Source organism: Xenopus laevis, chromosome 6S (genome assembly GCF_017654675.1).
Source record: "Xenopus laevis strain J_2021 chromosome 6S, Xenopus_laevis_v10.1, whole genome shotgun sequence".
Lineage (NCBI taxonomy): Eukaryota > Metazoa > Chordata > Amphibia > Anura > Pipidae > Xenopus > Xenopus laevis.
The window spans coordinates 5,137,176-5,281,354 of NC_054382.1; the positions used below are offsets into that span (position 1 = coordinate 5,137,176).

At 41.5% G+C, this 144,179-nt stretch overlaps 1 protein-coding gene and 1 long non-coding RNA gene across 2 annotated transcripts; both read left to right on the plus strand.

Moving 5' to 3' along the window:
- Positions 1-13,785: 13,785 nt before the first annotated feature.
- wnt3a.S (Wnt family member 3A S homeolog) lies at positions 13,786-72,420 on the plus strand. The gene is given in 4 exon segments (NM_001085874.1): positions 13,786-14,142; positions 50,058-50,299; positions 69,104-69,369; positions 71,505-72,420. Coding segments are annotated over 4 exon segments (1,059 nt in total). The 5' UTR covers positions 13,786-14,071; the 3' UTR covers positions 71,985-72,420.
- Positions 72,421-76,828: 4,408 nt separating this feature from the next.
- On the plus strand, positions 76,829-78,596 carry LOC121394989. Its single transcript, XR_005962160.1, has 2 exons — positions 76,829-77,046; positions 77,190-78,596. It is a non-coding gene; the product is annotated as an uncharacterized LOC121394989 (long non-coding RNA).
- The last annotated feature ends 65,583 nt before the right edge of the window (positions 78,597-144,179 follow it).

Sequence of the window (144,179 nt, forward strand, 5' to 3'; positions counted from 1 at the left end):
TAGACATTTTGTCAATTTCCCAGCTGCCCCTGGTCATGTGACTTGTGCCTGCACTTTAGGAGAGAAATGCTTTCTGGCAGGCTGCTGTTTTTCCTTCTCAATGTAACTGAATGTGTCTCAGTGGGACATGGGTTTTTACTATTGAGTGTTGTTCTTAGACCTACCAGGCAGCTGTTATCTTGTGTTAGGGAGCTGTTATCTGGTTACCTTCCCATTGTTCTTTTGTTTGGCTGCTGGGGGAGAAAGGGGAGGGGGTGATATCACTCCAACTTGCAGTACAGCAGTAAAGAGTGACTGAAGTTTATCAGAGCACAAGTCACATGACTGTGGGCAGCTGGGAAATTGACAATATGTCTAGCCCCATGTCAGATTTCAAAATTGAATATAAAAAAATCAGTTTGCTCTTTTGAGAAATGGATTTCAGTGCAGAATTCTGCTGGAGCAGCACTATTTACTGATGCGTTTAAAAAAAATGTTTTTTTTTCGTATGACAGTATCCCTTTAAGTGAGAAGTTTATGGGTTGTGCCAGGACTCAGGACATGTAATAAGGCCAATATAAAACAGTTGCACAATACTGTGGCATGTAATGACGCAGTTCTCTGTTCGGAACACTAGGTGGGGCCCTTGCGCTTCCACATGACACAGAGGCCATTGCACAGCGCAGGCAGCTGGATGGAAAATGAAATCAGTGAGAAGAGGAAAGTCTTGTTATGTTGCTCTGTTTAGATCTGACCAGAAAGACGTTAGGAATACAACTGGGCATTATCCATATGACAGATAGTATATGGCATTTCATTCCTTAACCCTTTGCAACCTGTGCTTTCCCTAACAACGAACAAATTCACACATAGGAATAGCAAATTGGTTTCAGGTTTATCGGATTAGAACGCAGATCTCTAGTGTCATCTCTGTTGTGCTGGGCACTGTACCAGCTTTAATGTGGGTGAAGTTGAAAGCGACCTGCAGCCAATCAGAACTCTGACACTAACCACAGAGTAGAGCCATTGGTTCTCTATATGACTGACAATAACCTCTTGATACCATTAAAATACCAATTTTCACCACTAGGGGGAGCAATCATTCATCTTTAAAGCAGCCTTCCCCTCTTTCTGATGCATTTGTGCTTGAGGGCCAGAATATAATTCCCTGAAATGAGCAGCTTTTGGGTTTGTTTCTATTGCTGATGAATTTTAGCTCTATATTGAATTAAAATTGAGAAAGTGGGTGCCAACCTATAGTTTTTCTCTGCCCATGTTCCCAGTTGCTTCGCTTCAGCAAGTGCAAAGTGTAAGAGACCTTTATATGGTCACAGAAAAACCCCTCAGTGACTTCTAATATCCTTATCATTTACAGTAGGGGGTACATTATCCCTTATACATGAGTGATACTCAGAGTTCCCTGTATAACTCAGCCTGCAGCCTTGTGCCTTTATATGGTCACAGAACAACCCCTCAGTGACTTCTAATATCCTTATCATTTACAGTAGGGGGTTCATTATCCCTTATAATACATGAGTGATACTCAGAGTTCCCTGTATAACTCAGCCTGCAGCCTTGTGCCTTTATATGGTCACAGAACAACCCCTCAGTGACTTCTAATATCCTTATCATTTACAGTAGGGGGTACATTATCCCTTATAATACATGAGTGATACTCAGAGTTCCCTGTATAACTCAGCCTGCAGCCTTGTGCCTTTATATGGTCACAGAACAACCCCTCAGTGACTTCTAATATCCTTATCATTTACAGTAGGGGGTACATTATCCCTTATAATACATGAGTGATACTCAGAGTTCCCTGTATAACTCAGCCTGCAGCCTTGTGCCTTTATATGGTCACAGAACAACCCCTCAGTGACTTCTAATATCCTTATCAATTACAGTAGGGGGTACATTATCCCTTATAATACATGAGTGATACTCAGAGTTCCCTGTATAACTCAGCCTGCAGCCTTGTGCCTTTATATGGTCACAGAACAACCCCTCAGTGACTTCTAATATCCTTATCATTTACAGTAGGAGGTACATTATCCCTTATAATACATGAGTGATACTCAGAGTTCCCTGTATAACTCTAACTGGATGAACTTAAGTTAATATGTTTAGGTGATCCATGACTCCTGCTGAGGATGGGGACAGATAAAGTCCCTTTGATAGAGGACTATGGTGTAGGGAGGGAATGTTTTCCTCTATTGGAACTGATTAGGGATTTATCCAATAATCCTTTTTTCATGAGAATCCCATAGTGAAAGGAGGCCACATTGGAGGACAAAGCCAGATCTAGTGAATGTCCCTAGAGTTATTTATCACAGCACCTCTTGCTCACTATTCATTTGGTCACTTTCTATTCAGGGATTTGCTTTTCAGCCTCTGCCGCTCATTTTGCCCCAATTTGATCCGTTTTAAAGAGACAGAGTTTGGCTGCAGGAAGGGAAATATTGTAACGTTGTGATCCTGAGCTCCATAGAGACTGACATGGACTAATGCAGTGGCTTTGGGCAAGAAAAGATATTTTGGAATTCGTTTTTTTTACTTGAAAATAGATGTTTAAATACAAAGTACTGTTTATTCTGCCCAGAAAGCTCTTCATGTCATGCTGTGGCCATGTTTCTCCCTTTTTCAGAAGTAAATGTGGCCACACATCTAGTTGGCCACATTTTTATTGGTCAAAATGTTTATGCAAAGGCACAGTCCATTAGAACAGCTGGCAATAGTGAGATTGTCCTTCTACAGTCATGTGAAGAAGTTTGGGAACCCCTCTTAATTCTTTGGAGTTTTGTTTATCATTGGCTGAGCTTTCATAGTAGCAACTTCCTTTTGATATATAACTTGCCTTACGGAAACAGTCGTATTTCAGCAGTGACATAAAGTTTATTGGATTAACAGAAAATATACAATATGCATCATAACAAAATTAGACAGGTGTATAAATTTGGGCACCCCAACAGAGATATTACATCAATACTTGATTGATTCTGGATGTGGCTATTTCTGACCATTGGTCCATATAAAATCTCTCCAGTTCAGTTAAATTTGATGGCTGCCGAGCATGGACAGTCTGCTGCAAATCATCCCATAGATTTTCCATCATATTCAAGTCGGGAGACTCCAGAATATTGTACTTGTCCCTCTGCATAAATGTCTTTGTAGATTTCCAAGTGAGTTTAGGGTCATTGTCTTGTTGGAATATCCGACCCCTGCAGCGGAACTTCAACTTTGTGACTGATGCTTGAACATTATCCTGAAGAATTTGTTGATATTGGGTTGAATTTATCCGACCCTCGACTTTAACAAGGCGCCAGTAGTCCCTGAACTAGCCACACAGCCCCTGAACTAGTCACACAGCCCCTGAACTAGTCACACAGCCCCTGAACTAGTCACACAGCCCCTGAACTAGCCACACAGCCCCTGAACTAGCCACACAGCCCCACAGCATGATGGGACCTCCACCAAATGAGACATTCGGTAGCAGGTGTTTTTCTTGGAATGCCGTGTTCTTCTTCCGCCATGTAAAGCTCTTTTTGTTATGACCAAATAACTCAATTTTGTCTCATCAGTCCAAAGCTCTTTGTTCCAAAATGCCTGTGACTTGTCTAAATGAGCTTTTCCATACAACTAGTGACTGTGTTTGTGTGAGTGCAGAAAGGGCTTCTCATCCCCCTGCCATACACATGTTCTTTGTGCAAATTGTGCTGAATTGTAGAACGATGTACAGATACACCTGTATCTGCAGCAAGATCTTCTTGCAGGTCTTTGGAGATGATCTTTGGGTTGTCTGTAACATTCTCACAATCCTCCGCATATGCCGCTCCTGTATTTTTCTTGGCCTGTCAGACCTGGGTTTTACAGCAACTGTGCCTGTGGCCTTCCATTTCCTCATTACTTTCCTTACAGTTGAAACTGACAGTTTAAACCTCTGAGATGCTTTGTGTAGCCTTCCCCTAAACCCTGATACTGAACAATCTTTGTTTTCAGATCTTTTGAGAGTTGCTTTGAGGATCCCATGCTGTCACTCTTCAGAGGAGAGTCAAACAGAAGCACAACTTGCAATTGGTCACCTTAAATACCTTTTCTCATGATTGGACACAGCTGCCTATGAAGTTCATCTATATATTGGTTGCTATGGGTTAGAACTGAATATTGTGAATTTCCCCTAGCCAGTACCCCAGGCTTTTACTCTGTGCTCTGCTAACCCAGAGCTTAGTACAAACCCCTACAAGCTGTGTGAGCTATGAAACAGCAACGCTGAGGACCTGGGATCAATTCCAGCCACGACTTTGTCTATATGGAGTTTGTATGTTCTCCACATGTCTGCTTGGGCTTCTTCTGATTTCCTTACACACTCCAAACATATACAGGCAGAGACAACTGGCTCCTGACAAAAACTGCCCCTAGTGCATATGTGATAGGGACCTTTAGATTGTAAGCTCCGCTGGGGCAGGAACTGGTGTAACATGTTAGAGCTACATTATTAAAGGCTAACTTCATAAAGAAGAAGCACAAGATGGAATTTATTACATGGGGGGACAGCACTGACCTAGCGAGCATAAGGCAATTAAGGGTAATTAAGAGTCACTAAGAGCAAGTGACGAGACAAAATGGCAGACAGGTGGCGACCCAGGCTCTGCATTAAGACATCATAACCCTGACTAATTTGTCAACGGTCTGAAAGGAACGGCCATAACCCAGCGGAGCCCCCCGAGCCCCCGAGGACACGAGCTGCCATAGAAAGAGAAGGCATGCTCTGGGCCTTGCTGGAGACTCCCCTTTCAGTTTATAATGGGACAAGGGAGAAAATACAAAACAAAACCAAAACTATTGTCATTCATTTCCCTGACTTGGCTTTTGTCCCGGCCTTTTGTGCCGAGCTGAATGCATCTGTTTATGTATTGACTCAAACCTCTTTATTATCCCCTTGTAAATACTTCATCAACTTGTTTTCATTTCAAGGGGAAACAAACGCCTTTATTTTTCTTGGGCCTCGACAGATGTGTAAGACAGGCGGCCGGTGAGACCTTTTCATTTTCTGATCAGATACCGGGGGGGTCCGTCCTAATGCAAGTGACAAGGAGGCCGATGTTCAATGCACCCAGGGAATTGGGGGGTAGAAATTAAACTGAGGTTGTTATTTGATCCGTTTCTGTAGGTTACTGTTTATACATATATTTTGGGGTGATACTTGCTAGGTTTTGTCTTTTACTAAAACACACGAGGCCTCTCAGAGCCACTTTGCACCTCTACGTTTTGGGGAGGTTGGGATTCCTACTCCCAGGTAGAGACTTTTCCATGAATTTAATGCTGATTTGGAAGATGCCATGTTAAACCCTTGGTATCAGCAGCAGTGTATCTACAGGGGTTGTTTCTTCTCCCAGACCCTTAAAGAGCAGAGGTTGAGGGTTTATAGAAAGAGGGGCTGGTGGTATATGTATTTGACATGACAAGAGCGGGGTATGTCATATTTCTTCTGGCTGGTTTTATTCTACCATGTCCTGGGTAGATCCAAACCCGTAACTCTTCTATGGCCTGGGTAGATCCAAGCCCATAACTCTTCTATGGCCTGGGTAGATCCAAGCCCGTAACTCTTCTATGGCCTGGGTAGATCCAAGCCCATAACTCTTCTATAGCCTGGGTAGATCCAAGCCTGTAACTCTTCTATGGCCTGGGTAGATCCAAGCCCGTAACTCTTCTATGGCCTGGGTAGATCTGTAACTCTTCTATGGCCTGGGTAGATCCAAGCCCATAACTCTTCTATAGCCTGGGTAGATCCAAGCCCATAACTCTTCTATGGCCTGGGTAGATCTGTAGCTCTTCTATGGCCTGGGTAGATCCAAGCCCGTAACTCTTCTATGCTGAGAGAGGGATAGTGAATATAAACTTGATTATTTCAGAAACGACGCAGAATATTGAATTGATTGTATTTAGAATGTTTCTTATTTCAGTATGATGAAGCTTATATTAAATTTTCATTTTACAGATAGTTCCCCTTTAATGAGCAACTTCAACATATATCGATAAAACAGGACAGCCTATGGTTATGCCGGGGGCCCTAAAATGAATTGGCTGTGGGGCCCAGTAACATCTAGTTACACCACTGCAAGGGATGTAGAGGGTTAAGGGAGGGTATTGTATTCTCTACTTTTCATGGAGTCCAACTTGGTTGTCTAAGGTCACCAAAGCTTTATTTTTTAGTCGTTGCTCCAGTTGCAGGAGGTGCCAGTGACACTAGCCCATTGCATATGAATGTGCCCCATAAACAACTGACTCCAACATCCCTCCTCCAGCCTCCCCTGGGGCCATTGACTCAGTCCCAGTACAATCAGCAGCTACTTGATAATGAGAAGAGGAAGCAAGAGCCACACGCTTCTATTCAAACTTCAAACATCTCTGCCCCCCTCGCTCCTCACTGCCTCTCCTTTGTGCAATGAACTTGCTCAGCACCCACAGAACTACATTCCTAATAGGGTGTGGATGTCGGTTATCACTGGGTCAGGCCCAGGAGAATGTGGCCCGGGTGTTTGAAATATATTCACTATATATTGGAACAGTTTGATGTCACAATGGGGAAGGTGATGCAACATAAAAAAGTCCAGAGAAATTTGGCCTATTATTATTCGGCATATGTATTTGCACAGACAGATTGATATCACAATGCCAGGTGTGTATATATATATATATATATATATATATATATATACACCTGGCATTCACTGGTATTCACGCATGTAGAGCTGGGATTTCCAACTAAGTATTATGCATGAGTGATGTCACAATTGGCTTTCAGTTTAGCAGAATGCTGGGACAGTACTTTAGTAGAAAAGGGACACCTTGGAGAGGGATATAATTTAATGCACAAATATATAAAAGGCCCATATAAGAATGTGTTTGGAGGAAAGGGTTTGCACCATCAGCACATGGGGGGTTTCTTTGCTGTAAGGGCAGACGGGTTATGGAGGAGTCCCATACCTTTCTAATAGATAAAGGCAAGTATAGTTGTAATTATAGGAACTGATCCTGCTTCAGGCTATATTTTATTACTGCACCTCTACCATCTATTGACCAGTCTGTGTCGTTTAAACGAGTGTTTGTTTGGTTGGTGGGTGCCCCTAGCAACCAGATAACAATTTATATTGCAAATCTGGAGAGTTGTTGCATAAAGAGTTAAATTGCATAAAAACCACAAAGGATAAAGAAATAACAAGTAATTGATATTAAAGGTTGCATTTAAGGCGACTCACTATGGAACACAAGAGCTAGGGATTCAAGTGACTGCAGTTGCAGCTCAGCACCAGTAGGGGGAGCCTCCTCTCTTACCCAGGATTTCATTACAGTCAGAGTGGAAAATCATTCATGTTTACAGTTTCTCTGGCTTTGGTGGGTAAATATTCATTTTAATTGTGTTTTTCCTCATGTGACAGGGAAATGAATAAGGCTGGATGATTCTCATGCACAAAGAACAGTGGATGGAGCAGTCATTCTGATGTAATACTTATGGTGGTGTCTGCTCTAGGCATTCCCTTACCTCTGGGGCCTCACACTGCGGCACTTCTGAAATACAGTTCCCACCATTATCTAATCAAACTTGTCTTTAGTTGTGGTGGGATCCCCTGTGTAGGACCACCATATTTGTATGAAGTCTGACCATCAAACCTATTTTCCTTCAGCTGTTGTTGAACTACAATTAGTAGACGTTAGCTGCCAGTGCTAGCGTTGCACTTCAACAACGGATGAAAGCTATAGATTGGGCAGAACCAGCATAAAGTATTACCATTGTCACCTTGCTCCACTGACTATATCTTGCTCTATACACCTTACCCTGCTATCTTCATCATGACCTTCTGTCTCCATCTTGCCCTACTGTCTTCATCTTACCCTATTGTCTCCATCTTGCTCTGTTGTCTCCATCTTGCCCTACTGTCCCCATCTTACCCTATTGTCTCCATCTTACCCTACTGTCTTCATCTTACCCTATTGTCTCCATCTTGCTCTATTGTCTCCATCTTACCCTACTGTCTTCATCTTACCCTATTGTCTCCATCTTGCCCTACTGTCTTCATCTTACCCTATTGTCTCCATCTTGCTCTATTGTCTCCATCTTGCCCTACTGTCTCCATCTTACCCTACTGTAATTTTATTGCCCTAATGTCTCCATCCGGCTCAACTGTCTTCATCATGACCTACTGTCTCCATCTTGCTCTATTGTCTCCATTTTGCCCTACTGTCTCCATCTTGCTCTAACGTCACCATCTTGGCCTAGTGTCAGAATCAGCGCCGGATTTCAATGTCGGGGGCCCCTAGGCCGTGCGGTCCGACCAGGCGGCCGCGCAGTCCTAGCGCCCACCTCACCTCCCCTTCCCAGCACGCCGGCAAAAAAACGCCGGCGCAGCTACTGTAATTGCATGGGGACGTATAATGCGGCTGGGCGGCATGCCGCCCCTATTTTTTTGCCGCCCTAGGCCCGGGCCTATGCGGCCTTGCCGCAAATCCGGGCCTGGTCAGGATCATTCTTTGGTGTACTGCGGTCTCTACAGTATCTTGCTCTATTGTCTCCATCTTGCTCTACTGTCTACACCTTACCCTGCTGTCTTCATCCTACTCCACTGTCTTCTTCATGACCTACTGTTACCTTCTTGCCCTGCTGTCTCCATCTTGCTCTATTGTCACCAGCCTTTCCTTTTTATATTCATCATCTCTCTTCTTGCCAACAAAGGCAACTCCACAGGACTCTTATATGAGGCCCAGAGCAATCCCACGGACTCCATTAGTGATTGTTGACCTTTGACCACAATTCTAAGGCAGCCTGTGGTTATAGGTGGATGATGGGAACTGGAGCTTTGGAAAATCAAATCAGATATTTAAATATTGTATAAAAATACCCATAACCTTGGGGGAGGTGGCCTCAGCCATGGGGAGCCTCTCACCCGGGAAAACCCCCGGTCCAGATGGCCTGCCGGTGGCATGGTATCGACTTCTTAGTGAAGAATTGATACCTAGGCTGCATACCACCCTGTTGGATGCAAAAGAGTCAGGTCATCTTCCACAATCCTTTTACTCAGCCACTATAATACTTATACTTAAGGAAGGAAAGGACCCTGAAGCGTGTGAGTCCTATCGGCCCATATCTTTACTTAATACAGATGTAAAAATATTAGCAAAAATCTTGGCTCAAAGACTGAACAAAGTAATTACCTCAATAATACATCCTGATCAAACGGGCTTTATGCCCAACAAGAGCACAGCTATTAACCTGAGACGAATGTTTTCCCACCTTCAAATTGACCACGCCAATGCTGGTACCAGAGCGATTGCCTCACTAGATGCCACTAAAGCATTTGACTCTGTTGAATGGCCATATCTGTGGAAGGTGTTGGAAAACTTTGGCATAGGGCCTAACTTTATATCATGGGTTCAATTACTGTACCGATCGCATACAGATCAACAAAACTCTTTCCAGGGAATTCCCCCTCTCCCGAGGGACCAGACAGGGATGCCCTCTGTCCCCACTGTTGTTTGCCCTAGCGATAGAACCACTAGCTATATTAATCCGACAGTCCCCTAGGGTGGTGGGGCTTAGAACAGGAAGGGTAGAGGGAAAAATAGCTTTATATGCTGATGATGTTCTCTTATTCCTAGCAGACTCCAATGGTTCTCTTCATAATGCGCTCCACTTAGCAGGTCAGATGGGCAGGTTCAGCGGGCTCAATATAAACAAGGAGAAATCCATTCTTTTTTCTCTTGAGACTCCTGGGCCAGTAGGTGCTATACAAGGTCTTAAATGGGTCACAAGGTTCAAGTACTTAGGTATTAGTATAACACGGAAAGCGGAGGAATATGTACATGAGAATGTCGAACCAGTGTTGCTAACTTTTAAAACCAGAGCAAGTCAATGGGAGAAACTTCCACTCACTGTTTGGGGCAGGATAAACTTGTTTAAAATGATATCTCTGCCCAAATTTATGTATGTTATGCAACACTCCCCGTCCTGGCTTCCCCCGCAACTATTCAAGCGTATTGATGATATACTATTCCCCTTTATATGGGCCCACGAAGCCCCCAGGGTTAACAGACAAACGCTAATGGCTTCATTGGACTGTGGTGGATTAGCGCTCCCGCACCTAAAATATTACTACTATGCTACGCAGCTGATGTATATACACAATTGGCTTACACCGCATCCTGAGAATCCACTTACGGCACTGCATGCCACTATGGCGGGATCCCTCGAAGCATTGAGAAATGCGCCTTATAGGAAAGCCAGGGACACCCCTGAACTGCCACCTGTTTTATCAGTTCCACAGAAAATATGGGCGCTTGCCACGCAAATAGTATCCAAGTCACACCCCCAACCTTCTCCAAATGCACCACTTTGGAGAAATTCTAATTTCACAAGTTTTGCCCGCTTACCTGATTTTCATTACTGGCCCAAAGTGGGAGTCCGTCATCTGAAGGACTTACTAGTGGAGGCAGGGCCGGATTTACATAGCGGACGCCCCTAGGCCCACTGCAATTTGTCGCCCCTGTCCCCTCCCCTTTATTTGTGCAAATTTTCATGGAGATTGTATCTCCTGTGCATCCCCAGTGTTTTCGAACCAATGTGGGTGTGGTTGGACAGCATGCCGCCCCCCTAAAATCCTGCCGCCCTAGGCCCGGGCCTAGGTGGCCTTCCCACAAATCCGGGCCTGAGTGGAGGGCACCTTTCCCACCCTGGGCCAATTAAGAGAGCGACTAAGTCAGCCCGATATACAGCTATTCCGGTATTTCCAGCTGCGCCATGTGTTTCATTCACAATTTGGGTCTCTAACACCAAACACAGCGACCTCATCCTATGAAAATAGACTGTGGGATCCAGACCCGAGCAAACTAATTTCTGTACTATATAAGTCCCTGACACCTAGCCTGGGGAAACCCTTTGACAAAGTGAGAAGTAAATGGGCTGTCGACATGCCCCACTTGAGCGATGAGATGTGGGCAGAGGCAACTGAGGGGTTATATGACTATCTAATCTCCACCAAAGATAAGATGGTACAGTACAGAATCATTCACAGGACGTATATCACACCGCTAAGGCTAAAAGTAATGGGCAGGAACCCTACCGCTTCGTGTCCGAAATGCAATTCACCAGATTCAGGCTTCTTCCACTTGCTGTGGGCGTGTCCGGTGGTATATAAATACTGGGCAGAAGTAGTGCAATACATTAATGAGCAAGTCCTATTACCTGGCATTCTTGCCCCGGAGGTATGCTTGCTGGGAGTACTAGAGGACACGGCCCCACTGATTAAGACCCGCACCCTACTAAAATCACTGTACTTCTATGCCAAGAAACATGTGGCAATGAAGTGGATGAGTCCCCTTCCCCCACAGGTCCAACAATGGGTCAGGTTAGTAAACAGTATCCTGCCAGCTATTAAATTAACCTATCTGGCCAGACGGTGCCCCCAGAAGTTTGAAAAGGTTTGGGACCCCTGGCTGGATGTCAATCCAGAGGTTACCCTCTAAGACTACATAGGTAATTGCCTCATGTAACTACTCTCCCAATGCCATTTATTCCCCTCTGAGTTAAGTTTCCTCCAATTGACTATTGGAATGTGCCTTACTATGTACTCCTGCTGTGTATAATTTACTAATTATGTCATCTTATTTGTATGGTCATAGCATTGCAACTTTGTGTTTGTGCTGTTGTGTTGTGAAAATGTTAAATAAAAACCTTTTAAAAAAAAAAAATATATTGTATAAAATATTCTCATTCCGGTATAGGAATAATATTATAATCACAGGGTTACAGTAATTACTATATTGTTATATATTCCAGTGACTGATCTAATCCCATATCAGTTCAAGATTATATTGTCCTTTTCCAGGTGATTGAAACATGGCGTCTGCCCTTTGGATTTGGGGGGGGGGTCAGCATTATAATATTTTTCCGTTTTAAATATTTTTCTCTTTTGCCTGCTGCACAATTCATTGTGGCTGATACTGTGGAGTGTTACCTTTACTTTCAATCAGCTGGATCAGTTCAATAACTTATCTGTCCTGTGGATCAAGTGCTGCATTACAATGAGAGGGTTAACTTCCCCTTTTAAGTGGTGGGACACCAAAATGAAAGGGCAGACGTGTTTGCATTAGAGAAGCCAAGATGAGGCTGGAAGTGAAGGGGTGGAGGGAAATGGGGAATCAGCCAATGGGAAATGATGGTTCAGGCAGCAATTTGAATGAAATTATTGAGATGAGTGTTGCTGGGCTGACATGGGGTTAATAGTGGGGTTAATAGTGGGGAAATAACTTAGATTTGCAGAATAAAAATTCAGTCTACAGAGAAGGATATTAGGTGGAGAAACAAAACTGTCATCTTCCCAAATCAACCCCCCCCCCCAAACTCAGTCTCTCCATGTCCTAAATATTAACCCTTTAGGGGGACATCTATTTATCAGCAGATGCACTTAATTCTTCTTAAATAATTCAGGGAGGGATTTCATCATGAGAAGCATATATGGATTTCTTTAATTCCTCATGAATTTTATTTGTAAATGGTTATTATTATTATTATTATTGTTATTATTATCATTACTATTATTATTAGTATCATTATTGCTTTTTATTATCATTATTGCTATTATTATTGTTATTATTTTTACCATTATTATTATTATTATTATTATTATCATTACTATTATTATTGGTATCATTATTAGTATCATTATTGTTATTATTATTATTACCATTATTATTATTATTATTATTGTTATTATTATCATTACTATTATTATTAGTATCTTTATTAGTATCATTATTGTTTTTATTATCATTATTGCTATTATTATTGTTATTATTATTTTTACCATTATTATTATTGTTATTATTGTTATTATCATTACTATTATTATTAGTATAATTATTGTTATTATTATTATTATTACCATTATTAATATTATTATTATTACAAATCTAAATTCAAAATTTGGCAGTTCAAAAATAAGAGGGAATAATTTAAAGATTGTTGTATCAGAAAAGAATAAATAAATATTCAGACAGAGGGATTGGAGCCCTAATTGTAGTTCTATCTGTTCCAGTAGATAAAGTTGCCACTGTGCGAAAATAAAATATAAATTGACCCTCTGCTTTTGTTCTTTCTCCTTCAGTCACTTTCGTTTTGCTTTGCTGATATCTCGTTTGTGTAATAAAATAGAGTGAAAAATAAGAAATAATTAATTATAATTCTTTAATCGAAATGGTTTGGATTATTTTTTGGTTAAATGATAAAGAATAAAATCGATACAGATATAGAAATATAGAGAGAGGGGGGTTTTATTAGTAAGAAATCCTTAGGAAACGGTTTCAGTGAAGAAGAGCGAGGGCAGAAATGGGAAGAGGATAAAAAAAAGGGGGAATAAAAACGCGGCTTTTTCGTAAAGGCGAAAAATAAATTTGCGTTTTAACGCGGCTGGATTTTTTTTCTTTTTATTTCTCTCCTACAAGTAGAGTTTGTTCTGTGGGCAGATTGTTATAGTTAGATGATCCTCAGGGGTCTGTTTAAAAACCCTTAAATCTTCCACCACCCCTTAATTGTATCAGTGGAGTTGCCATAATGATTATTAAAATCTCTTGGCAATTAGTTCATTCCTCACTGACAGACTGGGAGCTGCGTCTTAAGAATTTCCCTATGGCGAAAACTGCTGATTGGCTCCTTAAACTCAGCCAGTAACTTTTTTTTTTTGTGTGTAATTTTTGTCTGTGTGTGTCAGAGTGTGACTGTGTGTGTGTGTGAGTGTGTCAGTGTATAGAGGGTGGGAGCAGTGAACTCCCTGAGCTTCTTTATAAGGAGAGACAAAGTCTACCTGCTGGGGCTCAGCTCCCTCCTCTACTCTCAGCTCATATTTTATTTATATATCAATGGTTTTATTTTTTGTGATTTCTTTTTAAATATTATTTTTCACCTCTTTAATGATTTTTTTTTTACAAACACAAGGGATCGCTGGGAAACTGAATCCGCCGAATATTTAATCGATTATTTTTTGTTCTGTATTTTTTATATTATTGTTGTTATTATTATTATTATTATTTTTGATTCATTTTGGAGATGGGCTGCTTTGGATATTTGCTCCTCATCATTGGGCTGCACCAAGTCCTGGCTACTTACCCAATCTGGTGGTAAGTCTGCATTTTATTTTCTATTTTTTGGAAGGGGGGGGGGTTGTGGGAATAATGTTTTGGGGATTTGGTTAAATGTCATTATTTAGCACGAGGGATAATAATAATAATAATAATAATAATAATAATAATAATAAGGCAGAGGTTTGTTGGAAGGATCAGGGATTGGATCCACGTTGTGAACAGAGAGCTCAGGGATTTGCACAATCAGGTTGCAGTTGGTCGCTTTGATCCTGGGGTTGAATGGAGGGCTAATGACTCACACTGATAGCAGTACGGGCTGCAGCAGAGAGATGGGGGGCAGCAGGTTATTGGAAGGAACTGACAAGCAGGTAAAACTGAGAGAGAAGGGAAGAGCCCAGATATTACAGGAGAATAATTCCATTTATTTTGCCCAATAAAGTAGAAATCGCATCTGCTGCAGAGGCAGAGACTGGGGGTGAGGAGTCTGTACTGGAGTTGGTGGCAGTTGGGGGTAAAGCTCAATCTCCTTATGAATTGAATTGAAGGTGTCGGTGAGGAGCAGAGACACAAAGTATCAGATCAGCACAAGCGGATCCAGTAGTGGACACAGGGGTTTCAGGGGGATCTCGGACTGATAAACGTTCCTGTGTAACGAGAGGAGCTGGAGGTGACAGTTAGGAGGCGATTGCCGGCAGTTAGTTTTCCCCAGACTTGCCAGAAACCTCCAGCCGGCAGTTTAGTGTCACACTGGAGAAACAGGAACCCCCCCCCCCCCTAAATTCTACCAGCCCCGGGGATTGGACCCAGTGGGGCAGAATCAACACTGACAGCTGATGAGTGTAAATTGGGCAGAGAAGTAAGAGTAGGTACAGCAACTGTCAGTTTGATCCGCTGAGGGAGAGTGTGAGGAAGAGACGGTGAGTGTCTACTTTACTGGGGCAGACTGGGTGTCAGCCTGATGCAGTGAGGGGTCGGTGCAGTAAGTGACACTGAGTTGAGGGGTCGGTGCAGTGACGGTTGAGGGGTCGTTGATGTGGGAAGAAAGAGAGATTGGTTGTAACTTGATCAAAGCGCAGAGTTTTAATCCTGGGACAGAGTCAGTGCCGGGCGCAGATAGAGGTCTGGGAGACAAGCGCAATGTCTGTGTGTTTAGCGCTTAGTGCTATGGAAGTGGCGCAAGTATAAAGCGCATTTACAGCGGGGGATTTGCCCAGATGGGGGGGGGGGTCGGCAGGTGTAGGAGTGAGAAATCGCCGCGGTGAGACTTGTTGTAACTTTGTATTTGGGATGGAGCAGAATTGTCTGAGTGGATTTGGTGCGAATGTGGCGCAGTCGCTATTGTCAGTACAGACTCAGCGCTACTGGGAAGATCGGTCATGGGGGAACATCAGCCTGTAGTTATTCACGTGTGAGGGGAGCTTAATACTGTAGCCCACAGAGCTAACAATCGATGTATAACCCCACTGAGGGCAGGACAGAGCCAATCGGATTCATGTGTGGGGAGCAGTAAAGGGCAAGTGCAGAGACATGAGAGGATTCAGCTGCCCCACACTTTTCTGTTTCATTCACTTTCCTTTAGCTGCCAAACTGCCAACAACTGCCAAACTGTCAGGTACCTGCACCCAGAGTGTCCTTATTGCAGCGCTCCCATTGGAATGTTCTCATATGGATTTTCCCAGGGAAAATGATCAGTAGAGTGCAGTAACAGGGAGATTAGAGTGCAGTAACAGTGACATTAGAGTGCAGTAACAGGGAGATTAGAGTGCAGTAACAGTGACATTAGAGTGCAGTAACAGTGACGTTAGAGTGCAGTAACAGTGACATTAGAGTGCCGTTAAAGTGAGATTAGAGTGCAGTAACTGGGAGATTAGAGTGCAGTAACAGTGAGATTAGAGTGCAGTAACAGTGAGATTAGAGTGCAGTAACAGTGAGATTAGAGTGCAGTAACAGTGAGATTAGAGTGCAGTAACAGTGACATTAGAGTGCAGTAACAGTGACATTAGAGTGCAGTAACAGTGAGATTAGAGTGCAGTAACAGTGACATTAGAGTGCAGTAACAGGGAGATTAGAGTGCAGCAGCAGTAGCAGCAGTGGGATTAGAGTGCACTGTCCCCAGATATGTTACAGGTTAGGGGGGTACATGGATCGTATCCTGCCTTTTATTTCTGGGGAAAGTCTGTGTATGTGGGGGGGGCACTTACCTGTACAGAGGTGCCCAGGGATCCTGTGCTGGTGCCAAACTCACTCAACTGCCAGTCAGGGAGTCTCACGTCACATATAATTATACACTGGGGGCACAGAGAGAAATGAAGGAGAGACATGTGGCAGCAGAGAGGGGTCGGTATCATCTGTCAGTGTCACACTCACCCCCAAATCCTCCACATCTATTCTAGTCCTGTCACTTACTGACCCACATGTATAGAGACCCTGTCCTACTCCTACCCCTGTATGTACCACCCCTGTCTGTACTACCCCTGTATGTACTACTACCCCTGTCTGTACTACCCTTGTCTGTACCACCCCTGTCTGTTCTACTACCCTGGTCTATACTACCCCTGTCTGTACTACCCCTGTATGTACTACCCCTGTCTGTACTACCCCTGTCTGTACTACCCCTGTATGTACTACTACCCCTGTCTGTACTACCCCTGTATGTACTACCCCTGTCTGTACTACCCCTGTCTGTACTACCCCTGTCTGTACTACCCCTGTATGTACTACTAACCCTGTCTGTACTACCCCTGTATGTACTACCCCTGTCTGTACTACCCCTGTCTGTACTACCCCTGTATGTACTACTACCCCTGTCTGTACTATTCCTGTCTGTACTACCCCTGTATGTACTACTACCCCTGTCTGTACTACCCCTGTATGTACTACCCCTGTATGTACTACCCCTGTCTGTACTACCCCTGTCTGTACTACCCCTGTCTGTACTACCCCTGTATGTACTACTACCCCTGTCTGTACTATTCCTGTCTGTACCACCCCTGTCTGTTCTACTACCCTGGTCTATACTACCCCTGTCTGTACTACCCCTGTATGTACTACCCCTGTCTGTACTACCCCTGTCTGTACTACCCCTGTATGTACTACCACTGTCTGTACTACCCCTGTCTGTACTACCCCTGTCTGTACTACCCCTGTCTGTACTACCCCTGTCTGTACTACCCCTGTATGTACTACCACTGTCTGTACTACCCCTGTATGTACTACCCCTGTCTGTACTACCCCAACCTAAAGAGTCTCTACTTTGTGCATCTCATCCCTGTCAGCAGTTTCCTCTGTCTCCCAGTCACTCCAATCACTTTGCTTCAGTCTATATAAAGTCATATTATTATTATTATTATTATTATTATTATTATTATTATTATTATTATTATTATTATATACAGATATATCAGCCAGAAGCTGTTGCTATTCCAGGTTAGGGGGTATCCAACAAACAATTGCTGCCCAGGACTCCCAACAGCTTCTGGCTGACAGATGTGCAGGGAGTAACAGGGGGTGTGGGCAGTCTGGGCCCTTAGAGCCACTGCAGGTGGAATTTCACCTTTAGATTGTAAGCTCTTGTGGGCAGGCTGATGGTAAGGTATTTATTATAAATGAGTTGTGTAACAGTGAATGATGTTGAGAAGGGGCCGTGTGTATAGTAAGAAGATGTAACTGTACAACTGTGTGTAACAATGACTGTGTCAGTCACGGGCCCCTGATTCTGGGCCCTATAGCCGTGATTATTTAGCTGAGACCTCGTGCAGCAGCGCAGACAGCCATGAAATATTGGGGGGGGGGCTCTGTTGCTAAGGACTGGGCTCTGTTGCTAAGGACTGGGGCTCTGTTGCTAAGGACTTGGGCTCTGTTGCTAAGGACTGGCGCTCTGTTGCTAAGGACTGGGGCTCTGTTGCTAAGGACTGGCGCTCTGTTGCTAAGGACTTGGGCTCTGTTGCTAAGGACTGGCGCTCTGTTGCTAAGGACTGGGGCTCTGTTGCTAAGGACTTGGGCTCTGTTGCTAAGGACTGGCGCTCTGTTGCTAAGCAGCAACACAAATACCTAATTTCCCCTGAGTCTCTCCTGAGGATAGTTGCCCGGTGCTGGCTGGAGGGGTCGGCGCCTCTCCCAACGATATCAGTAAAGAAGGTTAGCCAAACAACACAGGTCAGTGTAGCGGGGATCTCCCCTGCACGTTTATTTCGTCAAATGATGTAACGTTTCGGGGGCGTGCCCCTTCATCAGACATCTGTTGCTAAGGACTGGGGCTCTGTTGCTAAGGACTTGGGCTCTGTTGCTAAGGACTGGCGCTCTGTTGCTAAGGACTGGGGCTCTGTTGCTAAGGACTGGCGCTCTGTTGCTAAGGACTTGGGCTCTGTTGCTAAGGACTGGCGCTCTGTTGCTAAGGACTGGGGCTCTGTTGCTAAGGACTTGGGCTCTGTTGCTAAGGACTGGCGCTCTGTTGCTAAGCAGCAACACAAATACCTAATTTCCCCTGAGTCTCTCCTGAGGATAGTTGCCCGGTGCTGGCTGGAGGGGTCGGCGCCTCTCCCAACGATATCAGTAAAGAAGGTTAGCCAAACAACACAGGTCAGTGTAGCGGGGATCTCCCCTGCACGTTTATTTCGTCAAATAATGTAACGTTTCGGGGGCGTGCCCCTTCATCAGACATCTGTTGCTAAGGACTGGGGCTCTGTTGCTAAGGACTGGGGCTCTGTTGCTAAGGACTGGGTCTCTGTTGCTAAGGACTGGGTCTCTGTTGCTAAGGACTGGGGCTCTGTTGCTAAGGACTGGGTCTCTGTTGCTAAGGACTGATGTGGCAGGAATGTATCCCAGGTGTGACAGGGAGAGGGAGGGACAATTAGAAGCAATAGATGCAAATTACCAGGAACACCTGGAGTGCAGTGAATAAAGGGGCCAATCATTTATTCCCTGTAATTAGCAGGTGTGTAATTAGCAGTGTGTAATTAGCAGCCTGTGTGTGGGGAGGAGACATTCCACCAATACCTGCGCAGCACTGTAACTATTCCCCTGTCAGCCCCGCCCCCTGCACTGCAAGTTACTACTACTACTACTCCTCACCTGCTGCACCTCCTCAGCAACAGCCGCAACAACAACAGCAGCAACAGCGCAGCCAATGAATCAAATACTTTCCTGCACAGACTCATCCCCTGCGCCTGCAGCTTCTGCTCACTGATATGCTCCACTCCATTCACACCTGTTTATCAGCCCATTGGCTTCCTGTCTGTCTATTAGATTGTAAGCTCTTGCAGGCGAGTCCCGCATTACCCAGTATCCTGGTTGTTCGTGTGCCAGTTGTTGCTTTGTACCCAGAAGTCTCAGCTGGAGTCTGCAGTTCCCATAATGCTTTGCATGTTCTGTAGGCAACAGACCTGGGAAGGAACCTGCAGGGCATCATGGGAATCAGAGTCTTGGCTGGTGGAGAAATGACTTTTGCTCCATTGTTGAAAGAGTCGGGACCAGCCAGAGAGAGAGAGAATAGGAATAGACATTATTTTTGGGTTATTAAAGTGGTTTTTGGTGCATTTAGTATCTCCCATGTGTCAGATAAAGAAAGTGGAAAGTAAATGTACAAAGAATTCCTTTCCCTGCAGCCAGAGAATGTGATGTAACAACGCACTCTTGTATTGTAGCACTGACTCTTGCACAGGAGCTTACACTCCATCCCCACAACACCTGGCAGCCTCCGCCGAGCTCTTTCTATTGTGTGTAATGATCAACTAGTAACAGTAACACAGTGAGTTGCCCTTTTATCTGCGTGTTCATTATTTATTGGGGGCCATTGAGGGGGGGGGAGTCCTTAACCCAAATACGTCTTGTTCAGACTGTCCCATTACACTCAATGTATCACCCCGGGATAAAGGGGAACTGAGCCTCCTGACAGTGATGTGATACTTCTTATACCGGCACAATACAATTCCTCTCTCTCCTCTCTCCCTATTGTGCACTTACTGGGGAGCCACCGCACTCAGCCCCCCGACACATCCCAGCCCCCCCCGACACATCCCAGCCCCCCGACATATCCCAGTCCATCCCCTCTGGGATTTGCTGTATTCTATAAATGCACTGAATGAGAAATCCAGCACAGCCTGCAGCAGCTCTCTCACACACAAGGCTGTAAGTAACATGGATCAATAATACCTTCTGCCTATTGGTGCCCCCACATAACTAAGGGGTGTCCAAGGTGATGCCCATGTGCTGCCCCAATATATCTCATATAATACAGAGCTGATCCCATAGCAGAGACTAATGATGATGCGGCACCATGTGAATTTACTATAATATTATATCCAGTTTCTTTGTGGCTTCCTACATGGGACTGTTACTCCTCATTCATTTGTGCTTAGTACAAAACCTACACTGGGGCTCTGTGCCTAAGAGCTTGCCATTAGATGTGTATAACAGAGATCAGATGAGAGAGCTGGGTCTGTGCCTAAGAGCTTGCCATTAGATGTGTATAGGAGAGATCAGATGAGTGAGGTGGGTCTGTGCCTAAGAGCTTGCCATTAGATGTGTATAGCAGAGATGAGATGAGAGAGCTGGGGCAGAGTTATAATATACAGAGAAGTGAGTGCTGCTCCCTGGGTTTCTCTCCCTCCCACACTCACTCATCATACGGGGTCGCTCCTCTCAGCAGGAAACTTCACTACATGTGACTGATGTGAATAATGAAATGCAGCCCAGCTCCCTGTTTATCTGCAGCAGCTGAGATACAATATGTGAATATCTGCTCTGTCTGTAACAAGCCGGCACAGAGAAGATATTCTGTATATTCCCCTCTATATTGTACTTGTATATTACACCAAACCCTCATTAAACCAATATGAGACATTCAGTGGCGTTTGCTGTGGCCCCTAAGATATAGCAAAGAGGCAAAGTGCAAGAGTTGGGCAAATTTAGGGGTTTGATGTTTTGGAGCTGAGAGACCTGTATCTATATCCTTATGAATGTAACGCTGTCTTGGGGGGTATAGTACTCTGATTGGCTGTAGGCTCTATTCCTGTCATTGTTGTAATGCTGTGATTGGCTACAAGCTGTTCCGGGTCAGTGAATTTCTAATGCTTTCATTGGCTAGTGGCTACATCTGGATCCAGTTCTTTGGATTTTAAAAAAATGTAGTACAAGCCGACAAACCCCACTGTCAGAATTAGAGACGCATATAAGCAAATGTGGGGGTTCCTATGATTGTGAATGGGGCACCCGATATTCCTGTATTGTTATCACTCTCTGTTCAGAACCATGGAGAGCGGAGGTGCCACCTGCCTATATGTGATGCCCAAGGTGTCTGTGTATAATTTGTGTATAATCAGTATATGTTCCTGCTGAATTGTGCTTAGTACAGGGAATACCTATGCTGCCATAGTTTTATGGGATCTCTCTGTACAGACTATGAGCAAACTTAGGGGACTGTTCCTGCTGAGTTGTGCTTAGTACAGAGGAATACCTATGCTGCCATAGTTTTATGGGATCTCTCTGTACAGACTATGAGCAAACTTAGGGGACTGTTCCTGCTGAATTGTGCTAAGTACAGGGAATACCTATGCTGTCATAGTTTTATGGGATATCTCTGTACAGACTATGAGCAAACTTAGGGGCTGTTCCTGCTGAATTGTGCTTAGTACAGGGAATACCTATGCTGCCATAGTTTTATGGGATCTCTCTGTACAGACTATGAGCAAACTTAGGGGACTGTTCCTGCTGAATTGTGCTAAGTACAGGGAATACCTATGCTGTCATAGTTTTATGGGATATCTCTGTACAGACTATGAGCAAACTTAGGGGCTGTTCCTGCTGAATTGTGCTTAGTACAGGGAATACCTATGCTGCCATAGTTTTATGGGATCTCTCTGTACAGACTATGAGCAAACTTAGGGACTGTTCCTGCTGAATTGTGCTAAGTACAGGGGAATATCTATGCTGCCATAGTTTTATGGGATCTCTCTGTACAGACTATGAGCAAACTTAGGGGACTGTTCCTGCTGAATTGTGCTTATTACAGGGAATACCTATGCTGCCATAGTTTTATGGGATCTCTCTGTACAGACTATGAGCAAACTTAGGGGACTGTTCCTGCTGAATTGTGCTTATTACAGGGAATACCTATGCTGCCATAGTTTTATGGGATCTCTCTGTACAGACTATGAGCAAACTTAGGGGACTGTTCCTGCTGAATTGTGCTTAGTACAGGGGAATACCTATGCTGCCATAGTTTTATGGGATCTCTCTGTACAGACTATGAGCAAACTTAGGGGACTGTTCCTGCTGAATTGTGCTTAGTACAGGCGAATAATTATGCTGCCATAGTTTTATGGGATCTCTCTGTACAGACTATGAGCAAACCTAGGGGACTGTTCCTGCTGAATTGTGCTAAGTACAGGGAATACCTCTGCTGTCATAGTTTTATGGGATATCTCTGTACAGACTATGAGCAAACTTAGGGGCTGTTCCTGCTGAATTGTGCTTAGTACAGGGAATACCTATGCTGCCATAATTTTATGGGATCTCTCTGTACAGACTATGAGCAAACTTAGGGGACTGTTCCTGCTGAATTGTGCTTAGTACAGGGAATACCTATGCTGCCATAGTTTTATGGGATCTCTCTGTACAGACTATGAGCAAACTTAGGGGACTGTTCCTGCTGAATTGTGCTAAGTACAGGGGAATACCTATGCTGCCATAGTTTTATGGGATCTCTCTGTACAGACTATGAGCAAACTTAGGGACTGTTCCTGCTGAATTGTGCTTAGTACAGGGGAATATCTATGCTGCCATAGTTTTATGGGATCTCTCTGTACAGACTATGAGCAAACTTAGGGGACTGTTCCTGCTGAATTGTGCTTATTACAGGGAATACCTATGCTGCCATAGTTTTATGGGATCTCTCTGTACAGACTATGAGCAAACTTAGGGGACTGTTCCTGCTGAATTGTGCTTAGTACAGGGGAATACCTATGCTGCCATAGTTTTATGGGATCTCTCTGTACAGACTATGAGCAAACTTAGGGGACTGTTCCTGCTGAATTGTGCTTAGTACAGGCGAATAATTATGCTGCCATAGTTTTATGGGATCTCTCTGTACAGACTATGAGCAAACCTAGGGGACTGTTCCTGCTGAATTGTGCTTAGTACAGGGAATACCTATGCTGCCATAGTTTTATGGGATCTCTCTGTACAGACTATGAGCAAAGTTAGGGGACTGTTCCTGCTGAATTGTGCTTAGTACAGAGGAATACCTATTGGGAATGAAACCACTACCCCCTGTACCAGGTCTGGACTGACACTCAAACTAGGCCCCAGCAGTGACTATAAAGCTGCACCTATATATGACCTATAGCTGATGTGTGTATTCAGGAGCAGCAGTGCAGGAATAGCAGTGACAGATACTGAGATGTAATGAATCAATATTGGAAAGTCGCTTCCAATGACGTTTATTTTCTTTGTACTAAATAATATTTTTGGGTTTGTATCCCCTTTAAGAGCCCTCCATGCTACAGTGGTGCCCATATAAACAATGTCCGCCTCTAATAAATGACCCACAACCCTATACCTTGCAGAAGAGAAACTGCTCAGAGAAAATAAAGGCAGAACAAGTTGGGGAATAAACACGTGTTGTTATGTAGAGGTGAAGTCGGAGGGATTTCCATACATATAGGGGTGCCCTTTCCAGCACGTCCCCAGGCAGCACCTGAGAGAATGTAAATCATTTTATTCAGAGGGATTTAATAACAACTCACACCAGCGCTCTCCTGAGCAGTCTCGAACCTGTGCACCGCTGCTGACATGAGCTTTTCACGCCCCAAATATACATGGACGGCCTTTTTCTAAATGGCAACAAACACGTTCGGCAAGTACCCACTACTAGGCTTGGGCGAATTTGACCCATTTTGCTCCGCCAAGAATTCGCCGCCAGCGAAATAGCGCAGACATTAAAGTCTATGGGCGTTGAATTTATTTTGATGCACAGCGAATTTTTTTTGACCCAAACCATTTTCTTTTGGTCGCTCAACGCCATACAAGTCTATGGGCGTCATTTTCACAGAGAAAAAATTCACCCATCCCTACCCACTACAGACAAAAGTTTCTGGACATGTCGTCTAATAAGTCTCAATTGTTAAGGCCAAAACAGAAGCAAATAGCAACTATTTTTAGGTAGCGGGGCTGGTTTTAAGGATGATCAGAAGCTCAACACTAATGATGAGCTGAGGTTTCTCCACCAAAAAGACGGGCATATGGGTGAAAAAAAATGTGACGTATCAAAAATTTGTAGAGCGTCAAGAAAAAATATTGGTTGCCCATAGACTTTATTGCATTTGGCGAATTGTTGACCGCGAATTTTCTGCAAATCCAAATGGGTCTAACCACATGCAATACCAAGTGTTGGCTGGTGGGGGGTAAAGGGCACTGCCATTGGACTCTGGAGAAGTGGCATTTCAGCATCTAGTGTTGGGTTGGGCAGATGTCAGGAGGACACTATCTGCTAATATTCTTAATGGTTTGGGACAAGGCCCCTGGCAGTGGTATGACTACATGTTACTGGGCCTCACAAGCATATTTAATTTAGGGCCCCTAAACAAAAGTTGACCGATTCTAAATAGATATATAGAAGTTGCAATTTTTTAGGACTTTACTGAGCCCTCAACACCCCTGAGCCCCTCTGAAGGGTCTGCTTCATCTGAAGTTCCACCCCTGGTTCATGGAGAGGAAACCTTAAGGCTACGGTGTACAATGGCCATCACAATTCCATGCTTTCTTCTTTGTGGCAATGATTTGGGGAAGGCTCTTGTTTCAACACTCATGCCTCCATGTGCAAAGACTTGACTTCTAACCTTAATCCATCACCTGTGAGATGAACTGGAACTCCCGACTGTGAACCCGACTAAATCCAAAATATAAGTGCCCGACCACACTAACGCTCTTGTGAGTGGAAGCCAATGCCACCAACAATGTTCCAACATCTAGAGGGAAACTTCCCAGAAGATCAGGGACAGTTATAGTAATATTCTGTAACAATTAGCAACTTGACTTAATTGTCTGTGGTTTGTGGGTTTTTTCAACTTCTTTTGTGGGTTTAAAGCAATTTTGAGGTTTCACTGATGACATCACTGCAGTCACATTAACAATAGCAATTACTGGTTCCACCAATAACTTTTCAAGTGTTGATGTTAGTAGGCATGGAGATCATGTTTGCTTCATCTAGATCTCAGCTGGTCTGGTGACCTATAACCATAATATTGCTCCCCCTCTCCGAGACATCAATTTGTTACCAAATACTGGCAGAGCTGTATTCATGGAGGTGGCCACCGGTCTCTGTGTGCCCCTGTGACTGTTGTGCCATTTATTTGGACTTTTCATAGAAAAGCCTTAATGTCAATACATTGGAACTCACAGGTGTTTCTTTACCAGTCAAATATAATCATACCCACTTGTTGGGTGGACAATGCTTGGCAGACTCCTTTTGGGCGATAGCCAAACTGAAGCCATTACTGAGTGTCAAGAAAGAGTTGTGAGCATTCCAGGGGCAAATAAGTGATACAACGATGTGCAAAGGACCAACAATGGCATTGGCTACACAAGTACCACTAGAGTATATGGTGCAGCCTATTATATTGAGCCCAGTTGGGATGCCACCAGAAATGTTCCCAAGCTTTCATTTGAGTCTGCTACAAAGTTCTAAATGCTACTTCTACATTAGTTTGTTCCTCACCAGTAGCATCGGACTGGGGCATTGGAAGCCCACTGGGGCTGAAACACCAAGACACCTCCTATCATGCAACAACCAGGGTTCCTTCGATGTCCACCCCACATGTACACCGCATTATTCCTTGTCACATATCACTTACCTCTTTCTATCTGATAAACCTTGAGGGGGTGACTGGTCATGAGAATGGGCTTTGGCTGGTGGGGCCACTGGTTTTTTTGCCTGTTGTCCCACTGTTGTCAGGCCCTGCTGTCCAGGGGTAGCTGCAATAGATAGGGCCACACCAGGAGAACTATAGACACCTTGAGTTTTTACAACAGTCATGTGGAGGTTTATGTTCTTGTACATTCCAATAATATTCCCTAAATCTACTGCTGAATCCCTTCTCACAGTATAATTGTAATGAAGCCTTTATCCCAATCAGTTTGATTGTATACCAACCAGTTTGATTGTATACCAACCAATTTGATTGTATCCCAACCAGTTTGATTGTATCCTAACCAGTTTGATTGCATCCCAACTAGTTTGATTGCATCCCAAACAGTTTTATTGCATCCCAACCAGTTTGATTACATCCCAACCAGTTTGATTGCATCCCAAACAGTTTAAATGCATCCCACCCAGTATCCCAACCAGTTTGATTGTATCCCAACCAGTTTGATTGTATCCCATCCAGTTTGATTGTATCCCAACCAGTTTGATTGCATCCCAACTAGTTTGATTGCATCCCAAACAGTTTTATTGCATCCCAACCAGTTTGATTACATCCCAACCAGTTTGATTGCATCCCAAACAGTTTAAATGCATCCCACCCAGTATCCCAACCAGTTTGATTGTATCCCAACCAGTTTGATTGTATCCCATCCAGTTTGATTGTATCCCAACCAGTTTGTATGCATTTTCATCCACTTATCCACCGAAAGGCCCCAAGTTGGACTTATGTAATATGGGTATTCCCCACCGAGCTGGAGAATCAAACATTCCCATTGAGATAAGATCACCCTCCTCCTCTACATGTTTATCCAGAATGATTAGTTATGATTTACCTTTTCATTCAACACATCCGATATATTTTACGTTGAATCACTTCTCCTGGTGACACAGCTTGGGCTCTGTTTTCAGTTTTCAGTAGGGCTTTGTCTCCACTCGGCCTCATTAGCGTCGGCGTATCTGTCTTCTCTGTCGTAGAACTTTTCCAGGAGCTTCACACAGTAACTTTTCATAGTTAAAAAAGCCACGTTTGGCTCTGTTTGAAAGATAACATCAGCAAAAAGTAACATTTAATGGAAGTGAAAGCGCTGTGTAATGTTGAGTAGAAGAACGCCGGAACATTTTTTGTTTGTTTAGGGGAATGCAGTTCCTGCTAGTGGAACGGGTTGAGTTATATCTTCTACTTGCATGGGGGAATCCATTTGTATGTAGAAATTAACATTTAGGGTCCTATTTACTGACAATTGAATTTCTGATGGTGGTTTCTTTCTATTTCTCCAAAAATTTCAGAAAGTACAAAAGCCACAAAAAAACTCTAATACAAAACTTGGACAAGTAAAAGCAGTCAAGGCCCTATAGAAGACAATGGGAGCTGCGCTAATCCTATTGGACCTTTATCTGATTTTCTGTTGTTTTTCACTAGTAATTCTCTGAAAACCTTAAATTTTTAGAGGTTTTCCTATTTCAATTCAGATCATTCCATGGTTTTTTTTTCATTACTTCTTTTTATATTCAGATATTTTAATAAATGACATGTCCTTCGTAATTTTAGAGAATATTTTGAGTTTATTCAAAAATATCTAAAATCACAAAAATGAGAATGTTGATAAATGGGGGTCCCAGACTAGGTATGCACTGAACCAGGCTCAGTAATGTTACTATCCTCTTCCAGACCTGGGTACAGCATGCAAACCAGGCCCCCCACCAGACACACCGTGTCCTTACTGCATTTGCAGTGGCGCAGTCTCCAGTGGGCCCCGAGGTGGAGTAGACCCTGGTGCGATCCTAACCCCTGCTCCCCCAGTAGTTATGCCACTGACCAAGCTTTCAGCGGTGAAAACAGGGCCATACTGGAGGGGTCAGGGCTCACCGGGATACCATATCAGGGCCCCTTCCCCTCCCAAGGGCCCCCCTCCCCAGTCGCAGGGCTCCCTTTGCCCCCCCCCTGGCGTGTACTTGCTTTTTGTCTTCTTTTATGCAATCGGGTGGTGGGAGGGGAGGTCAGAAGAGCTGGCACTATGGAGCGGGTCTGGGCCAGAGGGGACCACAAGGACTGGGGCCCACTGGGTTTTTTCCCGGTGTTTCACTGGCCCAGTCCAGCACTGAGTGAAGCCCTCCAAATCCTCTAGAACAAACTTGGTTGAATACCCAGTGGCGCCGCACAAAACATCTTTACCATTGTATAGGGTTTGGATTTGGTTTGGCAAAGGCACTTGGAATCATTCAAATCCAAATCCTGCTTAAAAAAGGCTTAGATGTGGCTGAATCCTGAATAAAATCTGGAATTCAGTGCACCCCTAATTTAGACATTACATTTTCTGCTTGCACAGGGGAATGCATTTCCTGGCAGATTTTGACATATTGTACCATGGGCTTTAAAATTATACATATGCATTGAATTAAACTGATTTCTATTTGATTTCCCCCCCAAAAAAATATAAAATATATATCCCAAAATGAAATGAATTTGTAACCTGTTTCCATTTTTTTTTCTGCCTTTGTGAGTTTGGTTTGACAGAGATTCCAGTAGAGCCTCCTTGAACCCCTGACATTTCTTAAACATTGTGGCCCCAGGCAAGGTAGCCCCCTGTGACCCTTTTGATGCAGACCTTGTACTTAATGTCTTTTCCCACAAACCAAAAAATCAGAAAGCACCATGGGATTAAAAGGTGAAACAGAATTAGAGACCAAGTAAGTTGCATACAGTCATAATGGCTTGTGTCATTCTTAATGTAATTTATTTATTATTTATGCATCTATTTCCTTGTATTTATATAGAGCTGATATGTTTCCACAGTACAGAGATTGTATATCATTCATTGCCCCTATATGTTCCAAAATCCTTTCTGTTCTGTCACTCACATTGCCAGGAACTAATTGGCCACAGCTACTTGCTTTGCTAAAAGGTTTCATCCTAAAGGGCAAGTAAACCCCCAAAATCAAAAATTGTCTAATAAAATAAAATGTAATTCTAAGCAACTTTCTAATATACATTCATTATAAATGTTGGTTGGTTTTCAAGTTGTGAGTAGATGTAATTGTTATGGAAAGCAGTGTCTGTCCGGCCATTTCTCTACTCCTGGATCTGATTGAAAACAATGTTGCAGATTCTCCTCCAGCCCAGACAGATCTGTTACATTGTATCAAACTGCAGAGCGGCCAGGGCAGGGAATAGAAATGGCCACAAAGATACAGCTATCAATAGCAATTATATTTATACCTAACTTTAGATTTATTTAAAAAATTATAACCAGTATGTTCAGAAGTTGCTTAGAATGATTTTTTTCTTTTATTTGGGATTGATTTCTTTTTGGGCTGACCTTGCCTTTAAGGTGCAAAATCAATGGAATTTTGCCATTGGGAAGGTTTATTTCCCCAAGTTCCGGAAAGGAACTTCATGGGTGTTTTGAACTTCCTCTGAATCAGGGAGAAGTTATGTAGGAATTAGTGATGGTTGAACTTGATGGATATCTGTATTACTGGATAACTTTGCTGGTACATAAACAAATATAGGCTATAAGAAAAAAGTAGGATAGGGTTGACAGTTCACTGCAATAATATTAAAAATATTGGTTGATGGCAGTTTTTAAAGGAGAACTAAACCATAAAAATGAATATGGTTAAAATGGCATATTTTATATAGTGAACTTATTGCACGAGGCTAAAGTTTCAGCTTGTCAATAGCAGCAATGATCCAGGACTTCAAACTTGTCACAGGGGGTCACCATCTTGGAAAGTGTCTGTGACACTCACATGCTCAGTGGGCTCTGATTGGCTGTTGAGAAGCTAAGCTTAGGGCTCGTCACTAATTATCCAGCAGAAAATGAGCTTCCCTGGCTGTAATATAAGCTGATGCTACAGGTTTGCTGATTATTCAATTCTGATGCTAATTGCACTGGTTTCTGTGCTGCCATGTAGTAATTATGTGTATTAATTACTAATCAGCCTTATACTGTGACATTTCTATTCTATGTGTACTGTATATTGTGAGTGGCTCCCTAAGCTCAGTAAGTGACAGCAGCACAGAGCATGTGAATCAGTGAATCAGCAGAAAAGAAGATGGGGAGCTACTGGGGCATCTTTGGAGACACAGATCTTTACTGCTAAAGGGCTGTGGTTGCCTTGGGCTGGTACAGATGCACAAAACATCATGTACAACATTTCTAGCTACTTCTTTAGTTAGGCTTTAGTTCTCCTTTAAGGAAACAGAAAGCCCCATTTATACATTTGGAGGAAAGGGAACCTCATCGTCAGTGTTGTAACAAATATTCCATTCAAAAAAGTTTACCGTTATTCTCTTTACATCAGGTCTGGAGGAAGAATTTTTGCTGAAATTCTCAGCAAAAATTCAAGCACAAATTCATAGAATGTAAAAAAACAATGACTGAGAAATGTAAAAACATTGTCTGTTTTTTTTTTAGCAGAATATAGCTTTCAAAAATAGCTGAAAATCCCACCTCTCATCCTATTTGAAAGACTTCCAGATTCACTTGAGGCTCTTGTGGTTTATATGACAGACGGGGATTAGTAATGATGCCTAGAACTGGCTTTATTGTCCTCCATCAAGCAGCCTATTGGGACGTCAGTGAGAGTACGTACAATTACACTGTCCATGAGAGTACATACAATTACATTGTCCATGAGAGTACATACAATTACATTGTCCATGAGAGTACATACAATTACACTGTCCATGAGAGTACATACAATTACATTGTCCATGAGAGTACATACAATTACACTGTCCATGAGAGTACATACAATTACACTGTCCATGAGAGTACATACAATTACATTGTCCATGAGAGTACATACAATTACACTGTCCATGAGAGTACATACAATTACATTGTCCATGAGAGTACATACAATTACATTGTCCATGAGAGTACATACAATTACACTGTCCATGAGAGTACATACAATTACATTGTCCATGAGAGTACATACAATTACACTGTCCATGAGAGTACATACAATTACATTGTCCATGAGAGTACATACAATTACACTGTCCACGAGAGTACGTAGATAGCGAAGAAGCACGCACTCCATGGACCAACGGATAAAATAAAAGATCTTTATTGAAACAGCTAAAACAATGATCCTTACGCGTTTCGTATCCGTAGATACTTAGTCATAGGCATAATTGAAAACAGCCGTGAGCTAACATTTTAACAGATAAAAAGGATATGACGTATAAATCAGTGATCCTAAATTTGAATTTTAAATTTTTAACCCTAAAATTGTTTCAGCTGAAACAAAAAATTCTGCTTTTGTACATATTCTTAAATCAAGTTAAATAATTAATTTATAAATCACAGTTAATATGATATTTCTTAACATAATTTTTATACAATTTTTATACACAAAACAATCTATTATTTATGTGGATAGAACACTAAAATTAATAATGGTAAGTTAACAATGATAAGTTAATGAATCACAATTTACATAAACTTTAATCGCTTTAAATCTAGCATCAAATTCAGAAGTATTCATTTACATTGCGAGATTTATGTTAGGTATAGACTTGTATTGCATATCATATTTATATCTATATCAGGCATCAGGTTTAAAAGGGAAAAGGAAAGAGGAAGGGGACGCAACCCAGACCATCTTTCGGCAAAAACCCAGAGAATAGCATTATTTGAGCTTCATCTAGACGTCTTACGGTTGAACTAAAATATTAGAACTGATCCGTTATCAGCTTTATTAGGCTTAAGATCGAAGCAATATGCCAAAGTAGATTACTATTATCTTGAAACAAGTTCACCAAAACTTAATGTGCTTTTTACAAATTAAATTATAACAAAGGGTGATTAAACAAGCAAACGAAAAACGAATCCATTCATATATATAAAGCGCTAATAATAAATCGCTAGTAGTGAACAAAATCATAATAATATCAGTGCCCTTACTGAATAAAATTTTAATTTTAATTTTTATGCGCTATATTTTAAAATGAAATGCCATATCTCGCTTAATGTAATTAATTTAAATGAAATTATACCTTCACCTATATCCAAAAATTGCCACAATGTACATTTGTGCACTAATCCATCAATTTTCAATAACTTTAATGTGCCAATTAATATTCAAATTCAAATTATTAAATTTTAACTTATTAAATTAATAAATTATTACATTATTAAATCATTAGATTCTCAATCCTCCAAAATGACTTCCTTATCGAGTTATTAATTCATTGTAATATAAATTTGCTCAAACCACCCACTCAATATCAATAATATACCATACTAAAACGTTGTCTCAAGTTGCATATCCATCTAACATAACCATTCTACTAAAGATCAGGAACATTAACCATTAATCCTAACCAGTCTCTAACCAATCAACCAACAAAACCCATTTTCATCTTATACAGGACTTTAGACGTGACAGGAAATGTCAAAACGCAAGTTCAAACCTAGCGGCTGTCTAGTTTCTAATGTAAAAATCCAATATGCTTCTCTGTAAAACAGTCTCTGCATCCGATCTCCACCTCTTGTGGTTGGGATGATTTTCTCTATCCCTTGAATCCTTAAGTGAGAACAGTCCCCATTACTACAAGCAAGAAAATGTCTCGAAACCACTGTAGAGGAATTACGTGAGGCTATCTGGCTGATATGTTCTCGCATCCGACACTTAAGCTTTCTAGAGGTACAGCCTACATATTGAATACCACATTTTGTACAAGTGAGTAAATAGACAATATATGTCGAATTGCAATTAATGAAATCTTTAATCTTAAACTTCTTTTTAGTATTTCGACTAGTAAACTCCTTTGATTTAAACATGAAAGTACAAGTTATGCATCGCATTGCACCACACTTAAATGTTCCAGTAGTATTCAACCAGGATGTTCTCACTACATCACTATTGACCTCACTTGGGGATAAGATGTTACCCACCTGTCTTGGCTTTCCGTGTCACAAATTACAGCCTTTTGCCAGGACCTTTCTTAAGTTTCCATCTCCATTCAAAACAGGGAGATATCTCTTAATTATTTGCTTAACTTTATAGTACTGCTTACTAAAGGTTGTAATAAACATCGGTATATCCTCCTTCGTTTTGTTTTTCCGGTGACTACTACTCATAGAGTATGTACCCATGAGAGTATGTACAACTACACTGTCCATGAGAGTACGTACAATTACACTGTCCACGAGAGTACGTACAATTACACTGTCCACGAGAGTACGTACAATTACACTGTCCACGAGAGTACATACAATTACACTGTCCACGAGAGTACGTACAATTACACTGTCCACGAGAGTACGTACAATTACACTGTCCATGAGAGTACGTACAATTACACTGTCCACGAGAGTACATACAATTACACTGTCCATGAGAGTACATACAATTACACTGTCCATGAGAGTACATACAATTACACTGTCCATGAGAGTACATACAATTACACTGTTCACGAGAGTACATTCAATTACACTGTCCATGAGAGTACATACAATTACACTGTCCACGAGAGTACGTACAATTACACTGTCCACGAGAGTACGTACAATTACACTGTCCATGAGAGTACATACAATTACACTGTCCATGAGAGTAAATACAACTACACTGTCCATGAGAGTACATACAATTACCACTGTCCATTGAGAGTTACGTCACAACTACCACTGTCCCCATGAGAGACATACAACTACACTGTCCATGAGAGTACATACAACTACACTGGTCCATGAGAGGTAGCATACAATTACACGTGTCCATGAGGAGTACATACCAATTACACTGTCCATGAGAGTACGTACAATTACACTGTCCATGGAGAGTACATACAATACACTGTCCATGAAAGTAATACAACCCTAACTGTCCACGGGGATGAGAGTACATACAATTACACTGTCCATGAAGAGTACGTCAGACTACATGTCCATGCCGAGAGTACATACAATTACACTGTCCATGAGAGTATAGTACAAACACTGTTCCATGAGAGTACATACACTACACTGTCCATGAGAGCAAACATTACACTGTCCATGAGAGTACATACAATTACACAAGAGTACATACAATTACACTGTCCATGAGAGTAATGTACAACTACACTGTCCATGAGAGTACATACAATTACTACACTGTCCATGAGAGTACATACAATTACACTGTCCATGAGAGTACATACAATTACACTTTCCATGAGAGTACATACAATTACACTGTCCATGAGAGTACATACAATTACACTGTCCATGAGAGTACATACAACTACACTGTCCATGAGAGTATGTACAACTACACTGTCCATGAGAGTACATACAATTACACTGTCCATGAGAGTACATACAATTACACTGTCCATGAGAGTATGTACAACTACACTGTCCATGAGAGTACATACAATTACACTGTCCATGAGAGTACATGCAACTACACTGTCCATGAGAGTACATACAATTACACTGTCCACAAGAGTACATACAATTACACTGTCCATGAGAGTACATACAACTACACTGTCCATGAGAGTACATACAATTACACTGTCCATGAGAGTACATACAACTACACTGTCCATGAGAGTACATACAACTACACTGTCCATGAGAGTACATACAATTACACTGTCCATGAGAGTACATACAACTACACTGTCCATGAGAGTACTACTACACTGTCCATGAGAGTACATACAATTACACTGTCCATGAGAGTACATACAACTACACTGTCCATGAGAGTACATACAATTACACTGTCCATGAGAGTACATACAACTACACTGTCCATGAGAGTAAATACAACTACACTGTCCATGAGAGTACATACAATTACACTGTCCATGAGAGTACATACAATTACACTTTCCATGAGAGTACATACAACTACACTGTCCATGAGAGTACATACAATTACACTGTCCATGAGAGTACATACAATTACACTGTCCACGAGAGTACATACAATTACACTGTCCATGAGAGTATGTACAACTACACTGTCCATGAGAGTATGTACAATTACACTGTCCATGAGAGTAAATACAATTACACTGTCCATGAGAGTAGATACAATTACACTGTCCATGAGAGTATGTACAACTACACTGTCGATGAGAGTACATACAACTACACTGTCCATGAGAGTACATACAATTCCACTGTCCATGAGAGTACATACAATTACACTGTCCATGAGAGTACGTACAATTACACTGTCCATGAGAGTACATACAATTACACTGTCCATGAGAGTACATACAACTACACTGTCCATGAGAGTAAATACAATTACACTGTCCATGAGAGTACATACAACTACACTGTCCATGAGAGTAAATACAATTACACTGTCCATGAGAGTACATACAACTACATTGTCCATGAGAGTACATACAATTACACTGTCCATGAGAGTACATACAACTACACTGTCCATGAGAGTACATACAATTACACTGTCCATGAGAGTACATACAATTACACTGTCCATGAGAGTACGTACAATTACACTGTCCATGAGAGTACATACAACTACACTGTCCATGAGAGTAAATACAATTACACTGTCCATGAGAGTACATACAATTACACTGTCCATGAGAGTACATACAATTACACTGTCCATGAGAGTACATACAACTACACTGTCCATGAGAGTAAATACAATTACACTGTCCATGAGAGTACATACAATTACACTGTCCATGAGAGTACATACAATTACACTGTCCATGAGAGTACATACAATTACACTGTCCATGAGAGTACGTACAATTACACTGTCCATGAGAGTACATACAATTACACTGTCCATGAGAGTATGTACAACTACACTGTCGATGAGAGTACATACAATTACACTGTCCATGAGAGTACGTACAATTACACTGTCCATGAGAGTACATACAATTACACTGTCCATGAGAGTACGTACAATTACACTGTCCATGAGAGTACGTACAACTACACTGTCCATGAGAGTACATACAATTACACTGTCCATGAGAGTACATACAATTACACTGTCCATGAGAGTACATACAATTACACTGTCCATGAGAGTATGTACAACTACACTGTCGATGAGAGTACATACAATTACACTGTCCATGAGAGTACGTACAATTACACTGTCCATGAGAGTACATACAATTACACTGTCCATGAGAGTACGTACAATTACACTGTCCATGAGAGTACATACAATTACACTGTCCATGAGAGTATGTACAACTACACTGTCGATGAGAGTACATACAATTACACTGTCCATGAGAGTATGTACAACTACACTGTCCATGAGAGTACATACAATTACACTGTCCATGAGAGTACATACAATTACACTGTCCATGAGAGTACGTACAATTACACTGTCCATGAGAGTACGTACAATTACACTGTCCATGAGAGTACATTACAATTACACTGTCCATGAGAGTACATACAATTACACTGTCCATGAGAGTAAATACAACTACAATGTCCATGAGAGTACATACAATTACACTGCTGATATTGTGCATGAGCGAGACCTCTTTTGCTTGCAACGCAGACCCCCCCCCCCAAAGACAGACAGAGCAGAGCCTTGCTGAGCTCCCCATATGAATAGCTTGAGGTGCACATTCTTTCAGAAGGAAAAAAAATCAGAAGAACATGCTCTTGGTGTAAGGAGGAGAATCTATGTCCCGGGGCAGTGTGTGCAAAGTGAAAAGTCTCAGGTCTCCTGCACAGGCTTGTTCCAAAAATGCAGCATCAATAATAGCAGCAGACTTGTGCTTGGGAAGGCAAAATTAGGTTAAGGATGAGACGAGTAACCGTCCGAGAGCAGCAGCACAATCTCATAGTAAAAACAAGATATCGCCTATATTGTAGTGCTATAAGCGCTGGGCTGTGTCTGGGACCAAAAAAATGATGTCTGAGCGCGTGTTCTATGACATCATCACATTGCTTAGAGCGATTTAACCCTCAATGATATTAGATTTTATACATGACCAGGCTTTCGAAGGGTTACTTGTGAGCGTAATATTGTGTAAAGAGCGTTGTGTTTGTAGGACGAAAAGAACTTTCTCCTGAATAAGTTATAATTAGTGATGAGCGAATCTGTGCCATTTCACTGAAGAACTGCAGGACGCAACGGGCGTCAAAAAAAATGTACTCGCAATAATTTTTTCTGCGCGCGTCTCACATTTCTCATTCCAAATGCATTAGGGCAGAGACACACTCTGCTATTTCGGGAGATTAGTCGCCCAGTGACAATTAGCTTCTTCTTCGGGCGACTAATCTCCCTGGGCTAGAATGTAAATCGCCGTCGGGATGGCACTCGCCTCAGCTTTCGCTTCAGCTTTCCAAAGTTGCCCAAAGTTTCCTCGTAAGGTGACTTCAGGCGACTTCGGAAAACGAAGCACACTAATTCCACTTTCAGGGGGGACTAGTCGCCAGAAGAAGAAGCGATTTGTCGCAGGGCGACTAATCTCCCGAAATAGCAGCGTGTGTCTCTGCCCTTGAAGTCTATGGGCGTTTTTTCTTCTGGCAACTTTTTTGTTTCGACCTGGCGAACAAATTGGCTCATCACTGGTTATAATGACTTTTTGGTATTTGCATGGGGGGAATGTATTTCCAGGTACTCACGTGACTTCTTTACTGGACTGTTCAGTATCGGTATAATGGATCTTCTCAGGTTTCGAATGATAAAACCATCAATTTCGGGGCCTTGCATCTAAGCGCAGAGCAAGATATCGGACCTGGGGTCTCCCATTACTTTCTGTTCTGGGTGCAAATAATTTAGATGCAAGAAGGGAAGGAACAAAAGGAGACAACACAAGAGACGTCAGAGAATAACAAGCAAATGTTGTCGGACTGCTTTTTTTTTTTTTTTAATGGTGACAGAAATGTCTTTTGGGCATTGATTACCCAAGTTGAAACTGACCAATATATAGCCGGAGGTGTCCATGCATGCTGGGAGTTGTAGTTCAGTTGCAACTGGTAATTAAGAGGCCCAATAAAAGCCATTTTGTCTCTGTGCCCACCTGTGTGTAACCTATATATCATTATATATCATGGCATATCAAGGAAATGTTCCTCCCTCCAACCCTCATTTCCAACTGGGCTGATTCCCTTGTCAAATGAATGTCCGTCCCCTCTCGTTGATACGTTACATACATGTTGCAACAGAATTAATTATTCTTGGACTGGATTCAAACGCATAACGATTCTGAGAGAAGCAGCCTCCAGATAAAAGCAATGTCCCAGGTAGCGGTGCCCATAGGCAGCTGAGAACTACAACTAAACTAACAATCCCATTGCTGTGGAGGGGCTGGAAATTCCAATTCATAGTAAAGGCGACAGTTGAACATCAGATCGATGGACATAATAAGCAAAGGATTGAGCCTGATGACGTCATAATCAGCCTCGATAAGATTATTGCCATGGGAAAGGCATCGGTTTGGAATATTCCTGATGTTTCAGATATTAAAAGTCATTGCAAGCGCACCTCATGGTTCAAGTGTTTTGCAAAGTGTTCAGATCTCCCTGTTAACTTTTAATCTGCTCATATGTAACGCTCAGGAGCACATTCTATCTAATGATACATAAGGCTTTGTGGTGTAAGAAGGTGACCTGCGATGGTGTAGCCATAGTGACAGCAGAACTGACAGTTGTAGGCTGGATAGTTCAGTCAGCTGCAAGTGGGATGGCCCGATCTCCCCATGAATTTAGACTGGTCATTACATTACATTACACCGACGGTGTTCACCCACAAATGCCAAAGTTGTAACAAGTTTTCCAGCATTCTGTTTCAAAAAGGATACTGTCATGGAAAAAAATTTTTTTTTCAAAACACATCAGTTAATAGTGCTGCTCCAGCAGAATTCTGCACTGAAATCCATTTCTCAAAAGAGCAAACAGATTTTGTAATATTCAATGTTGAAATCTGACATGGGGCTTGACATATTGTCAGTTTCCCAGCTGCCCCCAGTCATGTAAACTTCAGTCACTCTTTGCTGCTGTACTGCAAGTTGGAATGATATCACCCCCCTCCCTTCCCCTCCCCCCAGCAGCCTAACAACAGAACAATGGGAAGGTAACCAAATAGCAGCTCCCTAACACAAGCTGCCTGAGAACAGCACTCAATAGTAAAATCCAGGTCCCACTGCGACACATTCAGTTACATTGAGTAGGAGAAACAACAGCCTGCCAGAAAGCAGTTCCATCCTAAAGTGCTGGCTCTTTCTGAAATCACATGACCAGGCAAAATGACCTGAGATGCACCTACACACCAATATTACAACTAAATACACTTGCTGGTTCAGGAATGACATTTTATATTGTACAGTGAATTATTTGCAGTGTAAACAGTGTCATTTAGACATAAAAATACATCATAAAAATCATGACAGAATCCCTTTAATTCCAAAAGTCAATGTAAGAGTTAGATGGCACCACTTCTGATACCTATAGCCACTAGCCTAGATATAACAAATTGCTGGTTGGTTGCTATGGCTACTTGCACCTGTATGATTTGGGAGCTAGATTAGTAACTGAGCTCTAATTCTGGAACAAAATATTAGGTTTCATGCAAAACAAGGTGATTTATCAAAGATCATGTGATTCTGGACCTGAGAATTTTATTCAGGCTTTTCCTAAGTCAGTGGTTCCCAAACTGTTAGCCTGGTCCTCTAGCAGTGCTTCAAGCAGCAGCAGATGGTGCTCAGCCTGGAGACCAGTTAGGGTGAAATTTTGGAAGAATGGCCATTCAATCTCCTAATTTAAAGCCCACCTGAAAGCCCAGCTTGAAGGTCACCAAAGCTGAGATTTGGGGTGAATATGTATTTGCTCTCTTAGATACTCTTGAAACTATGGCTGAATGACTGATCCATCTATATTTGACTCTATCTTTACTGACTTCAAGACCTTCAAGTGGGGCTCTGACCAAAGGATGGACCTTCAAGTGAATGTTGGACCTTTAAGTTGGGCTTGAAACTGCCTTAAACCTAGCAGCAAAAGCTAGAGAGGCCTTTCCTCGTTGTAATAATGATAATTTATAAACGGGCTGAGTTGGCAGTTGACTTTGACCCATGAATGGCTAAATTAATGGACAACTTGACAGTTTATTCATGTTGTCACTTTCAGTATTCATGAAGTCAGACAAGCGATTTGGTCGTTCCAAATAAATGTTCTAATTATGAGAGATGAGCCCATACTGTGTGCAGCTGTGGGGTATTATGGGTACACTATTGTGAGTGGATATTCAGTACTCTCCACCGCATGGTTAAGCCTTTTATGTCTATTGGAGGGGAAGGTTGGACGTCCATTGCAAACGCAACAGCAGAATACCCAGAATCCCTGTTTGAAATGCGAGAGGCCATTACCATATAGTTCACTGAAGGGCCACATAACTGCAGGCGACAAAGCGATGAGCAATTTAAGTCAGTCTAGGAACTTGTCATTAGTCCCAGGCAGCGGTAATCAATGACTGATTGCTTTTCTCATTTTTAAAGGGAATCATACACTGACCAACTCTGCTGCTCACACTTTTGGGATATTGGATATGAAATTTTATGGCCACAGTCAGATTGTGATATCATCTTAATTTTGACTGGCCCCCACCAGTGTGTGTCATTGGGGTCATCGGGTTTTGTGTTTGTGTTTTTCACATTTTTTTCACTGTGGTTTCGATTCCAGATGATGAAAATGAAGGTTGTACCTGCTGCTTGTCTACATATGGTGGTTATATTTTGTACTGTCTATGGGTGGGTTTTACTGGCTCCAACTGGCAAAAGATGCAGAACCAACATTCTTGATGTTCTTGTTGCCGTTCTTCACTGTATTTTCCACTCATGAGCCATGTAAAGAAAAGTTGGAAAGCAACACAAGCATGCAAAATGTTCCTGGGGTGCCAATTATGGGCTGTAATTGGCTATTGGTAGCCCCTATGTAGATTGGCAGCCTACAGGAGACTCTGTTTGGCAGTACGCCTGGCTTTTATACAACTAAAACTTGCCTCCAAGCCTGGAATTCAAAAATAATCACATGCTTTGAGGCCACTGAGAACAACATCCAAGGGGTTGGTGAGTAACATGTTTCTCCTGCACCACAGGTTGGAATCACTGCTCTAAAGCTTTTGAATCCTACAAGTTACACATAGAATAGAAATGTCACAATATAAGGCTGATTAGTAATTAATACACATAATTACTACATGGCAGCACAGAAACCAGTGCAATTAGCATCAGAATTGAATAATCAGCAAACCTGTAGCATCAGCTTATATTACAGCCAGGGAAGCTCATTTTCTGCTGGATAATTAGTGACGAGCCCTAAGCTTAGCTTCTCAACAGCCAATCAGAGCCCACTGAGCATGTGAGTGTCACAGACACTTTCCAAGATGGTGACCCCCTGTGACAAGTTTGAAGTCCTGGATCATTGCTGCTATTGACAAGCTCAAACTTTAGCCTCGTGCAATAAGTTCACTATATAATATATCATATTTTTAGCCATATTCATGTTTATGGTTTAGTTTTCCTTTAAGGAGGGTGATACAGAGTCAGTTGGAAGGTGTAGTGTGGGGATAATACATGTAAATATGTTTCTTGGTGTATGTTCACATGCCATGGTTTTATAAAAATTGTATTTTGCCAAAAAATGTTTTTTACAATTGGAATGATTTTTCAGCCCTTTTCAAGTTGAATTCTGACCCATTTTGCATTTTGTTGTTTCCTGACAATGCATTTTAGAATTGGCCAGGGAGCAAAGATCCTTGTCAGGTTGTTAATTGGTTTGTGGTTTGTAGGTCAACATGGTTAATGCTTGAATCCGATTCAATTCCGATTCCGGTTATCAGCTAATTTTGCCAGATTTGATTCAGTAACGGCCAGAGTTAGTTGTCTCCAGTTTAGAGGACAGCTGAACCCAAAGCCAGACAAGGAACTTATCATTCCATCATCAATCAAAGGTCTGTTGCCTTATAAATGAAGAAAATAGGAATTAAGCTGGCCCTAGACGCAAAGATCCGATCACATGAATCTCCGTTTCGTATGATTTTCGGGCCGTGTGTGGAGAGTCCCGACATTTTTCGTGCCATGGCTAACGGTCGTTCAGACGATCGGTCAGTTTAGAAAATATCTCTGCATGTATTGTAGATCTGACAATATCATTGGGAGACAGCTTGTGTCAGACATAAACTTTCGTACGATTGCTGTCAGGTAGAGTCCTGCAGCGGGTCGGTACCCGTGGCTACCCGCGGGTACCCCGCAAAAACCTGCGGGTGTAAATTCCAGGTGCGGCTATAGACGCAGGTTGGCGGGTCGCGGGTCAGGCTGTGGGTCTTCTCAATGGCGATTTTTACTCCTTTTTTCTGATCACACCTACTTTCGATGAAGTCATTTCCGGTTTACAATGACAGCACTTCCTGATTCTTGATGGTCAGCAGTTTGCTGGTCCAGGTTGCGGATAAGGTACTTGCGGGTCCGGTAGCACGTCCAAGTGGATAAGAATGCGGGTTGCGGGTCTGGGTTGCAGATTGCGGGTACGGGTCGGGTATGGGTTCCAAAAAATGGACCCACGCAGGACTCTACCGTCAGGGGCAGAACATCGATCTATTCTTTTACTACTTTATTTGATCTGAATGGTTAGTGGCAGGTCTGGAGATGGCACCGAACGATCGTTCCTCTGATGTGAAGGTAAATCTACGCATTTATGTCCAGCTTTAGGAAGCTTGTCATTGGTTCCATCATAAATCAAAGGTCGGTTGCCTTATAAGTGAAAAAAATGAGGAATTAGGAAGCTTTTCATTGGTTACCGCATACACTAAATATGATATGTACCTTGGCAATCAAGCTCAAAGGCTTGGTTTACTTTACTTAATGCTTGACAGCAAAGTTCTGCATGTCAAAGCTGGTATTGACTTAATAATCAACAGCCGCAGGTAACTGATCAGAGATGGGCCGCTTGCCCAAGTTCAGCATTAGAAATCATTAGGGGCTGGAGGGCTGCTTCCATAGATATGTCACATGATCAGGGTGGCACCAACAAACATGGAGCCTTAACGATTATCATTGTGTTTTGTGCAGGGAATGGGCTGGATCTTGCCCAGTATCTAGCTCTTTGCTCCACACATGTCCCTGGCAGAAGTTCTTCAACACCATAAAAAAGGGATATTAACCTCAGCCTCTTGCATATGTATAAATGTGTGTAGTGAAATGCTTATGTATCAGAGGAAGGAGATTTATTGGGAGAAGAATGGTCTCCCTTATTTTGTTGGGTGCACTTTGCTGTTCCTGGGTGCAAGACTTATATAATTCCCTGCCATAGGGTTTCAGGAAGACTTAAGGGCTCCCATCATTGTTTTTGCTAATTAACGTTGGCATTCTGAGCAATGGTATTTTTATGAGTCAGACTCTGGGCCTGTTTTACCTTGCGTGACATAGTTGCATGGGATTAACAATAAAATCAGCACTTCATAATATATCTCCGTTGCCTTCCAACTCCTCCATGCACAGCCAGTGAGATTCATGATCTTCTCTATATCTGAAAAAGTCATTGACAACTCTGGAAATGTTATTGTCCTCTTCTGTTTCCGCACTCAATTTTATCTACGTTCTCCAGAGCATTGATTCCCAAACTGTGGGGCTGGCACCCCTGGAAGGGCCAAGACTCAGCCTGAAGGCCAGCTAGAATGTCTAATTGCTCTCCTACATGTGCCAGAAACCCTACCTTGGAGGGCAGTAGAGTGGCATCTGGGGTGAAAAGGTATTTTGTGGAACTATAGCTAATACAACAATGTTTCCTACCTTGTCATGAGCTAAGGATAACCCTGGAGCTTCAAGAGTGGCCCGAAGTGACTAGAAATGGGGGATGTTATACCGACAGCAATACCAGTGGCATAACTTCATCATGAGCATATTTTGTAGAGGACAACTGGTAATGAGAGGACAACTGGTAATGAGAGGACAACTGGTAATGAGAGGACAACTGGTAATGAGAGGACAACTGGTAATGAGAGGACAACTGGTAATGAGAAGGTCTGTGGGTGCAATATCACTTGTCCAGTGTGACACAGATACACGCTCACACCTACCCTCACAAATACCTAATTTAAAGGGATACTTAACATGTTTTTTTCAAAACACATCAGTTAATAGTGCTGCTACAGCAGAATTCTGCACTGAAATCCATTTTTCAAAAGAGCAAACAGATTTTTTTATATTTAATTTTGAAATCTGAAATGGGGCTAGACATATTGTCAGTTTCCCAGCTGCCCCCCAGTCATGTGACTTGTGCTCTGCGAAACGTCAGTCATCTTTACTGCTGTACTGCAAGTTGGCATGATATAACGTCCCCTCCCTTTCCCCCCAGCAGCCTCACAACAGAACAATGGTAAAGGTAATCAGAGAGCAGCTGCCTGGTAGATATAAGAACAGCACTCATTAGTAAAATCCAGGTCCCACTGAGACACATTCAGTTACATTGAGTAGGAGAAACAACAGCCTGCCAGAAAGCATTTCTCTCCTAAAGTGCTGGCTCTTTCTGAAATCACATGACCAGGCAAAATGACCTGAGATGCACCTACACACCAATATTACAACTAAAAAATACATAGTTACATAGTACATAGTAAGTTAGGTTGAAAAAAGACACACATCCATCAAGTTTAACCTTTTAACTTTTTTTTAACCTGCCTAACTGCCAGTTGATCCAGAGGAAGGCAAAAAAAAAACCCATCTGAAGAATCTCCAATTTGCCTCAGAGGGGGAAAAAATCCTTCCTGACCCCAAAATGACAACGGGACCAGTCCCTGGATCAACTTGTACTATGAGCTATCTCCCATATCCCTGTATTCCCTCACTTGCTAAACACCATCCAACCCCTTCTTATACCTATCTAATGTATCAGCCTGTACCACTGATTCACTTCCCAGCTCTCCCTGTAACACCCCTTTCCCTCCTCTAATCTCATTGGCTCCCTCCTGTCTGCTGGGAGGAGCTACTGGTGAATAAAGCATCCGACCCTTCCTTGTACCTATCTAATGTATCAGCCTGTACCCCTGATTCACTTCCCAGCTCTCCCTGTAACACCCCTTTCCCTCCTCTAATCTCATTGGCTCCCTCCTGTCTGCTGGGAGGAGCTACTGGTGAATAAAGCATCCGACCCTTCCTTGTACCTATCTACTGTATCAGCCTGTACCCCTGATTCACTTCCCAGCTCTCCCTGTAACACCCCTTTCCCTCCTCTAATCTCATTGGTTCCCTCCTGTCTGCTGGGAGGAGCTACTGGTGAATAAAGCATCCGACCCTTCCTTGTACCTATCTAATGTATCAGCCTGTACCACTGATTCACTTCCCAGCTCTCCCTGTAACACCCTTTTCCCTCCTCTAATCTCATTGGTTCCCTCCTGTCTGCTGGGAGGAGCTACTGGTGAATAAAGCATCCGACCCTTCCTTATACCTATCTAATGTATCAGCCTGTACCACTGATTCACTTCCCATCTCTCCCTGTAACACCCTTTTCCCTCCTCTAATCTCATTGGCTCCCTCCTGTCTGCTGGGAGGAGCTACTGGTGAATAAAGCATCCAACCCCTTCTTATACCTATCTAATGTATCAGCCTGTACCACTGATTCAGGGAGACAATTCCACATCTTCACAGCTCTCACCCCTTCCCAATATTTCGCCGGAACCTCTTTTCTTCACTTGTTGGTTCAGGAATGAAATTTTATATTGTAGAGTGAATTATTTGCAGTGTAAACAGTGTCATTTAGAAATAAAAATTCCATCATAAAAATCATGAGAGAATCCCTTTAACCTTTTCTGTCCTGGCAACAATCCTATTAACCCTTGTGTCTCTCTTACCCAATAAGTGGCTAAAAATCACTTTTCAGCACAATGGCATCTTGTACCTTGGCCTTTACCTTGGATGTTAATATCACCCCAGATATAAAGATCATAGAGTGCATCATGGAGTTTTTTTTATTTTGCCCCCCCCCCCGTGCAACTGCACCTTTAAATAAAGGCAGGAGAAAAGCCTTGCACTGAGCGGGAGGGAAGGGCACCCGGGGAACGTTCAGCCAAGTTATAAACAGCTGGAAGCTACTTCTCAGGTCAGGTAAGACAGGTCGGGAGGAACACAGCAATTTTTTTCAATGATACAGCATGCCCCGGCCTGTAAAGATGAAAATCAAATTGTCCTTTTTTTTTAAAAATGTCCTACTGGGAGCGCTCAGTGGTGTCAGCCCACAGCGTGTGTAAATAATTAAGTGTAATATTAAGGTGCACCATTCATGTCAATTGACGAGGAACGTTTAGGGAAAATATTTGGTGCCAGATCTCTCTGCGGCAGACTGGGGCAATGAAATGGTTTAGCCACTCGTAGAATTGTTATTGTTACGTTGCTAGAATTCTGAATTCATCTCTTTATACAGATGCATCATAAACAGATGCATCGCAAACCGTGGTTTAGAATTATACCGGCTAGAGGCATATACTGTAACAGGTCGGCCCAATCAATTTGAATGTGATTAGATAAATGCCTATCCAGTATCCACAAAAGTGCCCTAACTGTCAGTTTAGGCCCAACATGGGTCATGATCTAGATCAGTGATCCCCAACCAGAAGCTCATGAGTAACATGTTTCTCTCCAAACCCTTGGATGTTGCTCCCAGTGGCCTCAAAGCAGGAGCTTATTTTTGAATTTCAGACTTGGAGGCGAGTTTTGGTTGTATAAAAACCAGGTGTACTGCCAAACAGAGTCTCCTATAGGCTGCCAGTCCACATAGGGGCTACCAATAGCCAATCACAGCTCTTGTTTGGAACCCATGTTTTTCATGTTTGGCTTAAATACAGTCACTCCAACGCAGGTCAGGGCAGCGGAGAAGTCTTACTCCAGGGTTTAACATCACAACATCCCAGGCCCCACTGTAGCTTTGAGCTTCTTCAACCCAATGTGTTTCCACTTCGTACCCAAAAGAGTCTTCCTGAAACATAAATTCTTCGGCACTTAAAGGCGATGTAAACCCGTAATAAAAATTTTGCCCATTGAGAAGAAATTGTCATTTTAAGAAACGTTATAGATTAATTAAAGATTTTTAAAGTAAATGAAACTAATGAGAGCAGTATCCGGTTGTCCGTTTCTTTTGCCCGCCCTGGTGGTAACTTTTGGAACACTGTTGCCATGTGATTGACAGATCTGTGCGATCAAGTGCTACAATGTTTCAAGGGAACGGACAGATTCTGCCTTGAATAGCGATTACCATTCTCAATTGAAAACTGTTGGAAGATTTGTAGGGAGGCATCGATTCCAGGATCCGGTTCAGGATTCTGCCATTTTCAGCAGGATTCGGATTCAGCCGAATCCTTGTGCCTGGCTGAATCAAATCCGAATCCTAATTTGCATATGTAAATTAGGGGCAGAAAGGGAAATCACGTGACTTTTCATCACAAAACAAGGAAGTAAAACAATTTCCCCCACTTTTTCCTTTCCCAGGACGCAATTTAGGATTCTGATTCGGTTCGATATTTGGCCGAATCCCAAATAGTGGATTAGGTGCATAACTATAGATTTGTAATACAAGTACAGTTATGGGACCCATTATCCGGAAACCTGTTATCCAGCAAGCTCTGAATTACTCCGTCTTAAACAAATAATTACAGTTTTGAAAAATGATTTCCTTTTTCTGTGTAATAATAAAACAGTCGCTTATACTTGATCCCAACTAAGATATAATTAATCCTTATTGGAGGCAGAACCAGCCTATTGGGTTTATTTAATGTTTAAATGATTTTCTAGTAGACTTAAGGTATGAAGTTATGGAAAAATCCGTTATCCAGAAAACCCCAGGTCCTGAACATTCTGAATAACAGGTCCCTTACGTGTATATTGGAAAGTAGCTTAGCATTACATTTGCTTTCACAAGGCAGAATGCTACGTTGGGGTTGGGGAATATTCGGCCGTGCATTGGAGCAGCCAAAGGAAATGGTGAGTTTAGGAAGCGCTTTGAAGTGCACGGTAATGTTGCTTGCTGATAAATCGCTTGCTAGCGGATACATGACTTTAAGGGGCAAATTCACTAAGAATCGAAGTTGCGCCAGGCGCAACTTCGCCGCACTTCGCGCACTTCGCCAGGCGAATTTTCACCAGCGCTCTGCAAATTCACTAAAATGCGAAGTTGCGCACAGGGGTAGCGTAAGTTTGCGAAGTTGCGCTAGCGTTTATTCGCTATATAAAGTGAAGTTGCGCTAGCGAAGGCTAATTTGCATACGGCGCCAAATTCAAATTTCAATGGAGGAACACGTATCTGCACTACAAATGCCTAGAAAACCTTCAAATCTGCAAATAAAAATTTTATTTTGCCCTACACATGTGCCCACTGTCTAGCTAAGTTGCCATGAGTCAGGAAATGTAGGGGGGAGGAAGGGGAGCCCCAAAAAAAATTCGATCTTTTTCAGCCTATCAGCCATCATGTAGAAAACACGCCAGCGTTTTTTGGGAATTAGAAAATTTTTTGACTTTTTTGGAAACAATCCCTATCTACTCTATTGCGCTTCGCCAGGTCTGAGGTGGTGAAGGAAGTCTAGCGTAAAAGGTAGCGTTCGCTACACTGCGCAAGTTAGTGAATTTGCGTAGTTTCGTCGCTAGCGAAAATTCGCCTGGCGTAAGGTTGCGAAGTAACACTAGCGAAACTACGCCAGCGTTCGTTAGTGAATTTGCGCAGTAGCGAAAATGCCGAACGCTAGCGAAAAAACGCTAGCGTTCGGCGCTTCGCGCCTTAGTGAATTTGCCCCTAAGAGAGAAGACGAGGGGGGAAGGGCTAATTAGTTTGCACAGATACCGGCTGGTGTGATTAGGAGACACTTTGGGTCCCTCTGGAGTTATTTTTTCCCATACAATATTTCTTCCTTTGAAATGTAAAATCATCTACCAATATGGAGTCTTTTCTTCGCTTGATCGGCTTCCTCGAATCCCGCAGAGATTTCGCCCGCTATCTAAGAACTCTCAGAGCACGATGGAATACACTGCAAATTACTCACGTGGCAGCCATGGAGGCGAGTGGTCTTGCACTCAGCTAATTATGGGCTAATCACCCACATCATTTGAATAGATGTATTTTTTAATTATTAATTAACCCCTACTGTAAATGATAAGGATATTATAAGTCACTGAGGGGTTGTTCTGTGACCATATAAAGGCACAAGGCTGCAGGCTGAGTTATACAGGGAACTCTGAGTATCACTCATGTATTATAAGGGATAATGTACCCCCTACTGTAAATGATAAGGATATTAGAAGTCACTGAGGGGTTGTTCTGTGACCATATAAAGGCACAAGGCTGCAGGCTGAGTTATACAGGGAACTCTGAGTATCACTCATGTATTATAAGGGATAATGTACCCCCTACTGTAAATGATAAGGATATTAGAAGTCACTGAGGGGTTGTTCTGTGACCATATAAAGGCACAAGGCTGCAGGCTGAGTTATACAGGGAACTGAGTATCACTCATGTATTATAAGGGATAATGTACCCCCTACTGTAAATGATAAGGATATAAGAAGTCACTGAGGGGTTGTTCTGTGACCATATAAAGGCACAAGGCTGCAGGTTGAGTTATACAGGGAACTCTGAGTATCACTCATGTATTATAAGGGATAATGTACCCCCTACTGTAAATGATAAGGATATTAGAAGTCACTGAGGGGTTGTTCTGTGACCATATAAAGACACAAGGCTGCAGGCTGAGTTATACAGGGAACTCTGAGTATCACTCATGTATTATAAGGGATAATGTACCCCCTACTGTAAATGATAAGGATATATGAAGTCACTGAGGGGTTGTTCTGTGACCATATAAAGGCACAAGGCTACAGGCTGAGTTATACAGGGAACTCTGAGTATCACTCATGTATTATAAGGGATAATGTACCCCCTACTGTAAATGATAAGGATATTAGAAGTCACTGAGGGGTTGTTCTGTGACCATATAAAGGCACAAGGCTGCAACTGTAAATGATAAGCACAACACATTATTACAGCCATTTCATTGTATTCTCTTTTCCTTTTAGGTCATTAGCAGTCGGACAACAATACTCTTCTTTGGGGACCCAACCAATTCCCTGTGGTACAATTCCAGGGCTGGTGGCAAAGCAGATGCGCTTCTGCAGGAATTATATGGAGATTATGCCGAGCGTAGCAGAGGGTGTTAAAATCGGGATACAGGAGTGTCAGCACCAGTTCCGAGGGAGAAGGTGGAACTGCACCACAGTTAATGATAATCTGGCGATTTTTGGACCAGTGTTGGATAAAGGTAGGTGTTACTATCATATTATGGACGCTCTGTGATTATTTCTGTAATTAGATCTTCACACCTTAAGTCTACTAGAAAATCATGTAAACATTAAATAAAACCAATAGGCTGGTTTTGCCTCCAATAAGGATTAATTATATCTTAGTTGGGATCAAGTACAAGCGACTGTTTTATTATTACACATAAATAGGAAATTATTTTTAAAATTTTAGATTATTTCAATAAAATGGAGTCTATGGGAGACGGCCTTTACATAATTCAGAACTTTCTGGATAACGGGTTTTCGAGAATGTATCCCATCCCTAGACCTGTTATCCAGAATGCTCAGGACCTGGGTTTATTTTCTTTTTCCCTAAATTAGATCTTCATAACTTAAGTCTACTAGAAAATCATATAAACATGAAATAAACCCAATAGGCTGGTTTTGCCTCCAATAAGGATTAATTATATCTTAGTTGGGATCAAGTAGAAGTTTATGTTTTAAATAGGAAATACGTTTAAAAATCTGGATTATTTGGATAAAATGGAGTCTAAGGGAGACATCCATTCCATAATTCGAAGCTTTCTAGATAACTGGGTTTCCAGATAATGGATCCCATACTTGTACAAGTTTTTTGATGTTACTGGTCCTTTAAAATGTGAAAGAATGGGGCGTCTTAGTCTCCTACCATAGCACAGGGTGTTTAGGTCATTATTTCCTATAACCAACACAAAGAATTGATGTAGGAGAGATAGGCCTTCACTATGACCTGCTCAGGACACCCTCGTTTGAAAAATGATCCATATCCCCCTCCTTCCCCAGCAGGTGGGCACTTCCATCTCCTCCAGAAACTGAAGACAGGCCAGAATGTCCCGATTACTTTAATTAACAGGCAATTAAGCAATTAACTCCAAAACAAAATGCTTAGGTCTGTATGTTGCCCCGAAGTCTTGGCTTCTCAATGGTTATTGACAGTTGGGAATGGGCACTGGAAGGTGACAAAGGTCTTTGTAGTTGGACATGAAGAGAAACGACTGAATAATATCAGGGCAGGTCGGCATTTACTTTTAAATAAATATCTCTCTGCAAATTAGTCACGGACACGACTGTGTTTTAACTGAACTTTTAGATTCTCTAGCAAAACAGATGCTTCATTGTGTACCAAACCATTGTCTTGTGTATAAGGGGCCCAGTCTGAAGGTCAGTTAGGGGGAGATTTGGGGTGAGTGTTTATTTGTACCCTGGGTACCCCTGGAACTATAGCAGGGTGACACCCCAATGTTTCTATATATCTGTAACCTTGTTATGAGCTAAGGGGGCCCAGTCTGAAGGTCAGTTAGGGGGAGATTTGGGGTGAGTGCTTATTTTTGCCCTGGGTACCCCTGGAACTATAGCAGGGTGACTGTTACCCCAAGGTTTCTATATATCTGTAACCTTGTTATGAGCTAAGGGGGCCCAGTCTGAAGGTCAGTTAGGGGGAGATTTGGGGTGAGTGTTTATTTGTACCCTGGGTACCCCTGGATCTATAGCAGGGTGACACCCCAATGTTTCTATATATCTGTAACCTTGTTATGAGCTAAGGGGGCCCAGTCTGAAGGCCAGTTAGGGGGAGATTTGGGGTGAGTGTTTATTTTTACCCTGGGTACCCTTGGAACTATAGCAGGGTGACACCCCAATGTTTCTATATATCTGTAACCTTGTTATGAGCTAAGGGGGCCCAGTCTGAAGGTCAGTTAGGGGGAGATTTGGGGTGAGTGCTTATTTGTACCCTGGGTACCCCTGGAACTATAGCAGGGTGACTGTTACCCCAATGTTTCTATATATCTGTAACCTTGTTATGAGCTAAGGAGGCCCAGCCCGAAGTTCAGTTAGGGTAAATCAAAGTGATGTGAGGTGGGTGAACTACACAATTTGGTCTCCTCTGGTTTAGAGGTTATCGCTGGTCAGTAGACTTAATGTAAAAATACACATTTTAAACTATTCTGTGGTATCAGACTCTGCCTCAGCTGTTAAAACTTTGGCAACACGACAGCATGAATTGGTTATGGTAGATCAGGCACCAAACATTGCTGTACACTGTTCATTCCCCCAAAAAACTTCCTGTTCAAATTATGGGAACAAGTGCCAGGCCTGACAGACGAGCTGGGAAATACCCATTAGATATTGTGGTTGAACTACTTTTGATGAACCTTTGAGGAATGATACTTTTGATGATTTAGCAGGAGTTTAAGCTTGCGTGTAATGTGATTGGTTGTCAGAGGCTTCTCATTGTGGTGCAAACAGGGAATGTCTCTCCTACTGTTTTGCCGGACTAAGGAGCAGTGCAGAGGGAGGGAGGCTCATCCCAAGGGGACTCAACTTGAGTTAATCAGTCTGATTGGATTAGGGTCACTGGCGACCTTCATGATGTCAAAGGTCAAGCTAACTGGATTAAATGCTTTGTTATAAGAGGCTTGGGCCTTTGAGCTGGGGATGAGGAAAGCTTGTTTATTAGAGTTAAACATTCATGGAAATCTTAAGTGGAATGGAGTATTTTCTTTAAGAAGGTCTTCAAATGTCCACAATAGATGGTCTCAAAGCACATAGACCATTCCTTTAAATTGATGCCTCTTTGTTGCATCTCATTTCTTATCTTCTCAGCAATTCTTCACCATAACAAACTGGCAAGTTTTTGTTGTAAGCAACATAGTAACCTTTTAAGTCTATATATAACCTGCCTAACTGCCAGTTGATCCAGAGGAAGGCAAAAAAACCCTGTTTGCAGCCTCTCCAATTTGCCTCAGAGGGGGAAAAATTCCTTCCTGACTCCAAGATGCAATGGGACCAGTCCCTGGATCAACTTGTACTATGAGCTATCTCCCATATCCCTTGTTGTTTGTTGTAAGTTAGTAAGTCTTACTAACATGTGTGCTAGACTGCACCAGTGCAATCACCAATAGCAACCCATTTGCAGTTAGTTTGGATCAGACTAATGGTAGAAACTAAAATAAAAGGTCTTCCCACCTCCTGATGTACATTCCCATCTCCCCCATGTGTGACGTGTCTCGTACCTCTTTCTTCTTAACTTTGAGGGGAGGACAATGAGGGGGGCGGGCCTAGGCCCATGAAGACAGATTGGCCCAGTCCGACCCTATAGATACCTAGAACATCAGCCATAAAGCAGTCCTGCTTTTTGAGAAAAAGGATAAAGACAGAGGCACATAAATAATAGGACATGAGCTACGCACTGGCTTTTAACATTTGCTTTAAGTTTAATTTGCTGATTAAGTTTTTTTTGTTGCTTTGAGGCAGTGATCCTCAACCAGTTACTCACCAACTCCTTAGATGTATCTCTCAGTGTCCTCGAAGCAGGAGCTTATTTTTGAATTCCAGGCTTGGAGACAAGTTTTGGATGTATAAAAACCAGATGTACTGCCAAACAGTCTCCTGTAGTCTGCCAGTCCATATAGAGGCTACCAAATAGCCAATCACAGCCCTTATTTGGAATCTCTGGGACATTTTTCATGCTTGTGTTGTCCTCAACTCTTTTTATCTTTGAATGTGGCTCATGGGTAAAAAATGTTGGGGACCCCTGCTTTAAAGAAATAAAAGTACGGGGCCTGTTATCTAGAACACTTGGGACCTGGGGTTTTATGGATAATGGATCCATAATTTGGATCTCCATACCTTATGTCTACCAAAAAATTATATAAATATGAATTAATCCCAATAGGATTGTTTTGCTTCTAATAAGGATTAATTATATCTTAGTTGGGGTCAAGTACAAGATACTGTTTTATTATTACAGAGAAAAAGGAAATTATTTATAAAAATCTCAATTATTTGAATATAATGGAGTCTATGAGAGATAGAGCTTTCTGGATAATGGGGTTCCTGATAACGGATCCCATACCAGTCATACAAATGTTATATTTTTGGTGAAGTTCCAGAGTAAACCTCCCCTTAAGAGTTGTATAGTTGTGTGTCTCTTGGCCGTTACACGCTGCTCTACACTGTGAGTAGTGTTTGATTATTTGTAAGCAATAAGTGCTCCCCGCGGGGATCGTTTTTTCCCTAAGACTGTCTGTCTACACCTATTGCTGTACATGGGTAAACAGTAAGCGGCAGGTTTGTATTTGCAGAGCAATTCATGAGAAGAAGGATGGAATAAAGGAGAGCTTAGTGTGATAAAGAGTCGGGTTGCTAAGATGAACACCCAAAAACAAAGGCTGCTCAAGAGTCACATGGGGAGGGTTATATATCATTATCAATATGTAGCTTGGGTATTATGGAAATAGCTCCACTGTGTATTCTGTACCATACAAGCAAATTATTATTATCATTGTAGAAACAATTGCTCTCTCCTCGATCCAAATCCCTCATCTGCTGCCTAACAAATATCAAACAACACCTTCTCACTGGACAACCATACAAGGGATGCAGTGCACAATGAGAGCAAGTGTCAGTTCAGCAATTTATATGACATCATACTGAGGAAGAGCGGCCCAAACCATAGTCCAGACCCGTTTCCCAATATTGAGGAAGAGATCCTAGTGACTATAAGAGAGAAGCGATTGTAGGTGCAAATTTGGCAGAAGATACAGAAAGGAATGCCCAGTTGATCCGTTTTTTCTCTTATTATGGCTCAGTGATCCCCAACCAATAGCTTGTGAGCAACACATTGCTCTCCGACCCCTTCGATGTTGCTCCCAGTGGCCTTAAAGCAGGTGCTTATTTTTGAATTCCAGGCTTGGAGACAAGTTTTGGTTGTATAAAAAACAAACAGAGCCTCCTGTAGGCTGCCAGTCCACATAGGAGCTACAAATAGCCAATAACAACTTTTATTTGGCTTCCACAAGAACTTTTTGCATGCTTATGTTGCTTCTTTTTTTTTTTACATTTAAATGTGGCTCATAGGTAAAAAAAGGTTGGGGACCTCTGTTATGGCTAGAGGAAGAGGCATCTGTGCAGTGGTGTAACTAGATGTTACTGGGCCCCCACAATATCCAGAGGTTGTCTTCTTTTACCAATATAAATTGATATTGCCCCTTACGAAGGGCCTCATGGGCCCCCTACACCTCCTTGGCCCCCTACAGCCGCAAGGTCTGCTTCCTCTGTAGTTATTCCACTGCCTCTGTGATTGGGTGAGAAGGAAGATAGTTGGTGCATTCTTGGAAAGAGAACGATGCCCAAAATGACATCTCCAACTAGGGTCCACTGTGAAACAGAGCTTGCACTCTTTGCCAATCATTTATTACGTGGCTGTAACTTGTAAGACAAAGCCAATGAGAAACTCGGAATTAGATGGTTGAATTAATTAATCTAGGGTGTGCTCAGGCAGCATCAATCAATGACTTTGTGATTTGAGTGAAGAGTATCATTGGGTTGAAGAACATCAAGTCCTTATCTTGAGATATTTCCTTTAGTTTAGTAGGAACCTATATGTTGTCCTATTCAGTCACACATACTTTCTTCTAGTCCTGAAATTCAGCTTGGCATATCTGATTGGATGCTACCACTGGGATAGAAAAACTATTTTTGTAAACAAAACCTCAATGTTGATGAGAGAAGGTAGCACAAACCTTGGCACCAGCCCATCTCCTGAAAGATTCCATATCTATAGGGGATATTTTGGATGCTAGGAACATGGGTTTTGCCCTGGTCTAGTAACCCAAGCACCCATTGTGATGTTTGCTTTCCTAACCATAATGGGGCAATATCTAACTGCTCATTGGTTGGTATGGGTTACTGGGACTTCAGGCTACTACTATTTTAAACTCTCACAATTTTTCTTTGTGTTAATTGTAGGGTTAACGGGGTTATTTGAACAAGCTGTTATTAATAAAACATGTTGTAAGCGGTGAATGGGGGAGGAATTTTGTGGGCGATTAAAGTAGTTTTTGATGACAAAATTATTCAGTGAAACATTATCTACCCAATGAATAAAAAAAGACTATTGCAAAATGGGGTGCTGACAGATACATGGGAGCTGCGGATTTATGTAACATAAAAACACTTTGCTCCAGAAATAGTAACCCATAGCAACCGATTACATTCTTTAATGGGTTGATAATTGGTTGTAATTGATTACTAGACCCAGGACAGACTTGCACCTGCTTTTACCACCTGTATTAAAAATATTCTTATGTGGATGATTCTAGAAAGAAGTTGATTAAAAAGCCCAACAGCAGTTACAAACTGGCACTGGGATGTATCTACTAGGAATACATACCACTATACACAGCCTGGTACTAGGGTGCATCTACAAAGAGTTCATAACTTTGTACTAGAACAGATATGCTCAGAGTAAATAATACTATACATAAACTAGTACTGGAACCCATTTACACATGGTACTAGAACATACCTACTCAGAGTACACAGCGCTAGAACACATCTACGCAGAGTACATAGCACAAGAACATATCTATTCAGAGTACACAGCACTAGAACACATCTACACAGAGTGTATAGCACAAGAACAGAATCTACACAGAGTACATAGCACAAGAACATATCTACCCAGAGTGTATAGCACTAGAACACATCTACTCAGTGCACATAACACAAGAACACATCTACTCAGAGTACACAGCACTAGAACATATCTACTCAGTGATCATAGCAGAAGAACACATGTACTCAGAGTACACAGCACAAGAACACATCTACTATGTGTACATGACATTAGAACACATCTACTGAAAGTACATTACACCAGGAAACATCTACTCACAGTACATAAGACTAAAATAACCTGGTACTATCCTGAGTACATTATACTATTCATAGCTTGGCACTGGGATGGATCTACTCAGAGTGCATAACATTATACATAACCTGGTACTAGGATGGATAAGCTCAGAATACATAAAACTATACACAACTTGGTATTAGGTCACAGATATGCAAACTACATAATATGAAATATATAATGTGTTACTGGGATGGACCTACTAGTAGTACATACAACTATACATAGCCTGGTACTAGAGTGCACCTACAAAGAGTACATAGGATGTATATGCTCAGAGTACATAATACTAAATATAGTCAATAGGGATGTAGCGAACTGTTCTGCGGCGAACTTGTTCGCGCGAACATCGGCTGTTCGCGTCCGCCAATAGGCGTTCGCGTCAAAATCGTTCGACCATTCGACCATTCGATCGCTAAAATCGAACGATTAAAAATCCTACGAATCGAACGATTTTCGGATGTTCGAAGTTCGCGAACAGTTCGCGAACTGTTCGCATTTTTTGCCGGTGTTCGCGAACGGCGTTCGCGAACACATACTCGGCGGTTCGCTACATCCCTAATAGTCAAGTCTTTAGACATATCTAGTATATAACACTAGACTTATCTATATATTTAGAAATACTATTTAATTGGGAAAAACAACTTATCAGCTTTTCTGATGTATATGAAAGTGACATTTTACTGGCCATTTTGGGATTCAAAAACAAATGAAAAATGTCTTGTTGCTGAATGTCACTGAGCTTGTATGAGGGGCGTAACTACAAAGAGAGCAGACCCTGCAGCCGCAGGGAGGCCCAGGAGGTATAGGAGGCCCCACGAGGCCCAAATAAAGAGCAATTTCAATATTTGTTGGTAAAACATCTGGATATGTTGGGGGCCCTAAAAATAATTTGCTGTGGGGCCCAGTAACATCTAGTTACACCACTGGCTTGTATAGTCAAATACATTGAATAGAATGTAAGTGGTGCAATAGAAACAATTAAGAAGTCCTATTACCTGGAGAATACATGATCTCTATTCTGTGTTTTATTCTGGAAGGGATTTGTGGCAGGAGGTGATGCAATAAATATATAGAAAACACAAATTGTATTATACTTTTATGTTTGTGGTTCATTTATCTGAACTGTAACTTTTTAACACAAACCAAAGAATCTGCATGAAATCCAGTGGCCGGAGGAGCGCGGGGCAACTCACCCTCTTCTCATCACACATTCACTGCAAGTTGTGCGTCTGTGCGAGGAACACAGCCAAGTGCTACCGTGGGAGCTAGTCCCCCGAACAATAGCAAACAGTAGGGGGAGCTAATTAGCATCCCATTGTTCAGCAGGATTCTTCATTTCCAATGAGCTCTGAGGGTATCAGAATAAAACAAGACACCCACACACTCAGGGAGCTGAAAGGAAGTTGAGGGGTAGACAATGTCATTTATCCTGCTACATTATTTTCCCTTCCACCATTCAGTTATAAGTATGAAATCCTTCTTTATTCCCCTCTAACACGAAAGCTGATTTAAACATCAATACAAATAGACTTTATGGACAAAGGGAAAACTCCCAGACTGACCTGTTGTATGTGAGAGATATGGACTCTAATGTATTGGCAAAAACACACAAAGCACCACTACATTAGTCCTAAAGGAAATATATGCAGTGTCTTCTGTACTGTCTGATTAGGATCCATCTTATCTGTTATTTATTCATAGATAGATGGATGGATAGATAGATGGATAGATGGATAGATAGATAGATAGATAGATAGATAGATAGATAGATAGATAGATAGATGATAGATATCTAGATAGATAGATAGTTGGATGGATGGATGGATGGATGGATGGATGGATAGATAGTAGATAGATAGATAGATAGATAGATAGATAGATAGATAGATAGATAGATAGATAGATAGATAGATAGATACTGGATGGATGGATGGATGGATAGTTGGATAGATAGATAGATAGATAGATAGATAGATAGATAGATAGATAGATAGATAGATAGATAGATAGATAGATAGATAGACAGATAGACAGATAGATGATAGATAGATGATAGATAGATAGATAGATAGATAGATAGATAGATAGATAGATAGATAGATAGATAGATGATAGATAGATGATAGATAGATAGATAGATAGATAGATAGATAGATAGATAGATAGATAGATAGATAGATAGATAGATAGATAGATTGGTAGATAGAGGAATGGATAGGCAGAAGAGTGATGACATTAGTATCCTAGCAATCTCTGCTGCTGTTGGTATCATTCGTTTTATTACTAGCAGGGAGGCTTAGATTGTTGCCTAATGAGTCTCTAATGCCTGAACTTGTTTGAAATTAAATTAAGAAGTCATGGAAAATCTATAAAATCCTGTAAGGGAAAAAATAATGCAAACAAACTTTGCCCATAGACCAACCAAAGAAAACAGTGTGAGAGCCGTCCTACCAGTAAGTGACAGTGTATAATCATTCCCTGTCCTGTGGCCCTTCATCTAGTTAATGTATTAGTCCCATTCATTTCCCTTCTGCTACACTAAATGATACCTATTCTGCTGTACTCTGTACCTCCTTATATTTCCCTCTAGTTAATGGCTACACCACAAACCTTACAATACAATATTCACCTGGTTGTGTGATAGAATATGACCCAGTAGAGTCAGGCAAGTAACAGCAGATAAACAGGTTCGCAGTTGAAGGCTGGAAGACTCTTGAGGAACTAGAAGGCTTTGCCAAACCAGTGCACCAGCAGCGATGTTAATTAGATTTATTTATATTTTGTGTCAGTTGAACTAGTAAACAGCATGACTTTATGGGCCAGTGCTTGTGGACCTGCTTGCTCACATGGTGGTACAAATCGTAAAAATCATATGTGACAGTCTATTGCAATCCCCCCGCTGCCAGGATGAACAAACCCCTTTCTTTAATTTCTATCTAGAGTATGATGTTGTCTCCCATAATAATCACCGCTGGTAGTTTCCTCTCAAGTTGCCTCTGAAAGTGAAACCGCAAAGAAGTCGTAGAAAGAGATCAATAAGCAATTCTGATTATTTTTTGTTTGATCTCATCGACCTTATCATTTCTCTGCCCGGTAACAACAGAATAGGAAAACCAAAGCAACCAATGAGATTAAAGATCTCTCTCTCGGAGCCTGAAGAGGGTTCACCGCCCAGCACAAAGACATTGTTTCATTGTCAGCTATAACTTAACCAGTCAACCAGAAGACCCAAAACGGCAGCTTTTGCCAGAGACTAAAACCTATAAGGGTGACATGTTTTTAAGTTCAATGGGGCTCATCTTTGACTAGGATCCTGAAAAGAGTGGGTGGTGTCCCCAAATACAGGTTATGACCTGTAACATCTAGAGTAGACTCTAACGATTGAGGATGTGTTCAAAGGTCCATCCTTTTGATAAAATGTGTGTTTCACTTTGCTGCGGGAGGCAATCGCACAAGTATATCATTAACTCGCAGGAAAAAAACGAGAGGATGTAAAAGAATTGACGGGAGACCTTCGGCTCTCACCCTGCTGGGGTAAACTCAGAGCACAATATCTCAGAGACCATGAGATTAGGCTGGAGAGAGAAATGAAAATGCTTTTCCCCCATTCACACGCCCTTTAGATTGTTTTATTAAACCATTTGAATAGGGATTTCCCTTTTGGCCGACAACACGGCCCTTCCAATGCATAGTTCTAGGTTGCTATGACTTAGCTGGTCCTTGCTAATCACTGGTGAGGGTGAAATTCATATAAAATATCTTGGGCCATTGTTGGTTTAATGCAGCGTGACAGCGCCAGCACAAAGAGGGATTCATCCACCCAGCAGGTAATAAGGACCATTAGCCATACCAACCAGGCAGAGTGAAGGGGGGTTGGACTGTCACATGTGATCAGGCCACTGAGATACCATCTCACATTCCATTCTCAGGTGGGTTTGGGACAATCCTATTGTTAGGAAAGTTTTATTTCAATCCCAGATTGCAGTTTTGACTTGACACTAGTAGATATTTCATTGATTGAAGGATTACATTCTGAACAAAAGGAGAAGAAAAAAACATCACCGACTTCTCAACTTTTTTCAGATGTTCTTTTCCATGTTGAGATAATACGTTGGAGCCATTTTGCCGTATGTATTGTTGGCGTTGTGTTTATGTTTTCTACTGCTTTCCAATGGCACATGGTGTCCAAGTAACTGTGAGAGCTTCCTTACCCAACTCTAGGAGAAATTAAAGGGACATGGGAAAAAATGTTTTTTTCAAAATGAATCAGTTAATAGTGCTGCTCCAGCAGAATTCTGCACTGAAATCCATTTCTCAAAAGAGCAAACAGATTTTTTTATATCACATTTTCAAATCTGACATGGGGCTAGACATATTGTCAATTTCCCAGCTGCCCCAAGTCATGTGACTTGTGCTCTGATAAACTTCAATCACTCTTTACTGCTGTAATGCAAGTTGGAGTGATACCACCCCCCTCCCTTTTCCCCCACAGCAGCCAAATAAAAGAACAATGGGAAGGTAACCAGATAGCAGCTCCCTAACACAAGATAACAGCTGCCTGGTAGATCTAACACTCAATAGTAAAAACCCATGTCCCACTGAGACACTTTCAGTTACATTGAGAAGGAAAAACAGCAGCCTGCCAGAAAGCATTTCTCTCCTAAAGTGCAGGCACAAGTCACATGACCAGGGGCAGCTGGGAAATTGACAAAATGTCTAGCCCCATGTCAGATTTCAAAATTGAATATATAAAAATCTGTTTACTCTTTTGAGAAATGGATTTCAGTGCAGAATTCTGCTGGAGCAGCACTATTAACTGATGCATTTTGAACATTTTTTTTTCCCATGACAGTATCCCTTTAAAGAAAACAAATATCCTGTCCTGTCATTCAAGTTCTTTGCCCCTACCAAAAAGCAAAAATACCCTCAGTCCGAAACTGTAAATCACAAAAATATTCTTGAGAAAACCCTTTATTTTTCCTCATTTAGGTTGATTTGCATTTACAGCACGGTGTAATGTGACTTTTTTTTACTAGAGAGGATCATGTAACTTTTGTTGGTTAGAAAAAAAACATATTTCTTTAAAAAAAAATTAGACATCAATTTCAATATTTTGTGATCCTCAACTCTTACTAATGTTGTCTGCGTCATGAGACCAAGCATTTTCTAAAAGTAACTTTCTTGCAAGTTCCCTTACATTTTGACAGAAGATAAAAAGTTTCCAAAAATAAATATTTTTTCATTAAAATTCTATTTTAAAAATGTAGTAAACTGGTTGGTTTTAAAAATATCCCTTACCCAACTTTAGAAAACAAATATCAAATATCATCTTGTCCTGTCATTCAAGTTCTTTGTCGCTACCAAAAAGCAAAAATACCCGAAACTAAAGTTATTTCAGATTTCTTGAGACAACCCTTTATTTTTCCTCATTTAAGTTGAATTGTACATTTTTTTACAGCATTTTATAATGTGTACTGAATTGTAGCTGTAGTTGACTTTTTTTTACTGAAGAGGATCAGTTTACTTTTTTTGGTGGGGGGGGGGCCAAAAAAAAATCATTTATTTAAAAAAAATAAAAATCACTTGTAATATTTTGTGATCCTCTACTCTTGCTAATGTTGTTGTCATTAGAGTAAGCATTTTCTAAAAGTTTCCTTTCTTGCAACTTCCTTTACGTTTTGACAGAAGTTAAAAAGTTTCAAAAATAAATGTCTTTTCCATTAAAATTCTATTTTAAAAATGTAGTATCTTTAGTATATGCATAAGCAATTGAATGTACAATTCCTTTATTGCTAATGATTGGGATTTTTTTCACCTCATTTTCTGGCTTTGAACCAATATACTCTTTGTTCTGAACATGAATTTTGTTGTACTTTTCGTGTTCCTTTATGTCTTTGCACCCTATAAAGACAAAATAGGTTGAGGAAGATATAACTCTATATAAACCTTCATATAATTAGAGTCAAATCCTTAGCTTTTTTAAATTCTATTTCAATAGATTGAGCCGGATCTACAAGAAAATTGACCACTCAATTTCCTCCACTACCTTTTTTCCAAGAATGATACTCGCTGTCATGTAATAAAACCTAACACGTGTGTATATTGTACACTTTAATTTGTATGGTACATTGCTGAAATTGTCCTATTTGCTCTTAATCTACTTTTTATCTATTTTTATTTTTTTGTATTTCTTAATTACCTTATCTATGAAAAATTTCTATTAAATAAAAAAACAAAAAAAATAATAATAATACCTAACACATACAAATGGGACCCGTGTAAACTTCCCTTAGAGCAGTGATCCCCAACCAGTTGCTCCTGAGCAACATGTCACCAACCCCTTGGATGTTGCTCCCAGTGGCCTCAAAGCAGGAGCTTGTTTTTGAATTACTGGCTTGGAGGCAAGTTTCGGTTGCAGATAAACCACATGTACTGTCAAACGTAGCCTCCTGTAGGGTGACAGTCCACACAAGGGCTACCAAATGGTACAATCGCAGCATTTATTTGGCACTCCAAGAACATTTTTCATGCTAGTGTTGCTCCCCAACTCCTCTGTTGCTCACAGGTTCAAAAAGTTGCCTTAGAGAAATGAGACAATTATAAGTTAATCATGCCAAAGAGTAATGGGGAGCTGCCTGGTCATTAAAGTCTTCCACCATTACCTGGAAATAAGTCAACAGTTGTAATAAACTATTAAACATATTGATATGAGAAATATTACAACTGAATGCAAGATTTTGTATACCGTATATATTCGAGTATAAGCCGAGTTTTTCAGCCCCCAAAATATGCTGAAAAACTCTACCTCGGCTTATACTCGGGTCAAACGTATAAACGGTCGCTGGCGCCCAAGAATAGTCGCCGGCGTCCAAGAATAGTCGCCAGCGTCCAAGAATAGTCTCCAAGAATATTCGCCGGCTTCCAAGAATGGTCGCCGCATCCAAAAATGAGACGCCGGCACCTCCATTGGCAGCAGAAATCCTCAATTTTTTGATTGAAACTTACCAGAAGCTGCTTCATTTCTCACCCTCGGCTTATACTCGAGTCAATAAGCTTTCCCAGTTTTTGGAGGTAAAATTAGGTACCTCGGCTTATACTCGGGACGGCTTATACTCGAGTATATATGGTAATTTCAGTGGGTGTTTTGTTGGGTGTTTCTAACCTCCTAAAGAAGGATGGGCTGCAAGGCAACTGGACATAGTCAGTGTTCAGAGGGCTAGACCTGAGTGTTACTGATTCGTTCATTAGAACATTCTAGACACAATGGAATAGTTCAAAATAAACCAATGAGATATATTCTTTGTCTTCATTTTGCAGGGATTTATGTAGCTAGAAACCAGGATTTTTCTTTGTTTTCTCAAGGCATTGCTGTGACATATTTAATCCAACTCCTAAAGGCAGTAGGTTTGACTATATGGGGCCCATTTACTTAGCTCAAATGAAGGAATAGAGGAAAAAAACTTTGAATGTTTTTTTTGGCTACTTCGACCATCGAATGGGCTACTTCGACCTTCGACTTCGAATCGAACTAAAAATCGTTTGACTATTCGACCATTCGATAGTCGAAGTACTGTCTCTTTAAGAAAAAACTTCGACCCCCTAGTTCGCCACCTAAAAGCTACCAAAGTCAATGTTAGCCTATGTTTAAGGTCCCCATAGGCTTCCTGGCAATTTTTTATCATCGAAGAAAAATCGTTCGATCGATGGATTAAAATCCTTCGAAACGAACGATTCGATCGAACGAATAGCGCTAAATCCTTCGACTTCAATAGTCGAAGGATTTAACTTCGACAGTCGAATATCGAGTGTTAATTAACCTTCCATTTTCGACCTTAAGTAAATTTGCCCTTATGTGTCAGAATGGAAAACTCCGAGTATAGTTATCTTGCTAATCGCTCTGATCTATTTTGGCTCCAGAAGACGCCAATGAATTAATCACTGAGACATGTGTATAGGGGAAGTGGCACAGCCTCAATGACATTTCCTTTCAGCATATCCCAAATGATCTGTCTGCACTGTAGATTTGGGTGTTAATTGATAGAACATAAAGCGAAAGTACATTGTATTCTTTGTTTAATTGCGGTTTGGGGATTATAATAAAATTATGATTTAACCTACTGTAGGTTTTTAACAAAACAAGGATTTTTTTTGTTGTTTCTCTACTGCCAATAACTTCCTAAACACTTGGTAGAGTTACACGGTGTTGTATAAAAGCCCTAGTATGTATAGAAACAATCTTTGCAGAAAAAAAAGTAATTTTAGTAAGCTTAAAATATTACATGAACTACAGTATTCTTCACTTTTGTTTTTCGGTCTGCACTCATTGACTTGTTTGTTCAAATGAAATGATCTATTTGTGCGTATAAATAGCGTAACAGTAACGAAGGCTTCTTAAAGTGACCGCAATGTCATCTCTATATTCTAACTTCAATTTGGTGGAGTTTATTAGTGATGGGCGAATTTATTCGCCAGGCGCAAATTCGATTCGCCACCAGCGAGAATTTGCGGCAAAAACGAGACGCCGGCGCGATTTTTTCCCGCGAAATTCACGAATTTTTCGGCGAAGCGTAACGGCGCAAATTCGCCCATCACTAGAGTTTATCAATGGCTTACTCAACATAAAAGTGCCATCTCGAGAATTTTTCAAGTGATTGACACCCGCAACTAGAAAACTAAACTTCGATTTATCGTTGAAGGAACACTGTCATCCAAAATAGGTAGATATATAGATATTCACAGAGAGAGATGGATAGAATTTACAAACATTTTATGATAGTACAGACAATCCAGGAGGATCCAAAATTGTTCAAAAATAGGATAACACTCCAAAGTTGATCAGTAACAGCGTAAAATTCTTTACAAAAGGGGGTACTTTTATCTCTATAAAATTTACAGGAAGCCTTGGACTGCATTTTTAAAGTAAGGGAAGTCTGGGTATCACTTATGGATTGTACTGAGTCACTCCTTACTCATGATCTGCACGATACGTTCCTCATTTCTTCTTGAATTATATCTATAAAATATATTAAAATACATATATGAGATCTTAGTTGTCCTTAAAGGGATACTGTCATGGGAAAAAAAATTTTTTTCAAAATGAATCAGTTAATAGTGCTGCTCCAGCAGAGTTCTGCACTGAAATCCATTTCTCAAAAGAGCAAACAGATTTTTTTATATTCAATTTTGAAATCTGACACGGGGCTAGACATTTTGTCAATTTCCCAGCTGCCCCATGTCATGTGACTTGTGCCTGCACTTCAGGAGAGTAATGCTTTTTGGCAGGCTGCTGTTTCTCCTTCTCAATGTAACTGAAGGAGTCTCAGTGGGACATGGGTTTTTATGATTGAGTGTTGTTCTTAGATCTACCAGGCAGCTGTTATCTTGTGTTAGGGAGCTGTTATCTGGTTACCTTCCCATTGTTCTTTTGTTTGGCTGCTGGGGGGAAAAGGGAGGGGGTGATAATCACTCCAACTTGCAGTACAGCAGTAAAGAGTGATTGAAGTTTATCAGAGCACAAGTCACATGACATGGGGCAGCTGGGAAATTGACAAAATGTCTAGCCCCATGTCAGATTTCAAAATTGAATATAAAAAAATCTGTTTGCTCTTTTGAGAAATGGATTTCAGTGCAGAATTCTGCTGGAGCAGCACTATTAACTGATTCATTTTGAAAAAAAAATTTTTTTCCCATGACAGTATCCCTTTAAAAACCTTTACAATAAAGCTTATTACCTCCCCATCCCATGTCATTCATGGAACGCAATCGAAACACGTAATCCCGATGTAGATATTTATTCTCTTTGACTTTATCCGACATATCTACTCAACCCTATCCTGCCGGAAGAACTCACAGAATTCACAGGGAAAGGATGTGTTTCATCTAAACCAATAGTGAAAGGAATATCTTCTAGATTTCTTCTCTGGATCATGTTCTGATGTGTTTTAGTTTCTCTCATTTCATTTGGTAAATATTTGCTGCCAGAATTAGATTTGCCAACTTATGCGAATGCATTAGTCGCCAACTGTTACCTGTTTGGTTTGTATTCTGGGAGATCAGATGAGGTGATGTGATAATCATTTGAACGGTCTGAGCTTCCAACAAATAGACTTCCAATTGATTGAATGATCGAGTAAAGGTGCCCATACACGGAGAGATCCACTCGTTTGGCGATGTCGCCAAAGGAGTGGATCTCTCTCCGATATGCCCACCTTGAGGTGGGCAATATCGGGCTGATCCAATCGTGGGCCCTAGGGCCCAACGATCAGATGATAACGAATGGGAGCGGACGGTCGGATCGCGGGACCGCATCAACGAACAGATGTGGCCGCGATCCGACGGGATTTTTAGTCCCATCCGATCGAGATCTGGCCGACTTTCAGCCAGATCTCGATCGGGGAAGCCCGTCGGGGGGCCCCATACATGGGCCAATAAGCTGCCGACTCGGTCTGTCGGCAGCTTTTATCGGCCCATGTATTGCCACCTTAACATTACCTGGAGGCAGATTTATTGAAAATCGAGTTTTCAATTTTTTTTTCTGATCTCAAAAAACTGGGAAAATCGGAAATGTGTGTCTATTTATTAAAAAACTAAAATTTCAACTTAATTGCATAAAAACTTGGGGGAAAAATTTAATGAAGTGGAATCACATTCTGCTCATCATTTTAAAAACTTTGGCAAATTTCTCATTAATCTCAAAATCTCAAATTAAAAGATAGTTTGAAATTGACTACAACTCCCATTGACTTCTACACGAACTCGCCAGCTTTTTCTGTGCTTAATGAATCTTGAATATTTGCGTTTCAGAAACTTGAATTAAGGATTTATGCTGCAAAAAAACTTGAATTGTGGTTAAAATCCCTTCTACCGTTCACCTGTCAGCATAATATTTTAAAAAATTTGACTTTCTTGAAAATTTGAGTTTCAGAAAATTGAATTTACAATTTATGCTGCAAAAAAAACTCAAACTGTGGTAAAAGCTCAAATTTGAATGTTGATAAATAACCCCCCTCTATTGTTTACCTGTCAGCATAATATTTAAAAAATACTTTAAGGTGAGTTATTTTAGCACCCTGGAAACACATCTAATGCATCTATTTTTAGGGGCTGATTCATCAAGGGTCGAATATCGAGGGTTAATTAACCCTCGATATTCGACTAGCAATTGAAATCCTTCGACTTCGAATATCGAAGTCGAAGGATTTAGTGCAAATTCTGCGATCGTACGATCGAAGGATTATTCCTTCGATTGAACGATTAAATCCTTCGAATCGAAGATTCGCAGGATTTAAATCCAACGATCGAAGGAATATCCTTCGATCAAAAAAACTTAGGCAATCCTATGGGGACCTTCCCCATAGGCTAACATTGACTTCGGTAGCTTTTATCTGCCGAACTAGGGGGTCGAAGTTTTTTTTAAAGAGACAGTACTTCGACTATTGAATGGTCGAATAGTCGAACGATTTTTACTTCGAATCCTTTGATTCAAAGTCGTAGTCGTAGTCGAAGGTCGAAGAAGCCCATTCGATGGTTGAAGTAGCCCAAAAAATACTTCGAAATTCGAAGTTTTTTTACTTCGAATCCTTCACTCGAATTTAGTGAATCGGCCCCCTAAGTATTCCTGAATTGTCTTTCCAAGAATTAAAATCAAACAGAAGATGACAAGAAGAAATTTTTTTTTTATTAAATATATGCATTATGCCTAATTACTATTGCATTAGCTTGACTGGCCATATATTCTATATTTATTAATTATGAACAAACATTATGTTAAATGTACTTTTTATGCTATCTTTAAAAAATGTTTATGTATTTACTGAATGAAATATATATTTAGATAAACATATTAAAATCAGCAATTTAAAATAATATCCGGTTTCAAAAACCAAAAATGTTAATTTTGTTTTTAATTCTTTTAGAATAAAAAAATAAAAATGAAAGCAAAAATAATAGTGAATACAGGAATCTTCTATTTTATGGATTTTATGTAACAGTATTATAATATGCCTTGGTATTGAATATACTGAACACCTTGAAATGCAATGCTATCGCTCACTGCAAAGTCTAATTTATTTCATTTCTTCATTCGCAGCCACAAGAGAGTCAGCCTTTGTTCATGCCATAGCCTCAGCTGGAGTTGCATTTGCCGTAACCAGGTCTTGCGCTGAGGGATCTGCTACCATCTGTGGCTGTGATACCCATCACAAAGGACCTCCTGGGGAAGGCTGGAAGTGGGGAGGCTGCAGTGAAGATATGGATTTTGGAAGCATGGTGTCTCGAGAATTTGCAGATGCACGAGAGAACAGGCCAGATGCCCGATCAGCGATGAACAGGCACAATAATGAAGCAGGCAGAACAGTAAGATTTTTTTTTAATTGTAATTTTTTACTTTTTAGTTCATATTTTAATACATCTAATCTACTGTTCTTTAGATAATGTCATTTGGGACACAAATGGTGAAAGTAGAACTTCCATGATTTTTAGGTTTGCACCCACCAATCCTTTGTATTTTTTTATCTTTTAGCTTTTATCTAAATTACTGGTAGCGTTGAGTAGACCAAATGATTGGGCATATATACAGTAAATGCCTCATAAATTATGATTTTTTTGTTTAAAAAAATTACGGCTCTATAAATAGAAACATTCCAAAAAATCTTTCTAATATATTTATCATAATGGGAAGCCAATCATTTATTGGAGGGTGTATGGAATCCAATGAATTGTAATTAGGCTTGGCTTTTAATGTATTATCTGATATTATAAATGTATTAAAAGTTCTTGAGATTAAATATTAGAAAATGTGAAGAGATTTAAAGATGTCTGAAGTCTGCTGTCCATTATGTTTACAGATGATTGTGGGAGTAAATCAAATATTAAAAATCAAATACAAAAGTTAATATTGCACAATTGAATGCAGCTTTTGTAGAAAAAAAATATATAAAAAATATGTTTTTATTTATTTATTACTGGACAATTAATTTTCAACCAAAAAATGATTACTCCACTTTTGTTGTACATCAACTAGGCATCTAAGTAACATGTCTAATGTGCAGCATCATACAAGCTGGATAAATAAGTTAAACAAAAGGTTAGAATGACTTTAAGGGGTATATTTATCAAAGAGTGAAGTTAATAGTGAAGTTCCGCCACTAGAGTGAAATTCCACCACTCTCCATTCATTTCTTTGGGATTTTTATAGGCATATTTATCAAAGGGTGAACTTTCACTTTCACCCATTGATAAATACGCCTTTCAAAATCCCATAGAAATGAATTGTGAGCTGCGGAATTTCACTCTAGTGGCGGAACTTCACTCTTTGATAAATTTACCCCTAAGTTCCTTATCCTCTGACAAAATCAGAATTTTGATCATGAGGGTCAACCTGAATAAGATCAGAATAAAATTATACAATTATTTATATGTTTATAGGCAGATTTTTCAAAGGTCGCATTTCCAATTTATGTGAATTTTTTTACCCTAATAAATTCGAATATGCGTTCAACTTGAATGGGAGGTTATTTAAGAAAAAATTAGAACGTTTAGGGGCAGATTCATTAAGGGTCGAATTTCGAAGTTAAAAATACTTCGAAATTCGACCCTCGAATTGAAATCCTTCGACTTCGAATATCGAAGTCGAAGGATTTAGCGCTAATCCTGCGATCGATCGATCGAAGGATTTTTCGTTCGATCGAACGATTAAATCCTTCGAATCGAACGTTTCGAACGATTTTAATCCAACGATCGAAGGAAAATCCTTCGATCAAAAAAAGGTTAGCAAACCTATGGGGACCTTCCCCATAGGCTAACATTGACTTCGGTAGGTTTTATCTGCCGAAGTAGGGGGTCGAAGTTTTTTTTAAAGGGAAAGTACTTCGACTATCGAATGGTCGAATAGTCGAACGATTTTTCGTTCGATTCGTTCGATTTCGTTCGAATTCGAACGAATTTAACCAATTCGATGGTCGAAGTACCCAAAAATACTTCGAAATTCGAATTTTTTTCATTCGAATCCTTCACTCGAGCTTAGTGAATCGGCCCCTTAATATTGAATCAAATGGTCCCAACCCGAAAACTCAAATCGAGTTTTCCCCCTGAAAAAAACTCTGAACGTCAGGAAGGCAATTAACATAATCAATCGGTCAACGGACTTCTGCCATTGACTTCTACATGAACTGGACAGGTTTAAGATTGCAAATATCCAAATAAAAACTGTTTCAATGGTCGAGGTGTGATAAATCTCATCATGTGGGGATTAAAATTTCAATGTGTGAATTTTGGACACCAAAAAAACAATTCAAAAATTTGAATTTACTATTCGACCCTTAATAAATCTGCCCCTAAAGTGCCTTGAGTATTCACGAGTTGTTCATTAGATATCAAGAGCTTGAATAAAAGCTGGGGTTAAATTACGTAGGGCTTATTGTTTATTACTATATATATGATAAATATTTATAGTGGAACTTCTCGAAACTAATACTATTTTTTGTTTTCAGTCGATCTTAGATCACAGGCATCTTAAATGCAAATGTCATGGATTGTCTGGAAGCTGCGAAGTTAAAACATGCTGGTGGTCCCAGCCAGACTTCAGGGTGATCGGCGACTATCTTAAGGATAAATACGACAGCGCTTCTGAAATGGTGGTGGAGAAACATCGAGAATCCCGGGGATGGGTTGAAACCCTGAGACCCAAATACACATTCTTTAAGCCTCCTATAGAGAGAGATTTGATTTACTATGAGAGCTCCCCCAATTTTTGTGAGCCCAATCCAGAAACTGGATCTTTTGGAACCCGCGGTAGGGAATGCAATGTAACATCCCATGGAATAGATGGATGTGATCTTTTGTGTTGTGGTCGAGGACAAAACACAAGGACTGAGAAAAGGAAAGAAAAATGTCACTGCATTTTCCACTGGTGTTGCTACGTCAGCTGTCAAGAATGTATGAGGGTATATGACGTTCACACCTGCAAGTAAGCATCTAATCCTAAACCAGGCTCCATCTTAAAACATGACTCAAGGCCTGGTTTATCCGGCATGGATCGGTAAGACTTTGACTTTTGACTGGTCGATTAATGTAGGTGTAAAGGCTTCTTGGAAAGGCTCGATGCACCTGGAGATTTAGACCTACTCAAATATAATCTTCCCAAACGATACACAGTATATCCCCGTCATTTTGCAGTTCTTGTCATGTGTGTGATGACATGAAGTGAAATGCAAGAAACTTCAGAGTTCAGTGGTACAATATGTAAGAGAAGATGTGATTATGCAACGTCAGCAGATAATCTACCATTATCACATTCCAAATATGTCATTGAGCAGTTCTCACTGTTTTGTGACTGACAAAGAGTGGTTGAGGAGTTTGTGCAACCTCAGTTGGATATTTAATTTTTCATTAAGCAAAAAAGGGAAAAAAAACATTACTGGACAATAACTAGGGATGTAGCGAACTGTTCGCCCGCGAACTAGTTCGCGCGAACTTCGACCGTTCGCGTCCGCCGAATGTTCGCGAACGTTTGGGAACGTTCGCATTTTGAGTTCGCGTTCGATCGTTCGACCATTCGAATTCCTTCGACCGCTAAAAATCGAACGATTTCCATTCGTTCGAACGATTGTAAGCATTCGATCGAATGAAAAGCATTCGATCGAATGGCTTCGATCGTTCGATTCGAATGAAAATCCTTCGATCGAACGATTAAAATCCTTCGATCGTTCGAATCGAACAATTTTAGCGGGTGTTCGAAGTTCGCGAACTGTTCGCGAACGTTCGCATTTTTTGCCGGTGTTCGCGAACACCAAATCGGCAGTTCGCTACATCCCTAACAATAACACAACAAAAACATACAATACAGTGGACGATGAAAACTCCAGTTTCCCCCCCAGATTTCAAAATGATATGCAATTGACTATTCTAAATTTATTGCTAGAATTTTTTTGTTTCTTTTAATTATTGACACAAAAATCATCATTTTTTTAAACTACATTTATTTACTAAACTCTGCATGCAAAAATCACGAAAAATTCTTATAAATCACAAATTTTTCGGAATTTATTAAACCCTGCGGATGGAAATGTCTGAATCAGAAAATCCGGCAACTCAGACCTGTCGAGGTTACATATAAGTCAATGGGAGAAGTCCCAATACATTTTTGATGTGTGCTGGGTTTCGTGCAATACCCCGAAGTTTTCGGAGTTTTTGGGTGAAAAATCCCAAAAAAACTTGAAAATCCGATGAAAAATCTGAAAAAATCATGAAAATTCGATTTTTTTCCCGCAAAGCAACTTTTCGGGAAAATGTAATAATTAATAAGTGTAAAAAACCCGAGCGGATTTGATCGGAGTTTGTAGCAGAGAATATTGATATAAATTCGGACTTTGATAAATTACCCCCCTACTGTTCTGAATTATGTGTGATTGAGCAGACTGTAATGTGGACAATAAGCCCATTGCTTTAATGATTGAGATATCATCATTATCATTTGTTTATATAAATATAAGAGTCATGTCATTTCAAAGGATTTGAGTTGGAAACCGCACTTAACAATTTCATAACTCCCCATTATGCTACAGAATTTGAAATAGAAATGTTAAAAATGGGTTGGACTGCTGGAACAATAATAAGCCAAATGTTTTTACTATAGATGGATTTGACAGTATTTTTCTATTTATATCCGTTAGAAAGCAACCAATCAATACAGTTAATGACTGTTGTTGGTTGATTCCAAGTCAATTTGCTTCAATTCAGATATTGATGCCACCAAAGTCCATCTGAATTCTGTGATTCTGTGATTCAGGCTGATAGATTGAGTTGTGTACCGAATCACAGATGATTTCCATCCCTTCACTACCCATACGTGGAGTATTTTGTTACATTTTCGAATATATATTGTTATTGTTGATAATATTTTAAAATATTTTACATTTACCACTGGTTTGTCGCATTGACAACTGAACATGCTGTAACTGCTGAGAGTTCTTAATCTTTAGGGAAAAATTTGGAATCCAGCTGCTTAAAAAAAATACACTGGATTGGACTACAGAAAGCACTACTGAAATCAAATGTTTTTCTTTCCCTTGGAATGCTGCTATCCAACTTATAACTATACAAATATTATTGTTTTCTTTCTATGAAAGAAATTGTGTAGATGTTAGTTTTTTAAGAAAAAAAAATGATGTGAAGTTTTGTAATTATTTACCTTTTCAGATATTTGGACACACTCTATAGGCAGGATTTTTTTTTTTAGGGGGAACACAGGGAGCATATTACTACAGTCAGAAAGGGCCATTACTCGAGAAAAGAGGAGTGTAAAGTGCAAATTAAGCAGAAAATAATTCTGAATATTTATAACATTTATCAAAAAACTTTTTTATATCCAGTGATTGTGACAATACATTCTTAAATTCAATATTCATTTCGAAATTTCATAATTTTGGTCACAATTTTACAATATGGGCTAGAGTGTAAATATGTGATAAAAATTAAATTAAAAAATTAAAGAGCATGTCCCTATTTGAAAGAGGAATTGGATAATGTTCAAGAGGATTATGCAGCAATTTGGCAAGTTATAAAGTAAATCATTATAAGATTAATGGTATAATAAATAAGTGAATGAAAGTAAAGTGGACTGGAGCAACGTTTTACTATTATGCTGCTACCTTGGAGGATGAAACATTATAAACCTCGTTTTTGGAAAACTAGATTTTAGTAAACCTTGTTTTGGAAAGTAGAAACCTAGTTTTTGAATAGTGATGGGCGAATTTATTCGCCAGGCTGACTAAAGTTCGACGGCGTCAAAAAAAATTGTCGCCGGCGTTCAGAAAAACGGACGCCGGCCTTAAAAAACGGGCGTCGGCGTCAAAAACGGGCGTTGGTGTCGAAAAACGGGCGTTGGTGTAAAAAAAACAGACGCTAGCATCAAAAACGAGAAATTTTTCACCGTTTCGTGAATTTCGCGCGAAATTCGTGAATATTTTGACGAAACGGCGCAAAATTGCCCATCACTATTTTTGAAGTTTTTTTATAACAAAAACCTCAATAAATTTCAAAAGTGTGCTTCTATATAAAAAAAAAACTTGAATTTCATAAACCCGATTGCATAAAAATATGAAAAAAAGACCTCAAACCCAATGAAATCACATTCTACCCATCAATTTCAGTTTAAGAATTTCAAATTTCAAAAACTTGAAAAATAGCTCGAAAAATAACTCCCACTGAAAATGACATGAACTAACCAGTTTCTAGTTACCAAATTTTTGGGGTAAAAAAAAAGGTTATTTTGCAATAAATAAATCTGGAAAATTTTAGTTTTTTAAACTTGAACTGCAGCAAAAAGATGATAAATCTGCCCCCTAGTATTTTACAATTTTCCCAAACATTGAAATATTATCATCATAATGTTCTGAAGGAACTGAAAGCAATGATTAATATTGTGTAAAGTTTTGTGAGCAATTTATTACTTTAAAAATGTATTAATTTTGTATTTGCCTGGGGAAGAATATTTCCTGGAATTCATGGGAGTATTCTCTTTCTTAAAAAAAATCAGTCCTATCTCGCTTCATGGTAGGGATTCTAGATGTGAAATCAAGATTAGAGCTTTAGTCCCAAAGGGCAGAGCAAATACTCTATTATACTTTTGAACACTTAAATATTACGAAATCTTAAACTGATGAAGAAATCCAACACCAGTAACACTTGTGTAAAAGAATAAATGATGAACATTTATAATCCCTTAAGATCTTAGAAATCCATATATAGAAGAACCTCCATTTTACATTTTTCAGGGGACCAGAAAAAAATTATGCAAATTCTGGGAAAGTGGAAAATCAGAGAAGTGCATTTTCAATTATATGTTTGTGGGACCATAAAGAAATGGTGTAAAATGCAGGGAAACTATGAATTTTTCAAGATTTATTAAAGTCCGATGGTCTAAAAACGTAGAATCCGAAATCCCGGAATAGGTCCTGTACAAGTCAATGGTGAAAGCCCAGTGTCCATACCGAAAACTCCAAACAATTCTGAGTTTTTGGGGAAAGCTCCAAAGTTTGCCTGACCCTATTTTTTAGGGCTTTTTTCTTCATAAATAAGGTCCATTCGGGAATTCAGAGTTGCTCGAAGTTTGATATTAGAAATACTGAGATAAATTCAGACCTTGATAAATAACCCCCTTAATGTTACCAAATACTCTTTCACTTATAAAAATCTATTTCTCATATATTGTTTAGTTCATTTTAAAACAAAGGCCACATTTAAACGTTGGTTCTGCATACCAGCAACAACAATCCGATAAATAATAAGTATTTTCAAATTTCAATCTCGAATGAAAACAAAATATGCAGCTAAATTCTGTTGAGTTTAATTTTGAAGGCTTTTTGATAATGAATGGCAGAATGTGATTTCAGCCCATTTGTTTAGCCCAATTTAAAGCAGTCTAGTTTTAAAGATCAAGGTCTTTTGTAAATATGGTTGCATTCGATAAAAAAAAATTCAAGTTCATTTGTGTTTTTATTTTCTGAAAATGGGCCTCTAAATCATTTAATTTAGGTATGGAACAAAAAGACTGAATTTTCGATATGGAATCTTCTAAAACACATTTCTACATACGATGCCCATCAACCATACTTTTTATGGGATATATGTTAAAAGTATAGTAAAACTATAGTCATAATAGAAGCTTCTGTGCTGAGTATTTTGTACCTTTACCAATAAAGCTGATACAGGGATGGGACCTGTTATCCAGAATCATCGGGACCTGGCGTTTTCCAGATAATGGATCTTTCTATAATTTGGATTTTACCTTAAGTCTAAAAGAAAATCATATAAACATGAAATAAACCCAATAGGCTGGTTCTGCTTCCAATAAGGATTAATTATATCTTAGTTGGGATCAAGTACAAGTTACTGTTTTATTATTACAGAGACAAGGGAAATCTTTTTTAACACTTTTGGATTATTAGTTTAAAAGTGTCATCACTTTCATTTCAGTTGTCCCAGGACTACCAAAAATACTTTAAAATATTCTATGGGTAGACTTTGGTTAAGGTTTCTGGTTCCTGACACCCAACTCTTTCCAACTGTCAGTTAATTTCCAAGATTTACTTCCCAATACAATCACCCAAACTATTGGATGAGATTATACATCTCCATTTATCTAAATTATATTCTATGGATAGACTTTGGTCAAGGTTTCTGGTTCCTGACACCCAACTCTTTCCAACTGTCAGTTAATTTCCAAGATTTACTTTCCAATACAATCACCCAAACTATTGGATGAGATTATGCATCTCCATTTATCTAAATTATATTCTATGGATAGACTTTGGTCAAGGTTTCTGGTTCCTGACACTCAACTCTTTCCAACTGTCAGTTAATTTCCAAGATTTACTTCCCAATACAACCACCCAAACTATTGGATGAGATTATGCATCTCCATTTATCTAAATTATATTCTATGGATAGACTTTGGTTAAGGTTTCTGGTTCCTGACACCCAACTCTTTCCAACTGTCAGTTAATTTCCAAGATTCGCTTCCGAATACAATCACCCAAACTATTGGATGAGATTATACATCTCCATTTATCTAAATTATATTCTATGGATAGACTTTGGTCAAGGTTTCTGGTTCCTGACACCCAACTCTTTCCAACTGTCAGTTAATTTCCAAGATTTACTTCCCAATACAATCACCCAAACTATTGGATGAGATTATGCATCTCCATTTATCTAAATTATATTCTATGGATAGATTTTGGTCAAGGTTTCTGGTTCCTGACACCCAACTCTTTCCAACTGTCAGTTAATTTCCAAGATTTACTTCCCAATACAACCACCCAAACTATTGGATGAGATTATGCATCTCCATTTATCTAAATTATATTCTATGGATAGACTTTGGTCAAGGTTTCTGGTTCCTGACACCCAACTCTTTCCAACTGTCAGTTAATTTCCAAGATTCGCTTCCGAATACAATCACCCAAACTATTGGATGAGAATATACATCTCCGTTTATCTAAATTATATTCTATGGATAGACTTTGGTCAAGGTTTCTGGTTCATGTCACTCAACTCTTTCCAACTGTCAATTTCCAAGATTCACTTCCCAATACAAACACCCAAACTATTGGATGAGATTATACATCTCCATTTATTTAAATTCATAGTTCTAATATTGACAAAATGATCAAATCAGCCTATCGCTATTTTAATGATCATTAATTAACCATTTCTTAATTCTGTTCTTCGTAGAGCTGTAAGGACCCCACCCCCTTTCAAAATGCACGTATTGTATATTAAAGTCCAAAGCTATGTACAAAGTAGGAGGTTACTTTTTTTTGTATTTCTTAAGTTCAATGATTTTTTTTATGACTATTTATTTTATGAATAAATGTATATATTAGTGAGAGTATATATTTTCAGAAATAACTTGTTGGGACAGTGTTGATATTGCACTCTTACTGTTGTCTTGACCTCAAGTCTTACTCCGGCTTTTGCTGACAGCACAGTAGACGTGGCTTCATGTTTATACCTGTTTTGTAAAGAAAGTCGCTAGATGTGTTAACTCTATAATGATAATTAAATATGTATTAATTTTCCTCTCGGCTCTCGTATTGATTTCAGTGTATTTCAAATCTTCAGATGAATTTTTTTTTTTTTAATATACTGCACAGAGATATTTATTTCATATTTTATAGCTAAAAAAATTATACATTTTATTGTACAGATGGCTACAAATATTAGCTCACCGCACTCTTAGAAGTTTACACCATTAAGCGTCTATATAGTATTTCAACTCAACCAAACTGGACGACATTGCGTTTAAAGAGCCTACAAAACAACAGAAAGGCTACTGTACATTCCTCCTTAAGACAGAATCCCTCCGTAAAGCCATAACTAATACCCAATGGGCACGAATAGTGAGACACCTAGTTGTAGCACATGCCCAGTATGCCATCTTGAGGTGCAGATAACGGTTTGAGAAAAAAACATTCAGAACAGCTTTGGAAAAAGTTGTTTGGGTAAGAGTCCTGCACGGAACCAATTTTTGAGACCCAGACCCAACTCAAATCCCCAACTCGAAACACAACCCGCATATTTACCCACATGGATCCGCTATCTGACCAAAATCCATTTCTCAAAAGAGCAAACAGATTTTTTTATATTCAATTTTGAAATCTGACATGGGGCTAGACATTTTGTCAATTTCCCAGCTGCACCCAGTCATGTGTGTCTTGTGCCTGCACTTTAGGATGGAATTACTTTCTGGCAGGCTGTTATTTCTACCCACATGGATTCGCTATTTGACCGGACCCAAAATTACAACCTGATACGCAACCTGCCGACCATCATTAGACAGGAAGTGCTCCACTGACAAACCTGCAAGCTTCCTTTCTGCAAATACTGGGCGCTGCATTTGAAAAAGAACTGGTGGGAAGTAATGGAGCAAGCATTAGACATTTCTGTGAACACTAAGGGGCAGATTTACTAAGAAGCAAAGTGGCTAACGCTAGTGACAATTCGATAGCGTGAGCACCCACAGGGACATTGGCAATTTACTAACAGGCGCCAATTGGCTAGTAAAACAGACCGTCACTAGCAGTCATTTGCACTCTATCGGAGAGCGTATAGACGGACGTTACTCTGAAAATTCACTAAAATGCGGATTTTACTGAACCCTTTTCACCAAAGTGGCCTTCGCCACCTCAGACCAGACGAAGTGCTATAAAGCAGCTAGATCTTTCTCGATCTTCTGTCACTTACATCATTACATGTAAGACGAAAATCCATCAAAGTCCAAAAAAAACGCTGGCGACTTTTCCTTTTTTTAAGCGGGATTGGCTACAAAAGTCCTAACTTAGGGGCAGATTTACTAAAGTGCAAAGTGCTTTCAGGCACTTCACCAGCTCAGACCAGAAGAAGTGCACTGGAGTGTATAGATCTTCCTCATTCTTCTGTCACTTACATCATATTTTTAGTGGAAAAAGTTTCTAAGTCCCAAAAAACGCTGGCATCTTTTCCTTTTATCAGAGTGATAGCCTGCAAAAATCCTTAATTTTTTTTTACTGGGTTCCCCCTACATTTTCTAACATATGGAACATAAACTATACAGTGGGCTCATGTGTAGGGCATTATAACAACTCTATTTTATTTATTAAAGGGATACTGTCATGGAAAAACATGTTTTTTTCAAAACACATCAGTTAATAGTGCTGCTCCAGCAGAATTCTGCACTGAAATCCATTTCTCAAAAGAGCAAACAGATTTTTTTATATTCAATTTTGAAATCTGACATTGGGCTAGACATATTGTCAGTTTCCCAGCTGCCCCCAGTCATGTGACTTGTGCCTGCACTTTAGGATGGAACTACTTTCTCTCAGGCTGTTGTTTCTCCTTCTCAATGTAACTGAATGTGTCCAGTGGGACCTGGATTTTACTATTGAGTGTTGTTCTTAGATCTACCAGGCAGCTGTTATCTTGTGTTAGGGAGCTGCTATCTCCTTACCTTCCCATTGTGCTTTTGTTAGGCTGCTGGGGGGGGATGGGTGATATCACTCATCAACTTGCAGTACAGCAGTAAAGAGTGATTGAAGTTTATCAGAGCACAAGTCACATGACTTGGGGCAGCTGGGAAATTGACAATATGTCTAGCCCCATGTCAGATTTCAAAATTGAATATAAAAAAAAATCTGTTTGCTCTTTTGAGAAATGGATTTCAGTGCAGAATTCTGCTGGAGCAGCACTATTAACTGATGTGTTTTGAAAAAAACATGTTTTCACATGACAGTATCCCTTTAAGGTTCCCTGGACTTCTGCAATGTAATGTATTTGCTGCAACATATACGTCCATTCAACTTTATAAATTCCCGCCGTATGCAAATTAGCCTAAGCGAAGACCTCTACGAAGTTGCGATATAATTGAAGTCTAGCGCATCTTTGCTTTGACTGCTGAAGTAACGCGAAAATTCCCCAGCGTTCGGCACCCTGGACGCAACTTTGCATTTTAGTAAATGAGCGTTGCCTGAGCGAATTTCACCTGGTGAAATGTTGTGAAGGCTGCGAAGCCGTCGCTGGTGAATTTTCACTGCTTAGTAAATTTATCCCTTAGACTTTTTTTAGGTAACCGGTTTTCTCCAGATATTTTCTAACATATGGAACATTCATTTTACAGTGGGCTCATGTGTAGGGCATTATATTAACTCTCTTGTCTTTATTAAGGGTCCCCAGACATGTGTAATATAAACCAGTAACTTAAACCATTTGCAGCAACATTTATAAGAACGACGTCCATACAACTTTAAATTTCCTGCGCTATGCAAATTGACCTAGACACAAGATCACTAGCGAAGGCACAAATGAACGCTAGTGCATCTCCGCTATGAAATGCTCGCACAGCCGAAGTAACGCTAGTGAAAAGTCGCCAGCGTTCAAAGCCCGGGACGAAGCTTTGCATCCTAGTGAATTAGCGTATTCATAGCGCATTTGCACCTGACAAAGTGGTGCGATGGGTGCGAAGCTGACGCTGGCGAAAATACGCCCGTTAGTGAATCCTTTGGGTTTATACAGGGTCATGGTGGATTTCTGTGACTGTGGAGTGTTTGCCTTGGATTCTTTATGTGAAGCTCTCCCTTATCCCGTGCATTGTGTGAATATATTAAAGTTCTATCTGATATAATTGCTAGGCTAAAGGGGAATAAGAGTAGAAGACTTTTCAGAGAGCAGCTGGGCCTCTTTTCATCTTTCAGTGCTAGGAATAGAAATGTTTCAGAAGCTCCAATAATTAGTGAAAGCCGTGTACTCATTAGGATTAACGACAGCCCAAGTGATGAGGGCAAAGCACAGAAATGAGCAATGCATCGAGAGCTTTAGGGGCACATCTACCTAGGGTCAAATATCGAGGGTTAATTAACCCTCAATATTCGACCGTCAAAGTAAAATCCTTCGACTTCGAATATCGAAGTCTAAGGATTTTGCGCTATTCCTACAATCGAACAATTCAGAGATTTTAATCCAACGATCAAAGGATATTGTTAGGAAGCCTATGGGGACCTTCCCCATAGGCTAACATTGGCCTCGGTAGGTTTTAGGTGGCGAACCAGGGGGTCGAAGAAACTAGGGGGGTCATAGAAATTTTTAAAGAGACAGTACTTTGACTATTGAATGGTCAAATAGTCGAACGATTTTTAGTTCGAAACGTTCGATTCGAAATTGAAGGTCGTAGTCAAAGGTCGAAGTAGCCCATTCGATGGTCGAAGTAGCCATGTTCGACCATTCCAAATTCGAACTTTTTTTCCTCTATTCCTTCACTCGATCTAAGTAAATGGGCCCCTTAGTGTTGAAGGCCATTATCATCAAACTAATGTCTCTTTTTTACTGAAAACCATTGGTGCATTTACTTTTCTTTCAGTCAAAACAGCCTCAAATGAGTCAGTAGCCCCAAATCTATCAGTTCTATTCTATCACATCAATTTGGCGTTATGATTGTCAGCGCCTGGTTTTTTGCTATATAGACGGCTAGAATCCTATGGCTGGAAGGAAGTAGGATGAAGTATATTCCCTTGGGTATGTGCAATAAGCAGTAACATCATTTTTAGAAATATTACCCCCAAAAATGTCAACACAAATAAACTAATCAGCTCTTTTCTCATTCTAATAACACTTGGCCTTTCTTGTGCTCTACAGAGGGTTTAGGTATCAGAGGGAACAAGGCAGCCCAATCCTTACAGCCTGCTATACTAACGTTATTAAGCACCCAGCAGTGCTATCTACAGTAACTTTTATGTCTAAATAGCGGGCAAGTAAGGGGAAAGGTAGGAGGGGAGAGGGTGGACGTCTCCATCAGTTTATGAATACAAACCTCTATTCAATGGGGCAACACGGGACCTGTAGCAACATGGTGGGTTGTACCCAGTTTTTACACTTTGCACCCTGAACTTCGTAAATTACCCCTATTGTGTTACACTTGGGGGGTCATCTATCAACACTGAGCAAATTTGCTCATGGGCAGTAACCCATAGCAACCAAACACATTGTTGCATTCATTGTTCTACCTGCACTAAAAGCAAATCATCGATTGGTTGCTATGGGTAACTGCGCTTGGGCAAACATTCCCAGTGTTGATAAATGTGCCGCACTGACTCCAGACTACATTTTAGGTGCGTCCATCATCTATCCATCCATCCATCATCCATCATCTATCTATTTCTCTCTCTCTCTCTCTCTCTCTCTCTCTCTCTCTCTCTCTCTCTCTCTCTCTCTCTCTCTCTCTCCATCCATCCATCTATCTATCTATATCTTTTTCTCTCTCTCATATCTATCGATCTATCATCTATTTCATCATCTAGCTATCTTGCTATCTATCTATTTATCATCAATCGATCAATCTTTCATCATCATCTATCATCTCTCTCTCTGTATATATATATATATATATATATATATATATATATATATATATATATATATATGTATCTCACTCTCTCTAGTTATATCTGTCTATACCACTATCTATAATATCTTGTATCTTTCTGGCAGCTACAATATGTATCCATGAAGCCCACTGAAAGAAATCGTTCACATGAATGTCCATAACGTTACTGCAGACAGACATGGCAGACGAGACAGCATTGCATCAATGACTAAAATAGAACTTAATCCCCCCCCCATGGAAAGAATGTCACACAAGACACACAAGGAGAAGGACAGCACGTGGGAAAGAATGACAGGCTGTAGTGTTAGCAGCAATAATATTAATCTGGTTCCGTGCATGTGGCCCATAACAAAGCCATGTTGGAATCAGAACAACACAGAAAGTCCCCTTTGCCCACAATCCCGGCTCTGCTCTGTTGAGGTTGAAGCAAAGAGCATCTTTCTGTCATCCAACTAATAATCCTGCACTATTTTCTGTTGAAATTATTAAGCAAGCCTACTAATAGCCCACAGCTTTCCCCTTTTGACTCAGAGAGGGAACCTTAGCAAGAATAAGCTCCTTCTGTAACGGAGCCAGTTGGTAGACAATGTGGCTCAATCTCCAGCAATGGGCTCAAGGAACCTTCCATTTGTCCTGGAGAGAATCATCGGCTCTAGTTCTTCTTGTGAGGCAGCGGACTGCTGGCGGGGTATAAAGACCCAAAGCCTGTTTGTGTCACTCAAAAAGAAATGTCCAAGGAAATTCTCCCCATTCAAGAAGATGACCCAGTTTTCATTCAAAAGGGGTAACAACAGACAAGACGTGGGGGGGAAACTTAATAAAGTCTAATTCAGAGGTACAGTTCGTGGGGATCTTTTGCTATTGTAGTTAGACCTGCTTCTTTTTTTTTCTACGTACTAATTATCTGAAACATCTGAAACAGTGTTTGTTTAATTGTTTTTGCTATACTGGTTCTGACTCTTGAAACACAATAGGAGAATTTTGATTCCCGCCGGCCAAGACGCCAATTCCCACAATGCCTTGCATGCTTCCATTGTTTCAAAAGAACAAGCAGTGCTGAAATCCCCTGGAAAAAATGATTTGTCCAATGGTAAAATTCCATTCTCTTTCATTAGGCAAACAGGTGAATTGCATTCCCCCTTCAATCCGGGTTGGACTCGGCCAATGGGATACCAGGAAACCTGAAACTGTGCTCTCCCTGACCTCCCTCCGGCCTGGTCGATAAGAGAAAAGGAATAGGAGAGTTGGGGGCCCCTGATGTGGAAGCCCCAGTCTGATGTTGCCTTCAATGAGCATTCCATTTAAAACTGAGATAATGTGGTTTGATTACAGTGAGCAAATCACCTAAAACTCAATTTTAGTATCAAATGTTTTAAAAATTGTCCCTAAACAGCTCCACTGAGCCGCAGTGAAAGGGTAAAGTGATATCTGCAGAGAAGCGAGACCTGAAAGCCGCAAGCTCACATACTTTTATGGTTGCCACTGACAAAAGGCATAGAAATGCTGCACCACCATTGTGTTTAGGTTTGGTAGACCACCGAGATAAGTCTCTGATCAGTCATTATTGGAGGAGTATTCATTAAAAAGGGCTTTGCACACATTATAGGGCAGTGCATGTTCCGCTACAAAGAGCTTCTCCATTCTCATCATGCTTTTGACTTGAAAACCTCCAAAGCAAAGCCTAAGCAATGACTAAAATTAATACATTTATACCTCTCAGACATGCACTGATTCCTATCCACCGGCACTTATTGCAAGAAGAGATGTGCAGGCTGATAAGGCACACACGGCACAGGAGTCATTGGCCAATTGGGGACAGACTTCAAGCACGGGCCTCCAATAAGCAGTAGCAGGTCTGGACTGGGAGCCCAAATAGTCAGCCCACTAAATAGCTATTGTCTATAGGACCTTACAGCAGCCCCTCTGGCATTTGCCAGAACCCACAGATTGTCAGTCCGGGCCTGGTAGAGAGTCATTGGAGGCATTAGCCAATTGGGGACAGACTTTAAGCATCGACCTCCAATAAGCAGTAGAGAGTCATTGGCCAATTGGGGACAGACTTCAAGCACGGGCCTCCAATAAGCAGTAGAGAGTCATTGGCCAATTGGGGACAGACTTCAAGCACAGGCCTCTAATAAGTAGAAGAGAGTCATTGGAGTCATTGGCCAATTGGGGACAGACTTGAAGCATTGGCCTCTAATAAGCAGTAGAGAGTCATTGGCCAATTGGGGACAGACTTCAAGCACGGGCCTCCAATAAGCTTTAGAGAGTCATTGGAGTCATTGGCCAATTGGGGACAGACTTCAAGCACGGGCCTCCAATAAGCAGTAGCAGGTCTGGACTGGACTGAGAGTCAAAACAGTACTCAGAGGCCCAAATAGTCATCCACCAGCCCACTAAATAGCGATTGTCTATAGGACCTTACAGCAGCCCCTCTGACATTTGCCAGAACCCACAGATTGCAAGTCCGGGCCTGGTAGAGAATCATTGGGCAATTGGGGACAGACTTCAAGCACGGGCCTCTAATAAGCAGTAGAGAGTCATTGGCCAATTGGGGACAGGCTTCAAGCACGGGCCTCCAATAAGCAGTAGAGAGTCATTGGAGTCATTGGCCAATTGGGGACAGACTTGAAGCATTGGCCTCCAATAAGCAGTAGAGAGTCATTGGCCAATTGGGGACAGACTTCAAGCACAATCCTCCAATAAGCAGTAGAAAGTCATTGGCCAATTGGGGACAGACTTCAAGCACGGGCCTCCAATAAGCAGTAGAGAGCAAAATTATGGGGCAAATTTAGTGAAGTGGCTGTTGCTAGCGAAAATTCGCCAGAAACAATCCGCAGGGACATCGGCAATTTACTAACAGTTGTAGAGGACAATTCTCTAGTGAAAAAGTACATCGCTAATGAAACACGGTGAATTTTCGCTCAGGCGAACGATCATTACTCCGCAAATTCACTAAAGTACAAATTTTCCATTATGTGGCCACTTCAAGCATTTGCACCAACATCTCTAATAAAGACGTATATATGATCTACATGTACCCGCCGTATTCTAATTGACCAGAGTACTAATGAAGTTTCGCTAGGCAGAATTGAACATTCGCTATCAAATGCTCGTTTGGACGAATTTTTGCCAGCGTTCGCCTGCCGGGGCGTAACTTGGCATTTTGATGAATAAGCGAATGCGATGCAAATTAACATCTGATGGAGATGAGCGAAGTGTGGTGGAGCCTTCCGAGGCAAAAATTTGCCTTTTAGTAAATTCCCCCCTATTTCAGCATAATAATAATAAGCAGATAATAATCATTTATATATGATAGTCATTTGTTCCTGTAACTTTGTCTCTCATTCATCCATATATCTCTAATATAAAATATAAAATACAAGAAGAAGAATACATGCCTTTTCTCTGATCCTTACTAGTCAGAAGATATTTCCTGATGTAGCCCTTGAAAAAACAGACCATTATTTCTATATGTTCTACATTAGAAATAAATTCGCTAGGCGGCAAAAAATTTGAACCCGAATCAGAAAAATCGCTCTCGACAGAAAAGTCGCTCATGCCACAACTGTTGCGCGTCAACATTATTTGGATGCCCATTGACTTTAACACTGGCGTCAAAATTGAGCGAGCAGCAGAATTGACACGGCGTCAAAATTCAAATTTTCCACCATTTTTTTTTTTGCAAAACCGGACAAATTCACCCATCACTATTCAACATTTCTAAGCAGCAGAAGTATCCACATTCTGCTCATCTGTATTACCCTAATTTAAGCCCCTCTCTTCTGGTCGGTCAACCGCTGAAACCGATACAATCATAGAATTGTCACCCCATAGTTCTCCATTATCCTCCCAAAGCATTGGAGCATGGCAGAGAGGAGGATCCAGGCCCGGACTGGCAATCTGTTGGTTCTGGCAAATGCCAGAGGGGCTGCTATAGAAAGTCAGTATTTAGTGGGCTGGTGGGGGCTGATTGGGCCTCTGTGTACCTGAAATGTCAGGGCCTATTTTGATTCTCAGGCCAGATCTGGGAGGATCCCTTTGGGTTGGCATCTCTGATTATGGGAGTAGTACTCCTTGATGAGAGGATCAGACTACTGTTTTGAATATTCTTAGAACTATAGCAAGATTATCAATAAAAAAGTATTTCTTTTATATAACACAGACTTATCCTGAGGTGCTTTACAGAGATTATAGATCATTCCCATCAGTCCCTGTTCAGAAGAGCTCACAATCTAAGGTCACTATTAAACTTTCACACACTGGGGTCAGTTTTATCAGGAGCCAATGAACCTGCCTTTGTGGGGTTTGGAGGGTGGGAGGAAAGGGGAGCAGGTCCGGACTGGCAATCTGTTGGTTCTGGCATATGCCAATGGGGCCATAGAAAGTCAGTATTTAGTGGGATGGTGGGGGCTGTTTGGGCCTCTATGTGGGCTGATTGGGCCTCTGTGTACCTGAAATGCCAGGGCCTATTCTAATTCTCAGTCCGACCTGAAGGGGAGTACCCAGGAGAAAACCCACGCAGATACAGAAAGAACATCCAACTCCAGAGAGGTGATAATTACGTAGCTCCTCATTTCCCCTTCCGCCAACAGATCACTATTGTTACATGTTGTTGTGTATTTTTGTTAACCGATTGGTGGGGACTTTGCAGCCATGTTCTGCGTGTGTTTACTTCTTATCATCACGTGTGTACTTCTTATCATCACGTGTGTACTTCTTATCATCATGTGTGTACTTCTTATCATCGCAAGGTTCTTGTGGGACAGAAGCAACGATATTAGTACATTAGCTCACAGCTGTTCCATCCACAAATGTAAGTCTCTTTGCTGATTCCCATAGCTTTTGGGAACCTCTGGCTCCCTTTGACTTCTGTGGGATCTCGACTGCTTTTTACTTGCTGAAGATTTCTAGCGTTTTAGAGAAATTTAAAAAAAAAAGCTTTTAGCCTGTGTCCAGCTTCAGAATTTCTGTGCCCTATAGGCTTTACCCTTTCTTGTTTGGAAATGACCCAGCTGGGGGTCGACCAGGCCTGGACTGGCAATCTGTGGGTTCTGGCAAATTAGTGGTCTAGTGGAGGCTGTTTGGGCCTCTAGGTACTTGGAATATCAGGGCCTATTTTGACTCTCACCCCAGACCTGGTGATGACTACAGTTACGACATCTTATGGATTAGGGTGGGGTGTGGGTTGAGGTCCTGATCCACACATCGCTTATGTCTAGGGTTGCCACCTTTTCTGGAAAAAAATACCGGCCTTCTTATATATTTATCTTTTTTCCCTATTAATAACATTGGGATCAACCATTATTTTTACCGGCCAGGCCAGTAAAATACCGGCCAGGTGACAACCCTACTTATGTTTAGCCGTGTCATGTGTGGAGGCTTCCCGGAGTTGATCACTGACCAGGAACATGAGCACTGGAAACCAGGACCAGATCAACTTCCAGTGTGAATGCTCCTTTCTTGGCAACTAAACCCTTGGAGCCTGCACATCCAACTAGCCACCGGCCCCACAGACCTCTACTGGGGCACTGAAAAAAATCACCCACCGAATGGATTTTATTGTCCTATAAAATGAAGATCCTAAATCTATTGCTCTCATTTCCATAAATGATTGACGCCCCAATTGATGACACCAGACTCAAGCAGATTTTACAGGTGCAAATTTGGGAATTCAATTTTTTTCTACGCCTAGCAAATAATAGGAGCAAGAAGAAATCCCCCTGCTGTACCCCTATAACTCATATTCTATATGTTTGTTAACCTTTCAGATTGCAAATCACTGATGGCACAAAGTATTACTGATATTGTTTATTACGTACATAGGGCGGTAGATCCTTTTCAGCCCCGGCTGAGCATCTCGTACAGAGACCTTGGCAGCCAACAAGACATTGAGAAACCCTAACGGGCGACGGAATGGCCGAAAGGAGAAAGACGACAAGAAACCTAAAGGATTAGGGGAGGAAAATCTTTTAAAAAAAAGCTATTTTGTGCTAAGCTAAATATTATTTTGTCTATATTGAGAGGGTTAAGAAAACAAAGGGCAAGTTGACAATTTCAGCCCAGTGGCCGCTGGGAAGGCTCCACGGTAGGACAATGATATCATTATCACATGGGTCTTTTCTCATTGGATTTTCCACAAAATCTTTCATAATTTGATTCTTTTCAGATGCAGCAGCCAGCTGAGCTCTTGAGAAACAGTAACAAAACCCGGAGAAAAAGTGCACAACTGAGAGGAGAGACTTGTGCAGAAGCAGATTAAGGCCTAGAGAGGAGGCTCAGCCCTGCAGCCTCTGTCTCATTCTTCTAAGCACAATATCACCACCGGGGCCTCGGCCCAGACACTAAACTACACTATTATAGAAAAAATAACTCGATGGAAACACCAACTTTGCCTCCCGGGAGGAGTGAATCTTCCAGACAATGTTTCATGGCTCGGCCTATTCAGGGAGCTTGACGTATCCCATTCATATAAAGAATATCGCTTCTTAATTGGGCTCAAATTACTGACATGGGGCATCGTCAGCCGAATCCTTGGAACGGGGGTTGGAGCTGTTCAGGAGTAACATGTTTGGGGCGATTATTTCCCAGAAACCTCAGCAGGGAGGAAACCTTTCAAAAAGTGTCGAGACAGTATTTTTTTTTTTTAACATCCGAAATATTGAGCCAACGTACAGCAAAGCCAACTCAGGAATATGGTTTTTTTTTTTTTGCATTTTATTAAATGTGTGGTTATAATTTAATGTGTGCAGAGAAAATGATTTATCTCCTTCTTGTAAGTATGTGTGGGAGAGGCCAGACGGCTTGTACTGTTGATGGAAATTGTAGACTACATTTATGGCAATTAAAGACAATGAGGCAGAAAGCCAATATAAGCCCTACCAAAATGTATTCAAGTCCAATAACAGGAGTTTTGAAATGGAAATTGTGAGTTTCCTCCAAAAAGTAGTTAAGAGTACAAAAACATTTACAGGTGAAGGCCTAACGTGTTTCGAGCGTATGAGTAAGTGCCCCGACAGGCACAAAATGCATTAGGCCTTCACCTGTAATGTCCTAATAAATGTTTTTGTACTTTTAACTACTTTTTAGCTGACTTTTTGGAGAAAACTCACAATTTTTGTTGTTGCTCTATAATTATAGATTACCAGAAAATCCATATTTATTCAGGAAAGACCAAAACAATTATGACAGCCAATGGCGTCACTATATTATTACTGGGCCCCACTGCACATTATTTGTCAGGCCCCCAGAATGTCTAGAGGTTGACCTATTTTATCAATACGTTTTGAAATTGTATATGAATTAGGGCCTCACGGGGCCCCTGTTGTTATTGGGCCCTTCTGATTCCTCTGTAGTTACACCCCTGATGACAGTCCAGGTCAAATATAGACAAAGTCATTGTTAATGTCAGACCGGAGACCCTTGTGCCCACCAAAGGACCTGGCCACCTGGACCCATCACCAATGACTACTGCTGATAACATCTGACATCCCACCCCATGAAAACTTGCCCCACACCCAGCATCAAACTTTGCACAAAAACAACCAGGTAGTAGGGCCCACCCAGAATCCAACACTGGTTGAATTGATGACATTCAATAAAGTCCAAGGCTGCTTAGACTTTCACATAGTTGCACACGGAAGAGTTGTGTCCATCCCACCTCCTGCATTACAATTGCACATATTGAGGCAGGCTTCAGCCCATAATTTCTATTGTTGACTAAGATAGTAGAGACTAGAGTTCTGCAGCGGGTCGGGTGCCTGAGGGTTGCAGGTAGAAGTTTTGGGATCGGGTATAGACGCTGGTCAATAGTGAGTTTTACTCCTTTTTTTCCTGATCATGCCTACTTCTGGTTTACAATGACATCACTTCCTGTTTTACTCCTTTTTTCGGATGACGCCTACGGCAAATGATGTCACTTCCGGTTTCCAATGACAGCACTTCCTGTTTCTTGATGGTCAGCGGGTCGCGGATCAGGTAGCGGGTCCAAGCGGGTAAGTATGCAGGTTGCGGGTCGGATTCAGGTTTGACAAATTGGTTCCACGCAGGACCAACTGCATAAGGATAGCTCTCCACACATTTAAGCCTAAGCACAGAATATCCATTAAGCCATTTGGAAGACATATTTAGTATAATGGGTCTCACCAGTTGGATTTCTCCCATGCTGCCAACAGGTGCTACTATCTCTCAGTTTCTTATCTGCTCACATGTACCCAAGGAAAGCTGTCAATCACATAAACAGGGTGTATGGAGAACAGGCAGCAAGGCTGAGGCATCAAGCAGCCAATCCCAGGCTGTTCTTTCCATCAGAGACATGGCTGCCAGTGGATGTGAGGTGACCGAGGACTGTCTGGAACAAGAGCTAACATTCTACACGTTACCCACTGTTAATCTCACTGTGATTCACTGACATAACCTTTTCACATCTAATCCCATGATTACACCTCTGTGCGCGAATAATAACGTTAAATACCTTATTCCTTGATAACACCTTTAGAAAAACAACTAGATTATGGGATTTCAACAATAAGCTTGTTGTTTAGCGGCGCTGTAAGTGGAAAATAGATCCTGCTTAGAATGAAGTGGGGGGGGGGGATATACTTTCGCTTTACTTCTAGAAACAACAAAAACATTGGCTTCATGACTTTGCACCTTTCTCACCTTTTTGCACCTTTGTTACTGTTTGTGGGACCTGCCATGCTGTGTACTCTCCCAGAACGCTAATAGGCTTAGAATGGCAGACAGTTATGGGCCGCTTCCCAGCTAATAAACGCTTTGAGCTCCAAAATGCTAAAAATCTCTCCATGTGCCATTGCCCCAAGAGCAGGGAATACTTAATGCAATTAGTTACCTTTGTGCAATGCTCCTAATTCTCAGGTGTAAATACAAGGGGAGTACTGATACTAGGTACAAGAATAGATAGGACTTGGCCCAATTCTAATAGAACATGTTTAAAAGGAATTGCCATTTTCATCTTTATATTCTAATTTGGAAAGGGAATAAACCTTAGAATAAGTGTAATGCCACTGCCTATAATTGGGAAGTTCAGCTGCTAGATCTGCATAGGCTTAAGATAAGATATGAGGCTTCAGCCAGTCTCAGGTGCCTCATACCAACAATGTACCCTGGGTACCCCTGGAACTATAGCAGGGTGACTGTTACCCCAATGTTTCTATATATCTGTAACCTTGTTATGAGCTAAGGGGGCCCAGCCTGAAGTTCAGTTAGGGGGAGATTTGGGGTGAGTGCTTATTTGTACCCTGGGTACCCCTGGAACTATAGCAGGGTGACTGTTACCCCAATGTTTCTATATATCTGTAACCTTGTTATGAGCTAAGGGGGCCCAGTCTGAAGGTCAGTTAGGGGGAGATTTGGGGTGAGTGTTTATTTGTGCCCTGGGTACCCCTGGAACTATAGCAGGGTGACACCCCAATGTTTCTATATATCTGTAACCTTGTTATGAGCTAAGGGGACCCAGTCTGAAGGTCAGTTAGGGGGAGATTTGGGGTGAGTGCTTATTTGTACCCTGGGTACCCCTGGAACTATAGCAGGGTGACACCCCAATGTTTCTATATATCTGTAACCTTGTTATGAGCTATGCGGCCCAGCCTGAAGGTCAGTTAGGGTGAGATTTGGGGTGAGTGATTATTTGTGCCCTGGGTACCCCTGGAACTATAGCAGGGTGACACCCCAATGTTTCTATATATCTGTAACCTTGTTATGAGCTAAGGGGGCCCAGTTTGAAGGTCAGTTAGGGGGAGATTTGGGGTGAGTGTTTATTTGTGCCCTGGGTACCCCTGGAACTATAGCAGGGTGACTGTTACCCCAATGTTTCTATATATCTGTAACCTTGTTATGAGCTAAGGGGGTCCAGTCTGAAGGTCAGTTAGGGGGAGATTTGGGGTGAGTGCTTGTTTGTGCCCTGGGTACCCCTGGAACTATAGCAGGGTGACACCCCAATGTTTCTATATATCTGTAACCTTGTTATGAGCTAAGGGGGCCCAGTCTGAAGGTCAGTTAGGGGGAGATTTGGGGTGAGTGTTTATTTGTACCCTGGGTACCCCTGGAACTATAGCAGGGTGACTGTTACCCCAATGTTTCTATATATCTGTAACCTTGTTATGAGCTAAGGGGGCCCAGTCTGAAGGTCAGTTAGGGGGAGATTTGGGGTGAGTGCTTATTTGTACCCTGGGTACCCCTGGAACTATAGCAGGGTGACTGTTACCCCAATGTTTCTATATATCTGTAACCTTGTTATGAGCTAAGGGAGCCCAGTCTGAAGGTCAGTTAGGGGGAGATTTTGCAAACTTAGTTACTATTCTTGATAGTCTTGTACTTATGACTGAATGCCTTACACTATTTATGTTATAATCTAACCAAATGCTGCTATTGAAAGACGGCTTAGACCAAAAAAAAAAGAAGAAGAAAGAAACAGCTTTAAAATGAAAAATAAAATACAATAGATTATATATTTCACTTTAATGTTCTGAAATGAAAAGAAATAAAGTAAAGTCAGTGCTATTACACAACAGAAAGCCTGTGGAAGGAGATTCTGTTTAACCAGTAAACCCCCGATTCTCTAAAGAATCGTTAATGAAAGAATGGTAACAACAGTGAGGCAGCAAAATGCGATGGGTGCTGATTCACTCGGCATCCCCAGGCAGCAACTGGCGACGCTAATTTGTGGGGATGTAGAGTGAATCTGTGCCTATTGCTTGTTATTACCTATCTGCTATTAGAATTCTTAAATTTTGAGTTTATTGGTAGTAAAGTGTTACTGAAAAATTTCTTTATAAACAACATTTTTTGTGAAAATGTTCTCCTGTCCTTGAATGAGTTCTCCCTGGTGAGCTGTACTTAAAATCTTGACTTTAACATCAGATGAACGCTGCACTCTTGAAAATGCAACATAAAGTTGACCATGACCAAACACAGGCTCAGATAGGTAAATGCCGACTTTATCCAATGTTTGTCCTTGTGATTTGTTGATTGTCATGGCAAATGCAGCCTTAATGGGGAATTGTCGTCGTTTAAGTTTAAAAGGTAATTCCTGGTCAGAACTGGTAAGGTCAATTCTGGGAATCAAAACAGTATCACCGCTATGGGATCCTGTAAGCACTTCTGCCTTGATAACATTTTGTCTCATGCTCTTCACAACCAACCGTGTACCGTTACATAAACCTTGCTTAGTGTTAGGGTAGGGGCACACGGCGCGATTTCGCCGCGATTCTGCGCTGGGCGAGTTGTCGCTGCGTTTTTTAAGCCGAAATAGCTTTGCTAACTTTGGCGCTGGCGTCAATGCAAATCGCGGCGAAATCGCTGCGCTAATTCACACGCGGCGATTCTTTTTCTACTGTCGCCCGGAAACGCTCAGCGAGGCAACTTCGGACGACAATAGAAAACGAATCGCCGCGTGTGAATTAGCGCAGCGATTTCGCCGCGATTTGCATTGACGCCAGCGCCAAAGTTAGCAAAGCTATTTCGGCTTAAAAAACGCAGCGACAACTCGCTTAGCGCAGAATCGCGGCGAAATCGCGCCGTGTGCCCCTACCCTTAAGGTTTCTTAACAGCATGACTATTGTTCCTACTTTGAGTATAAGATTGTGTTGTGGTAATCCAGCATTGTTGATAGTGTTTAAATATTCTAATGGGAAGTTAAGTTTCTCACTTTCGTCTTCAGAATCAATACAGTCAGTACTCAGAAAGACACAGCTTTGTCCAGGAAGTAATGCAATCACTTGGTTGTTTATCATGTCAACATCAATATTTTTTGGAGATAATATAGCCCGTTTTGCTAAAAATGGCCACCCACGCAGGTACGCAACCGGTTCCCCTCCTAGAGTGACGCTAGCGCCGCCATTAGACAAACTTGCAAAGGAGTAGCAAGATGGCCGACGCTTATACAGACTTTAGTGGGCGGATGACAAACTCGCAGAGGAGTAGCAAGATGGCCGACGCTTATACAGACTTTAGTGGGCGGATTTGGCAGTGGGCGGATGACAAAGTCGCAGAGGAGTAGCAAGATGGCCGACGCTTATACAGACTTTCGTGCAGGTACGCAACCGGTTCCCCTCCTAGAGTGACGCTAGCGCCGCCATTAGACAAACTTGCAAAGGAGTAGCAAGATGGCCGATGCTTATACAGACTTTAGTGGGCGGATGACAAACTCGCAGAGGAGTAGCAAGATGGCCGACGCTTATACAGACTTTAGTGGGCGGATTTGGCAGTGGGCGGATGACAAAGTCGCAGAGGAGTAGCAAGATGGCCGACGCTTATACAGACTTTCGTGCAGGTACGCAACCGGTTCCCCTAGTGTGACGGTGAGCGCATCTGCCTCCCTAGATCCTAACCTTCCAGCGGTCGCCGCCTGAGTGAGCAGGAAAGAAGAGGCGGCGGGAGGCAGAAGGAGACGGTGAGCGCATCTGCCTCCCTAGATCCTAACCTTCCAGCGCATCTGCCTCCCCAATCCTAACCTGTTCTGATCCTAACCTTCCAGCACATCTGCTAATCGAAGGCCGCATCTATGTCTTTCGGCTGAAGTTGCGCGCGCATCTCATAGATCCTAACCGAAGTTGCGTGCGCATCTGCCTCCCCTCCACTCGGGACATAGATAGGCCTTCGGTTAGTATATAGGATGACTTGGATCTGATCGTTTTAGGGAGGCTATAAAGCACCTGTACCGTTTTGTCGGATTCTTATGGTCTGGGAAATTGTGCGGGTGAATCAGTTGGCCTGGATTGTGCAAGTCAAGGCAAATTGGCCAGTTAGCGAGTAGTCGAGAGAAGCCTCCAGAGGTGTGAGAACTGCTGCTCTCTGGGAGAGGCTCATGTCACTAATAACCATATAAAAGGGCAACAATAGAACTAATTACAATTGATTCCACTTCCACCCTCCCTTTCCTCTTTTCAATCTCTGTCCCTGACAGAACATTTACCTAAATGCCATTACTCCATGGCAATAGAGGAAAAAATAAATAAAATCGTGGCCTAAGGGCAGACAGTTTCGCATTTGTATAAATTCTACTGCTGGAAGGAAGAACCATTCAAATGCTTGTGGCTCATGTGTTCCCAGGCCTCCCTATTGCCCGGTAAATGTCACACCTCAGGTCAAAATGAGTTGCTCTTGTCTTATGAGTCCTTTGAAGTCTCCCGCTTAATGGCTGGTAACAGTTGTCTCTTTGTGCCTATAGATACAGGTTGTAATTTGGACAGGCCACTATGGAAATTTCTACAACGCCCCAGTCATTTGATGATTTGCCTTGACAAGATGGAACAGACCGGCCAGAATTGTCATTGAGGTCCTGAGGAGCATCACATCCGGATAATTCAAGATAAATGTCCATCACACTCTTCAGTCAACTTCTTGTCTTCAGAAGAACCATCTTGATGTTTCCAACAGAGCATGAAAGAACATGCAACGCACTTACTAAACATCACACATTTCAACATGTTCATCCGAGGAACAAGGTGTAGACACTCAGACGTCGTGCCCCGTACTAGGAGAAGTGATAAGCACCCGTATATATAAGGGACGGCTTATCTGCATGATACATCAGGAATTGCCCCATCAGCACTCCTGAATTAGAGTCCTGCAGCGGGACGGGTACCTGCAAAAACCTGTGGTACCCTGTAAGTTGCGGGTAGAAGTTCCAGGTGCGGGTATAAACGGCGGTTCTGCGGGTCGCGGGTCTTCTCAATAACTACTTTTACTCCTTTTTTTTGATCACGCCTACTTCTGATGATATTACTTCTGGTTTACAATGACAGGACTTCCTGATTCTTGATGGTCAGCAGGTCGCGGGTCCGGGTTGCGCTTAAGGTACTCGCTGGTCGGGTAAGAATGCGATCGCGGGTGTGGGTTGCGGATTGCAGGTTGCGGGTTCGGGTCGGGTACTGGTTCCAAAAAATGGACCCGCGCAGAACTCTATGACCTGAATGAAATGAATTTATAATGTTGATGTTTATTGCATTCTACACTGAGAGATCTTACAGATTATTGTACATCTATTATTTCCCACTCACTTCCCTCCAGTCCTTCAAGATAAAATAAAGTACAAATGTATCAAACAGAATCATAAGAGTCAATGGCAGGACAAACAGAAACAACAGAGGTTGGTGGAGTCCAGACTAAACGGTAGTAAGTGAATATTTGTAGATGGTTGTTCTCCTATAGTAGGTACTTCTGGAATCCCAGTCTCAAGCCCATTAATGGTGACAACTAGTGGATTATAGCAAAGTTGCGATGGAGTTTTATAGAGGAATCAAATGTGTGAGTCCATACTTGGGGTTGGGGCTGCATCTATTTATTGTTTTCCCACTGAAAGGCATTCGGTAGGTATTTATATTGTTCCAATTATACAGTTTCCTCAGCTTGGGGGATGTAGGAAGGCGTGAATAAATGGGCAGTGATTATATATTGGGAAGGGTAGGAGTATGCCTTGGGGCACCCATGCTCAGAAAGCCCCACCTAATGGGTAATCTATCTGATAGGTCAATGCCTTTCTGTAGGGAACACACGGCTGTTCTACAATACAAGGCTGGAGGGAGATCTACTGTTGAAACTCCACCTTCCCCAGCCTGCACTTTAGGATGGAACTGCTTTCTGGCAGGCTGTTGTTTCTCCTACTCAATGTAACTGAATGTGTCTCAGTGGGCACTGGATTTTACTATTGAGTGCTGTTCTTAGATCTACCAGGCAGTTGTTATCTTGTGTAAGGGAGCTGTTATCTGGTTACCTTCCCATTGTTCTGCTGATGGGCTGATGAGGGGGTGATATCACTCTAACTTGCAGTACAGCAGTAAAGAGTGATTGAAGTTTATCAGAGCACAAGTCACATGACTTGGGGCAGCTGGGAAATTGACAATATGTCTAGCCCCATGTCAGATTTCAAGTCATGTGATTTGTGCTTTGATAAACTTCAATCGCTCTTTACTGCTGTACTGCAAGTTGGAGTGATATCACCCCCTCCCTTTCCCCCCCCAGCAGCCAAACAAAAGAACAATGGGAAGGTAACCAGATAACAGCTCCCTAACACAAGATAACAGCTGCCTGGTAGATCTAAGAACAACACTCAATAGTAAAATCCCATGTCCCACTGAGACACATTCAGTTACATTGAGAAGGAGAAACAGCAGCCTGCCAGAAAGCATTTCTCTCCTAAAGTGCAGGCACAAGTCACATGACTGGGGGCAGCTGGGAAATTGACAAAATGTCTAGCCCCATGTCAGATTTTAAAATTGAAAATAAAAAAATCTGTTTTCTCTTTTGAGAAATGGATTTCAGTGCAGAATTCTGCTGGAGCAGCACTATTAACTGATTCATTTTGATTAATTTTTTTTTCCCATGACAGTAACCCTTTAACTGATGTGAAAAAAACATGTTTTCCCATGACAGTATCCCTTTAATAATATCTCACTAGTGACAGTGGCTCCCCCTGCTGGTTGACCAATTGTTTACCACCATCAGCCACTTCATCAATAATTCCCCAGAAGGTGCTTTGCAAATGCAGATCTGGAAGGTTTCTGTTGGTATTAAATCTCACCTGGGTAACACCGCTCTTAAAGGGGATATAAACCCAAAAAATACCATTTTAATTAAATACTTTCTTTTTCTCGGCTCTGCTGCCTCTGACTTGTGAAACAATGTAGTGGAAGCAGCTGAAGAGCAGGCCTGCTAAGAAGCAATTAAGGCTCAATTCAACGATGCTGAGCTGTGAGAGTCAGAACCAGCAGTGCAGGAACGGGCAGAGAAAATGCCGCTTTCAGTATAAATGGCATTTTACATAAAGATATTGCTAAGAATTTCACTTTTATTATGCTAAGCTTTTATTTTAGGGTTTACCTCCCCTTGAAAGCTACGGACTACGGACTACCTCCCCTTGGCAGCTACGGACTACCTACCCCTGGTTCATTAATTATATTTCATTTCTAGGTTATAGAATGTTGCTCTTGAAAGACAGAAATTCCTTTTTAATGATTATAAATGAGCAGATAAAGGAACAAGGCCACAGGACAATGTACTTACAGGTGGATTCCACTAACATTATATCCCACTACAGGTATGGGACCTGTTATCCAGAATGCTCGGGACCAGGGGTTTTCCAGATAACGGATCTTTCTTTAATAAGGATTAATTATATCTTAGTTGGGATCAAGTACAAGCTAATGTTTTATTATTACAGAGAAAAAGGAAATCATTTTTAATAATTTGGATTATTTGATTATAATGGAGTGTATGGGAGACATCCTTTCTGTAATTCGGAACTTTCTGGATAATGGGTATCTGGATAACGGATCCTATACCTGCACTGTTCTACTATTACTAGGGATGCACCGAATCCAGGATTCGGTTCGGGATTCGGCCAGGATTTGGCCTTTTTCAGCAGGATTCGGATTCGGCCAAATCCTTCTGATGGCCGAATCTAATCCTAATTTGCATATGTACAGTAAATTAGGGACAGGGAGGGAAATCGAGTGAATTTTTGTCACAAAACAAGGAAGTAAAAAATGTTTTCCCCTTCCCACCCCCAATTAGCATATGCAAATTAGGATTCATATTCTGTTCGGTATTAGGCCAAATCTTTCCCGAAGGATTCGGGGGTTCGGCCGCATTAATTATTACAGAGAAAAAAAAATAATAATTTTTAAACATTTGGATTATTTGGATAAAATGTAGTCTATGGGAGATGGATTTTCCGTAATTCAGAGCTTTCTGGATAACAGGTATCCAGAAACCAGATCCCATTTGTCTACCAATGAGCCGGCCTACAGCTGAGACACAGATACGACTTTGTACCACTGTAAGGTCAGTGCACACGCTCAGATTCGGTGAGATTAGTCGTCCGGCGACTAATCTTCTCTTCTTCAGGGCGACTAATCTCCTCTTCTTCGGGCGACTAATCTCCTCTTCTTCGGGGCGACTAATCTCCTCTTCTTCGGGGCGAATAATCTCCTAATCTCCTCTTCTTCGGGGCGACAAATCTCCTCTTCTTCGGGGCAACTAATCTCCTCTTCTTCGGGGCGACTAATCTCCTCTTCTTCGGGGCGACTAATCTCCTCTTCTTCGGGAAGACTAATCTCCTCTTCTTCAGGCGACTAATCTCCTCTTCTTCGGGGCGACTAATCTCCTCTTCTTCGGGGCGACTAATCTCCTCTTCTTTGGGCGACCAATCTCCTCTTCTTCGGGCGACTAATCTCCTCTTCTTGGGGGCGACTAATCTCCTCTTCTTCGGGGCGACTAATCTCCTCTTCTTCGGGGCGACTAATCTCCTCTTCTTTGGGCGACTAATCTCCTCTTCTTCGGGCGACTAATCTCCTCTTCTTCGGGGCGACTAATCTCTTCTTCGGGGCGACTAATCTCCTCTTCTTCGGGACGACTAATCTCCTCTTCTTCAGGCGACTAATCTCCTCTTCTGTGGGACGACTAATCTCCTCTTCTTCAGGGCGACGAATCTCCTCTTCTTCGGGGCGACTAATCTCCTCTTCTTCGGGGCGACTAATCTCCTCTTCTTCGGGGCGACTAATCTCCTCTTCTTCGGGGCGACTAATCTCCTCTTCTTCGGGGCGACTAATCTCCTCTTCTTCGGGGCGACTAATCTCCTCTTCTTCGGGGCGACTAAACTCCTCTTCTGTGGGACGACTAATCTCCTCTTCTTCGGGCGACTAATCTCCTCCTCTTCTTCGGGGCGACTAATCTCTTCTTCAGGGCGACTAATCTCCTCTTCTTCAGGCGACTAATCTCCTCTTCTTCGGGGTGACTAATCTCCTCTTCTTCGGGGCGACTAATCTCCTCTTCTTCGGGGCGACTAATCTCCTCTTCTTCGGGGCGACTAATCTCCTCTTCTTCGGGGCGACTAATCTCCTCTTCTTTGGGCGACTAATCTCCTCTTCTTCGGGCGACTAATCTCCTCTTCTTCGGGGCGACTAATCTCTTCTTCGGGGCGACTAATCTCTTCTTCGGGGCGACTAATCTCCTCTTCTTCGAGGCGACTAATCTCCTCTTCTTCAGGGCGACTAATCTCCTCTTCTTCGGGGCGACTAATCTCTTCTTCGGGGCGTCTAATCTCCTCTTCTTCGGGGCGACTAATCTCCTCTTCTTCGGGGCGACTAATCTCCTCTTCTTCGGGACGACTAATCTCCTCTTCTTCAGGCGACTAATCTCCTCTTCTTCGGGGTGACTAATCTCCTCTTCTTCGGGGCGACTAATCTCCTCTTCTTCGGGCGACTAATCTCCTCTTCTTCGGGGCAACTAATCTCCTCTTCTTCGGGGCGACTAATCTCCTCTTCTTCGGGGCGACTAATCTCCTCTTCTTCAGGGCGACTAATCTCCTCTTCTTCGGGGCGACTAATCTCCTCTTCTTCGGGGCGACTAATCTCCTCTTCTTCGGGGCGACTAATCTCCTCTTCTGTGGGACGACTAATCTCCTCTTCTTCGGGCGACTAATCTCCTCTTCTTCGGGGCGGCTAATCTCCTCTTCTTCGGGGCAACTAATCTCCTCTTCTTCGGGGCAACTAATCTCCTCTTCTTCGGGGCGACTAATCTCCTCTTCTTCGGGGCCACTAATCTCCTTTTCTTCAGGGCGACTAATCTCCCCGAACTTTTTTCCTCGTGAGGCAACTTCGGGCGACTTTGGAAAATGAAGCAATCCAATCGCCATCCTGCCGGCAGGCAGATCATGCGGCGACTAATCTCCCTGAATCTGAGCGTGTGCCCTGACTCATTTGCACCAGTTCTGATGCATTTTTGGGTGGACATTCCCTTTAAATCCTCTTGACATCGGCAACTACAAGGTCAATACGGCAAGCTGCATGGCCACTAGACTTTATTGCCAGATCCTTCACCTTTGTGGTCACCTGTATTGCCCATTAAAGGGAATATCGTCCTGTGCTGTAGAAAGTATTTGTCTGGGTAAGATCAAATTCAAACACCAATTACAATGAAACTAATGGAATTAAATCATAATGTCTGATTACAGCTGCGCAATATGTTGGTGCTCTAAAAATACATATTAATAATAATAATAATTAATAACAGTGATAATTACACAGCATAAGCCAATATTGAAGAGGTTACATTTTCTGGTGGAGCAGAGAAAGAAACTCTCCCTGGGGCTATGCCCCGAATTCTCTGCATTCCTCTCCTATCTGTCATTTCTTGTCTTTCCCTGAGTGCCTATAGCAAATGCACCGTCCGTCAGAAATGTGCAGAATAATAATTTGCACTCACTAACATTAAACATTAAAGCAAAACTCACTGATTTCGGATGTAGTCCAGACATAATATGTACTTGTACGTACTTTTATCTCTTCCAGGAAATATTATGTTGTTCTTTGATATTGAAGTTATTTGTGTTATCAAAGTGATTAATCTGCGGCATAGGACACACTGCTGCTCCCCATTATTTATATAAGGAAGGAATCTCCCCTTAGTTTCTGAAGGAGAAGGAAAGCTACTGAAGCAGTTTATTGCCAATAGATTAGCCACAATAGTACAAGCTATAACATTATATTTATTCTGCAGAATGCTTTACCATACCTGAGTAAACAGCTCTAGATTCTTTCTGTTTGTTTAGGATAGCAACTGCCATATTATCTTGGTGTGACATCACTTCCTGTCTGAGTCTGCCCCTGCTCACTTATAGGGAGGAGATTGGGAGAGAGGAACAAACTGAGCATGCTCAAGCCCTAGCCCTGGAGGTTTAAGCTGAAAACAGGAAGTCTGATACAGAAGCCCATGAGTACACAATAGAAGGAAAGAAATGTGCTGTTTCTTTTGACTGAGGACTCAGAGCAGCATTATTTTGAGGGTTTACTGGTGTATTTATATAGACCTTTCTGATAAAGCTTACTTAGTTTTAGCCTTTCCTTCTCCTATAAACTATAACTTCCAAAAATTTGTGGGTCTTATGAGTTGTAATTCCCTAGACCCATTACCTGCTATCCCACAGTCACACTCCCTTCCCAGAGACTATTATCCCACTGTTACTATAGACACCATCTCTCCCTACTATACCTGCTATCCCACAGTCACACTCCCTTCCCAGAGACTATTATCCCACTGTTACTATAGGCACCATCTCTCCCTACTATACCTGCTATCCCACAGTCACACTCCCTTCTAAGAGACTATTATCCACTGTTACTATAGGCACCATCTCTCCCTACTATACCTGCTATCCCACAGTCACACTCCCTTCTAAGAGACTATTATCCACTGTTACTATAGGCACCATCTCTCCCTACTATACCTGCTATCCCACAGTCACACTCCCTTCCCAGAGACTATTATCCCACTGTTACTATAGAAACCATCTCTCCCTACTATACCTGCTATCCCACAGTCACACTCCCTTCCCAGAGACTATTATCCCACTGTTACTATAGGCACCATCTCTCCCTACTATACCTGCTATCCCACAGTCACACTCCCTTCCCAGAGACTATTATCCACTGTTACTATAGACACCATCTCTCCCTACTATACCTGCTATCCCACAGTCACACTCCCTTCCCAGAGACTATTATCCCACTGTTACTATAGACACCATCTCTCCCTACTATACCTGCTATCCCACGGTCACACTCCCTTCCCAGAGACTATTATCCACTGTTACTATAGGCACCATCTCTCCCTACTATACCTGCTATCCCACAGTCACACTCCCTTCCCAGAGACTATTATCCACTGTTACTATAGGCACCATCTCTCCCTACTATACCTGCTATCCCACAGTCACACTCCCTTCCCAGAGACTATTACCCACTGTTACTATAGGCACCATCTCTCCCTACTATACCTGCTATCCCACAGTCACACTCCCTTCCCAGAGACTATTATCCACTGTTACTATAGGCACCATCTCTCCCTACTATACCTGCTATCCCACAGTCACACTCCCCTCTACTTAGCCAACTATTGACTGATCTTTGCTGCACAGTTTAGAAGTGAATGTGGGGTCCTTTGCTGAACCATCCAGCACTCTTGCTATATAGAGATGAAGAGCTAGTGACAGTTATGTGTAATCTGTGAGTAAAATGTAAAGACTTATGTGAAAGTTTCTTAATTTTATTTAATCAGTTTTCTAAAAATATAACTAATAATATTAAAGGGGAACTCCACAGAAACACAACTTTTCTCAAAAGTAAACATAATTTCAAGCAACTTTGCAATATACATCAATTAAAAAATATGAAGACTTTTCATGATTTGTAATGGATTCTGTCAGTTCCCTAAGCCCAGCCCCCTGCTCTCCTGCTGATCTGTCTGACTACTCTGCTGAGCTGACTGACTACTGTTACTTTGTATCAACAGCCATCTGTCCTCAGCCTGCATCCTCCAAACCCCACAATTCCCTGCACATGTGATTTCAATAAGGAACAGACCATCATAGTGCAATGCATTGTGGGTTATGTAGTTCCTGCATGCTGTCTGTAAGCTGTGGAGTAGTTGTTACAATTTGTAACATCAGTGTTTAGTCCCTCCTTCCCTGCCAGGATTTCAAATGATGCAGAAAGAGAAGAACTGTTATAGTAATCAGAATTGTGCGTGAGTCATTCATGTAAGATTTATCCTGAGTTTTTCTGTATAACTGAAATTTGCATGGGATTGAGAATTTATGGGCAAGGCATGAGTATTCACTGGTTACTTTATTTCAAACTGGAAGTTTTCCTCTGCTGAGTTTTTATGGGCAGTTTCTTCTGCAAGATGAGTCAGGACATTTTTGTTGCTCAGTGAGTCTAGACGATTTGCTCAGTGAGTCATAGGGATCTCTCTATGAAGATTTACATGAGAATTCAAAAGACAAAAATGTAGGCAAATATTTGAATACTTTGCTATTTACTGACGTTTTATATTAAAAACTTTATCGCAAATATAGAAATTAAATATTTCCATATTAATGACGTGGGTATGTGTCTCCTATTTATTTAACTGTACTTAATTACCACCTGCATTAACTTTCATCTTATTGTACATTATTTATATAGCACCGACATATGCCGCAGGACAGAGATCATGTATCATTAGCATCAGATGAGTTTACAATCTAAGGTCTGTCTCACAGAAACTAGGGCCAGTATTATCAGCAGCCATTTAACCTGCATATTTTTGAAGTGTGGGAGGAAACCGTAGCAAGTACAGAGAGAACCTACAAACTCCATGATCTGGCTGGACTTGAACCCAGGACCCCAGTGCTGCACAACAGCAATGCCAACCACTGTGCTCATGATTCCTTTATTCCACAAACCCTTACTCTAGGAGCAGGGGTGCTGCTGCCATGAGGCGAGTTGAGAAACTCAGGCGGCAGAAGCCCACAGGTTATTAGTGGTTAATATGGCTTTTTCCAGAAAAACATGAATTTTTTCAGATTTTTGCCTGAAAAGCCTGAAATAGTCGGATTTCCTGGCTAATTCCAACGCAGACCACAGAACAGAAACTTCCAAATAGCATACGGGCCTCTCCCATTGACTTACATCAAACTTTGTCAGGTCTGAGATGGTGGATTTGAAAAATTTAATTTTTTTTTTCACTAAAAATCTGGATTTTATAGTAAAAAAAAACTTGAATTTTTCGAGTTTTTGGCATTCTGACTTTAATAACCCCCTTATAGGAGACGGAAAGTTACAGAGGCAGTTTATTGGCAATAGATTAGTCACAATAGTGCATGGTACAAGACTTTATTTATTCTGCAGAATGCTTTACCATACCTGAACAGCTCTAGAAGCTCTCTGTTTGTTTAGGATAGCAGCTGCCATATTAGCTTGGTGTTACCTGACTTCCTGCCTGAGTCTCTCCGTGATCACTCATAGCTCTGGACTCAGATTACAGCAGGGAGGGGAGGAGAAAGGGGATAGGGGAGGGAGATTGGGAGAGAGGAACAAACTGAGCATGCTCAAGCCCTAGCCCTGGAGGTTTAAGCTGAAAACAGGAAGTCTGATACAGAAGCCCATGAGTACACAATAGAAGGAAATAAATGTGGTGTTTCTTTTGACAGAGGACTCAGAGCAGCATTACTTTGAGGGTTTATTGGTGTATTTATATAGATCTTTCTGATAAAGCTTACTTACTTTTAGCCTTTCCTTCTCCTTTAATGTAACTCCAGAGAAGTTGTTAACGCTAACCTTTGCTTAGCGATAATGCATACCTCCCAACTGTCCCGTTTTTGCGGGACAGTCCCAATTTTTAAAACTCAGCCTGCAGTCCCGGATTGTTACTGACATATCCCAACTTTTAGATACATTTGTAACAATTTAAGATAAGCAAAGAAACGAGTGTTTTTTTACATTGTAAACAATTTGTGAATGATTGTGGTTGTAATTCCATTCCTGCTTAAGACTATCAATGTCAATAGAGGGATGTTATCATTTAAGGCAGTGGTTCCTAAACTTTGGGGTTGAAAAAATTCGCCCATCCCTACTGAGGGCCAGTTAGAGACATAATTGGAGAATTAGCGTTGTAGATAGGCTTCTAAAGCTCATCCTGGAAGTCAATAAAAGCAAGATTTTGCATTTTCACGTCTTTGATGTTGCAGCTATTCTTGGAACTATGGTTAAATGGATGAGTCAGAAATGTTTTCATGTGGTCGCAACCTTGTGGATTTAAGGGGATACCCTGGGCATCTCTGCAATGAACTGTTGTCTTCCCCACTGGACGAGACACACACAGTTACTCAGCAGAAGAATTTCCAGTTAAAGGGATACTGTCATCGGAAAACATGTTTTTTTCAAAACGCTGCTCCAGCAGAATTCTGCAGGCACAAGTCACATGACTGGGGGCAGCTGGGAAATTGACAATATGTCTAGCCCCATGTCAGATTTCAAAATTGAATATAAAAAAAATCTGTTTGCTCTTTTGAGAAATGGATTTCAGTACAGAATTCTGCTGGAGCAGCACTATTAACTGATTCATTTTGAATTTTTTTCCCCCCATCACAGTATCCCTTTAAGGACGTGCAACACCAGGAACCACACAAATTGTTGCACTTCTGGCTACGTAATGTCAGGGTTCTGCTCTGTGACAAGACTCTCTAGGAAAAATATATCTCTCCCTGAATACTGGAGCAGAGAAAATAAAGTGCGAGTTAAACAGAAATGATTCTCTCTCCAACCAAGCTGCACAATTGTTTAATTAACTTTAAAGGGATCCTGTCATCGGAAAACATGTTTTTTTTCAAAACACATCAGTTAATAGTGCTACTCCAGCAGAATTCTGCACTGAAATCCATTTCTCAAAAGAGCAAACAGATTTTTTTATATTCAATTGTGAAATCTGACATGGGGCTAGACATTTTGTCAGTTTCCCAGCTGCCCTTGGTCATGTGACTTGTGCCTGCACTTTAGGAGAGAAATGCTTTCTGGCAGGCTGCTGTTTTTCCTTCTCAATGTAACTGAATGTGTCTCAGTGGGACCTGGATTTTACTATTGAGTGTTGTTCTTAGATCTACCAGGCAGCTGTTATCTTGTGTTAGGGAGCTGTTATCTGGTTACCTTCCCATTGTTCTTTTGTTTGGCTGCTGGGGGGGGGGAAGGGAGGGGGTGATATCACTCCAACTTGCAGTACAGCAGTAAAGAGTGATTGAAGTTTATCAGAGCACAAGTCACATGACTGGGGGCAGCTGGGAAATTGACAAAATGTCTAGCCCCATGTCAGATTTCAAAATTGAATATAAAAAAAATTTGCTCTTTTGAGAAATGGATTTCAGTGCAGAATTCTGCTGGAGCAGCACTATTAACCGATTCATTTTGAAAAAATTTTTTTTCCCATGACAGTATCCCTTTAATTTGACTGCATTTTGCTGTATGGAATTGTAAAGTGTCCTGTTGTGCATAATACACAGTCAAGATCTAGTGTGGGTGTTCCTGACTCTTCCTGTGACAATAGTGTTACCGCTGCTGAGGTTTCAATAAATTCCCACCGGCTCTTCTTCCTTTTATTATGAATCATTGACGGACACTGCTTGATATCTGCCACCCTGCTTTTGGATTGATTTCACACTAAATTCTGTTTGGGTTTTTCTTTCCGCTGAACAAAACACCAACAACATGCCGTCAGTGTTCTATTTTCTAACCCAAAATTCTTTTAGTCGATCACTAACACAGAGCTCAGTATCAGTGGTATTTATGGCACAGGAGGATGTTATACAACCAATGTTAGCATTTCACAATGGGAAATAAATTCGCCAGGCGTGAATTCGTCGCAAATTTCCGTGTTTCGCCACAGGCAAATAAACTGTTGCGAAAATTAGTGTTTCGGAAAAGCCGCTCGCGTGAAAACCGTCGCGCTTCAACCTTATTTGGATGTGCATTGACTTTAAAGCGTCAGAATTTGCGCGGGTGTTAAAAGTCGCATTTTGCAAATTTTTCACGAATTCCGCTGGAAATTCGCAAATGTTTCTGCGAAACCAGACAAATACGCCCATCAATATTTCCCTTATTTTTTTGGGGAAAAAACAAATATAGAAATTTGACTAAATTTCACTACCACTACACTAATTCCTTAAAATGCAAATTTGCGTCCCAGCAGCCGAACGCTAGCTTTAATTCGTCAGCACGATCATATCATAGCAAACTTTCGCTAATGTTAGTTTCTGCCTAGCAAAGCTTTGTTACTACTCTTTGAATAGGGCAGGTACATATAGATCATATATATACGTCTTTATTAGAGATGTTGGAGCAAATGCTTCAAGTGGTCACTTGTTATTACACATGTCCAAGGAATCAAAATAAAGACAAAAGATCCTCTAAAGTCCTAGACATGAGCCCACCCTAAAACAAGAGTATCATGCCTCTCAAATGATTCATTTTAAGTCACATCTTTTAAAGACAATCCCGCTTTAAAATATGAAAAAACGCCAGCGTTTCTGAAATTTTTTTATGACTTTTCGGCATACGGGATACAATGTCACTGACGTAAGATTGAGGAGGATGTGACTTTATCTTATCGGTTCGCCAGGTCTAAGCTGGAGAAGGAAACTCTGGAGAAAGAGGAAACGTTCTGTAAAATTCACACTTTAGTAACGATAGTTCGTCTGAGCGAAAATGCGCCAGGGTGTGAAACTGCGATATCAACGGTTTCTTTCGCAAACAAACTGTCCTCTACACCTGTTAGCAGTGACGTAACTAGATGTTATTGGGCCCCACAGCAAATAAATTTAAGGGCCCCAAACATATCGAGAGGTTGTCCTGTTTTACCAAAATGTATTGAAATTGTATATGAATTTGAGCCTCATGGGGCCCCCTATACCTCCTGGGCCCCCTGCAGCCGCAGGGTCTGCTTCCTCTGTAGTTACGCCCCTGCCTGTTAGTAAATTGGCAATGTCCCTGCGGATAGGATTTCTGGCGATTTTCTGGCCACTTTGCCCTTAAGAAAATCTGCCCCGTGGCTGGCAGTGACTGATAAAATGAAATAAATGGCTAGTGACAGTAGCACACAACTAGTCCTTTCATGGCGGCTCCCGACGAGCTGTGCCAATAACTTCAAATAAGAGCAACGTTAAATTAAGCTGGCCATAGACGCAAAGATTTGATTTCCGTATTTTCGGGCCGTGTGTTGAGAGTCCCGACATTTTTCATGCCATGGTGATCGATTGTTCAGTTAGAAAATGTCTGTCGGCTGCCGATAATATCTCTGTATTGCCGATCTGACGATATCGGTTGGAGACGGTCACCAGCTTTGGTCGGACATAACTTTCGTACGATTACTGTCAGGGGCAGAACATTGTCTGATCTGTTCTTTTCTACTTTATTTGATCTGAACGGTTAGTGGCAGGTCGAGAGATGGCACCGAACGATCATTCGTCCGATAGGAAGATAAATCTGCAAGTCTATGGCCAGTTTAACAAATGTAGCAATTAAGGACATTGTTTTGCTAAATATCTTTGAAGGGTAAAGAGCGCTGGGAATACAGTGAAGTAGGGATGTAGCGAACTGCCGATTTGGTGTTCGCGAACGCCGTTCGCGAACACCGGCAAAAAATGCGAACGTTCGCGATCTTCGAACACCGCTAAAATCGTTCGATTCGAACGATCGAAGGATTTTAATCGTTCGATCGAGGGATTTTCATTCGAATCGAACGATCGAAGCCATTCGATCGAATGCTTTTCATTGGATCGAATGCTTACAATCGTTCGAACAAATGGAAATCGTTCGATTTTTAGCGGTCGAAGGAATTCGAATGGTCGAATGGACGAACGATCGAACGCGAACTCAAACTGCGAACGTTCGCGAACATTCGGCGGACGCGAACGGTCGAAGTTCGCGCGAACTAGTTCGCGGGCGAACAGTTCGCGGGCGAACAGTTCGCTACATCCCTACAGTGAAGGTCTAAGATGTTCTAGGAGAAAACAAGCCTTGTCTGTATGAGAAGATACGCAGGACATTCCTGCAGCAAGACGACTATTATTGTTAGTGTTTATTCCTTAGGGTAAGGTCACACTGGGCGATTTGGGGAGATTTAGTCGCCTGGCGACTAATCGACTCGTATTTGCAGTGACCAATCTCCCCACATGGCTTACCTCTGTCTTGCGCCGGCTAAAAAGAAAAATTGCCTGCGAAGTCGCCCAAAGTTTCCTTGCGAGGCGGCCGATTTTTTAATAGTCCCATTTTATTTTAAAAAAATCACGAAATTTTTCGTGATTTTTGCATTCGGAGTTTAGTGAATAACCCCTGTAGCGTCACAGAGCTCATGACCCGACATGAAAATTTGAAAGTGCCAGAAGAAGAAGGCAAATATTTCTAAAACTGTAAAACTTAACGATGGGCGCATTTTTTTGCCTGCCATGGATTTGCAGAGATAATTCCAAATTTCTTCACCCGCACATTTTTTTCATGAAATTCGCAGCAGAAAAATTTGCCGCAGCAAAAAAGTTGCAGAGAAGAACGCCCAGAAGAGAAAACTCTCATTGACTTTCATGCATTTGGGCGAAAAACTCGCCATAAGAGAAAATGCCCTTTGACTTTAATGCATTTGAAACGAGAAAAATTGTTTCGCCCTTGATAAAAAAATTGTCGCTCGTGAGAATTGCATCGATTTTGCACATTTTTGCTCAGTTTTGCAAATTTTTTGGCGAAATGGGACAGATTCGTTGATCACTAATAAACTATACAATTCAATAATTAAGACCAATTCACAGGTGTCTAAGAATTATACATTCTATAACCTACTAACTTTAAAGGGATACTGTCATGGGAAAGAAAATGTTTTTCAAAATGAATCAGTTAATAGTGCTGCTCCAGCAGAATTCTGCACTGAAATCCATTTCTCAAAAGAGCAAACAGGTTTTTTTTTTTTTAATTTTGAAATCTGACTTGGGGCTAGACATATTGTCAATTTCCCAGTTGCCCCAAGTCATGTGACTTGTGCTCTGATAAACTTTAGTCACTCTTTACTGCTGTACTGCAAGTTGGAGTGATATCACCCCCTCCCTTTCCCCCCCAGCAGCCAAACAAAAGAACAATGGGAAGGTAACCAGATAGCAGCTCCCTAACACAAGATAACAGCTGCCTGGTAGATCTAAGAACAACACTCAATAGTAAAATCCAGGTCCCACTGAGACACATTCAGTTACATTGAGAAGGAAAAACAGCAGCCTGCCAGAAAGCATTTCTCTCCTAAAGTGCAGGCACAAGTCACATGACCAGGGGCAGCTGGGAAATTGACAATATGTCTAGCCCCATGTCAGATTTTAAAATTGAATATAAAAAAATCTGTTTGCTCTTTTGAGAAATGGATTTCAGTGCAGAATTCTGCTGGAGTAGCACTATTAACTGATGGGTTTTGAAAAAAACATGTTTTCCGATGACAGGATCCCTTTAACTCTCTTTTTGGGCTCATTAACTGACAGTTATTTGACCCCTTTAGTTCAGTCGTTCATTGCTTATCATTGGTCATTGACTTACCTGGGAGTGACAGAAACACCTGGGTGTGGCCAACTTTATTTTATAGGTTTGGAACATGTATTATTTATTATTAATTTAGCTGGTGGTTATTCTACAGGGGTTTGGACCCTCAGTCTGATTAAACGTTTCTTTGGCTCCTTATTAATCACCATGTTATTATAACGTGACACTTAGAACAGGTAGTAAAGTACATATAATACCCCCACTTTGTTGATGCCGTTGATGCAGGATAATGGCTCCCCAGTGTAATGATATGTATCTCTAATGCTTCTATGAGGATTAGTGACCAGTATAAGGGCTAAGTAACAAAGGGCGCATTCTCCACCAATGTATTGTAAGAACAGAGCACCCAAAAGTCACGGCGAGCTCCTTGTACTCGGATCCAGAGACCAAAGGGCAGGTTTAATTTGCTTAATTGTGGCTATTAAAATTCCCGTTTTGCCCAAAAGAGGTATAAGGGGCAATTCTCTCAGCTGTCAATGTAGAAAGCTGACAGTTAGTTGTACTGAAGTTGAAGCATTGCTTTATAATGGGCTGCACGCCCCCCCTCTGGCAATTCATAATTAAACAGGACACAGGTGTCAACGAATTTTGCTTTAGGGGGACAAAAACCAGTGTCACATTTCCAAGGAGCCAACAGCATCGACAAAATTACTTTTGTAAATGCACATCGCTCCATCCTTATTAGTACAGCTACAGAATTTGGTATTTAGAATGCTCGGGACATGGGGTTTTGTGTATTTGTCTTTTCTGTAATTTGGATCTTCATACCTTAAAGGGATACTGTCATGAGAAAATGTGTTTTTTTTCAAAATGCAACAGTTAATAGTGCTGCTCCAGCAGAATTCTGCACTGGAATCCATTTCTCAAAAGAGCAAACCGATTTTTTTATATTTAATTTTGAAATCTGACATGGGGCTAGACATTTTGTCAATTTCCCAGCTGCCCCCAGTCATGTGACTTGTGCTCTGATAAACTTCAATCACTCTTTACTGCTGTACTGCAAGTTGGAGTGATATCACCCCCTCCCTTCCCCCCCCCAGCAGCCAAACAACAGAACAATGGAAAGGTAACCAGATAGAAGCTCACTAACACAAGATAACAGCTGCCTGGTAGATCTAAGAACAACACTCAATAGTAAAATCCAGGTCCCCTGAGACTGATTCAGTTACATTAAGTAGGAGAAATAACAGCCTGCCAGAAAGTAGTTCCATCCTAAAGTGCAGGCACAAGTCACATGACTGGGGCAACTGGGAAGTTAACAATACTGTATGTCTAGCCCCATGTCATATTTCAAAATTAAATATAAAAAAAAATCTGTTTGCTCTTTTGAGAAATGGATTTCAGCGCAGAATTCTGGTGGAGTAGCACTATTAACTGATGTTTTTTTGAAAAAAAAAATGTAGACAATCATTTTTTGCCCGTTCACAAATTTTTCGGTAAAACGAGACAGATTCGCCCATCACTAGTGACTATTGCACCCTTATGTGTTTAGATTGTTCAGCTTCAAACTAACTTTTAGTATGATGTAGAGCGTGATATTCGGTGTGGTTTTTGCATTTGTTTTTTTAGATGGGGTCACTGACCCCCATTTGAAAGCTGGAAAGGGTCAGAAGAAGGCAAATAATTTCACACACATCGCACCATTTGTCAGGCGCTAATTCAGTAATATACGAAGTTGTACGCTGGCGACTTTTCACTAGTATTACTTCTGAAGTGTGAGCATTTCACAGCGAGAATGCGCTAGCGTTCGTTTGTGCCTAGCAAAAATGCGCTAGTGATCTTGCGCTTAGGTCTATTTGCATACAGCGAGTAATTTAAAGTTGTATGGACGTCTTTATTATAAATGTTGGTGCAAATGATTGAAGTTACCACTTTTACTAACAAATGTCCAGGGAACCTCTAAAGACAAGAGAGTTAATATAATGCCCTAAACATGAGCCCACTGTAAAATAAATGTTCCATATGTTATGAAATGTCTGGAGAAAACCGGTTACCCAAAAAAAGTTTAAGTCGGTACATTTGCAGGCAATTCCGCTTCAAAAAAGGAAAAGTCGCCAGCGTATATAATGTAAGTGACAGAAGATTGAGGAAGATCTAGCAGCTTTATAACAGTATTGCCTGTTGTAAGGGGGCAAAGTCAACTCTGGCGAAAGAGGTAACGTTCAGTAAAATCCGCACTTTACTGAATTTGCGGAGTAACAACGTTTCGCCAGAGAAAAACGTCGGCTGTCGATAGAGTGCGAAAGAACGCTAGCGACGGTCTCTTTTGCTAGTGAATTGGTGCCTGTGCCTGTTAGTGAATTGGCGATGTCCCTGCGGATGGAAACACTGGCGAAAAGTCGATAACGTTAGCCACTTCGCCTTTTAGTGAATCTGCTCCTAAATGTTTCTATAGGGATGCCTAATAGTGTTTCATTAAGGGGGGGATACGGGGTCCTAGCAGGGTCAGACTGGGGGGCTTGGGGCCCACCGGGGCTACTGCCCCAGGGCCTTGCTCCGGCCCCCGGTGCCGCTCCGTGCTTTATTGGGCTAGTGCGCGCCGCGCTTGTGCGCATGCGCGCATCGCTACCTTTGTGCGCATGCGCAGATCTCCTATTCTACAGCGACCCCGACAAAGTGGGGTCACGCCGCCCAACTAAGTAGCGGATCTGGGCCAGTGTGGCCCACAAGAGCCCGAGGCCCACCGGGTTTTTTCCCGGTGCCCGCCAGCCCAGTCCGACACTGGGTCCTAGACTATTTCCAAATAACACTAAGACACATGCCATTAAGTGAAACTCAGGATTCCCTGAATGATTATAAATAAGAATATGGGTTAGTCAGTACCATATAATTGCTGAATGTAATGAGCCTCCCAACAGTGAAGCTTTCCAATGATCAGTGTGAGTATTACGCTGCTCTAAGTACAGAATTTGGGATTTTTTGGCCGAGTCCATCTCACCGAGCCAACCACACAGACCTGCGAAGCATTTTCACCTGAGTGTACTTAGTCAGCACAGCAATTAGCCGCACAATGACTACCTCTCCGCTCACAAAAGGTCCGGAGACATTGCTTGCAACGCTTCGTAAGCCTTCTAACCATAGGGGTGAGAGGGGGGACTGAGTTAGTTTTTAATTAGCTGCGACCCACAGCAATTCATACAGGGCAATCACTATAGATTACTCATTTAATAAGGAGCTCTTCACAGTCTGAGAATGAAAGAAAAAAGTCAGTTCATTCCTGAGAACCTGAGAGTTATGCAAGTTTCGGCAAATGGAATCAACAATATGGCTATTCACAATAAGGCTGGCTAGTTTGATAATGAGACTAATACACTCACAGATCCCCCAGCCAACTTAAAGTAGACACAGGCAGGGCCGCCATCAGAAATCATGGGGCCCCCGTGCAACAAAATTTTTCAGGGCCCCCTGGTCCCCAGCTCGGCCCAAAGCCCCACTCCAGATCCCGCTCACCACACAGTAAAAGGGCCAGGAATTCATCAGAGCTAAAACAGTAACCCCTACAAGTTATAAAAAGCTAATAGTGGTCAGTGCCTCCCTACAAATTAAAAAAAATTAATTGGTGGCCAGACCCCCTTCCACAAGTTAAATAAAAAACATTGGTGGACTGACCCCCGAGGTCCCCAACAAGTATTAAAAAGGAATTGGTGGCCAGGGCCCCCCTATAAGTTAAAAAAAGAAATATTCGTTGCAAGGGCCCCCCTATAAGTTAAATTAAAGTTACATTGGTGGGCAAGGTCCCCCATAAAAGTTAAATAAAAAACATTGCTGGGCAGGGGCTTTAAAAAATGATCATTGGTGTTCAGTGGAACTAACCTTTAAAGGTCCTCTTCATTCTCCTCCTCTTTGGCTCCATTCAGCAGCTTTGGGTCCTTTCGGGAGCTTCTGGCTCCTTTTGGCAGCTTTCGGGTCCTTTCTGCGGATTTCGGCTCCTTTAGTCGGATTTTGGCTCCTTTCTGCAGATTTCGGCTCCTTTCTGCGGATTTCGGCTCCTTTCTGCGGATTTCGGCTCCTATCGTCGGATTTTGGCTCCTTTCGTCTGATTTTGGTTCCTTTCGTCGGATTTTGGCCCCTTAAATCGGATTGTGGCTATTTTAGTCGGATTGTGGCTCCTTTTGTTGGATTTCGGCTCCTTTTGTCTGATTTTGACCCCTTTAGTTGGATTCAGGCTCCTTTCATCTGATTTCGGCTCCTTTCAACGGATTTTGGCCCCTTTAGTCGGATTTCAGCTCCTTTCGTCAGATTTTGACCCCTTTCGTGTGATTTTTGGCTCCTTTCGTCGGCTTTTGGCTTCTTTCATTGAATTTTGGCAGGAGTTGTGGCTTTCGGCTCTTTTCGCGACTCAAGGGGGCTGGGCAAATCCAGGAAGTGTAGCATGGCTGGCCCCCCTTTAAGCTTAAAAACCTGCCCACCCAGTACTACTGTACCCGCTGTTAGGGATGGGTGAATTTGACCCATTTCGTTTTGCCAAAAATTTGCCGGCGAAATGTCGATGATGCCCATAGACTTAAATTCAAATCAATTTTGTTGCGCAGTGAAATTTTTTGATGCGCGTCTTTTTTTTGACGCACAACGCCATACAAGTCTATGGGCGTCATTTCCACTGCAAAACAAGGCAAAAAAGTTTGCCCATTCCTACCCGCTGTGCCTCCCCTAATAGCGGCCATGGACCCAGGCTAACAGCCAGTGCACCAGACACAGAATGCTCAGTACTAAAAGTGCAGAATGTACAGTGTTCAGTATATTCACATATACACATAATATAGCCTATATCCATGGTCTGAGTAAATGTGATGGTTACTTATTATATGCTCCATCTAAGCACTTATTTATAATTTATTATAAGCTATAAATAAAATGAATACACTGCAGCTGTGCCCCTCTATACCCGCTTTCCCTGGCACAAAGGAACATACATTACGGCTGTGCCATTTGCTAAGTGTAGAGATGTCACTTTAATCATGACTTTAGATCAATAGTAAGTAACATCATGTCAACTTTTTGATAAGTCTCAGGGGTTTCTGGTCAAATTGCTTATGTTTCTGCTGGCACATGATTGGAAGCTGTCTCCAGACTGAAATGGGTCTTAAAATAATTTGACTAATAACCTTTACACCAGTCTTTCTAAATCCCCCTATTTGTCTTGATGGATACCAGGCTTTCAGCATCTGGATTTAAGCCCTTTTCCATGGAAATATACACTGTTAAGTTTGCAAAAGAAAACAATAAATGTTCATGGTAAGCCGGCAGTTTTTGTGTTTTGGTTTCACAGGTACTCAACCCTTTGGGGCTTAGGTGCAGATACAATCCTGAGTGTGTTTGTATGTGTATGTGTATGTGCACGCATGTGTGTAGACCCTTGTTGTTGGGTAAACACCTGCATGGACATCCTTTCACTTCAGTTCAGAGATCATTTCCTTTTATTTAGACCTTGTTCTATAGGAAGCACAGCCCCAGGCTATTGGAATGTACATTTGAGGATTGTTTGGCTCATCATGTTAGAGGACCTTTAGACTTCCAGTTGGATTTCTTGACAAGGGGTTCAGGCACTTTTCAACATTTCCACATCCCCCATGAAGGTAAAGTATGGCAGAGCGCTTTGTGATCAGCAGTTGAGGTCAATCACACCTGCAGACATCTTTCTCTCCAAGCTGACAACATTTTTGAAATCCCAAGTGGAATGGCCAGCTCTTAAGGATGGACCTCAAGGAGATGTCTAGTGATATCAGCACTGCGCAATATGTTGGCGCTCTATAAATACATGATAATAATAATCAAGTCTAGTAAAATGCACTGATATGTTTGTGAAGATTCTCATTCATCCAGGCCATGGTATATCTGCAAGTCCGGTTGATTTGACTTATTTCTACAGATATATTCACTGATATGGTTCGTTTGCACTGAGATCATTGTTTATCTACCAGTAAACTAGGGGGATACTAAACTGCTCTTTAAAGGTGGCCATAGACGGGCAGATTAAAGCTGCCGATATCAGTCCTTTAGACCAATTCAGCAGTTTATCTGCCCATGTGTGGGGGCTTTTCACAGGTCTCCCTGATCCATATCAGGCCAAGAATTCGGCAGATAGCTATCGGGCAGGTTTGATTTTTCCTGCGATGAAAGACCACATTGGCTAGTTGATCCTCATTGTTGGCTCCCATTCTCTTTGTTGTAATCAGATCGTTTGACCCTAGGGCCGACTGTTCGGATTAACCCGATATCGCCCTGCTGTTGGTGGTTATATTGGGGAAAGATCCGTTCATTTGGTGACCTCACCAACAAGGTATACAATCTCATCACCAGCTTTCATTCTTCATAGGCATTCCTAAATTCCCTTACTTGACACTCTCCATCAATATCATAAGCACCATGCTTGTTTTACTTACCAAGTCAGAAAATGACTTCAATAAAATCAATGGCAAGCAGAAATAACCAAGTACTGTACTTAAAAAGGGGAGGAAATGGACCCACATGCATTAAAGCAGCAATGCAGGAACTCCAGCAGAAATCTGCTCCAGCCACAAAATGCTCAGAGCTGGTCCTCATTGTAGAGCAGGGGGATCCAAAAAAGTAGATCGGGAATTACCAGTAGACCTGTAGCTGGAGATCAGTAGATCTCAAGACACCATCAACAAACAGCTTGTCTTTCATGCTTCTCATTCAGATATTTATTACATTTAGGGGCCGATTCACTAACTTTGAGTGAAGGATTCGAAGTAAAAAAACTTCGATTTTTTGTGCTCCTTGACTATCGAATTGGCGTAAATTCGCCTGAGTAGAATGATTCGAATAGATCGAGCGTATAAATGCTGCGACTATTCGCACTTCGATAATCGAAGTCCTGGATCGAGCGCAAAAACGCTGCGACTATTCGCCCATTCGATAGTCGAAGTACTGTCACTTTTAAAAATACTTCGTCTGCCTACTTCGCCACCTAAAACCTACCGAATTGCTTTAAAAGCCTATGGGAAAGTCCCATAGGCTTCTTTTCCAAGTTTTTGATCGAATAAAAAGGATGAAAATCCTTCGAGCGAATATTCGATCGAGCGCCTTTTCGCCTGGTGAATATTCGCCAATTCGACTATTCGCCAGCGCGTAAATTCGCCCGAATTGCCTATTCGATTCTATTCCCCAGTCGAATTTCGAGGGATTTAACCCCTCGAAATTTGACCCTTGATGAATTTGCCCTTTAGATTACATAATAAATAGATGTTTAAATATAATATACTTTTTCTCATTAATCAATATTTAAGTAATATTTTCAATGGAACAAAATGCTAACAATGCTTTTATGGATGTAGACCATAATGGGACAACATCAGTGGCGTAACTAGAGTGCCCCGGGGCCCCCGGCAAAAAAATCTTCCCAGCACACTCTGATCCCCATCATCCTGCCCACTTCCTGTCCCGCCTCTGCCCGACTCCACCCACCAACTCCCTGCTCCGACTCCGCCCACTCTCGCCCGACATGCGTCCCCCAACCTCGCCGCAGGTGAGAGGGTGGCTGGGGAGAATGGTTTTTTATTAGCTACAGAGGAAGCAAATCCCACTGAGGGCCCCCCTGTGATTGCGGGTCTGTTTCCTCCATAGTTACACCACTGGACAACATGACTAAAAGTAGCACTTGCATTGATAAAGTATGGGCACTCCTGTTGTAGAGTGTAGGGGAGAGGTGATGTGAAAAAAATCATACTGATATGCATTAAAAACAACACCCAAATAATTATGTAAGGAGGGGGGCATCTATGGTCCATCTATGATTTCTCATTCTGTATCCACCACTCAGGGTCCATCTGTGGTTTCTCATATTGTAGGTACCACTCACCTTATGCCCTGCTGGGCCAAATATATTTGTGATTTCCTTCCTCTAGTTATGGCAGTCAATGTATTGGGTTTTGGGGTCTGCCCATAGTATATACATTTATATTCATTTTCTGAGCATATGAACAACCAACTAAGCTTTTAGAGTACTTAGTATTATGGTATCATACAATAGTTCAGATATTTTTTAGATGCCATACTTCAAAAATAAGGAATTCCTTTCCATCTTGACATTCTCCCTTTATTAAAGGGATACTGTCATGGGAAAAAAATTTTTTCAAAATGAATCAGTTAATAGTGCTGCTTCAGCAGAATTCTGCACTGAAATCCATTTCTCAAAAGAGCAAACAGATTTTTTTATATTCAATTTTGAAATTTGACATGGGGCTAGACATATTGTCAATTTCCCAGCTGCCCCTGGTCATGTGACTTGTGCCTGCACTTTAGGAGAGAAATGCTTTCTGGCAGGCTGCTGTTTTTCCTTCTCAATGTAACTGAATGTGTCTCAGTGGGACATGGGTTTTTACTATTGAGTGTTGTTCTTAGATCTACCAGGCAGCTGTTATCTTGTGTTAGGGAGCTGTTATCTGGTTACCTTCCCATTGTTCTTCTGTTTGGCTGCTGGGGGGGAAAAGGGAGGGGGGGGTGATATCACTCCAACTTGCAGTACAGCAGTAAAGAGTGATTGAAGTTTATCAGAGCACAAGTCACATGACTTGGGGCAGCTGGGAAATTGACAATATGTCTAGCCCCATGTCAAATTTCAAAATTGAATATAAAAAAATCTGTTTGCTCTTTTAAGAAATGGATTTCAGTGCAGAATTCTGCTGGAGCAGCACTATTAACTGATTCATTTTGAAAAAAATAAATTTTCCCATGACAGTATCCCTTTAAGCATTTGTCATCTGGAGAATGACTTTTTCTCATAAGACAATCCTGTTAAACCCAGGCACATTTTCTCCCTTAATCTTTCTTCTTAGTTTGTTGCTTTTGAATATCTGTCGCATTGTAGATTCTGTAAGTGGCTTTTACTCGTCTCTCTCTCTACACAAAAGGAGATTTTGTAAAAGTGAGTGCCACTCAGCAATTCTGCAATGACAGAAAGGCCTTAGAGAACGTCTGTGATCCTTACCTGCACTGTGGTTTAACCAATTACCTATTATCTCTGTCATCTATCTTTTAGATTTAAAGGCCACATTGAACAAGGAGAAAGAAGACCCAGTTCAGACACTGTCAATTATAGCTGAGAGTTAAGGTGCAACATAAAGTGGTATTGACTTAAATAACATTTGGAAAAGGTCATATTAGATGTCTGGACCTCTCTCCGGTCTGAAGCTCACCTGGAACCATTAGGCAAAGCATTCCTGAGCTTTTACTTTATTTTATTTTGGGTTTACTAAAATAGCAGAAAACTCACAGACCTAGGAACAAGGAAAAGAAAAAAAAATGTAATTGAAAAACTTCAAAGACAAACAAAAAGCCTATCCAGATGTGAGTAATTGGTAGGTCAGAGTACTAATCATAGACACAAACCCAAAGGCAAAGCACTAGCGACTCCATCATTAAGGAAAAAGAGAAAGAATAAGTTCCAAACAGGGTTATGACTTAGAAAAATTCACTAAAATTCATCGACGAACCACACCGAGTGATGCATTGGGGTTACCAATGAACGGAGCGAAGTTTTGAAAGCAAGGTGTTTGATGTAGAACAGAATCTCTGGTATTCAACTAACACGGTAATAACATCTGGTGAACCAAGGGTAAAAAAAAAAAGAGCAGAAAAGAAGAGGTCTGTGCCACTTTGAGGTGGGCAATATCAGGCTGATCCGATCACTGGACCCTAGGGACAAATGTTTGCATCACAACAACTGGCATGCAGGTATTCAGATCACATTAGTGAACTGATGCTTCTCTCCAATGGGAATGACTTTGGATGATTTCCACCTAGAAATTGGCCAGGGAAGCCCATCTGAGGGCCCAATCCAACTCAGTCTGTAAGCAGCTTTTATCAGCCTTTGTATGGCCACCTTAATGCGCTCAGAAGACCTGCTGGGAATAAAATTAAGGCACGAAAAAACTTAAATTGTCTGTCAAAAATTGCCTCTTAAATCCTGTTGTTATAGTAACATAGTAACATAGTAAATTACGTTGAAAAAAGACACACGTTCATCAAGTTCAACCTTTCAATTTTTTTTAACCTGCCTGACTTCCAGTTGATCCAGAGGAAGGCGAAAAACCCCATCTGAAGCCTCTCCAATTTGCCTCAGAGGGGGAAAATTCCTTCCTGACTCCAAAATGGATCAACTTGTACTATGAGTTATCTTCCATAACCCTGTATTCCCTCACTTGCTAAACACCATCCAACCCTTCTTATACCTACAGTATCTAATGTATCAGCCTGTACCCCTGATTTACTTCCCAGCTCTCCCTGTAACACCCCTTTCCCTCCTCTAATCTCATTGGCTCCCTCCTGTCTGCTGGGAGGAGCTACTGGTGAATAAAGCATCCGACCCTTCCTTGTACCTATCTAATGTATCAGCCTGTACCCCTGATTCACTTCCCAGCTCTCCCTGTAACACCCCTTTCCCTCCTCTAATCTCATTGGCTCCCTCCTGTCTGCTGGGAGGAGCTACAGGTGAATAAAGCATCCGACCCTTCCTTGTACCTATCTAATGTATCAGCCTGTACCACTGATTCAGGGAGACAATTCCACATCTTCACAGCTCTCACTGTAACAAACCCCTTCCCAATATTTAGCTGGAACCTCTTTTCTTCTAATCGGAGTGATGTATCAGCTGGAAAGACCTACTGGTAAATAAATCATTAGAGAGAGAGATTATTATATGATCCCCTTATATATTTATACATAGTTATCATATCACCCTTTAAGCGCCTCTTCTCCAGCGTGAACATCCCCAATTTGGCCAGTCTTTCCTCATAGCTAAGATTTTCCCTTTACCAGCTTAGTTGCCCTTCTCTGTACCCTCTCTAATACAATAATGTCCTGTTTGAGTGATGGAGACCAAAACTGTACATAGTTACATGGGAAGCCTTTTGTTAGCAGCAGGCCTGGAATTGTGGGAAGGCTACAAAGGCCCAGGCTTAGGGTGGCAGGATTTTAGGGGCACCCAGCCGCACCCACATTGGTTCCTAAGCACTGGGGAAACAAATTTCCCATACACCAATGATCAGTGCTCTGAACCTGATGATGGAACTTTGCACATTTCAAGGGGAGGGGGGCAAAGAGCAGAGGTGGGCCTAGGGGCACCCGATATGTAAATCCGGCCCTGGTATGGAGAAATACATAAAAGCTGAGCATGTACAGTATACTGTGGGAAAAACCCAGACATCAGCTAAACACATGTTAGGCAGTGGAATGCTGGGTAACATTAGTGCCGCCATGATGACATGTCTGGACAAAGAGAGACCTTTAGGGCAGAGAGCGAAGTATAAATAAAAGAAGAGGCAGGAATGCCCAAATACCACGGCAGTTAAGATTTTTGGGAACAAAAGAAAGAGTTTATTAAGGGCAAATTGTAGGCAAAAGTAACTGTGGTTGTCGATTTAGAGCAATATACAACATGCTACAGAGGGAACAGGCACCTGTGTGTAGTTATGCAGAGTGCCGGCACTTGTGTTCCCACCACAATCCTGAAACACATCTGGAGACTCGGGAAGCTTCACTGTACAGGTGGCTACAGACGCAACAATGACAATCTTTCCAAGAACTAAAACAGTGGCCGATGTTCACGTGCCTTTCAAAATTTTCCACCTGGGCGGATCGACGATATCAATTGTCTTCTGCCAATATCAGTTGGCTCGTCTCCCAACATACGCGCACCGAATATCTTACGAAAAGTTGTTTTGTACAATAATATCAGTGCGTCTGTGTCACTGTCTATGTCACTGTCTATGTCACTGTCTATGTCACTGTCTATGGCCAATTGAAAAGTTGCTTAGAATAATCCATTCTTGACATACTAAAAGGAAAGGTGTGTTTTAGTGGCCATGTATCCAGAACTTTGTGCCTCCCAAAGGTAAGGTTGGAGTCCTGGATTCCCCTTTGGAGTAAGGGTGGTGAGTTCCAGAAGTGTGCAGTTCTTCCAAAAACGGCAGGTACAGTATTTGATGAAATGATATGGGAATCCGATTCCAGAAATATAACAACGAGACCGATCCGTGTGAACGTGTAAACAAATTCATGTTCCTTAACCCGTCTGATCATTCAGACACCGACATTAAACGGAATCAGAACGTTGTTTAAGCTAATGATAAGTGTTTCTCTTTGTAGCCATCCGCATCCTACAATTACTCAATAAACACCAGGCAAAACTGTTTGATGTACGACCCTAATTCTAGTTTTCAGACATCAGACAGCTTTGTTTATGGTTCTTGGGCGCACCGCCCCATTGCTGCCGCATCCCCATTTGCACTTTTGCCTTTGAGCTTTGAAACGTTGCCATATTTACAGTAAGGCTGGGGCTTTGGGTAGTGAATAGGTAAGCACAGGTGTCTAGTGCTGTCTTGGTGAGGCCCAATTATCAAAGTTGAATTTTTCTCAACATCTTCTGAAAACAGCTCCAACCAAATCCATACAGGTTTTTTTCCCAATTTATCAATACACTTTCCCAAAAAATTTTGTTTGCGGGAAAAAAACCAAAAAAAATTGTAGAAATAAAACTATGCCTTGTGAAATTTGTTTTGAATTCTTCACCCGAAAACTTAGATCTTTTCTGATTTTTGCCGAAAACCACAAAATCTTCTGAATATTGTACAAAACCCAGTGCAGATCACAATATCTTTGGGACTTCTCCCATTGACTTATTTGCAACCTCGGCAGGTCTGAGATGCCGGATTTTCAGATTCAGACTTTTTCGATCCTCGGGGTATAATAAAACCTTAAAAAAGTTTTGTTTTTTTTTACAAAAAATTTGGATTTTATACAAAAAAAACAAGATTTTTACAGGTTTTTGTCATTTTTTTGGCGAATAAATTCTGCAAGTGCGAATTCGCTGTGAATTTCTGCGATTCGCCAACAGCGGATAAATTCATGAAAATGCAGTGAAAGTTCCCAGGCGTCAAAAAAATTTGAACGCGCATCGGAAAAGTCACTTGCCTCAAACCTGCCGTGCGTCAACACTATTCTGACGCCCTTTGACATTAATTGCGAGTCACAATTGACGCGAGTGTCAAAATTGACGCGGGCGTCAAAATTCACATTTCGAGACTTTTTTGCCATTTGGTGAATTTCATGGGAAATTCGTGAAATTTTCGCTGGAACTAAACTGGAGAAATGCGTCCAACACTACCCCCTACGAGTTGGTACAGAGGAATTTTACAGGCCGGAAGTGTTAACTATTCAAATGAATTCATGTGGTCGAACCTTTATACCCTAAGGTAGATGTGGCTCCAACTCGCACAGGTCTATCAAGTTCAACCATTTCTTATATACTTTGATTCAAAAGGAGCGAAGTTGAATGTTCATTGAACTAGAATCTAGAGCAAATGGGTAGCATTAGTATTCAACATCAACAAAGAGATCACATTGCTTGAGGATCACCCAGTTCCCTATCCAACGTGACTGGTTCCAGTGAGAAGATTGCTACATAGCACAGACCTGGAGAAAGGTGGGGATGGAGATTCCTATGACATCATCGGCATTCCAGGAAGCAAATAGCCATTGGCTACATGAAATGTAAACAAGATTTAAACAGCAAACAGACATTTGGGGGAAACAAAGTAAGAGAAAATTATGATATTCTATTGGACAAGTACAAGTTGAAATGAAAAATGAAGGTAAAGTGTTTGTTGAATACAATTCTTTCTGAGGGTATCTAGATGATGAAAGAGATGAAAGAAGAGCTTATACTGGCCATACACGAAGAGATCCGCTCGTCTGGCGACATCGCCAAATGAGTGGAGCTTTCACCTAAATGCTCACCAACGGCAGGGCCCTAGGGCCAAATGATCGGATTACAACGAGGAGCAATGGATTCCAACGGGTCGGTTGGCGGAAAAATTAAACCTTCCCAATCGATATTGTGGCCAGATATTGATCGGGAAGACCCGTTGGAACATGGGCAGAGAATTGGTCTAAAGAACTGATATTGGCAGCTCTATCTGCCCCTGTATGGCCACCTTAAGGGGGGAAATTTACTAAAGGGCGAAGGGACTAACGCTGGCGAAGGAGATAGACTCTAGAGGTATTTCGCACCCTAACGCCAATCGAACTTAACTACGCTAATTCACTAGTATGCAGATTTTACTGACTGACCTCTTGTGCCAGACTTTCTTTTGCCAGATCAGACCAGGCCAAGTGCAATTGAGTAGATAGGACTTGGTCAAAAAATAGTTGAAAGTCCCAAAAAACGCTGGCGTCTTTTACTTTTTACAGGGTGATAGGCTGCAAAAGATGGTAAATTTTTGGGGGGGTAACCGGCTTCCCCCCTACATTTCCTAACATGTGGCACATAAACTATAGACTGGGCTCATGTGTAGGGCAATATAACAACTTTATTTTATTTTATTAAGGTTCCCTGGACTTGTGTAGTGTAATGTATTTGCTGCAACATATACGTCCATTCAACTTTAACTTCCCGCCGTATGCAAATTAGCGAACGCTAGCGTAACTTCACTTTGCTTGCCGCAGTAACACAAGCGCAACTTCACAAGCGTTCGGCGCCCTGGACACAACTTTGGATTTTCGTGAATTAGCGTTGCCCTGGCGAATCTACGACTGCCGAAGTGTTGCGATGTTAGCCAAGCCGTCGCTGACGCAATTTTGGAGGTATGTAAATTTGCCCCTAAGATAGAAGATGAAGGAGGGATATACTTCACTCCTTCTGCCCTATGTGCTTCATGGCTTACTCTAGGTCCCTAAGAGGGAGAACAGGAGCAACAGGTTTAGGGGGTCGGAAGGGGGCGAATTTATTTGTCAGGCATTGATTTGCGGCAAATTTACGGATTCTGTCGACGGTGAATGTTTTCACAAAATGTCAAAATTATTCGGACGCCCATTGACTTAAATGCGTTTCATGAAATTTTCGCAGTTTTGCGAATTCTTCCAGAGTTCCACAAACGGAACAGATTCGCCCATCACTAATAGTGAGAGGAAGGGGTTATAGTGGTGGATGAGCCAGCAAGGGGCAAGAGGTAGTTGCATTGAGCACCAGTAACTCTTGGCTCAGCTCAGGTCCCACACACTTACTGTACCTCCAGGTGAATTTAGAAAGTTGCTCCATGTCCCCATTTTTGCAGCTGCAGCTCCAGAGACTGCCCTGGAGACCTCTGAAACCCCCACTGACACTGTTGTTACAGATCCCTCCAGTTGTTGCTATAGTGGAATGATGGCTAATGGCCACCAATACATAAAGTGCCAGATCCTTGAAGCTTTACAAAAACACAATTATCAAATCTTTCATTAATTATTCATAACAAATACCTGTGTGTCTCACAGCCTGGCCGACACATTCCTGCAGTCAGAGACTATTTCTTTAGCACTTGATTCATGGTCTTTAGCCGTACTTGGGTTGAGGTTGTGGCATTTGCTGCCATTCACATGAAGTCATGCATTCCCTACACAAGTCCTCAACACGTGCCACAATAACAGATGTGAGGGGGATCTTGTCATTGTGTTAATGATGGGCTTTGTAGCTTACTGTCGCCTTAACCCTGCTTACTTACTCACAATATTTCACTTTTCTTTTTCTTTCTTTCTTTCTTTCTTTCTTTCTTTCTTTCTTTCTTTCTTTCTTTCTTTCTTTCTTTCTTTCTTTCTTTCTTTCTTTCTTTCTTTCTCTTCCTTCCTTCCTTCCTTTCTTTCTTTCTTTCTTTCTTTCTCTTTCCTTCCTTCCTTCCTTCCTTCCTTCCTTCCTTCCTTCCTTTCTTTCTTTCCTCCTTTTTCTTTCTTTCTTTCTTTCTTTCTTTCTTTCTTTCTTTCTTTCTTTCTTTCTTTCTTTCTTTCTCTTTCTTTCTTTCTTTCTTTCTTTCTTTCTTTCTCTTCCTTCCTTCCTTCCTTTCTTCCTTTTTTTTCTTTCTTTCGTTCTTTCGTTCTTTCTTTCTTTCTTTCTTCCTTTTCATCCTTCCCTTTCTTTCTTTCTTTCTTTCTTTCTTTCTTTCTTTCTTTCTTTCTTTCTTTCTTTCTTTCTTTCTTTCTTTCTTTCTCTTCCTTCCTTCCTTCCTTCCTTCCTTCCTTCCTTTCTTTCTTTCTTTCTTTCTCTTCCTTCCTTCCTTCCTTCCTTCCTTTCTTCCTTCCTTCCTTCCATCCTTCCTTCCTTTCTTTCTCTTCCTTCCTTTCTTTCTTTCTCTTCCTTCCTTTCTCTTCCTTCCTTCCTTTCTTTCTTTCTTCCTTCCTTCTTTCCTTCCTTCCTTTCTTTCTTTCTTCCTTCCTTCTTTCCTTCCTTCCTTTCTTTCTCTTCCTTCCTTCCTTCCTTTCTTTCTCTTTCTTTCTTTCTTTCTTTCTTTCTTTCTTTCTTTCTTCCTTCCTTCCGTCCTTCCTTCCTTTTATTCTCTTCATCCTTCCCTTTCTTTCTCTTTCCTTCCTTCCTTCCTTCCTTCCTTCCTTCCTTCCATCCTTGGGTTCAGCACAGATTTAAAACCTCCTAAGCAATATAAACACCCTAACTGCAGGCCTCTGCAGTTAGGGTGTTGGGCCATTGGGTGATGCCCCAGTTGACCCCAAACACTCCTGTCTGACGCTGCAAGCAAACCTTATTGTTTAAGGTTCTTTAATATATAGAGGTATGGGTGTTATCCAGAATGCTCAGGACCTGGGGTTTTACGGATACAGTATTTCGATAATTTGGAATTTTATACCTTAAGTCTGCTAAAAATCATATAGGCATTAAATAAACCCTATAGAACTTTTTACCCACCAACAAGGATTAATAATATCTCAGATGGGATCAAGTACAAGGCGCTGTTTTATTATTACAGAGAAATAATCTGGAAACCTGTTATCTAGAAAGCTCCAAATTACAGAAAGGCCGTCTCCCAAAGATTCTTTTTTATCCAGATTTTAAAAAATGATTACCTTTTTCTCTGTAACAATAAAACAGTAGCTTGTACTTAAACCCAACTAAGATATAATTAATCCTTATTGGAAGCAAACCCAGCCTATTGGGTTTATTTCATGTTTACATGATTTTCTAGTAGATTTAAGGTATGAAGATCCAAATTACAGAAAGATCCATTAACCTGGAAAACCCCAGGTCCCAAGCATTCTGGATAACAGGTCCCATACCTGTATCTTTTAAAATTCATTTATTATAATGCAGTCTATGGGAGACGACCTCCACGTAATTCAGAGCTTTCTGGATAACGGGTTTCCGGATAACTAATCCTATACCTGTATTAGCAAAGGCAGGTGAAGGGCAACAAGCATTTTAGGTGAAGATCAATTTATGTACTTGTAACTGAAATTAGATATATAAGCTCAGGGCTAATAGGGATGCAAGCCTTACATTTCACCTTAGGCCCACTCCTGAGATTTCAGTCGGAATCCCTTGGGGCAATAACACAAGGGGAAAAAGAAAATTGACGAGGATGGATGTACAGATGTGTCTCATGGGAATCCCCCCTTGCAACGAGTGAGTAATAATATCCAATGAATGGGTGGGTGAGGGGGTAGGACAAGGTTTATTGTGCAGGACATAAGCATTTGCCCTGTGGCCGTCTTCAAATGTCTCCAGGGTAAGAAAGGAACCCCTCTCTCAGAGCTCATGCCGTGACAGTTATTTCTCTCCGCTCAATGGCACTTGTCCTTTAAGAGTTTTCCTTTATTGCAGGGAACATCTTTTATTTAAAGGGCCATGTAGGTGTGAGGAGGAGGAAGGTAATAAAGGTATGTTAAATGGCATGACACGCCAATTACATCACAGAATTCCTGAGATGCTAAACAGCAGAGATATGGGAAATGATCCTGGAGAGAGATCATTAAAGATTTAACCTTTCACCTTCGGTAATTGTTGCCCAGCCGAACACTGTGTGAGTGAAATGAGCAGCAATGTGCCTGAAATAGATATTATTGCTATTAGCCACAATGATTGGTCAGTTATTGGCCAAAAACTTCAGCAGCTCACAAGAAAAATTTTGTTACGAAATATTAGCCAATCAGAGGCTGAGCCTAAACTTTAGACTAGGGATTCCCCGAATCCAGGATTCGCTTCGGAATTCAGCCTTTTTCAGCAGCATTCGGATTCGGCTTAATCCTTGTCCCTGGCCGAACCGAATCCAAATGCTAATTTTCATATGTAAATTAGGGGAGGGTAGGGAAATCACGTGACTTTTTGGGGTTAGGGTTTGGTTCTGTAGTTGGCCGAATCTTTCACGAAGGATTCGCCCGAAATAGTGGATTCGGTGCATCCCTACTTTAAAGTGGCCATACATGGAGAGATCCGCTCGTTTGGCGATGTCGCCAAATGAGCGGATCTCTCTTCGTTATGCCCACCTTGAGGTGGGCGATATCGGGCTGATCCGATCGTAGGCCCTAGGGCTCAACGATCGAATCCTAACGCATGGGAAACGGGGGTCGGGACCGCATCAACGAACAGATGCCGCCATGATCCAACCAGATTTTTTGTCCCATCCGATCGAGATCTGGCAGAGGCCGGGCCGGGTGACATTGGGGGAGGAACGGATGACGTTTGGGGCTGGGTGTTGATGTTGGGAGGGCAGACCAGATGACATTGGGGTCGGGGTGTGATGTAGGGGGTGGGTCGGATGATGTGGAGATCAGTGATTTGCTGATGCCATGTCATTCACATGTCCACTCTGGATTTCCTAATTTGGAAACAATCCAAAAACCAGGCTGTCTGGGTGAAATCCAGAAAGGTAGCAAACCCTAGGTACGACTGGGACTCCATGGGGTTCATGAGCACAATCTCAGAAGTCCATTTTGATTCTTAGGCTGCAACCTGTCAAACAGATATCCACAACAGAACAAATATCCCTCCTACCAACCAACTCACTAACTCACACCTAAAATGTTCCCCCTGCCTTGTGTTCTTGTGAAAGTCCAGGAAACAAATCTCTTTGTTAAAGGGAAACTGTCATGGGAAAAAAACGATTTTTTCAATCACACAAACAAATCTTCTCCCAATGCCAATTTCCCCATGAAGACTCCCGAGCTCATCAAATGCTCCCAGCAAAAGTGCTCGTAGGAGCAACAGAAGATGTTGATTGTCGCACATAACGAGGCCGACGGAACGCTAGCTCTTTGTGACTTTTATTTTGGCCTTAAGGTCCCTTTATCAAGTTCCAACTTTACACATCTCACAGACCAATGAAAATCCACTTGCCAATCTTTTATATCAAACCATCGGTTGGAACAATCCCCTGTCCTCTGTTTAGTACAGGTATGGAACCCGATCTCCAAAATGTTAGGAAGCTGGGGTTTGGATCCTCATACCTTTCTACTAGAAGTAATGTAAACATTAAATGAACACAATAGGCTGGTTTTGCTTCCAATAAGGATCAAGTGCAAGCTACTGTTTTATTATTACAGATGAAAAGGAAATTTTAAAAAATTTGGGTTATTTGGATAAAATGGAGTCTACGGGAGGCGGCCGTCTGGAATCATACTACTAAATTAGTCTTCTCCACCAGGGGGGCACAATTATTAACCCACTAATCATCTTGGCCCCTGGGTGGAAGGTTTTGCCAACAAATAAAATGGAGCCCCAATAAAGAATTATTAAAGAAAAAATGGCATTCGGATGGAAAGCCACACCCCTGATCCACCCCAGACACACCCCGTTTTCTGTAACCTACCCACAATCCACGCAAACCAAAGAATTTCTGTATTGAGGCAAATTAAAGATGGCTTCAGATGGGTCTTTCACTTCCTCGAGGGTTAACTAGAAGCTAGAAATGACCCTGTGTTTGCTATCTATGGGGTATATTTATCAAAGAGTGAAGTTAATAGTGAAGTTCCGCCACTAGAGAGAAATTCCGCCACTTTCCATTCATTTCTATGGGATTTTTATAGGCATATTTATCAAAGGGTGAACTTTCACTTCACCCATTGATAAATACGCCTTTCAAAATCCCATAGAAATGAATTGTGAGCTGCGGAATTTCACTCTAGTGGCGGAACTTCACTCTTTGATAAATTTACCCCATATGTCTTATTGCAACGTCAGCTGAACTTGAATCGATCTAATTTTTTTCTGAAATATAGTCCGACCAAATCCGCACGGGTTATTTCCCCTTATTTATCAATACATTTTCCCAAAAAATTTGAGTGCAGGAAAAAACTCGTTCAAAAATTCGAATCGTAGAAATCTATTGTATTTTTTTTCTGAAAAATATTTTTTTTTTTCAGATTTTTGCCCAAAAACCACTAAGGGGCAGATTCACTAAGCTCGAGTGAAGGATTCGAATGAAAAATACTTCGAATTTCGAAGTATTTTTTTGGTACTTCGACCATCGAATTGGTTAAATTCGTTCGAATTCGAACGAAACGAACGAAAAATCGTTCGACTATTCGACCATTCGATAGTCGAAGTACTTGCCCTTTAAAAAAAACTTCGACCCCCTACTTCGGCAGGTAAAACCTACCGAAGTCAATGTTAGCCTATGGGGAAGGTCCCCATAGGTTTGCTAACCTTTTTTTGATCGAAGGATTTTCCTTCGATCGTTGGATTAAAATCCTTCGAATCGTTCGATCGAAGGATTAGCGCTAAATCCTTCGACTTCGATATTCGAAGTCGAAGGATTTCAATTCGAGGGTCGAATTTCGAAGTATTTTTAACTTCGAAATTCGACCCTTAGTGAATCTGCCCCTAAATCTTCGGAAACCCAACGCAGGTCAGACTTCTCCCATTGACTTATTTACAACCTCAGCCGGTCTGACATGCCGGATTTTCGGATTATGATTTTTTACGTCCTTTGGGTATAATAATTCTCTAAAAAAAAAAAAATTTTTTCATAAAAAAATCCGATTTTATAGTAAAAAAAGATTTTTCAAGTTTTGGGCATTCGGACTTTAATAAATAACTCCCTAAAACAAGAAATTGGAGATTTCCAAGATACACAATTTTCATAAAATAAAACGAATGGTGAAATGAGTTGGGAGCCGATTCGTTTTACCTCGGCAGGAAAAGTCCATTGACTACAGAGAACTGTTTATTCTCCCCATTGCTGATGTGAAGCAGAAGGCGATGTAGCTTCTGGTTAGATGTATTGAATAAAAACAAATATTTGTGACGTTTTCAGCTGAAGGGAGATTAGCGGTGATCTCTGCGGATTAAGTACAAAGTAAAAATTGGAACAAAGTGAATAACTGCTGGAATCTCCCCGATGCCTTGCACCTTACACCTGTCTCAGGCTGTCTATAAAGATCTGTGAGGACAGAAATAATTCACACGCTTCGCTGCTCTTCTTACAGAAATCTGGTACATTTTAATCGTTTCCACGGAACACATGTCATATAGAAGCACTGACAATGTAGTTACCAAACCTGGGCTTTATATGTACAGTGTTTAACCTTGGATCCCCAGTAGGGTCCTTTCTCCTTTGCAATGATTGTGCTTTAAGGCAAGTTCCATTTAAATCTGTGGGAAGAGGACAGTTTTTTTCATGCAATAGGCAGCTATGCAATAGGCGATTGGCTCAGGAAGATGATTAGCCACACAACCATTAGAAGCCAATCAGATGTTTGCTTTCAAAATTCTAAAGCTGGCCATACATGGGCTAATAAAAGCTGCCAACTTGGACCCAGAACTGTTCAACTGCTTATTGGCCCGTTTATGGGGCCCACGTCACACCTGCAGGATCGATATCTGGCCCAATATTGGGCAGATATCAACGGGCAGATATAAAAACCCTCTTGGACAAGGAGTTCATTAGTGCACAGATATGGTCCTCTTTAAAGGGTATTTATAGGCCTCAGTGTTTGATCAACTCTATTTAGCCCAGATCCACTTTATATGTCCATAAACAAAAACGTGAAAGTATTATATTGTATGAGGTATAGGAAACTTAGGGAAATATTTTATGTGGTAACAGTCATCCTGCTATAGTTCCAGGGGTACCCAGGGCACAAATAACCATCACCCCAAATCTCCCCCTAACTGGCCTTTAGACTGGGCCCCCTTAGCTCATAACAAGGTTACAGATATATAGAAACATTGGGGTATCACCCTGCTATAGTTCCAGGGGTACCCACGGCACAAATAAGCACTCACCCCAAATCTCCCCCTAACTGACCTTCAGATTGGGCCCCCTTAGCTCATAAAAAGGTTACAGATATATAGAAACATTGGGGTAACAGTCACCCTGTTATAGTTCCAGGGGTACCCAGGGTACAAATAAGCACTCACCCCAAATCTCCCCCTAACTGACCTTCAGACTGGGCCTCCTTAGCTCATGACAAGGTTACAGATATATAGAAACATTGGGGTAACAGTCACCCTGCTATAGTTCCAGGGGTACCCAGGTCACAAATAAACACTCACCCCAAATCTCCCCCTAACTGACCTTCAGACTGGGCCTCCTTAGCTCATAACAAGGTTACAGATATATAGAAACATTGGGGTAACAGTCACCCTGCTATAGTTCCAGGGGTACCCAGGGTACAAATAAACACTCACCCCAAATCTCCCCCTAACTGACCTTCAGACTGGGCCCCCTTAGCTCATAACAAGGTTACAGATATATAGAAACATTGGGGTGTCACCCTGCTATAGTTCCAGGGGTACCCAGGGCACAAATAATCACTCACCCCAAATCTCCCCTTAACTGGCCTTCAGACTGGGCCCCCTTAGCTCATAACAAGGTTACAGATATATAGAAACATTGGGGTAACAGTCACCCTGCTATAGTTCCAGGGGTACCCAGGGCACAAATAATCACTCACCCCAAATCTCCCCTTAACTGACCTTCAGACTGGGCCCCCTTAGCTCATAACAAGGTTACAGATATATAGAAACATTGGGGTGTCACCCTGCTATAGTTCCAGGGGTACCCAGGGTACAAATAAGCACTCACCCCAAATCTCCCCCTAACTGACCTTCAGACTGGGCCCCCTTAGCTCATAACAAGGTTACAGATATATAGAAACATTGGGGTGTCACCCTGCTATAGTTCCAGGGGTACCCAGGGTACAAATAAGCACCTTATGACCCCCTTATGTTTTCATGCATTTATTTTTCATGTTATTAGTAAACACAGATCCAACATTCAGATTTCTACTTCTCAGAAACCCGGCGTTTCATATCTGCCTGAGCTCATCATAGACGTTATGTCTGGAAAGCATAATCTTCACAAAACGCTGAGCTGACCTTTAATTACACACTTACACAACAACAACAAGCCAAGGTTTCAGATCCTTTTACAGTAAACACAGCTCTTCAACGCTGCAGGCCATGTAAAAATAGAGAAAAATAAAAACAAAGAAAGAGATCCAAGAGAAAGGTAGGCACACTTCCAGGGCACAGAGTTAGCAGGTGCAGTCGGGATGTTTTACCTGGTATAACTATATCTAAGGGGCACTCGTAGACATGTACAAGTGGTTTCAAATGGGGGGCCTACGATAAATTTTTTGGAGTATACGGAAAATTCAAAATAGGAAAAGACCAACTATTAATGAAGCAGTAGTCATAGTATTTATAAAGTTAAAAAGACTTTATTAGGACATACATAAGCCTAACGCGTTTTGTTCCATAATGGGCACTTACTCATAGGCCTACGATAAGTTCCCCATTATTACACACCGGACTAGTCATTTTGTCTGTAAGTAGTCGCTGCAGGCCAGAGACTAGAGAGTACTGTATAATGTATACCTGTATGAGCTATACTTCAATGAGGTTTATGGAAAGATCTTACCGAGTTTTGTGACCAAAAAATATGTCTCCTTGTTATGTTGGTGCCTAGGGTTATCAGATCACCATCACCATCTCCTTGATCCTAGTGATTCAGTTAATTGTGCTGCTCTAGCAGAATTCTGCACTGAAATCCATTTTCTAACAGATTTGGGGATAGACATATTGTCAGTGTCCCAGCTGCCTTCAGTCATGTGACTTCAGCAACTCTTTACTGCTGTACTACAAGTTGGAGTGATATCACCCCTTCCCTTTCCCCCCATCAGCCCATCATCAGAACGATTGGAAGGTTACCAGATATCTCCCTGGTAGATCTAAGAACAACACTCAATAGTAGAAATCCTGGTCCCACTGAAACTCCTTCAGTTACATTGAGTAGGAGAAACAACAGCCTGCCAGAAAGCAGTTCCATCCTAAAGTGCTGGCTCTTTCTGAAATCACATGACCAGGCAAAATGAGCTGAGATGCACCTACACACCAATATTACAACTAAATACACTTGCTGGTTCAGGAATGACATTTTATATTGTACAGTGAATTATTTGCAGTGTAAACAGTGTTATTTAGAAATAAAAACTACACCATAAAGAGAGAGAATCCCTTTAAAGAATCTGTCTGGATGTGGTGGATTGTGGTGAATGGATCTAACAAAATTCTGTGACATTTAGGGTTCGGATTCACAGAAGGATATATACAGGAATATATATATATTATACATAGGTTAGTCCAATCCGTCTCAACGATATCTGCTACTGGAGAATATGCAAGACTGCTAGTGATGGGCGAATTTATTCGCCAGGCACGAATTCGCGGCGAATTTGCATGATTCGCCGCCAGCGAATAAATTCGCAAAACACCCGCAAGAATTCACGGCAAAAATTCGCCGGCGTCAAAAAAGTTTTTCCGAAAAACTGTGCCGTTTCGCGAATTTTTCGCCGTTTCGCGAATTTCGTGCAAAATTCGTGAATTTTTGGGCGAAGCGGCACAAATTTGCCCATCACTAAAGACTGCTGTTACTCCGGCACGTGATGCAGTAAGAAGATGGCATCACGTGCTACCCTCTACCCTACGTAGACCCTCCTCCCCCCAGCCTAGCTGCTAACCTGTGCAGATTCACGGCAGCCATCTTTCGGGTTTTCGGTAATCTGAGACTGAGACCGGCGAAGCGGCGCATGCGCACTTGGAGCAATTTCCCGGTTCCTGACAACTGTGCATATGCCGAAATAATAATTGCCGAAGCGCCGGAAGAAGACACAAAGACCCGGAAGATGGCTGCCGTGAACTGCGATCCTTGAATCTGCACCAAGTGGTAAGTAAAGAGTTAGGGCATTTCCCCAGGTTAGCAGCTAGGCTGGGGGGGAGGGGCGTCTATGTAGGGTAGGGGGGTAGGGTTTGTTTTAGTTAAGGGTTGAATTCTCCTTTAAGGGGGGCCACATGGGACATAACTGTTCAGTGAGTTTGTAATTGATCCTCAGCATTCAGCTCAGATTCAAAAGCAACAGTTATGTCCCATGTGCCCCTCCCTCAAGTCTCTGATTTGTTACTGCCTGGTAACCAATCAGTGGAAAGCAAGAGAGCTGAAAAGCAGGAAGTAGTGTTCTGGCTATTATGTTACACATCCAGTCACTCCAGCCTTTATACATTACATTTTTGCCTAACTAACTATATTAGATACATTTTTTATTTTGTACAGTCTATTTACCCAGTTTTTATTTTTACACTGGATAATTCCTTTGAGGACATCAAACTAAATTTGACTTTATCATTCAATGGCCAGACTAGGCCAACTGATTTTCATGCCATAGAATGTTTGTGTGTTGCTTAAAACCTATGCTTTAAACCTATGTCATCTTTAAACACGTGCTTTAAACCTATGTCATCATAAAATGCATCTTTATTTATCTGTTAGTTATTTATACATAATTCACATGAGTTACTGCCCAAGTGAAGCTTATAATCTGCTTAATATCTAAAAGATAGGTCTCTATTATATTGACTCAAAGTCAATTTTAAAGTAATTTAAGCTTTTTATTTAAGTTTTTTGCTTGGCTAGCATGAAGGCAAACAGTTGCTCTTTATAAGTGGCATCGAATAATGACAGAATATTATAGGGGCGGTTTATCTATGATGCATAATTACAGGCCGCTGCTTTATTTTGGATCACATTGCTCTAAGTGATAGTCTTGTGGGACATCTTTAAAGAACTGAAAGCCTTGGTACAGCCTCGGAACGCCTACGAAATCCATATCCTACATCTATTAGTTCTGCACATAGAGCACGAGTAATGAGGAGTATTTGAGCAATGCAATAACAGGCGGGACTCGTCTCCTGACAAGCACAGAGTAGGTAATCACTGACAAAGACACTTAATTGCATCTCGGCCACAGGTCACGGGCAAATTAGACTCGGGTAATTACATCAATATCTGCTTAATATCTAAAAGATAGGCCCAACGGTTGAGCTGGATACGAGGAATTATTAGTTGCCACTCCCATGTAATAACTCAAGCCTTTGTGGCCCGTTTCCTCTTCTGAAAACTCCTTGTTTACTAAACATTATCATTACTCAAGTAACAGTTTTACTGAAACACTGGAAGATTAGAATTACTGATCTCAGTAGTTATCACCAACAAAACAATTTGGGACTATTTTAAGGGAAAATATTGGGTAATGCATCAACAGGTTTCCAAATGCAATGATTGATCAAACAGGCTTGGATTTCACTAAATACAGGTATGGGATCTGTTATCCAGAATGCTTGGGACCTGGGGCTTTCTGTAATTTAAATATTTACACCTTAAGTACTAGAAAATCATATAAACATTAGGGGGCCGATTCATCAATAGTCGAATATCGAGGGTTAATTAACCCTCGATATTCGACTGGGAACTAAAATCGTTCGACTTCGAATATCGAAGTCGAACGATTTTGCGCAAATCCTGCGATCGATCGATCGAAGGATTTTTCGTTCGATCGAATGATTAAATCCTTCGAATCGAACGATTCGAAGGATTTTAATCCAACGATCGAAGGAAAATCCTTCGATCAAAAAATCACAGGCAAGCCTATGGGGACCTTCCCCATAGGCTAACATTGACTTCGGTAGGTTTTATCTACCGAAGTAGGTGGTCGAAGTATTTTTTAAAGAGACAGTACTTCGATTATCGAATGGTCGAATAGTCGAACGATTTTTACTTCGAATCGTTCGAATCGTTCGAATTCGATCGAATTCGATGGAATTTAACCAATTCGATGGTCGAAGTACCCAAAAAATACTTCGAAATTCGAAGTTTTTTACATTCGAATTCTTCACTCGAATTTTGTAAATCTGCCCCAAAATAAAGCCAATAGGCTGGTTTTGCCTCCAATAAGGATTAATTATATCTTAGTTGGGATCAAGTACAAACTACGGTTTTATTATTACATAGAAAAAGGAAATCATTTTTAAAACATTTGGATTATTTGATTATAATGGCGTCTATGGGAGATCCCATACCTGTATACTCTTTCTCTTCTGCTTTCTGCCATTATATTCTAGAGCACTGGATCCAGAACTGTGGAGCTGACGCTTAAGGGGTCTCAAGAGCTGTGAATGGGGGATACATGAGAATAGTCCCAAGGTTTCAGCATTATAGTCTTTGTCAAGGGGAATTCTGGGGGTGAATGGGGGCCCTGGTGTAAACGCCAGTTCTGTTGAGATTTGGGATTGAATGTTTATACACTGTCCTGAAAAGTAATGCATCTTGGCCAAATGTTCAACAATAACAAGGAAGAAGGGATTGGTATCACTTGATACCAATCCCAATATTAGGTACCTAATATATAGAGACAAGAGGAAAGTGTTGGAAGGGTTACTGTCTGCTCTCTCTCATTTCCCTACAGAAATAGGGATTGGTAACACTAGATAGGTACCTAATATATAGAGACAAGAGGAAAGTGTTGGAAGGGTTACTAACTGCTCTATCTCATTTCCCTACAGAAATAGGGATTGGTAGCACTAGATAGGTGCCTAATATATAGAGACAAGAGGAAAGTGTTGGAAGGGTTACTGTCTGCTCTCATTTCCCTACAGAAATAGGGATTGGTAACACTAGATAGGTACCTAATATATAGAGACAAGAGGAAAGTGTTGGAAGGGTTACTGTCTGCTCTCTCTCATTTCCCTACAGAAATAGGGATTGGTAACACTAGATAGGTACCTAATATATAGAGACAAGAGGAAAGTGTTGGAAGGGTTACTAACTGCTCTATCTCATTTCCCTACAGAAATAGGGATTGGTAGCACTAGATAGGTGCCTAATATATAGAGACAAGAGGAAAGTGTTGGAAGGGTTACTGTCTGCTCTCATTTCCCTACAGAAATAGGGATTGGTAACACTAGATAGGTACCTAATATATAGAGACAAGAGGAAAGTGTTGGAAGGGTTACTGTCTGCTCTCTCTCATTTCCCTACAGAAATAGGGATTGGTAACACTAGATAGGTACCTAATATATAGAGACAAGAGGAAAGTGTTGGAAGGGTTACTGTCTGCTCTGCTCTCATCTCCCTACAGAATAGGGATTGGTAACACTAGATAGGTACCTATTATATAGAGACAAGAGGAAAGTGTTGGAAGGGTTACTGTCTGCTCTCTCTCATTTCCCTACAGAAATAGGGATTGGTAGCACTAGATAGGTACCTAATATATAGAGACAAGAGGAAAGTGTTGGAAGGGTTACTGTCTGCTCTCTCTCATTTCCCTACAGAAATAGGGATTGGTAACACTAGATAGGTACCTAATATATAGAGACAAGAGGAAAGTGTTGGAAGGGTTACTGTCTGCTCTCTCTCATTTCCCTACAGAAATAGGGATTGGTAACACTAGATAGGTACCTAATATATAGAGACAAGAGGAAAGTGTTGGAAGGGTTACTGTCTGCTCTCTCTCATTTCCCTACAGAAATAGGGATTGGTAACTTTAACATACTCGTCTGTTAGAAACCTCAGAAGCCGTGGGTACACTCAGATGCACTGGGTACCCCTGTGGATTCCGGTGTTCACCAATGCCCTTTTGGGGCCCCGGGCTTCTGCTGTGAAACCTACAAGGAGTAGTGTGTAAATTAGCTACAAGTCCAAAATGAGGTACCGTCAAGGATTAGGCAAAACGTATTCGAAGATCAGGCGAAAGGGTCAAGGCAGGCGGCAGGAATCAAAGTCAATAAACAGGCAGGAGTCAAAAACCAGGAATTCAAGCACAGAACTAACGCTTCGGCAGGATCTGTAAACAGAAGCCAGCTTGGTCCCTGTCAAAATGGAGGATTGGCCTTTTAAAGGGAATTTGGCACCAAAAATTAAAATTCCTCGCCAAGTGATGACATCATGACGCACGGTGTTGATGTTGTCGGAGCGACGCCGTCGTCACTTCAAGAAAGGTGATGTCAGCGCCAGATGCACCTACGCCCCCTCATGCAGGAAGAGATGCCCCTTCAGAAACAGGGATTAGTAGCAATAGATACAGTAGACAGCTAATAATGTCTAATATAAGGGACAGGGGAAAAAGGTAAATGTATCAGTACTACTGTATATAAAGATTTTTTCTAAAGCACGTTGGAGGAATCAGTTGTAGCACATAACTAGTCTTTTATAACACATAGGGGCCGATTCACCAAGGGTCGAATATCGAGGGTTAATTAAAATATTCGACTGGGAATTAAAATCCTTCGACTTCGAATATCGAAGTCGAAGGATTTTAGCGCAAATAGTTCGATCGAACGATCGAAGGATTATTACTTCGATTCAAAGGATTTTAATCCAACGATCGAAGGATTATCCTTCGATCAAAAAAACTTAGGTAAGTCTATGGGGACCTTCCCCATAGGCTAACATTGAGTTCGGTAGCTTTTAGGTGGCGAACTAGGGGGTCGAAGTTTTTTCTTAAAGAGACAGTACTTCGACTATCGAATGGTCGAATAGTCGAACGATTTTTAGTTCGAATCATTCGATTCAAAGTCGTAGTCAAAGTAGCCCATTCAATGGTCGAAGTAGCCCAAAAAACACTTAGAAATTCGAAGTTTTTTTACTTCGAATCTTTCACTCGAAGTTAGTGAATCAGCCTCATAAAATAGGGCTGAGGATTAAAAACAAATAAGGGGCTGATTCACTAAGGGTCGAATTCGACTGGGAATTGAAATCCTTCGACTTCGAATATCGAAGTCGAAGGATTTAGCGCAGATAGTACGATCGAAGGAATAATCCTTCGATCGAACGATAAAATCCTTCCAATCGAACGATTCGAAGGATTTAAATCCAACGATCGAAGGAATATCCTTCGATCAAAAAAAGTTAGGAAAGCCTATGGGGACCTTCCCCATAGGCTAACATTGACTTCGGTAGCTTTTAGATGGCGAACTAGGAGGTCGAAGTTTTTTTTAAAGAGACAGTACTTCGACTATCGAATGGTCGAATGGTCGAACGATTTTTACTTCGAATCCTTCGATAGTCGTAGTCGAAGGTCGAAGTAGCCCATTCGATGGTTGAAGTAGCCCAAAAAAACCTTCAAAATTCGAAGATTTTTAACTTCGAATCCTTCACTCGAAGTAAGTGAATCGGCCCCTCAATGTCTGCTTCAGGAATGTTCAATAGAGGTCATTCCATCTATATACAGTTTAACAGAAGACAAACCTGGTTAAATCAACATATTTCTTTCATTTCTTATCCCCGTGACATCATTTCCAGCTCAGTATCTACGAGATTTATCAACCCCCCCCCCCTGCTCCTTTGCACGGTCTTTAATAAATGAGCTGCTGTAAAGCTAATTAATAGAAAGGTTTGCTGATTGCCCCTGAAGGCTGACGATTAGCAACATTTCCAAAACGAAATACTTCACACGTTGCAAGATGGAGCTTGCACACATACGATAGGAATATTTTTCTTCTGCTTTAGGGTATTAAGGTAATTTGTAGGACTTGTATCTTGAAATTTCGCAGTACCAATGGGCAGGGAATGCTGCACACAAATAACTCCTGTTATGCAGATAAAGAAGAGAATCTGTGAATTTAAAGGCAAACTATCGGTAACAAAATTTATTTAGAATCTGCCTGTTTTCTTTTGTGTGATTAAAATTTCTTACATTTTACAAAGCGGCCCAGGGACCTTCCTACAGAATGAGTTGCTGCCACGTTTTGCATTCTTTAACAAATTAGGGTCCCCTAGTGTTATTTTCTTTCTACTCTAGTCTCAGTTGGGGCCTACTAGGCCTATTGAGCAGCACTGAGCAAATGATGAAGGTGTTATTGGGCAAAGTTGCCATCTATCATTTATTTGATCAGTAATTACATTTAATTAGTGATGAGCTTAATTTTTTGTTACTGTGAACAAATAACCATAGTAGGGTTGCTACCTGTCCGGATTTCACCCAGACAGCCCGGTATTTGGAAGTGCTGTCGGGGTGAAACCTTCCTGTCCTGATTTCCAAATAAGGAAATCCGGACAGGACATTTATCGACAGGTCCTCAGTTCCGCCCCTATGCCACGCCCCGCCCCTGACATCACTGGCCATGCCCCTGCCCCCATCTGATGTCATCCGCCCTGCCTCCCTGCCTGTTTCCGGCCCCTGCAAAGATGGCAAACCTAGGCCATAGACTTTTTGTATTGTAAAAAAAAAACACCTCTTGGCTTCAATGCATTTCGCAAATTTTCCAGTGACGCAAAATGGGACAGATTTGCCCATCAGTTCCAGACCCGGGCCAAGCCTACCAGGTGCCTAGGTAACATGGCCGCCCAACTCAGCCCCCCCCCCCTGTGCGAATGAGCATGCACACTTGCAAAAGTCATACAAGAGGCCTCAGAGCTTGCAATTAATATTTTTAATGGGGCCTGGAGCAGGGGTAGGCAGATGGAAGAGTTTCTTGTACAGCACCCTCCTCACATTTGCACCCTAGGCAAGTGCCTCTTCTGCCTACCCCTAGTTCCGGCCCTGATCACTACATTTAGGGGCCCATTTACTTAGCTCGAGTGAAGGAATAGAAGAAAAAATACTTAGAATTTCGAATGGTCGAATATGGCTACTTCGACCATCGAATTGGCTAGTTCGACCTTCGACTACTACTACGACTTCGAAACGAACGATTCGAAGTAAAAATCGTTCGACTATTCGATAGTCGAAGTACTGTCTCTTTAAAAAATTCTTCGACCCCCTAGTTCGCCACCTAAAACCTACCGAGGCCAATGTTAGCCTAT